Source organism: Lithobates pipiens, unplaced genomic scaffold (genome assembly GCF_037356315.1).
Source record: "Lithobates pipiens isolate NorthernLeopardFrog02 unplaced genomic scaffold, aLitPip1_a1.2 Scaffold_13, whole genome shotgun sequence".
NCBI classification, from domain to species: domain Eukaryota; kingdom Metazoa; phylum Chordata; class Amphibia; order Anura; family Ranidae; genus Lithobates; species Lithobates pipiens.
In genome coordinates this window covers 474,614,609-474,758,787 of record NW_027507718.1, presented here as the reverse complement: position 1 = coordinate 474,758,787, position 144,179 = coordinate 474,614,609, and the positions used below count along the sequence as shown (strand labels likewise).

At 44.1% G+C, this 144,179-nt stretch overlaps 1 protein-coding gene across 1 annotated transcript; it reads left to right on the top strand.

The window, feature by feature from the left end:
• The first annotated feature begins 53,422 nt into the window (after positions 1–53,422).
• Positions 53,423–120,679, top strand: LOC143975482 (NELL2-interacting cell ontogeny regulator 1-like). The gene is made up of 4 exons (XM_077477919.1): positions 53,423–53,581; positions 90,381–90,531; positions 100,599–100,687; positions 112,194–120,679. Exons 2-4 carry the CDS (start codon positions 90,408–90,410, stop codon positions 112,263–112,265), a joined length of 285 nt encoding a protein of 94 aa, XP_077334045.1. The 5' UTR covers positions 53,423–53,581; positions 90,381–90,407; the 3' UTR covers positions 112,266–120,679.
• The last annotated feature ends 23,500 nt before the right edge of the window (positions 120,680–144,179 follow it).

Below are 144,179 nucleotides of genomic sequence, written 5' to 3'. Positions count from 1 at the left end.
GGACCCCAGTCAGGTAATCACCATCAAAAATTATCTCTGCCGGGGAAGGGAATCGATCCATCTGGAGGCCTCACTCGGGGAGGTAAAGAAACGAACGGATTCGCCGTCAATCACCCTGAGTTTCGCGGGGAACATCATGTTGTACTTGAGACCTTTGGTGCGCAGCTGGGCCTTGACTTGGTCGAATGTCCTGCGTTGCCTCTGCGTCTCCACAGAATAATCAGGAAAGAGCATTAATTTAGCATTTTCAAAGCGCAGGTCCCCCACCTTCCTCGCCTCCCGAAGAACCAGGTCTCTGTCTCTAAAGTTCAAAAGGCGGAAAATAAACGTGCGTGGCGGGGCGCCCGGTGGGCCACGAACCGACGGCATTCTGTGCGCCCGTTCCACGACAAAATGAGGGGAGAACTCAGCGAGCGGGAGAAGTGTACGTAGCAAACGTTCAGTAAAGGCTTCGGTGTCACGGCCCTCCGACCCCTCCGGGAGGCCCACCAACCTCAGGTTGTTCCTCCTATTCCTGTTCTCGTGGTCCTCAGCCCTGGATTCCAGCGCCTTCACCCGCACCTGCAGGGTACGGAGGGAGGCATCATGGTCACGGGTAACATCTTCCACGTCTCCAACCCTCCGCTCCACCTCGGCAAGCCGCTCCCGGTGTTTATCCATATCTCGCCGGATAAGCCCCATGTCGAGCTGTATCTGCTCTATCTTAGTGGTGAGGGTAGTCTGGCAGCCAGTGATCGCTTGCATAAGAGCTTGAAATTGATCAGCACCCATCGGTGGCGTGTCAGCGTGGTCCGTTTGAGACGCCATGTTGGTGTAGGCCTGCCCGCGTGCCGCGCGGGTCTGTAGCGGGGTTCCCGGCGGGGTTCCCGGGACCGTGTGCTTCTTCCTGTGGGAACCGGAGCTACCCCTGCGCATCCCCGAGCCTCACCACCGCTTCACCGGCCCACGAGGAGAGATAAATGTCCCTAATTGCCGGATAAATAGCCTGCCAGTTGCGGAGCTCTCTGCAAACACGTCCTAGCTGGTTGCCATCTTGGCCACGCCCCCGAGCACTGTATTTTTGACAGGATCAACATATATACATTTTTTTTTTACTTATCAATGGCATATTTAACAGACCAGGCTGTGTCTATAAAGTTTGTTATTCATAAGCTCTGATACTTTGAAAACATTTTTCACTGCCCCTACACTTCCAAAAAGAAAGTCTTTATTGCATAGTTCAAAGTTAATCTGTTTGAAAAAGACACCAGCAAAGAACAAAAAAAAAATACCAAAGCACACACAAATCAAAAACCTCCATATCCACAATCCTATACCCACAGCTGATCCAGGAAAAAAGCTAAATAAAATGAAATAAAGTAATAAAGTATCCAATTTGCTCCAGTTGGGAAAAAAATCCTTGTCCTGATCAAAGTTCAAATTTAATCTGTTTGAAAAAGACACCAGCAAAGAACAAAAAAAAAATACCAAAGCACACACAAATCAAAAACCTCCATATCCACAATCCTATACCCACAGCTGATCCAGGAAAAAAGCTAAATAAAATGAAATAAAGTAATAAAGTATCCAATTTGCTCCAGTTGGGAAAAAAATCCTTGTCCTGATCCCCCCAAGAGGCATTTGATCTCTCATACCACATAACACTTTCTATAATGCTTCAAGGGGTAGTAAAATAGCCTCTTCTGGTGCCTTGTTTTTTTTAAGCAGTTTCTTGAAATGTATTCTTGATAATTTCTCAAAGCCATTGTTGTCACCATTTACAGATCGGCTCGGTTACACGAATCGCGTAGGTGTATGTCGCTTTGCGCAATAGATACAGTGGGCACCAGCGCAGTGCCAGAAGCCGCAATGTCCACTGGCCACCCGTGGTTGTTCCACAGAAAGCCAGAACCGGGATCTGTCAATGTAAACAAACAGATCCCTCTGTACTCACAGGAGTACAAACTGATCTCTCTGTACTCAGGGGAGTGCAGACTGATCGTCTGTGCCTAGTGATTAGGAACAGCGATCTTTCTCCTCCTCCAGTCAGTCCCCTCCCCCCACAGTTAGAAACACTAGTCAGGAAACACAATTAACCCCTTGATCACCCCCCGTGTTAGCCCCATCCCTGCCAGTGTCATTTATACAGTAATCAGTGCATTTTTATAGCACTGATTGATGTATAAATGTCACTGGTCTCAAAAAAGTGGCAAAAGTGTCTGATCTGTCCACCGCAATGTCGCAGTCCCACTAAAAATTGCTGATCACCGCCATTACTAGTAAAATAAAATAATAATAATAATAAAAATACCATAAATCTATCCTCTATTTTGTAGACGCTATAACTTTTGCGCAAACCAATCAATATATGCTTATTGTGATTTTGTATACCAAAGTAATGGAGAAGAATACTTATTGGCCTAAACTCCACTCCATCTAACCTTTTTTTATAGCACATAGGCAGGGCAGGACTTACTATTGGGCTTGACTGGGCTCAAGCCCATGGGCCCCGCCCAATAGGGAGCCCCACCGAGATACATAGCCGAGTGTACGTGGCTCGGCTCCGCTCACAGTCACACCCAGTCCCGCCCTATGATGGACATAACACAGGGACTGGGCGTGACTGTGAGCCGAGCCGAGTACACTCAGCTACTCTTGGTTCCGCTCGGGACTGCGAGAGGACCCGAGAGCCGCTGTAAGGACATATTCGGCGACCCATTGCAGTTTGCTACTGAAGTGATGTTCCGTCACCACCATCTTGCTACACCCCACACTCGTCCACAGTAAGGATACACTAAGAAGGGGTAAAGCGGACATGTTGTTACACACCCCGGAGTTTTATATTTTAGACGTATTTATAACATTAAAGTTAATATATCGTGAAATACAGTACTTATAACTCCGTCTGACTACTTAGATGTTGAATTTAAAAAGCAGCAAATTTCTGTCAGATTAGCAAACCTGTGAATAAATGAATGAATGAAATACTTGTATAGCGCACAATGCGAACTGAATCGCCTCTAGGCGCTGTGGCGAGCTTTGATCATCTGCTAAAAGAGAAGGGTCTTGAGTTTTTTCCTAAAAGCCAGGTGATTTTCTTCCAGGCGGATGTTGATTGGTAGAGCATTCCATAGCCGAGGCCCTTGGACAGCAAATCTCCGATCCCCCTTGGATTTATACCGGGCTTTGGGCACGAGGAGTAGGTTTTTGTTGGCTGATCGAAGACTGCGGTTTGGTGTGTAATGATTTATTTTCTCCATTAGGTATTGCGGAGCTTCTCTATGCATGCATTTGTGGGTGAGGCAAAGGGTCTTGAACGTGATCCGATTTTTTATGGTTAGCCAATGTAAGCTCCTCAGCGAAGGAGAGATGGATTCCCAGGTTTTTTTTCCTGTTATCAGCCTTGCCGCCGTGTTTTGGATCAGTTGCGCAAGTTGATATTGTGGTAATCTTATGCAAAGTGAATTTGCGTAGTCCAGTCGTGAATTAATGATTGTTCCAACTACCACTGCTTTGTCATTCTTTGGGATAAAAGGGATGAGTCTGAGAAGCATGTGCAGCAGATGGTGAGATCCACTGACTACTGCTCCTATTTGCGCATCCATTGACATTTGTGTGTCTAAAATAACCCAGAGACTCTTTGCTTTGGTCTTTGGGGAGATAGTCTGCCCAAAGACGGTTGGTGGAGACCAGGAGGTTTTGGTTGTGGGCTTATGATTTGGGTGTAAGATAAGAAGCTCTGTCTTTGATTCGTTCAGCTGGAGGGAGTTAGTGGTCATCCAGTCCTCTATTGATTTGAGATGTGAGATAAGATGTGAGATGAGCAGGGTTGCTGCTGCTTTTAAAATTCAAGATCTAAGTAGTAAGACGGAGTTCTAAGTCCTGTATTTCACTATATAAACTGAATTTACTGTTATAAATACGTGTAAAATGCAAAACTCTGGTGGGTGTAACAAGATGTCTGCTTTACCCCTTCTTAGTGTATCCTTACTGTGAACGAGTGTGGGGTGTAGCAAGATGGCGGCGACGGAACATCACTTCCGTAACAAACTGCGATGGGTCGCCGAATATGTCGTTACACCGCCGAGAGGACCTGAGAGCCGCCGAGATACACAGGACTCTGTATCTTGGTGGCGCCATTTTTAAACTTCAAGACTGCAATGACAAGGCTACAAATGACACTGGGGCATGGCTGCAAATGACAAGGCTACACTGACAAGGCTGCAAATGACACTGGACAAGGCTGCAGATGGATGGGCAAAGCTGCAGATAGACACTGATAAGGCTACATTGATGTTTTTACCTTAAACTTCCCTCCTAAAAGTTTTTTTTCCTTAAAATTCCCTCCTAAACTTGGGGTGCGTGTTATAAGCCGGCACGTGTTATATGTCGATAAATATGGTAATGTATAGAAGCCCAGGGGCCCCCACCACCCTAAGTCCTGCCCTGCACATAGGGGGTTATTTACAAAAGGCAAATCCACTTTGCAGTACAAGTGCAAACTACAAGTGCAAAATGCACTTGAAATTGCACTGAAAGTGCACTTGGAAGTGCAGTCGCTGTAAATCTGAGGGATAGATCTGAAATTAGGGGAAGCTTTGCTGATTTTATCATCCAATCATGTGCAAGCTAAAATGCTGTTTTTTATTTTCCTTGCATGTCCCTAGATCGGATCATCTCAGGGAGTTTTGGAGCTGCGCATGCGCAGTTCACACCCACGATCGCATCCATTTTTACTGGCTGCCCGTAAATCTACAGGCGGTTGGCAACATTGCCCCTCGGATCTACAGCGACTGCACTTCCGACTGCACTTCCAAGTGCACTTTCAGTGCAATTTCAAGTGCACTTTGCACTTGTAGTTTTCACTTGTAGTCTGTCATGACTATCCCATGAAGAGAAGTCCTGATGTCAGTCCCAAGGTCTTTGTATTTACTGTGGACATAAAATACACTTTATTTAGAATTATCCACAGCAGTAAGGAAACTCAATGTCTATTATGCCCGGATAGGGGAATGCTGGATGACGCTGCTCACCCCTCTTCTTAACTCCCCATAAGTCCAGTGTATTATAACTGCAAGTCCACTTTCACCTTGGAAGCTGTCCTAGATTTGGGAGCAGCTGGTAACTTCATTCCTGCATCCCTCATGAAACAGTTTGCTGTCATCAGTTACCACTGCATCATCCATACGATTGTTGATTTTTGAGGTGACACTCCTAGAGAGGTATATCCTCTCAGTCTCCTAGAGATTAGGGCCATGATGGAATACATCTCATCGAATCTCCATAAGGGCTTTATCACAAATTCTCATCTCCTGCTGGGGCAAGATTCTTTCATTGTATCGATTGCCGTGGACTAAATGCCATCACTGTCAAGAACTTCTAACGATTGCCTCTATTTCATAGCTCTTTATGGAGCCCAAGTATTCATTAAATTAGATCACTTAATTTGATTAAAAAACTGAGACAAATGAAAGGCTGCCTTTAATACAAAGGACGGACACTACAAAGATGTTCTTCAGCCTTTGTAATGCCCTTGCAGTCATCTAGAACTTGTTGTTGTCTATCATGAATATACACACACCATACACCAATCAGCAAAAACATTATGATGACCCACATGATTTGCCACCAAAACATTCCTTTTTGCCACCAAAACAATCCTGACCCATCATGGTATGGACACCACTAGGCCTCTGCAGGTATACTGTGGTATTTGGCACCAAGCCAATAGTAGCAGATCCTTTAGACCTGTAAGTTGTGAAGGGGGGCATCAATTGATTTGACTTGTTTTTCCAGCACATCCCACAGATGCTCAGTGGATTGAGATCCGAAGAAATGGAGGCCAAGTCAACATCTCAAACTCGTTGCTGTGTTCTTCAACACATTATCTTGCTAAAAGAGGCCACTGTCATCAGGGAAAACCATTTCCATTAAGAGGTGTACTCGGTCAGCAACAATAACATCCACATGAAGGTTTCCCAGCATAGCATTGCCCAAAGCTTGCCTTTTTCCCATTCTGCAACCTGGTGCCATCTCTTCCCCAGGTAAGCAATGCACATGCACCCAGCCATCCAATGGCTCTACAGTTATTTGGGTAGTGGTAGACCAGATTTCAAAGATGACATGTTTCTTACCCCTACCCTCACTACCCTCGGCAGCAGCCCTTGTGCTCACTCAGGAAATTTTCAGGCTTTATAGCCTGCCAACCCACATTGTTTTAGACTGCGTGGTCCTATTTACCTCCTGCTTCTAGAAAAACCTCTATATGTCTTTGGATAGCCCATTGCAATTTACCTTGTCTTATCAACTGCAGACTAATAGACAAACTGAAAGAATCGATCAGTCTTTGGCAAAATACCCTTAGTTCCTTGTATCTGGCTATCATGATGATTGGGTTGCCAGCCTTCCTTTGGCAGAATTTGCTGAACAGAACCAACTTAACACTAGCATAAAGGAGTCAAAGTTATTCATTGTCTATGGTAAGCATTTACATCCTCTTTTGCCAATACCTTGCTCCCCAGAGATTCATATGCAGAAGTACTTTAATCAAATTTGGTTTTATGCTCTAGTGGCCTTCAAGTGCCGATCCCCTTCTGAAAACACTTGTTTAAAAAAATCTTCCAACAAGCCTGCTCATGAGAAGTCTATCATTAGGTCATCTTCTCATAAATGGCTATAGATGGATAGAAATTTGTCTGGTCCTTGCTGAACTTGGAAAACCAAACAGGTAGGTATTATCCTGTTTTAATAATTTGGATGATTTGTTACCTCAACCAGAAGGATATAAACCTGGGTGAAGCATTTAAACTCAGTTGAAGACATCTAGAATTAGATGTCTATCTAGAATCAATTGAATTGGTACTAGGCCCAGGGTGCCCAGCCAGTATTCCCATCATTTTAAAAAACTTTTTGGACAACACCTATGTTGATATGCCAGTTATGTGTTTCTGGGAAACAAACAATCATTGAATATTAACAGTATAGTTATGAAAAGTGCAGTTTCCTTCATCTAATAACCCTAAAATGCAGAATATCAGGTCCGTATACATATTAGTATTAAATAATGTATTAATCCTGTCAAGAACAAACTGCCAATTTATGAATAGTTTGAGACATTTCCATAGCATTTCGAGCATAGTACCTCATTCAGTCTTAGACCAAGGCCAAAGAGAACTGTCCCTTCTAGTCTACCAGAACAGTTTTTGTGTATCAAGAACTGTATTTAGTATGAAATAAATATAAGCAGCTTTGGATGTACAGTTGGCCCAAGGGAGTAATGGAATAATTTACTTGGCTTCACACATTATCCTAGGAGAATATAAACCTGTTGTTTTTGTGGATTGTGATGAAAGTGAGACTTTCACACACCATCTGTTATAAAAGGCTCTTTTGTCCTTCCCCCAGGTTCAGTAGAGGGCTACCCACCTCATCATAACTGATCTGGTTACATCTTACCTATGATGATGTTGTACTTTTCATTACCCTCCTTTACATAATCTCTTTCATTATGTTAAAGTGAACCTTTTTTAAAATTTTCCACAGTGTCTATAAATATTTCTGACACAAGGTTTAAATCCTTTATAAAGAACATATAATCTTAAATTATTACACAGTAGGTCAACTTTTCCTTTAATTTGAACTACCCCAATCTCCCTCTAGGTCAATTTCTTTCTCATCTTTAAAAAATAAAACTTCCCATATATTGTAATCCCATGGACTGGTATATAATAATATTGCACTTCTCATTTAGATCCTGTCCAATCTATTTCACCAAAGCCAAGAACAGTCTGCAGTTTATACACAGCTTTTTCAGCTTCTAACGCACACTGTGAGAAGTTTGCGGTGTACAGTCAAATAAGGGCAATGCTGGTCATACATAGCTCGATTTTCGGCCTGATCCCTCATGAGGTAGCAAAAAATTTGAGCCACAAAAAACTTCCTGTTGAGATTTGAAGGAGCTGGGCAGAAAATTTTCAGCTAAATAGTGACTGCAGCCAATCAGATACAGTCACTCTTTGGGTATTCTGTCGTGGGAGCAATGGCTGGCAGAATACAGTAGTTGACAAAGAAGATCCATGCTTTTTTATTGTGGATAGGAGAATCTATTGATTGCTCTCGCTTAGCCCCAAGAACTCTTAAGGTGTATGGTAGTCTAAGGCCGCGTACACACGGGCGGACTGTCAGACGGACTTGGTCCGCTGAAACGTGTTTCAGCGGACAATCCGCTCGTGTGTGGGCTTCAGCGGACTTTTTCAGGGGACAGTCTGGCGGACTAAGGCTTTCGGAATTTCCGTAATATTGTCCGTCCAACTTTGGTTTCAGCGGACAGTCCGCTCGTGTGTAGGCAAGTTGGACGGACTAAGTATGGCGCATGCTCAGAAAGGATTTACACGGCCGAAGGTTGCATTGCAGTGTATTGGACGTCGTATTTCTAGTTCCGTCGTACGTGCTGTACACGTCATCGCGCAAGCTTTCAGCGGACTGTCTGTTCATCGTGTGTGGTCAAGTCCGTTCATTCAAAAGTAGGACGGATTGTCTGTCGGATTGTCTGACGGACTTAGTTGGCCAGACAGTCCGCCCGTGTGTACGCGGCCTAAGGCTCCATGCACACTGGGCTTAAAAAAAACGTCTGTTCTCTGCTGAGCAATAACCGCTCATATAGAGTGTTTTTTGTACAAAGTCTAGTCCAGTTTAGAAGCGTTTAAGTTTTTTCTGCAGGTGAGCTCCAATAATAAACATAAACCAGAAGGGTTCGTTTTCCTGACTCTAAATGCTGAGCTCAAAATATGCCTGTAAACGTCCTAATGTGTATGGGCACATAGGATAACACAGTTGCTTCTACAGGCAGAACACAAAACTCCTTTGGAAGCAACATTTTTTAAGCCAGTGTGTATGGAGCCTTAGCCTGTTTTTTTTCTTCGGTTCGGTCACATTCTTTTTTTGTAAAAAAAACGGATCATAAACAGTTAAGAATGTCAATTTTTACACACCTTTTCATATCCACTGACATACATTTTTTACCAAAAAAAAAAAGTGACTGAACTGAACTTCAAACACTATATAGATCTGGTTGCTAACGAGGGGGCTGGGAAGCCGGCCACTGCATCCTTAACAACCGATAAGTCATCAGCGGTCAGCGGGGTTCCCCACTGGCAGCTGAATGTAAAAAATAAAATAAAAAGGCGGCAAAAGAAATAGTGAAAGAAATGGCGTGGGGTCCCCCTCAGGACCATATCATGCCCTTTGGGTCTAGTATAGATTTAGAGGGGACCCCCCACTCCAAAATAAAAATAAAAAATGGCATGGGGTCCCCCCCAAAACTTTTCATGTGACAACACTGAAGAAACAACACTTTGCTATAATGTAAAGTAGTGAGTGTACAGCTTGTATAACAGTGTAAAATTGCTATCACCTCAAACTCAACACGCAGCCATTAATGTCCAAAACGCTGGCAACAAAAGTGAGTACACCCCTAAGTGAAAATGTCTAAATTGGGCCCAATTAGCCATTTTCCCTCCCCGGTGTCAAGTGACTTGTTAGCGTTACAAAGTCTCAGGTGTGTTAAATTTGGTGTTATCGCTTTCACTCTCTCATACTGGTCACTGGAAGTTCAACATGACACCTCAAGACAAAGAACTCTCTGAGGATCTGAAAAAAATTATTGTTGCTCTAAATAAAGATGGCCTAGACTATCAGAAGATTGCCAAGACTCTGAAACTAAGCTACAGCACGATGGCCAAGACCATACAACGGTTTAACAGGACAGGTTCCACTCAGAACAGGCCTCGCCATGGTTGACCAAAGAAGTTGAGTGCACGTGCTCAGCATCATATACAGTGATTGTCTTCGCGAAATAGATGTATGAGGGCTGCCAGCATTGCTGCAGAGGTTGAATGGGTGGGGTGGGGGGGTCAGCCTGTCAGTGCTCAGACTATACGCTGCACACTGCATCAAATTGGTCTGCATGGCTGTCATCCCAGAAGGAAGCCTCTTTTAAAGATGAAGCCCGCAAAGCCCCCCCGCTCGCAGACCCTGACAACTACCAGCCACCATCAACATGGGGGCAAGGTGCTTTGAGGTTGGGGGGCATAGAGCCCTCCCTGCCCCAAAGCACCCACACCCATGTTGAGGGCATGTGTCCTGGTATGGTTCAGGAGGGGGGGCACCCGCTCTTCCCCTCCTTTTCCTAACCTGCCAGACAGCATGCTCAGATAAGGGTCTGGGGGGACCCCACGCCATTTAAAAAAATGGGGGGTCCCCTCTGAATCCACATTAAACCCAAAGGCCCTGGTATGGACCTGGGGGGGGGGGGGCATGCCATTTTTTTTCGCAGTTTTTTTCTTTTTTACATTCAGCTCTTCGTTGGCAGCGGATGACTCATCAGCTGTTAACCACTACAATACAGGGCACTTTCGCCCCCTTCCTTCCCAGCCCAATTTTCAGTTCTCGCAATTTCAATAACAATTGCGCGGTCATGCTACGCTGTACCCAAATTACATTTTTATCCTTTTGTTTGCACAAATAGAGCTTTATTTTGGTGGTATTTATTCACAACTCCGTTTTTTATTTTTTGCGATATAAGCGAAAAAATCTCCGGTGAAAGCCTGTCCCCCTCCGGACCAGTGTGGATGATATGTATACTACATACCTGATTTTGTCTCCTGTTTGTGAGTGTATCAACTTTTCCTTTACAATTTATTTATTAAAGACTTTTACTCACTATGCTTAGAAGGCACTGTTTTTCTCTCTCCTGTTTGCATTCCATATCAGCTTCTATCTGCAAGCCGGCTGCCTTCTTAGATAAAATAGATATATATATTTTTTTACTTGCATACGTAGACTTTCTATTATGGACTCAATATATGTTGCCATTTGCCTCACCCTACCCAGAGCGTGCTCAATCCACCAATCCACCATATCCATGAAGAAAGTGAAGCACTGTGAGTACTTTCCGAATGCATTGTAATACTGCTTTAATTATGGACATTCATATTTTGGATGTGGTACCTCATCAAGCCCTATTTCACAGCTTGAAGTTTGTAACTATTGAAAAAGCTGTAGAGGCTGCAACAGGGGCTAATCTCTGTCAAATGCTGGTGAACACAGCCAAGAACTGCCCAGTCATCAGGATTTGCATCTAATTCCTGAGCTGGCATTACTCAGGAACAGTGGTGGCTGGTGCTCCATTTTTGATGGAGTGGCAAACAAACCCGCCAGCCCTGCATTTACCCCATCCAGGTCACGAATGGCCAATCCGGTCGCTTCTCCTCCTGGCCAATCTGGTTTTAATATCCGCTTCCTGTCCTGATTGGCCTGGAGGAGAAGCAGGAAGACAATAGCGAATGTTGATTTTCTAATGTCACAAGTGGGTGGGCTCGGGTGCAGTGCTCTGCGCCCCAAGCCCAACCTTTTTGAAGCCAATTAGAGCCTGAGGCTCTAATCATGTGCTTCAGAAGAGAAAAAAAAAAAAACTCATAGAAATCGAAGTGTTTGGCGCCCCGCATGGAGATTAGGGGCTGGTGCATAAAGATTAGAGGAGCGGCGCCCCTTTGCCCCTTATGGACTGGCCACCGCTGCTCAGGAAGTAGATGGTGACCCAAGATTCATCCTAAACTGAAGGAAAAAAGCAGAAGAAGGCCTTGTCAGCGGCATATTGTCATCTCTGTGAGAGAGTGCGAGGCAATAAATGTCTGAAATGTTACTTCTATGGTCTAGCATACATATATGTAATATGAAGAAGATCTAATAATAATAAAATAATTAGAAAGAAAACATAATAAAGATCTAATAGTAGATCCACTTTAATTTGTGATACAGTAACACGTACATCTCTATAGCCGTAAGATGAGATATATTAAAATGTCATTAGATACTCCTTTAAAAACATGTTTTATTTTGAAAGATTACCAGTGTATAGTAAACCATAGTGAGAGTATGACTGTCCGCATGAAGAAAAAAAAATGACCCTGGATACAATATATGTAAGAATTACTCTAGATCCTAGCTGGCACATTGCAGGGGTTTCCCTTATAACAGGGAACTGGTAACATATGAATGAGAATGAGATCAGCATCACACAGATGACCTGTATGTGCCAGTTATGAGTTATGTTTAATAAATAGGCTTCACACGGAAACAGGGGCCGCAAACAGCTAGATTATTTTTACAACAGGTCTGGAAATGTAGGTTAGAAATCTCTGGATACTTGTCCTGTAAGCTCAGGCAGTAGATAATTGGATAGAACTGTTCCAGGAAGACATCACGGCAGTGTCCATGGATTATTGTATGAGAAGCTTTATGATCATTTACGGTTGAATTGCGCTTTGGGTCGGCAATAGATTCTCTAGTCCAATAAATATAACAACCGGGTATTCACGGAGCCTGGGGACTGATCATCTGAGCTCTGTACTTTTCAACACCATGTGAACGTGGGATAGTATTGGGTCTTCAATGTATTGTATAATATATTAAACCCTTTAAAGAAAATAGGATTTTTAAATACAGCTTACCTGTAAAATCCTTTTCTTGGGAATACATCACGGGACACAGAGGCTTGGTAATTACTTAGTGGGTTAGATAGTACCTTCAGGTGATTGGACACTGGTAACCCTAATTGCAAAGTGAGTTCCTCCCCTATATAACCCCTCCCATATGGAGAGTACCTCAGTTTTGTAGCAAAGCAATAAGTACCCCAACGTATAATCCCAAAGAGGGGCGGGAGCTCTGTGTCCCGTGATGTATTCCCAAGAAAAGGATTTTACAGGTAAGCTGTATTTAAAAATGTGATTTTCTTGTTAATACATCACTTGGATACAGGGGCTTGGTAATTACTTAGTGGGATGTCCTAAAGCAATGCCCAAATTGAGGGGAGGGAGACACAGATCAGAAAATACATAGACCGCCAATGGACAAGAGGATCTAAACTGCCGCCTGCAGCACAATGTGCCCGGAGGCAGCATCCTCATGCCCTTTTACATCCACCTGATAGAATCTAATGAATGTATGCACTGAAGACCAAGTTGCAGCCTTGCAGATCTGAGCCATGGAGGCCTGGTGATGTACTGCCCATGAACCACTAACCGCTCTAGTTGAGTGCGCCTTAACCTGAAAAGGAGGATTCTTCTTTTTTTATACCATAGACCTGAATACTAACTTGCCGAATCGATCTAGAAATGGTGGATTTCAACGCTGCCTGGCCCTTTCTGGGGCCTTCTGGCAGAATAAACAGACAATCAGACTTTCATATCTGAGCAGTTGCCTGCAGATAGATACTGACTGCTCTTACAACATTGAGAGAGTGTAACAACTCCACTTCCGCAAACTGCGGATCTGTAAAAAAGGATGGTAGGACCACATCTTGATTCAGATGGAATCCTGACACTACCTTAGGTAAGAAAGTAGTGTGAGGACGCAACACCACCCTGTTTTTAAGACTAATAATCAAGTATGACTCTTTACAAGAAAGAGCCGCTAATTCTGACACCCTTCTAGCCGAGGAAATGGCTACCAAAAAGACCAGTTTATTGGTCAGAAGAATTAAAGAAGCATGGTGTAATGGTTCAAACGAACAAAACCAAATTCAGATCCCATGGGCACACAGGATGTTTGACTGGCGGATTCAAGCGCAACACCCCCTGAACAAAGGCCCGGACCGGGGAATGTGAGGCAAGTGGCTTTTGAAAGAATACTGATAAGTGCTTGATAGTGCTCAAAGCCAGCCCCATTTCAATGTCTAATTGAAGAAAGGCAAGAATCCTGCTAATGGCATACTTTCTAGGGTGCCACCCCCTGGGCTCACACCAGGAAACATATGCCTTTCAGATTCTGTAGTAGATGAGCCTGGAGGCCGACTTACTAGCATTAACCAGAGTGGAAATTACTGATTCCGAAAGTCCACAGGCTTTTATAATGTGGGTCTCAGCAGCCAAACCGTCAAATTTAGACTTTGTAAGGCAGGATGGAATATTGGACCTTGTGAGAGTAGATCTGGACGCAGTGGAAGAACCCAAGGTCTCCCCACTGCCATCTTTATGATCTCTGCATACCAAGGTCGTCTGGGCCAAGTCGGAGCCATCAGAATGACCGACTTTGCTTCCCCTTTGACCCTCCGAAGGAACTGCAGAAGAACCGGAATTGGAGGGAAGGCATAGATCAGAGTGTACTGATCCCATGGAATCGTTAAGTCATCTGACCCTTTTGCTTGCAGATCCTTTGTTTTTGACACAAAGCTGTCCAGTTTTCTGTTGAACCTGGACGCAAACAAGTCTACATTCGGGGTACCCCAATTTTGACATATGGTCTGAAATATGTCAGGGTGTAGAGACCATTCTCCTGGACACAGCTGCTGGTGGCTTAGAAAATCTGCCTGCCAATTTTATACACCTGGAATAAAGACCATAGACAGGCAAGGAATATGCTTTCTGCCCAGAGAAAAATGCGATTCACCTCCTTTTGGGCATCCAGGCTCCTGGTGCCTCCCTGGTGATTGATATAAGCAACAGTCGTGCCATTGTTGGACTGTATCTGGACAGGATGACCCTGTAGTCTGCAAGTCCAGACCTTCAGGGCTAAACAAATTGCCTGAATTCCAGAATGTTGATGGGCAAGAGCTTTTCGGCTCTGGACCATCTTCCCTGTGTGGAAGCTTCTTCCAGAACTGCTCCCCAGCCTATTAGGCTGGCATCTGTGGTTACGAGTTTCCAAGTAACTGGAACAAAGGATTTTCCTTTTAGAAGATTCTTAGTCAGTAACCACCAAAGGAGGCTCTGGCATACCCCTGGGGGTAGGCACATTGGAAGATCCAAGACTTGAACCTTCTTGTTCCAGGCAGAAAGGATGCTGTTTTGTAAAGGCCTTGAGGGAAACTGGGCGTAAGGGACAGCCTCAAAAGAGGTGACCATCTTCCCCAATAGTCTCATACATAGTCTAATAGAGGGTTTTCTCTTTGCTGAGATTACCCGGACCAAATCCTTTATGGCCCTGGCTTTTTACCTGGGTAAGAACACTTTGCTTTGGACTGTGTCTATTACCATGCCCAAATACTCCGGCCTCTTTAGGGGCTGCAAGGAGGATTTCTCTAGGTGGCGCTGATCCACCGCAAACCTTAGGAATCTTTGGTGAACGGGAAATATTGGCACATGCAAATAGGCATACTTGATGTCTATTGTTGCCAGAAATTCTTCCCCCTGAAAGGTGGACACTACTGAGCAGATAGACTCCATGCAGAAAGGACGAATGTCAAAAAATTGATTCAGGTCTTTTAGATCCAGAATAGGTCTGACATCTCTGTTTGGTTTTGGAACCGTGAAGAGGTTTGAGTAGAACCCCAAGCCTTGCTCTTCCGGGGCCATCTCTATAATTACCCCTTGAGATAACAGATGTTCTAAGGCCAGAAGTAAGAGCCTTCTTTTTTCTGAATCCCTGGGGATTCTTGACCTTAGGAAACGAGATGGCGGAAGCACCCGGCACTTTAGCTTGTAGCCCAGAGACACCGTGGAGGCTACCATCTGTCCTGAATCTCTTCCCGCCAGGCACCTGCAAACTGCAGCAGCCTTCCCACCACTCGGCCGTGCGGGGCGCCCCTTCATAGGGAGGCTTTGGGGTTCTGTTTACCAGATCTTGGGCCCCAAGGCTTCTTTTTTCCTTGGGCTTCACTTTGGACCTTTCCCCTAGTTTTTAATTGGGGAGGCCGTCGCCACTGCCTGGAGGATGAGGCTCCAGGGGCTGGGGACAGTGAGCGTCTAAATGAAGGACATTTACTCTTCCTTTTGACCAGTAACAACTAAATGAAATTTACCCCCAGTAATTTTCAGAATATATTTGTCAAGATCATCCCCAAACAGGCGTTCTCCACGAAAACGGGAACCCAGTTAAATATTTTTTGCATGAAGCTTCAGCTACCCAATGCTTAAGCCAAAGGGCTCTGCACAGTTTCCAACTTTTTGTCAGTTGGATCCTTAAATCCTTGAGCATTGTCCACAGGACAGGTCAGGCTCTTATTCACATAAGAAACAGCCGCATCTATGGCTGGGACTCCCAATTTCTTGGTGAAACTTTCCTCCATCGGATAAAGCATAGAAAACCTTTTAGGAGGAGAAAAAAGTTTATCTGGACGATCCCAGTCCTCATACAACAATTCATCCAGTAAAGGGTGAGTTGGTAAGGCATACGCAGCCTGTGGGGACCCCAGGGAGGAAACAGGGGAAATAGCAGCCTCAGCAGAGGGCAATCTGTATCTGGAACGCACCAATTCAGTATAGTATTGCACCTGCGCTTTGAGGACCTGGGAGGTAGAAGACAGCTTCTCCTCTGCCCCTGTGTCACGAGGATCCTTCCAGCAGTGGTCAGTCCGGACCTTCTGCCGCGCATCCGTGTGCGCTCGTTGGCACCAGGCGGGCTATTTAACTCAGTTGGTCACATCCAGTTCTTGCTGTCTGATCTACAGCGTGCGAGTACCCTGATTCTGAGAACATGCCTTCTGTGACCTGTTGACCCGGCTTGTTTACCTACTGCTCCTGCTATCCGCCTGCATCTGACCCCGGCCTGCCTGACCTCCCCTCTGCTTGATCCTTCGGTGCCTTGCTGCCTGCCCGTTTACCGACCCGGCTCGTCCGACCATCCACCTGCTTGATCCTTGGTACCTTCACTGACCGCCTGACCTCCGACCCGGCTTGTCTGACTGCTCTGCTTCCAGCCTCCTGTTCCGGTGCCGTCTGCTGCTCTACCTCCAGTAGTGGTTGCAGCACCTGCCTGAAGTCCTGCCTCTGCCAGAGTTCCTGCATTGGTGTCCTGGTACAGCCTCTCTGCCTGCCGCTCTGCTTCAGCTTCCTGCACCTGCCTGCTGATCCTGTTTCCCTCCGATTCCAGCCATCCCCTGATCCAGCTGTTGATCCTGCCAGACACTCGTGCCCCTCTTGACTCTTGTGTTACCTGTATACACTACCAGGGCCCTTGAGTCGGAGCCGCAAGAGAGGTCTCCTCCTGCAAGTCGGGCTCTACCACCAGGTACGTGACACCCTGATTCGTCCTACTGCACCTGAATCCCTATTCTCTGATAGGGATCTTTCCTCATTATCCGAATGCTCATCTGATAGGGAACCCAAAGCAGAGGGAGGGGATCTACCCCTTTTCCTGCTATTTTTTAAGGAACCTATGACAAAGGTAGTAATCCTTCCTTCCAAACCATCCAATGCAGACTTTAAAGTCTTAAATATCTTCTGTGACATAAACAGGGGCTGAAACATTGGGAGAGGCTGCAAAACCTGAAAGGGGTACAGACTCATCCTGAGAGACTCCCTCCAGTCTTGCGGGGGTAAGGGTAGTCTGCACGCATCTCCAGAACCCCTAGAAGTAGGCGGTGATTTCCTGGTGCCTCTTTTACCTCCCCCTGAAGCCCTCTTACGAGGAGACATACCTAAGCTGCAACGCAGAGGTACTAGTGTAAAGCACAATCACTGTTGTGCTATAGTCTTATAATATAAACATAAACTGCACAACCTGATGCTGAGTAGGTGTCTTAGGTTTAGACAAAAAAACGTTCCCTGTGACACTGCGCTATCCCAAAAAACAGAAAAAAGCTGCTAACACAATCACAAGGATAAAACAGTGAATAATAAACAAATATCAAACCAAAGTGTAGCGCTTAACAAAGTTATGAATAATCTAGTTAGTACATCATCATACAATTTAACCCAAACACCTTAGGTGTGAAAATTCTTAAAAAAGTACATAGAAATAAAAAAATACACTTCCAAAAAAATATAAATGAATTTAAAAGTCTCTATGTAAAAAGTTGATCCAATCCAAACGTGAAATACGGGTCACCATCCACCTTCTTAAATGAGGCTAGCATGCAGACACCCTGTGATATTCCCGTCACCTTTAGAAATAAAGGCTTACCGGATAGTATGGATCCAAACGAATATATATTCGAAGGATCATGCAAGCTTATAACATAGAAGGCGAGATTTGCAGGTGTAGATTTTCAGGGAAGTAACAAGTCAGACTCCTCATATAGTTGTCCCAACTAGTTGTTAAATCCACATCGGTACACTCCAGCTCAAAATGTTGAACTCATACAAAGGAAAATAAGGAGCCACAATAGTGTAAATCCGTTTAAGAGAAAAAATTTAATAAAAAAGTAATGAACTCACATGTAACCAAAGAAATCAAGCGCTTATTCCATAAAAACAGTGCTACAGCAGTAGTCCCGACGCGTTTCGTCCTCTACAGACGTCATCTGGGGTAGCACTACACTGTAGCATCATCACTTATATAGCAAACAATCAATTTGGGCGAAAATTCCATCTGCCTGTGTCACCGCGTGTCATTTCCGGTTTAAGATGGCGCCCGGCGTGCGTTCCACGCCTCATTATAATGTTACAGCATGTATCAGCAGACAGACCATGCCAAAACATATATAAAATAAACTAATAAATGAAAGCTAGGTTGGCCCAAACTTTAGAAATATACCAAACGTAAAAATTAGCCAGACGTTATAATTTATTCCCCTCTGTAATACCGTTAGTAGTATTTCCGGGTCATGATTGAACACATAAGGGGCGTGGATATGGTTCCAATCATTATCCTACCCAGCCACTTATGCCGACGAAGCCACCCCCACTACAGGGAAGTACTAACATAGTGGGCGTGTCGTATATAGAGAGCACTGATGCCTCCGTCTAGCGGTGATGGAACGCACCGCGTACCGGAAGCACCAGTATTACACGCACGTCCGACGCAAGAGGCGGCGTGAGAGGAAACACGTCACAGCCAATCGGAGAGCATCGAACATCGGAAGTGACGTAAACGGAAAGTACGTCACATCCGGCCAGGATGTGACCGACAACAGGAAGTGATGTGATGAAAATACATCATCTCCGGTGTCAAGTAGGACGTATGTAAACATACGCCGGACCATACATCCTAAAGGGGCTGTGCATTTAAGTACACCCATACTAATAAGTATGGGCTGGGAGCAGTTATGTATATGCAATGAAAAAGTATCTTTAAAACAATTTTTATACAAAGTATACATCAGCACCGACACAGCGCATGCCCGAACGTGCATTGTGACAAATACTGATAGCATCTAAGGCAGATAGAATTCTGTCCCAAGACCAATAATATTGATATAACATAAACAACAATGGTAGAAAAACCTACCACTTACATAAAAATCGAAAAATATTAAAACAGATAAGCAAAATAAAATAAAACACTAAAATAAAATATTGTCAATATACATATTAACCATTATTAATGAAGGCATTAATATCCCATTCTATATTTAAGCCAAATGGCGAGTAAGAACGAATCAAATATATCCAGTAGGTTTCTAATCTGGAAACACCCCGAGTCATAGCACCACCCCTCCACGGAGGTGTATATTTGTCAATAGCTAGAAATTGGGTACCTGTTGGGTCACTGTTATGGTGTTCCCTGTAGTGTCTCGGGACAGTGTGTTTAGAGACCTTACTTTTTATTAAGGCTATGTGTTCCCCTACTCTAATCGCAAACGTCCTTGTCGTCCTCCCCACATATTGTTTACCACACGGGCAAGTGATCAGATATACTACATACCGGGTACTACAGGTACAAAATGATTTTATAGTATGTGTTCTATTAGTTGTTGTTGATGTAAACTCAGTTGTTTTATATCTCCCGGCTATATTAAACTGACATACCACACATTTTTTACAAGGATAAAAACCTGTTAGATTGTGAAAAAATGATGGACGACAGGGAGGGTTAATAACATTGGGAGCAATAAAGTTCCGTAAAGAGGGTGCTCCCCTGAAAAGTACTTTCGCCCGCTCAGGTAACTTTGAGTTGAGGACTGGGTCACTTCTTAATACGTCCCAATGTTTATTAATAATGGTCCTGATTTGTTTATGCTGTACCGAAAAGGATGTAAGCATAGACCACCTATAAGTGTCCTCAGGTTCATGACGGGCTTTCTCAATCACTAGGCTCTCCCTGTTAGTGTTAATAACTTTCTGTATCTCTACATCAAGAACACTAGCATCATATCCCTTATCCTCAAATTTTTGTTTGAGGATTCCTGCTTGTGTCCTAAACGTATCAAGGTCCGTGCAATTCCTTCGCAATCGTAGGAACTGACTGCGTGGTATCGAACTCAACCATGATCTATGGTGGCAGCTGTCAAGGGGAATGAAGCTATTCCTATCAGTCGGTTTGAAGTGCGTTTTGAACACAAATTTATTATCTACTAATTCAATCTCTAAATCAAGAAAATTTATCCTAGAGAGGCTCATTTCAAACGACAGAGAAATACCCCTATCGTTATTGTTCAAATTCTTAAAGAATTCAGTCAATGAATCCGATGAGCCATTCCATAGGAGGAGGATGTCGTCTATATACCTAGCCCACAGGACCAAAGAGGGGTTCCCCTGGGCATAGACGACATCCTCCTCCCACTTAGCCATGAATAAATTAGCAAGACTAGGGGCAAATTTGGCCCCCATTGCTACACCCCGTTGTTGTAAATAATACTTGTCGTTAAACCAAAAATAGTTATGTTCCATGGCAAATTCTAAAAGCTCTATGAGGTAATCACATTGGAATGATGCCAAAGAGTCCTCGCGATCTAAGAAGTATCGGACAGCATCTATACCCATTCCCTGAGGTATGCAAGTATAGAGGGACGCTACGTCAGCTGTAGCTATAATACATTGCTCATGAAGCACTAAACTTTCAAGTCTCCTGATTGTAGCACCCGTATCTTTAAGATAGGATGGGGTTTTTTTAACAAGGGGTTGCAAATAAAAATCTATATAACGGCCTATACGTGAAGTGACCGAATTAATGCCACTCACTATGGGCCTACCGGGAGGGCTCACCAGATCTTTGTGGATCTTCGGTAAGTAATAGATTACAGGAATTGAGGGGGAAATGGGAACCAAAAAGTTTTTTTCTTTATTATTCAATATTTTTTGATCATAGCCTTTATTGATAAGATCCTTAAGTTGTTTTTTGTATACAATCGTGGGATTATTGGGGAGTTGTTTATAGGTACCTGGCTCACCCAAGATCCTATGCATTTCAGTTTCGTACTTATCCCTGTCTAGAATCACAACACCCCCCCCCTTATCGGCTGGACGTATAACTACGTCTTTTTGCTCACATAAGGACTTAAAACCATTTGTTGAAAAAGTGGTTCTATTATTACATTTCGTAGGAAGTCTATCAAGATCTCTTAATACTAAATCCTTAAATATTTTTACAGCTGGTACAGAGGGTACAGGGGGTATAAATAAAGACGGGTTAGCCAACCCGGAATGTACAGTTCCCGATGTGGCCGCTAGATAATCCGTTCTGAACGGATTGGTTATCAAATACCGTTGAATGTTAATCTTTCTGATAAATTTGTGTATATCAATAAAAGTATTGAATTTATTAAGTCGTTTAGGGGGTGCATATTTCAAGCCCTTGTCCAATACTGATAATTCAGCATGGGAGAAGGATTTCTTGCTTAAATTAAACACACCCTGTCCCACTAAACCCGCCTTCTTTTTCCTCCTCTGTAGTCGCTCTCCCCCTCTACACCCTCTCTTGGGTCTTGATCCCTTTTTCGAATATGCGGATCCTCGCGAAAATCCTGGTTCCTATGGTTAGTATTAGGTGGATTATATCCAGATGGAATGTAGGTATTATTCACATTGTCTGAATCTCGTATTTCTCCCAATGGAGAAAATCTGTTATAAGTAGAAACGGGAGCCGCATTGTAATATTGGGGTCCACTATAATGAGGGTTAGATGGGGCATTGTAGTAAGAGTTAAGAGGAGCATGTCTAGGTGATGGAGAATAGTAGGGAGAGTCATTATACTCTCTAAATTGGTGAGCATCATAATTATATGATCGTCCTCTATTAGAACCTCTACCCCCTCTCTTTCCTCGATTGTTACCTCTTCCTCTATGAGGATTATTAGGGGTGTGTGGAGTGTAATGATGCACCCTCTGCTGAGAGGAGGGTGGGCCATCATACACCTTACTCTGTGCAGCCTCACTATAAGACATAGGAGGCAAAGCAACCCTCTGTGGGGCAGTGGAACCTCCAGATTGGGAACCACTCATGGGTTGTATATCAGTGGCGGATGTGTTCTGAACCAATTTCTGCCAGCCAAAAACAGTACCCATCTTGTAGTCATTAACATCTCTGGAGTATTTTTTCTGTTTCTTATATTTTTGTTCTCTATCCTCTTTTTCCAGATGGTTCAACAAGTTGGCAGAGAGAGAATTGTATTCAGGGGTGTCCTTATATGACATTAATTTATCGTTAATTTCCTTAATTTCTTTATCAAGTAGGACCATTTTGCTGTTCTTCCTTGCAATCAGGAAACCCAACAAATTGGTTCCAGCCTCATTAAAAAACTTGAACCAGGTGTCTAGGTCCACTTCCCCTTGTTGGGGATTTACATCCCACCTTAAGCTTCTGGGGACCATATGTTCTGCAATATATTGCTGTAAGAACACAAGGTCCCATTGTAGGTGAAGTTCGGATGTCATAATATTTTTAAGTCTCATGAACATCCCTCCCACCTCGGTGTTACTACCAGTTGCCACAAAAACACCATCAGTGTTAACTTTGTGCGAAGCACGATATTCAAACACATCCATATCTACAGTGACGTATATGAAAAAGGATTGCTGCAATGTGTATATCCAAACAATATATAGACAAAAAAACGTTCCCTGTGACACTGCGCTATCCGAAAAAACAGAAAAAAGCTGCTAACACAATCACAAGGATAAAACAGTGAATAATAAACAAATATCAAACCAAAGTGTAGCGCTTAACAAAGTTATGAATAATCTAGTTAGTACATCATCATACAATTTAACCCAAACACCTTAGGTGTGAAAATTCTTAAAAAAGTACATAGAAATAAAAAAATACACTTCCAAAAAAATATAAATGAATTTAAAAGTCTCTATGTAAAAAGTTGATCCAATCCAAACGTGAAATACGGGTCACCATCCACCTTCTTAAATGAGGCTAGCATGCAGACACCCTGTGATATTCCCGTCACCTTTAGAAATAAAGGCTTACCGGATAGTATGGATCCAAACGAATATATATTCGAAGGATCATGCAAGCTTATAACATAGAAGGCGAGATTTGCAGGTGTAGATTTTCAGGGAAGTAACAAGTCAGACTCCTCATATAGTTGTCCCAACTAGTTGTTAAATCCACATCGGTACACTCCAGCTCAAAATGTTGAACTCATACAAAGGAAAATAAGGAGCCACAATAGTGTAAATCCGTTTAAGAGAAAAAATTTAATAAAAAAGTAATGAACTCACATGTAACCAAAGAAATCAAGCGCTTATTCCATAAAAACAGTGCTACAGCAGTAGTCCCGACGCGTTTCGTCCTCTACAGACGTCATCTGGGGTAGCACTACACTGTAGCATCATCACTTATATAGCAAACAATCAATTTGGGCGAAAATTCCATCTGCCTGTGTCACCGCGTGTCATTTCCGGTTTAAGATGGCGCCCGGCGTGCGTTCCACGCCTCATTATAATGTTACAGCATGTATCAGCAGACAGACCATGCCAAAACATATATAAAATAAACTAATAAATGAAAGCTAGGTTGGCCCAAACTTTAGAAATATACCAAACGTAAAAATTAGCCAGACGTTATAATTTATTCCCCTCTGTAATACCGTTAGTAGTATTTCCGGGTCATGATTGAACACATAAGGGGCGTGGATATGGTTCCAATCATTATCCTACCCAGCCACTTATGCCGACGAAGCCACCCCCACTACAGGGAAGTACTAACATAGTGGGCGTGTCGTATATAGAGAGCACTGATGCCTCCGTCTAGCGGTGATGGAACGCACCGCGTACCGGAAGCACCAGTATTACACGCACGTCCGACGCAAGAGGCGGCGTGAGAGGAAACACGTCACAGCCAATCGGAGAGCATCGAACATCGGAAGTGACGTAAACGGAAAGTACGTCACATCCGGCCAGGATGTGACCGACAACAGGAAGTGATGTGATGAAAATACATCATCTCCGGTGTCAAGTAGGACGTATGTAAACATACGCCGGACCATACATCCTAAAGGGGCTTTGCATTTAAGTACACCCATACTAATAAGTATGGGGTGGGAGCAGTTATGTATATGCAATGAAAAAGTATCTTTAAAACAATTTTTATACAAAGTATACATCAGCACCGACACAGCGCATGCCCGAACGTGCATTGTGACAAATACTGATAGCATCTAAGGCAGATAGAATTCTGTCCCAAGACCAATAATATTGATATAACATAAACAACAATGGTAGAAAAACCTACCACTTACATAAAAATCGAAAAATATTAAAACAGATAAGCAAAATAAAATAAAACACTAAAATAAAATATTGTCAATATACATATTAACCATTATTAATGAAGGCATTAATATCCCATTCTATATTTAAGCCAAATGGCGAGTAAGAACGAATCAAATATATCCAGTAGGTTTCTAATCTGGTTTGCTAGGATCCGATCCACTGGGATGCTTACTAAGCCCACAGCTCTGTGTCCCCCTGCTTACAGGAGCTATGGCGCTTTGGGCTTTTAAAAATGGCTACTTTGCTCCTGTGCACTGGCATGCCATGCACGCCACACATGCATGGCACCGCAACCATGCCCCCCTCCTTGCCCGCCGACCCTGCTGTAAAAGTGTGCATGCTTAGGACTGCCATGGCAGTGGACAGGGCGAGGGGGAGAAGGGAGACCATCAAAGGACTGTGTGGGATCCCCCCTTAGTGGTAATCCTTGATGTGTAAACTTTAAGACTGTCTTCACTCACCTTATCCCCACCGCAGGAACGGCTGATAACAGACAGATTCCAGCCTTCACCCATCACAGCGGGTAGCGTTGTGCCAACCTTCAGGGTTCTGGGTTCCTATTTACAGGAATCTCCTCCCTGGACCTGTAAAAGACTCTGCCAGGGACCTTTCCTGACTGTTATATTAGTACACCAAGGTTTGGATCCCAGAGCCCAGACCTCCAAGGAGAGACATTACAGGCAAAACCTTGTTTCTTCTTATCACGAGACCCGGGTACCATCCATCTTAGACATTTGAGTATAGGCCCGAGGCATGGATCCGGTTGTATAGCTCCTAGGCCCTCGCAGAGACCATAAAACAGAGCTTTCTTCTTAGCCCATCTTGAACGTGACCAACCACCTTAGACACTGGAGAAAAAACTGAGGTACTTTCCATATGGGAGGGGTTATATAGGGGAGGAACTCCCTTTGTAATTAGGGTTACTAGTGTCCAATCAACTGAAGGTACTATCTAACCCACTAAGTAATTAACAAGCCTCTGTGTCCCATAATGTATGAACAAGAAACATTAGTTTCATTGACTGGAGCTACTTTTGCAATATTGTTGAGCATTGATGGTGCAGATGGGGCAACATCATAGCTCTGGAATCTGAAACAATTTTGGTATTTCAGAGTAGGTGCCAAACGTCTTTATACCACACTGGTATATATAAATAGTAGGGGCCATCAATCTACAGCCTGCGGGCCGCACCCAGCCCATCAGTGCATGTGATGAATTCACGTGCATCCGGCCCGCAAGCATTTAACCACCTCGTGCCCGCACTATAACCAAAAGATGGCTACCGTGCGGGCCTTAACTGCTCTCCCTGCGTGCCCCCTCATGTGCGAATTGGGGAAAATCTGTGATAGCCTTGGACGCAGCCAATCACAGATCATGGTAAATGGCCAATCACAGCTGCCATTTACCACGCGATCGCCTCGTCCAATGAGAGATGATCTCAAATGTAAACATATGAGATCAAAGCGAGACTGCGTGTGAGGTGGGAGATTGATAAAACAGTGCCATCAGTGCCCACATTGCCATCAGTGTCCACAGTGTCACCAGTGCCCACAGTGCCATCAGTGTCATCAGTGTCCACAGTGCTCATCAGTGTCAAAGTGCTAACAGTGTCCACAGTACCCACAGTGCCATTATTATTATCTTCATTTATTACCAGGTGAATGCATTCACATACATTGAATTGGGCCCTTAAGTGGAAAAAGGTTGCTGAGCCTTGATATAAAGTGTTGAGAAGGAACCATATGTGTATCAATGGAACTCCCATATTGCTCACCATATTCTAATGCAGGTGCAGGCCTCTTTAGCTAAATTTTTCTAGAGAAAACTCTGTGCTTAGTGCAAAACATGTCCACATAGAACTTTTTCCTGCTGGCTATTTTAATAAAGGAAGAATATTAGTCTGCATCTCAGTGTGCAGCATTCCTGTTGCTAGTACAATTGGAGATGAGCCGAGCCAGCACCTGAGAAGTGATTGTGGAGTATGGAGCCGGATCTCTCCTGGAGCAACAAGTGAAATATTTGATACACCTATTAGCTGTCAGCACCATAAGAATTTATCATCCAAATGAACAAGAGATTACAAAAATACAGTGCAGCACTCCCAAAAAGAATCACCTTACTTTATTATTATTATTATTATTATTATTAATAATAATAATAAAAATAATCATCATTAATTATTATAAATATTATACAAATTATAATTAATAATTATTGTTAATAACCACCCAGCACAACAAATCAGAATTAATCTTGTAGGCAGGTACATTTGGCTAGTCTGCCACTAGGTGGCTCTGTCCCAGAATAGTGTGTGGTCACAGCCCAAATAGCAAGCAATTGAGCTGCAAGTTTGAAAATGACTTCTAAGCTATTGCTAGACTTGCCAGGCTTCACAAGTTTCTTGCACAATTACAGCAAGTCCATATTGCATGACTTCAGATCAACTTTCTTGTTTTTTTTTGTTTGTTTTTTCCAGATCAACTTTCTTTGCAAACATTCTGCAAGTCTGCTGCAAGTTCTGGTTCAGTTATATTGTGCAATAGTCATTCCACCACACAGGTCACTGTGGCTGAATTTTCATGCTGCAGACTTTCAGAGCGCTTGTTGTAGACTCACCACTACAACTTTGCTTTTGTAGAGGCTTGCCACGCAAATTTGCTACAAATCGGAAAAGTGGCAACTAGACCTTGTGCTTCAAGTGTTCTACAAGTATACAACTTGCTAGTGAAAATGTGCAAAGTTAAAGCTCATTAAGGAACTGGAGGACCTTCGCTATGAAGAAAGATTATGAGCACTGAACTTATTCTCTCTGGAGAAGAGACGCTTGAGAGGGGATATGATTTCAATGTACAAATACCGTACTGTTGACCCCACAATAGGGATAAAACTTTTACACACAAGGGAACTTAAAAAGACATGCGGCCATTCACTAAAATTAGAAAAAAAAGGGTTTAACCTTAAATTGCATAGAGGATTCTTTACAGTAAGAGTGGTAAGGATGTGAAATTCTCTTCCATAAGCAGTGGTTTCTGCAGTGAGTGTAGATAATTAAAAAAAAAAAACATTAGATAGGGACCTAAAGGACCACAGCATACAGAGATAAGCAATGTAATATTGACTTAAAAGCACACGCACAGGTTGGACTTGATAGACTTTTGTCTCTTTTGCAACCTCACCAACTATGTAACTATGTAACAGATTTACAATTCAACACTGCCACAAATGTGGGCAGAGAATAGTGTAATCAGGTGCTAGGTCCCCAGATAGCAAGGATAGCTTTACACAAATTTGTGGCAGTGTTAAATTGTAAGTTTTGTTAACTTGCTGCACATTTTCACTGACAAGTTGTACACTTTGCAGAGCACTTAAAGCACAAGTTCTAGTTGACACTTTTCCAATTTATAGCAAATTTGCGAGGCAAGTCTTTAGCAAGAGCAAAGTTGCAGTGGTGATTCTACAGCAAGAGCTCTGCACGTCTACATCATCAAAATTCAGTCATAGTGACCCCTGTGGTGGGATGACTATTGCACACCATAACTGAATCAGAACTTTCAGCAGTCTTGCAGAATGTTTGCAAAGAAAGTTGATCTGGAGTCATGCAATGCGGACTTGCTGCAATTGGGCAACAAACGTGTGAAGCCTGGAAAGTCTAGCAAAAGCTTAGCAAGCCATTTTCAAACTTGCAGCTCAATTTCTAGATATCTGGGTCCTTTTTAGCTAGAGCCCTCCTGTAGTGATAGATTAATAGGTGGTGTTGCGCTCCAAATTAATAATCGATAAATAAATATATAAATAAATACATAAACTAAATACAATAAATAAGTGCCAATAGATGCACACGTGCACACAACTCAGGGTAGTATATGTATCTACTCACAATTAATTAATTCAAGATGTACACCTTCTAAGGTGCTAGCAATATCCACCTTAGAAGGTACTGTAGGCAGTTCCCTCTAGGTGCTCAGCCATAAACCATAAGCAATATTCATAGAAGAAAAAAGGGAAGCTCCAATGGTGAAGTAAGTAGCAATATTTCTATTTTATTATTTATTCTATTTTATTATAAAAAGGACATAGTCCTGGGTACTCACATTTAATCACATAAAACACACAGCATAAAACAAACGAGCGCCGTGCTCGTACTCCGGACGTCACTTCCGGTGTCCTCCTATCTCTCCTATGGTGTTCCTGTATTCCTATGCGTATCGTCACTAGTCATGTGACTTCATCAGGGAATAACAACTAGGATGAGGACAGGTGCTTAAATAATGTCAACAATTATCGGCCATTTTCTTGTGGCCCGCAACCCATAATCATAACAATGATTGTGGGCCACAACCGCGGCCATTTTCCTGTAGATAATGTAGACGTAATAGGAGTAATTATCCAAACGGCCACTGGCGGCCATGTCCTTGTAGCCAACAACACATAGTCATACTAGTGACTATGGGCTACACCCGCGGCCATTTTCCTGTGGATTTTTAGGTATAGTCACACTCATGACTACGGACTGCACTCATGGCCATTTTCCTATAGATCTTTCAAGCATAATGGGAAATGATCAAACGAACGGACACCCGGGACCTACTGTGTTACCAAATAGGCAACACAGAGAGAAGCATAGTCATTTATGATGTAACTCTATCCAGTAAACTAGTAGTCTAAAAAATAATGACAATGCACAGAGGAGGTAGTATTATATGCCATTATACAACGATCAAAAAAGGCATTTCTAAAACAGTAGTTTAATCATTAGACGCTGATTGCACCGGAACCACAGTCAAAATAACAGAAATAAACATCTTTTAATCTAAAAAATAGAATAGAATTAATTAAAATATATCGCTGGTAAAGTAATTATATAAAGAAAAAACAGCAAACGGCCATCTTTTTGAAGGTAGACTCAATACATAGAGCCACAGCAATTTGTTGTGGGTCACCATAGGCTCATATGGTCCTACCAGGTGGCCACAACAGCCTGAGATGAACCATAGGCAACAGGGAAAAAAATAAAAATATATTTATTATACTCCCAATATGCCAATCCCCATAGTATAAAAAAAGGAAGAAGAAGGGGGGAGTGTTTGAAGGCATCATAATATAATGAATCAGTTCAGGGCTAGAAGTATCTAGTTTTTATGGGGGACACCAGAAATGAAGTCCAAAGTTCCCATAGTGTCACTCTTCAATACAGGATACTAAAAGAATAAAAAACATCACTACTAAAATTAAAAAATCTATTAAAAATCGCTAATAAAACAGTTGAGGTCGAAGTCGATATTGAGCCCCTGAGGTGCGAAAGTATCTAAAGTAAAAATCCACTTTGATTCTAATTGGCTTAATGTCCTAACCTTATGCCCTCCTCTGCAATGCTTTTTGTAGGGCTCGTTTGTTTTATGCTGTGTGTTTTACGTGATTAAATGTGAGTACCCAGGACTATGTCCTTTTTATAATAAAATAGAAAAATTGCTACTTACTTCACCATTGGAGCTTCCCCTTTTTTTCTTCTATGAATATTGCTTATGGTTTATGGCTGAGCACCTAGAGGGAACTGCCTACAGTATCTATACCAGCTGATAGCAACACTATATTTGTTGGAATTAACAAATGCTGTTTACCTTACAGCAGTGAGGTAAGGTAGCCATTGCACCTAGTGTGTGAACACCTTATTACTGAGGATTCACAAGACCACCGGTGGAATCACCTCTCCGTTCACGTAGCCTGTTTATTTTATGGCACTGTATGGACTCACAACTGCATGATTGAATACAGATGTTTTTGATGCCGTAGTTTGAGACACATTGGATGTTTTCTCGGACTCTAATTATTTATTTATTTGCACTCTATGCACTTTATGGATTGAGACACATTGGATTTTTTACTGGATTGCAATTATTTATTTATTCATTTTGCAATTTTTGCACTTTACTTTATGTTCTTATGTTTGGATTATTAATTATTCACATTGCACTTGATTGGATATTGCTAGCACCTTAGAAGGTGTACATCTTGAATTAATTAATTGTGAGTAGATACATAAACTACCCTGAGTTGTGTGCACGTGTTGGCACTTATTTATTGTATTTAGTTTATTTATTTATTTATTTATATATTTATTTATCGATTGTTAATTTGGAGCGCAACACCACCTATTAATCTAGTACTATACACATTTAGGGGAGGGTTTGCACCCCTGACGGTGTTTTGCTGCAACCATAGTTTCTATTCTGTTTCAGGTTGTTTATTTATTGTGGTGCGAGAATACTTTATACTAATAACTTTGATTTATTTACCCACCCATTCTTGCTGTCATAATGGAAGTCTTTTCCTTTATGGAAAAAAGGAAAGTGAATTTAGAGCAGGTGTTCAATAGTTCAGATTCCAATACAATAAAAAATGGGGGCTTGGAGAGCCTGATGCGTAAACTGGGTCATAATATGGAAAAGAAGGTGAGTATCTGGTGGGATACAACCACCTTTGAGCAATACCTGAAGGACAATATAGTACCTAGACGTTTAACCACTTAAGGACCGCCGTATTGCCAATGTACGTCATTGCAATGGCATGTACAGGCACAAGCACGTGCATGTACGTGCTTGCCTTCCAGCGGGTGGGGGGTCCGATCGGACCCCCTCCCGCTGGATACGGTGGTCCGTTTCGCTTCAGGAGCGATCCGGGATGAGGGGATGGCCGTTGGTTTCTGGCCATCCCCTCTCGATCGCTCCTGGCGAATGAGAAGCTTCCTCCCACTGTGTATTGTATACACAGGCAGGGAGGAAGTGATGTCATTCTCCTCGGGGCGGTCTTTTTGACCGGACTACGAGGAGAAGACAGAAAGTAAGTGTGCACCAACACTACACTGACAGTGCACCAACACTACAACACAAACCCCCCCCCCCCGATCGCTCCCCCCCTCCCCCCCCAGTCACAGTGTCACTGATTGCAGTGATCATTTATTTACTGATCACTGCATTCAGTGTCAGTTGTAAAAGTAAAAACTGTCAGGGCAGTTAGTGTTAGGTCCAGGGTAGCCCCCTACCACCCCCCAATAAAGGTTTAACCCCCTGATTGCCCCTAGAGTTAACCCTTTCACCCCCTTTTGCCAGTGTCACTAAGCGATCATTTTTCTGATCGCTGCATTAGTGTCACTAGTGTCGCTAGGTAGCTAGTTATTTTTTTAGGTTCACCGCCAGGTTTTTATAGCGCTAGGTACCCCGATATACTACCCAATAATGGATTTAACCCCCTGATTGCCCCTAGTTAACCCTTTCACCCCTCAATCCACTCAAACCTGACCTCCGTCCTATTCCTTGTCTAGGACTTTCTTGCCCCTCCTCTATCGTGCTGGTGTTGGTGATGTTGCTTGCCATGTATCTCTGAATCCCTCCTGGACTAGATACGGGTGGGACATTTTTACCTGATTTTACCTTCCCCTTCATTCCTTCTCCCTACTATAACTAAAAAAAATTTTTTAATCTAGCCCCCCTTTCCGTAGACAAACCGTCACCCCTAAGGGAGACGAATAAAACTCAGGAGCATAAACACAACCTGCAGTCAACTACCTCCACCACTGCTGGTAAATAGTATTATGAGAAAAGTTAAAGAAAGCAAGGTAAAATTAGTTAGTTCAAAGGTTGTAGGCACAACGATATCTTCATCTGCTCTTCTCTATCCAGACCTATGACCTCCTGGCTCCTTCACCTTTCCCTCCTCCTCGGGCTGGAGACTTTATTTGTCTCTACAATTTTCCGCCCCTTCAACCGGCTGAGTAAGGGGATAGAGTCTTTCTGTACTATAAGTGCATCTCCTTTAAAAGTCACCTCTTTATTTCTGCTTGCTCTTGAGGTAGGGTAGGTGCTCTTATGCGGGAGAAAAAAGAAAAGAGGGTCCCTGTGTTCCACTGATCCAGAGAGAGAGAGGAACCCCCAGGTTAATACTCTTTAGTGGTCCCACGGGGAAGGCTTCTTTCCCTTTAGCATATGCTAAAACTGTGGCATTCTCTCTTTCCTTCTTTATTTCTCCTTTTTTTCTTTCCCTCTCCCTATAGACATAGTCTGTAACCTTACTTGTGCAATATGTCAAAAAGCAAATGTCTAGTCAGGAATAGCATAATAAGTCCTCATAGGTTTAAATTGCACGAGTAGGAACCGGCCTGTGGCAGGATCAGTGTTAGCAATAACCACCGCACTCCCCAAGCTTTCTGCTTTCTATATGGAGTACCTGTGCCGTACAGACCAATGGAGAGTGCCAGGGATAGCACTGTCCTTCCAAAACCCAATGGAAATGAGTAGCAGCCTAATATGCTTTTCCTTCAATAGTCCTGTGGTCTTTTTCCTTGCTTACTAGTAGACAATTATAGCATAGTCACACAGCATGGTCTCTGTCCTGTTTGCACATTTATTTTGACAGTTTGACAGTTTTTTGTTTTTTTTCCGGCCCTCCGCCTTCAGGTACCTTTTACTCTTGCGTCTCCCCCATCGGAGCCTGGATCAGCTGGTTCCTCTCTCAGCTGCACCGTTCCTATGTCTCCTAGGCGTAGCTCCTTACAGCGTTCTGGTCTTTAAAGGAGCAAACTGCAGGCTTGGCGTACCGTTCGTTCTATTCCCGGAGAGTCTGGTTCCTCAGTCCTTCTCCCTTCCACTGCTCCTGCCTCCTACCGCCGGACCGATCCAGCCGCCCAGACCGCACCAATCCCCTCTGGGCCCCCCTCTCCCAACAGCGGATCCAGGTAGACTCTCGTCGGCTTCCTATGGCTTCCGCTCGGGGGAGTTTTGCGTCCCAGGATACACTGCTGTTGGGTCCTTCGGGTGCCTCAGTGTAAGCGTCGGACATGCTCACCGCGCTTCCCACAGCTCATCATGAGGCGTGCTCTCGCTCGGGGGTTCCTGGAGGCTGGGATGTCGGGAAGCCGCCCTCCGCACACGTCTACCCTAGGATGCTCCACCCCATCTCGAGACTCTGCCAATTCCTTCACTGGCTTCCCATACCCCACCGTGTAAAATTCAAAATGCTAACCATAACATACAAAGCAATCCACAACATCGCCCCCATCTATATCACCAACCTCATCTGCAGATATCGCCCAATTCGTCCCCTCCGCTACTCCGAGGACCTCCTGCTTTCTAGCTCCCTTGTTACCTCCTCTCATGCTCGCCTTCAGGACTTCTCCAGAGCCTCTCCCATCCTCTGGAACTCCCTAACCCAGTCTGTCCAATTAGCCCCTACCCTGTCCACCTTTAGGAGTTCCCTGAAAACTCATTTATTCAGGGAAGCCTATCCCACACCCACCTAACTGTCCCAGAGCCAAACCCCCATCAAATCATTCTCTGCAGCTATTACCTTTTGTACCACCACCCCTCCCTTTAGAATGTAAGCTCTATGAGCAGGGTCCTCCTGTACCTTTTGTATTGTACTGTAATTGTGTTGTCCCTCCTATACATTGTAAAGCGCTGCGTAAACTGTTGGTGCTATATAAATTGTGAATAATAATAATAATGTATTATAAATATGCAGGCATACATAGATTACCTGAAGCTGGGGTGTCAGACACTCACCTGTTTGGGTGACAATCTCACCCACTTCCTCCACCTCTCCTTCCTCCAGATCCTCAGGGGGTCTTGGGCTGATTTCCCCTTCTTGGTGATGTGGGGGGTCCCTGGTGTGCTCCGAGTCTCCCCTATGAGAATGAAACAAAAGGTATACATAGCACACAGATATTTGAGTCCAGAAATAGGAATATGAAACATTGCTTGGAAGTGGTGTACAATTGTCTGTTTGGGCAGAGTTCCAAGTTGAAGACATCATTAATAATTCCCTTTTAACCAAGCTGGAATACTTACCTTTTTTGGACAAGTTTCACAGATGGAGACACCCCAAGTATCCACTGGAGCACCTGTGTGGGTCACCGTAAAAAATGTGCTCTGGTGTCCCACACTAGTCCTCCTGATTGCAGATGTGTAAACAGCTGCTGAGTGTCCTCTCCTTACATTCCACTGAATCAAGTTTGCAATTCATTCTGGTTTCAAAGACATCTAGACAACAATGTCCTAAACTTCTTTTAATACAAATTAGCATGACCAAATGTAGTTAACCTCCATATCAGCTAAAAACGTTCTATTTAGTTGGCAAACAAACAATGTTTCCTACGAACAGTGCCCACGAATAGTGATGGACGAACTTCCGACGGGACGTTTCGCGAAAGCGAAATGCGAACGGACCCAAACGTTCGCGAAACCGAACGTTCGCCGCGGGCCCCATTGACTTCAATGGGAGGCGAACTTTGCAAACCTTCATGTCGAATTTGCGGCCACGTGGTAATTATTAGGGGGTAAAACGTAGTCCCACCATCTGGACAATGACATAATACATGTATGAGGTGAATTTGGGATCGATAACTACAAGCATTTTTATTTTATTTGGGAAATTGTTCTAACAATTCAGGACTATGGAGCTAATGAAGGCAATGGAGGAGAGGGAAGGTCAGGGACCAGGGTAGGCAAAGAAGAGGGTGCAGGAGATGATCACCAGCAGCGTGACATACCGGAATGACACATGCACCGTGATAGAGGCATCTGACAGCAGCACCGTAATACAGAGCACTGACAGCAGCACCGTGACATACAGCGCTGACAGCAGCACCGTGACATACAGCGCTGACAGCAGCACCGTGACATACAGCGCTGACAGCAGCACCGTGACATACAGCGCTGACAGCAGCACCGTGACATACAGCGCTGACAGCAGCACCGTGACATACAGCGCTGACAGCAGCACCGTGACATACAGCGCTGACAGCAGCACCGTGACATACAGCACTGACAGCAGCACCGTAAGCAGCCCCAGGAGGAAGTCAGCACAGCACAGGGATGGTGTGATCCCCTCATAATAAGAACCCCCAGGAGGAAGTCAGCACAGCACAGGGATAGTGTGATCCCTTCATAATAAGAACCCCCAGGAGGAAGTCAGCACAGCACAGGGATATCATAAGCAGCCCCAGTAGAAATATGACACCGCTCAACCTCTTCAAAGAGGAGGGTAGGGGCATATAGTACGGTGTGCTTTTTTGGGTCAAGGAAGTGAGCAGACTGTACGTCAGTCCCTATACCGCTGAAGGACTGCTGCAGTATAGGGCAGCGGTCAGCAGTGGTGCACGTCAACCCTATCTATTGTGGACCTATAGCGGTCCTTACAGAACAGCAGACTGTACCGCACTCAAGCCTATGTACCGTAGCACCCTATACCAAGTTACCAGTCCTTATAAGAACTTTTGTGGACCAAGCAGGTTGTGTATTAGTGTTTAGCAGACTGTACGTCAGTCCCTATACCGCTGAAGGACTGCTGCAGTATAGGGCAGCGGTCAGCAGTGGTGCACGTCAACCCTATCTATTGTGGACCGATAGCGGTCCTTACAGAACAGCAGACTGTACCGCACTCAAGCCTATGTACCGTAGCACCCTATACCAAGTTACCAGTCCTTATAAGAACTTTTGTGGAACAAGCAGGTTGTGTGTTAGTGATTAGCAGACTGTACGTCAGTCCCTATACCGCTGAAGGACTGCTGCAGTATAGGGCAGCGGTCAGCAGTGGTGCACGTCAACCCTATCTATTGTGGACCGATAGCGGTCCTTACAGAACAGCAGACTGTACCGCACTCAAGCCTATGTACCGTAGCACCCTATACCAAGTTACCAGTCCTTATAAGAACTTTTGTGGAACAAGCAGGTTGTGTGTTAGTGATTAGCAGACTGTACGTCAGTCCCTATACCGCTGAAGGACTGCTGCAGTATAGGGCAGCGGTCAGCAGTGGTGCACGTCAACCCTATCTATTGTGGACCGATAGCGGTCCTTACAGAACAGCAGACTGTACCGCACTCAAGCCTATGTACCGTAGCACCCTATACCAAGTTACCAGTCCTTATAAGAACTTTTGTGGAACAAGTGAGTTGTGAATGTTTAGCAGACTGCAGCAGAAGGGCAGCAGTCAAGTATAATATCCTTTCTATATTTGGAAGAAAGAATATTATACATGTACAAGCCTATTACTGTACCACTGATACCAGTCCTGAAAAGAACCTTTGTGGAACTAATAATAACAGCAAGTCTTTAAAATTACCCTCACTGCCTGACAACACTGCTTCCTTCCTGTCCCTATACAAATTGGCAAAAAAAGAGAACGATTAGTGGTTACTGGAACAGCTCTTTTGTGGACCTTGATAGTAACAGCTAATGATGATGATGATGATGATGATGATGAAAGACTAATCTGGCTGTCCCTGTAGCATACACCGTCCTTTCCCTTTCTCTAAACTAACAAAAGACACTCAGGCTGCTGCAAGAATCAGCAGCACAGCAAACCTATCAACACCTAACACCTATACCAGTCCTGAAAAGAACTTTTGTGTACCAAATAGCTAGTGGTTTATCTCTCCCTACTCCACACAGGAACCTGTCCCTATCGTAACAGAAGAAAGAATGTAAAATGGCCACCGGATCGGGTGTATTTATAGGTTAGGGGGAATGTCCAAGTGTCCATGTGCTGTCATGTCTCAATTGGCTGTCCTGTATCACATGATAAACGTGTCACCAAAGGTTAAAGTTCTTGTATACATTAAACACGTAAGTCCGCCGCGGCGAACGACGGAAAAAGGCGTTCGAACGTGCGGACCGCGAATGTCGGAAATTCGCCGCGAAACGACCGCCGGGCGAAACGTTCGTCCATCACTACCCACGAACATGAAATTAGCCATTTAAAACTGTACAACAGTAAAGAAAAGCATACAGAGCAGCATGCAAGTTAATAATCATAAAAGGAACACAGTACTTACTTTTTTGAAGCACTTTCTTTATCCTTCTGTACTGATCCTGCTCCCTTAATTTTAGGTCTGACCAGCGTTTTATTAATTGTGTCTTTGATCGTCGTATCCCAAATGTCTGACGCAGACTCTTCACCACTTTCATCATGATTTTGGCCTTTCGCTGATTGGGGTTTGGATACGGGCCATTTTTTGCATCATAGACGGCCCTCCTCAATATGTGGACCATCTCAACCATCTCCTCAAAGGACATATTGGAGGCCTTAAACCTCCTCCTGGATCGGGGTGTTTCGGCTTTGCTCCTCGTTACTACTAGTAGTAATTACCTGCTGTGTCTCCGCCATGTTCCTCTCCCACTGCGACGAAATAGACGGGGCAGGGAATCTTCGAGAAAGAACGTCAGTCTATATCAAGCTAACACGCATGTGTCGTACGTACGATCTGTGTGTGGAGGAAGGATGAACGGAAGTGGCGAACATCCTAAACGAATGTAAAATTTGAACTTGGCCCATCACAGTGGCCTATACTGCTTCAAGATTGAGGCCTATATTGGGATATGATAATGAGAGTTTAGGCTGACATTAGTATTTTTGTCTTGTGTATTGTCTTACAGCAAAGATGAATCACTTTAAGGACCCAGAATTCATAGCCAGTTTCATTGACAAATACAGGGAGATGAGGAATTTGTGGAAGGTGAAACACAGCTTATATTATAATAAACAAGCTAGGAGGTTATCGCTGGAGAAACTTCTGGAATTTGTAAAGACTCGGGTCCCCGATGAAAACATGAAGTTTTTGGAAAATAAAATTGGGATCTTGAGGAACATGTATAAGAAGGAGCATATTAAGATCCAGAAATCACTCCGATCAGGAACATTAGCAGTGCAAGTGTATGTCCCGGGGCTGTGGTACTTCAACAAACAGCGGTTTCTGGACGACCAGACTAAAGCCAGGTAATCAATTTCTACCCTTTCCTGCAGCACCCTTCCCTCAACCCCAGCAGAGGCTGATGAGGAACAACCTGGGCCTTCCATCCTGGAAGAAGTGGATGCGCCCAGCTGGAGCCAGGTATATTATTTGGAGACATATTTATTGTCCTAATATTAATGATGTTAGCTAGATGTTATAATTGATAACTAATTAATGATTTCAAACAAAGTGATTTACATATAAATAGACAGTAGTGGCCAAAATGTTTGGTACAAGAAGGGAAAATGATGGGGTCAGTCTTTTCTATTTCTTAATATTCAATTTGCAAGTCAGGAGCTAAAAATTGTGTGTGATTGATGAAGCAAAAACTAAAACTATGTCCCTTTTTATACACAGGATGAGCTCAGTCAGGAGGAGGGTCTGGAAAGCGTCAGCTAGGAGGAGGCCGTGCCCAGTGTCAGCCAGGTGGTGGCCGTGCCCAGTGTCAGCCAGGAGGTGGCTGGTCCCAGTAGGAGCCTCACCCAATCCCAGGTGCCTCCCCTCTGCCTTATCACCAAAAGGCCCAGGAAAGGGAGAATGACGGAGGAGGCAGCAGTGGGCCTCATTAGGGAAGCCAGCAATTTCCTCAGGAGCCTCCCCCAATGCTGAAGAGGCCTATGGCTGCTATCTAGCCACCAGGCTGGAATTGGAGAAGGAAATTTTTTATGATGCCCATCAGAAGGGGTTGAGGGGCCAGCTGACTGAGAACAGCCACATATATGAGCAAGCCCATCCTCCTCCTCCGGCCACAAGTCCACCACCAGAGCCACAGCCTCCAAGGTAGGCTGCAGGGAAGGCTGCAAGGCAGCGTGGAGGGAAGGCTGCAGGGAAGACAAGAAAGTGATGACCTGGATTCAATCTGGTCTGACAGAAGACGCAGGCTGTGTAGTACCACAGCCTGGGGACAGATATGTCATCTGCTGCTGGTCCTGATCTCTGGGATTCCTGGACCAGATTGTGCTCCCTATTATATGGACTGCTCAAGCTTCCAATTTTCTTTTCCACAGACTTGATGTGTGCTCTGAGGGCCAAAAGGCTTCGCAAATTCCAAAAGTTTCTCCAGCATTCACTTCCTCTTTATTTTGTTACCCAGAATAAATGGATATTTTATTTTCAGAAAATAAGTGTTTTTCTTCAAATAGGACAGTTTGTTTGTGAGTAGGCAGGTACATTTCAAAAAGACAATGTCAAATTTACAAGGGACACCAACCTCCTTGAGGTTAATAAAAAATACAAGATAATAATGTTATTGTGGTAACGATCACTAGAACATTTTTTTTAAGTAATCCTAAAAAAATCTTGATGAAATAAAAAGTTATAAAAGATGACTATAAAAATTAACTGTAAACATTATTATTGAGATTGGGCTTTTAAAAAATAGAATATTATTCATGAGATCAGGATAAATAATGAAGACATAAGTTTGTGAGAACTCCGTGAATATGAGCAGCAAAACAACTTCATTCTTCTAGCATTATAAAGAAGAAAAGAATGCGCTGCATTAAAAGATCACAGAATTAGCGGCGTGAGGAATGTGCTAGCTCCAATACGATCATTAGTTTTACCATACCGAGCGCTTCCATCTCATACTTGCGTCAGAGCATGCGTCGTTTTTGGTCCGTCGGAACAGCATACAGACGAGCGGTTTTCCCGAAAGGAATTGGTTCCGGTGGAAATATTTAGAACATGTTCTATTTCTAGGTCCGTCAGAATTTTTGAAAAAAAAAAGTCAGATGAGGCATACACATGATCGGAATATACGATGAAAAGCTTCCATCAGACTTTTTCTGTCGGACATTCGGCTCTTGTGTATGTGGCATAAGGCAATCAAAGGGTTAAATGTGTGCCTAAGCAGTGTTTTTCTGTTTACTATGTGGTGCTTTTACTAGGGGATGTGCTGGTTTTTATTCCCTTCGCAGGGCAAAAAAATCCAGCACGTAAAGGGGGGGGGGGCCTGTGTAAGTTCACCTGGACTTGCCGGCAGACTAGGTCAGACGGAATCAGTCCGTCGGACAATCCAATCGTGTGTGGGCTAATCCGATCGTTTTTCATAAAAAAATCAGACGAACCTAGAAATAGAACATGTTTCAAATCTGTCTTAATTCTTATTGGGAAAACCGTTCGTCTGTATGCTCATCCAACAGACCAAATACGACGTAAGAGTAGCTATTGGCTACTGGCTATTAAACTTCCTTTTTTAGTCCCATCTTACGCCATCACGTTCAAAATGAACGGACTTTCGAACGGACTTAGTCCGTTTGTGTGTGGCCAAGTCCGTTCGTTCGGAAAGTCCGTCGGAACTCCGCCGAAAAGTCAGTCGGGAAGACCGTTGGACCTAGTCTGCCTGAAAGTCCGGGGGTGTGTACGCGGCATTACAGATTTTTCAGTAAAGGTGAACTTACATTTTAACAATAGCCTTCTTTTATTTGGTCAGTTAAATGTGTGTTTGAAAGCATTTTGTTATACCTGTTTTATAACTCCCAGAAAATAGCTGTTGATCTTGACAAAAAAACTTGCCAGCTGATCATTTCCAGTTCAGTCTGCCTGTGCTGATTGTAATCAATTACATTCTTCTCTAAAGACTACAGATGGGCATGGTTCTCTATCCATATGTCTTTTGTTGTCCTGATAAAGAAGGGTAGGTGATTGCTGTCATTCTAGAACAGGAAATGTGTTAAGGCTGGTACACACAAGCCGAATATTGTCCAGTTCAACAGAAACTGAATTTTGGCCAGTGTGTACAGCAGCCTGTCCAACAGAAGCTGGTCTAATGTCTGGCTTCTGTCAAGTGGGTAGACTGGAAACCAGAAGCTGATCGGCATCCGATCAGAGCTTGCAACCCATGGCTGCGAGCTCTGACCAGTGAGTTCTGGCGGGGGCAATGCCTCTGTCGGAACACAATAGCTCAGCAGGGTAATCGGTGTACTAACATTTAATTGTTAGTACAGTGGCTCCTTGCAGGCTCCTCAGTTTTTTTTCATTCAGCCCACGAAAAAACAACTTACCGTGCATAACAGGCTTTACTGTCAGAATCACTTGGTGAAAAAAAAGAAAAAAAAAAGGAAACTAATGTGACTACCCCATCAAAGAACCGGTAATTGCAATATATTAAATTTTTGTTCTTGAGGTTTTATTATGTGATGACAGGTCGCATATGGATTTGACAAACCCCCTCCAGGAGCCACCTATATTTCTTTTTATGCCATTCATAGATCCAATATAATTGGCCCTTAACTCCATTAAAAAGCACTGGAAGGCAAGCTGTAACATTGATTAAAATCACAAGGTGGTGCAAATTTGCATGTCGGCAGGAGAAGGTGTGTAGCTTGCAATTAGTGGCTGTGTCCTATTATTTCCACTCCTGGAAATACTGCAGAGACAGACGCCGCGGAGAGCGCTAATCTATCTTCTGTCCTTCGTGGTGGATTCCCAGCAGATTCTGTTCCACTGAATAAGCATTCTCAATTAGCGAGGAGAAAATACACCAAAATATCTGTCAGATTTATTTTTCGAAACAATTTCTCAGAATTTGCATCTTGCGCTGATGGGAAGACGGCTCTTTGCATACGAGATGAGCATTTTACACATGTGGCACTAGGAAGCCATGGCACTGCTTTCATTTAATGCATGCTTTTAACCTATGGCTGCTTCATTGTTATGCACTCACATAAAACACAAGGAAAAATACACAATCAGCTTAGAAAGTGGATGACAAAGTGCTGAGCTTATTACTGTCATGAAGAAATAATCCCTTGATATGATTGCTTTTACAGCAGTCTCAGGAAGGGAATGTGGAAAACACGAAGCCTCAGTGTCCCTCCCGCTAATGCTCTGTACAGATGCTCACATCCATTATAAGCCAGTAATTGGGAGATGCACCTTGCAAATATATTTGCATACATTATTTTTTACATTGAAGACTCTTTAAAGAAGCATTTCGTGTCATGAAAAGGCGGTTGATTGTTTAACAATGAGGGACTGAAAACATCACTAAATATAACTAATAAGGGTCAATTCATACAGGGAGCTTCCGGCAAGAACAGTCACAGTTAGCAGGGGCACAGGCACACCTTTGCAAACCAGTGGCCTGGGCCCACTACTGTTCACATGTAATCACTCTTTCAAGTGGTTGCATGCAAATAGGGACTCTGACCGCCCCTGGACGCAGACAAACATGGCTTCTCTGGCCAAATACAAACTGACCACTGATAACTGTCCATAACTGGAGTCTCCAAACTTCCTGAACAAAGGGCCAGCATACTGTCCCTTTGACTTTGAGGGGGCTGAACTGTGGCCAGTGTGGGTACAAAATGCCCTGGCGTCAATGGAAGTAAAGAATGCCCCATCATTGGTATTAGTAGGAGGAATATTGCCACATTTTTGGCATTAGAGAAATAAATAGTGCTCTATCAGTGGTGGCTGGTGCTCAAATTTTTTGGGGGACGCAAACAAACTGAAAAATTAAAAAAAAAAAACCCATCAATCACAGCCACTGTGCCATCATTCGCAGCCACTGTGCCCATCAATTGCCGCCACTGGGCCATTAAACGCAGCCATTATGCCATCAAATGCAGCCGCTGTACCCCATAAAATGCAGCCACTGTGCCCATCAATTGCCGCCACCGAGCCCATCAATTGCCCCCACTGTGCCCCATCAAACGCAGCTAGTGTGCCCCCCGCTGGCTCGCCGTCTGCACTTACCTTTCTCGGTTGGACAGCTCCTCGATGTCTTCTCCCGTCCTTTCTTCCCGTCCTCTGCTATGATTGGACACCTGGAATCCAATCACAGTGCCTGTTGTTTCAGCCGATCAGGTGACAGGTAACAGATCCCGAGTACCTGAGTGGCGGAGAGGTGGTTTAGTGTTTGGAAAGCGAATATTTGTTCGCTTTTCTAACAGGGCTGAGTGACCTACAAGTGCCCAGCATGGTGCTTGCAGGTCACCTTTTTTACGCCTATTAAAGCCTATGGCTCTAATCATGTGCTTCAAAACCATCCCCTGCCGCTGTAATTCAGGCGCACTGCACCCGAAAAGGGGTCAGGCACCTGAATAGTGTGGCAGTGGCGGCCATAGATAGATTCTTGCAATGCATGAATATATTGGTGCTAGAGGGGAGTGGTAGGAGAGAGGGGGCACTGTCCACCACTGTGCCCTATCATTGGTGTCAGGGGAAGGAATAGTGCTACATTATTGATATTTGGGCAAGGAAAAGTTTCCCATCAGTGAGAAGAATAGTGGTGTCAGTGGTAGGAATAGTGCCCTATTATTGGTATCAGTTACAGGAATTATGCCCAATTGCTAGTGTAGAAAGAATAGTGCCTTGTATCAGTGGGAGGAATAGTGTCTCAAGGACCTAGTAAAGGCAAGCAAAGGGCCATGTCCGGCCCCTGGGCCACAGTTGGAGACCACTGGTCCATAGCATAGAGTGCTGCTGCATCGAGATTTGAATGCAACAGCCTATCTGCCCTCATTTGTCCATCTGAATGAGTATTTAAGTTGCAACTCCAACATTTATTCTTTACTGGATGAAATTTACAGAAAGTGAGGGGAAATCAGAACTTTAACAACTGTCACTGGAACAGATGTCCTCTTAGGGCCCGTTCCCATTAGAATGCCATGCGGATTCCTGCACTGCATTCAAATCGCACTGCCCTTGGCATCTACAGTGGGTGTCAGTGCAAAGTTAACCACACCCCAAATGCAAGTCACAAATGCAGTGCCATACAAAAAATTTACCATGCGGTCAGTTTGCAGTACATTTCCAAAAGTAGGGCATGCCCTACTTTTGGTGTGGTTCAGTGAGATTTCAGCCCTTTCAAAATGAATGGGCTGAAATTGCACTGCACAGAACTGCATGTGAATTGCACAATAAACACGCAGCATGCAGAACTATGAATATTTATATCTCCCTGGCCAGTCACTTCAACGTTTATTGCCAGTGGTGCAGGCCGGGAGAGGGTATAAATATTCAAGAATGAACTTGGAAAGTTAAGCCCCATACACACTCATCAGATTTTCTGCTGAGTTTTTCCTTCAGATTTACCAAAACCATATAATATGAGGTCAAACCTTAGGAGTTTCAATGTGTATGTAATCAGGCAGGCCCTTGTACTACATGGTTTTGGTAAATCTGAAGGAAAAACTCAGCAGAAAATCTGATAGTGTGTATGGGGCTTTAGACTTCTCCTAGGCCTTTTGCATAGGGGAGGGATGTTGTTGGCTGATAGGCCCTCCAATGCCTGTTGCCCTCTGAAAGAGGACCACGTGCCTATATATAGGACCAGGTTTGAGGCCTAGGATACTAAAGGGTATTGACGCACCATAGAGAAGCTTCAGCCTGAATAGGGAACCTGAGAAGTTGGGTAACGCTTGGTCCTTGTATGAAGTGCCATGGAGGAACTTCAGCCTGATTGAGGAACCTGAGAAGCTGGGTGAGCCTTGATTCTCAGCTGAAACTCCATGGAGAAACTTTAGCCTGGTTGGGGAACTCAAGAAGCTGGGTGAAGCTTGGTCCTTGACTAAAGCGTGGTAAGTAAGTAGCTGAACCAGCAAATATTTAGCAGTCAGGTTTCATAGAATAGCTGAAATAATATAAATAACAATAAAATAGATTTCATAGAATAGAATATTCATAGAATAGGTTTCATAGAATAGTTTCATAGCTGATTTCATAGAATGCCATGTTGGCCTAAACGTGTTCTATGAGTGAAGACTGTAAGTACTTTTATCCCTCATTTGGAGTCTATGGTTTACCTGTCCCTCTCTCCGAGGAATGTTGAGTGAGAGTCAATAAACTTTATTGCTTGCATTAAATTGTGACTGGCGCCCATCTGTACACTTTATTCTACTATTGCTTAGAATTTAGAGACTGAGGAAAATTCTACCCCACCCTGCCTCTGAAGTACCTCACATGTTTTATGGGTTAGGGGGATGCTACACAATTAAATATGATCTACATGTTAACTCCATAGCTTCTGTTTAACATTTAAAAGAGATGTTTGACATTTTGATTAAGGAAAAGAGCACTTTCTGGCATTTTAAGCAGACAACTGTTACATATTTAACGAGCACTCAGTGTATATTTAACTGTAATTTTGTTCAATGTAGTACAATCACATCCTGTTAAATATTACATAATTTTAATCTGCTGCAATTAGATTGTGAATTTGTTGTATATGTTGAAGAGAACATTAAGCCTCAAATCTGCTTCACATTGTTAACACCTTTCCCAAAGGGGACTGATCATCCTTTCCAGAGATTGCTGGGCCCTGCCACTGTGTAAATGTAGGCAAAAGCTACACAGGGTTTGCACAAATACAGTGTGGAGCTCTGGAAAATATACATTTTGACCAGAGAAAACTGGGTATGCAGCTTTCTCTGGGTCCTGTAATTAACAGATTACGATCTGGAGTCCAGAGGCTTCAAAGAGCTATGGAAGGCAGGAAGCCTCCAATCCTGGTTCCAGGTTGTGTGACCGATAGGTTGTGTGTACAGGTGCACACAGCCATTACATTAATAGGCTTTTGCATAGTTTAGTGCTCCACCCTCCCCAGAAGTCCGTGAGGCTGCAAGGAAGGGAGCAGTCATAGGTGTGCATGTTTGCACCATGCAGATGATGTCTGTGAGGAAACAGACAGACGCCCTGAGTCTGAGGAATAGAGCAGCAGAGAGCTGCGAATATACATAGACAGCTGCAAAAGGTTCAGTTGGTGTATGAAAGCACAGAGGTGCTAAGAGGCGAACAGAGGGACCATCCTAGAGGCCTAAGCTTAATGCCCTTTATCAGCAGTGCTGAGAAAACAAGTCAAGAGGCTTAAGGAGGACATTTTTCTGTTGTTACTTTGAACTTTGAATAGTCATTCGGCTATAGCGTAGATCTCTAGTGGTTAAAGCAAAATACATGATCTCACATGTTTTTCTAAATGTTCAGGGGATTAGTTTTCTATAACTGTTTTGCTGCGTACACACGATCAAACAATCCGCCGCACAATCCCCCCCCCCCGGCGGAGTTTTTTATTAACCAAACGTCCGGCGGACTAAGAAAGTAGTTTTGCACCAAAATGTGTCCGCTGGACTCGCAGTCCAGCGGACAATACGGCCGTGTGTGTGCTAGTCCACTGTACTTTTGAAATGAATGGACTTTTCCCGCAATGAGAAAAGTCCGTTCATTTTGAGCACGGCTCCAAGTAGCTGGGACTAGCGTAGGAAGCGTCGGTGGCCCCGTCACCTGGTATGGAGTTAAAGGGGAAGCCCTACGCCAAAAAAAACGTGTGGGGGTCCCCCTCTAGGTCCATATCAGACCCTTATCTGAGCACGCTACCCAGCCGGCCAAGAAAGGGGGTGGGGACGAGCGAGCGCACCACCCCCTCCTTAGCCGTACCAGGTCGCGTGCCCTCAACATGGGGGGTGCTGTGGGTAAGGGGGGCCCCTGCGGCCCCCCCACCCCAAAGCACCTTGTCCCCATGTTGATGAGGACGAGGGCCTCTTCCCGTCAACTCTGGCCGTTGGTTGTCGGGATCTGCGGGAGGGGGGCTTATCGGAATCCAGGAGCCCCCTTTAATAAGGGGCCCCGGATACCGGCCCCCACCCTATGTGAATGAGTATGGGGTACAATGTACCCCTATCCATTCACCTGTGAAAAAAAAAAAAAAACACACACACAAAGGTTAAAAATAGTTTATTGCACAGCTTCCCCTCCTTGGGGGGTCTTCTCGCTGGACTCCTCCGCTATCTTTTGCTAGCTCTTTTACTAGCGGAGGAGCCCGGCTTTCTTCTTCGTCGCTACCCTCTTCTTCCTACTTTGGGGGTCTTGCCCCCCTATTCGGTTCTTCTTGCCGGGCCTTCTAGCTCTTTTACAAGCGGTGGCCCGGTCTTCTATCACCGCTGTCACCGCTGTCTTCGCCGTCGCCGCCTTTTATTCTTCTGTTCTTCTCTTCTTCAGCTGTTGCCTCGTCGCTGTCTCTGGCCACAATGACAGGCACGCAGCGTGCGGCGACTTATATAGGGACATCGCCGGAGAATGAAGAGAAGAACAGAAGAACAGAAGAACAGAAGGCGGCGACGACGAAGACAGCGGCGACAGCGGCAATAGAAGACCGGGAAGATTCATGAAGATTCCTGAATCTGGCAGCCATCTTAAAAATCCTGGTAACCAACAATCCAGACTAGTAGTCATTTGGAATGGGTAAATATGCCATGTTGATTTTATCTTGTATATTCTTTCAAATATTGATATATTCAATATTCTGCTATTATATATCATTCTCCCGAATCAATAACTGACTTTTAGATTTTTTTCTCTAAAATGAAATTTTCCATTATATATTTCTTTTTGCATAGTTGCCACTTTTATTGACAAACAAATGTCTAATTCATTTCACATTGTTAACCACTTACTTACCTGCAATATAGTAACGGTTGGATGTGTGAAATACAGACGTTCTGTTTAATTGTCAATTATCTTAAGGTAACAATTTTGTATGATCACTTGTCTCCACGAATAAGTTTCACATATATAGACTGTGTCATATAGACTGAAGTTGTATCTTAAAAATATCTTCCTTAAAAATTACTTATAATAAATACTGTGCGGGAAACTGTCCTTAAAAAGCACAACACTCCATACAGGAGGCGTCTTGAAGCTGTCATTACCAAAAAAGGGTTTTGTATGAAGTATCAAATACATTTCAGTTGGCGTGTTCAATACTTTTTCCCTGTGTCATTCCATTTTACTACACATAACTTAATTTCCGAACGTATTTGTTTTGGTTTCTTTGTATGTGTAAATTGCATGGGTTGTTACCGACATGTGGTGAAAATTTTATGTCAATAACACCTTTTAGAAATATATTTACCTTTAAAAATTTTCGGCAAGTTCAATACTTATTTTACCCACTGTATATATAAATATACCGGTATATACTTTATAGGAGTCAGATAAAATACCCACAGCAATACATCCATCTCAGTAATGATGCATTTATAAGTGTCATCATTACGTGAGATACTTAGCTGATAATTAGCACTATGGTGTTATACAAGGTATAGCATATGTAAGTATGGCAATTATCAGGCTTGTCTCAGCTAAAAAAAACATTGCTTATAGCAAATCATGCAACATTCAAAAGAAGGCAGTTGTAAACAACATTCATACTCTGTCTCAGCAAATTGAGGCAATAACAGAATGAAAGGAAAAGAGAAGTAGAATGTACACCGCTCCAAGTCTGCAAATCAACCACTTCCGGACCAGCTGCTGCAGGTTGGCTCGGTTGGGTAAATCGACGTTACCTTACGTCGCTTTTCCTTTTGGCCACTAGGGGCATGTGCGTGCCCACAGCGTGTGCCTGGAGCCGATGCGAGTGCCCAGCGGGCGTGATGACCACTGGGCTCCCGCGATCGCTTGTGGCAGAAAGAGAACCAGGATCTGTGTGTGTAAACACACAAATACCGGTTCTTTCAGGGGAGTAGAGAGAGATCGTGTGTTCATAATAAGTATGAACATCGATCTCTCTCTCTCCTCCTAGACAGTCCCATCCCCCCTACAGTTAGAACACAGTGAGGGAACACAGTGATCGGCCCCTAGTGTTAATCCCTTCCCTGCCACTGACATTTATACAGTAATCGGTGCATTTTTATAGCACTGATTGCTGTATAATTGTCAATGGTCCCAAAATTGTGTCAAAAGTGTCCAATTTGTCTGCTGCAATATCGAAGTCCTGATAAAAATGTCAGATCGCCGCCATTACTAGTGTAGCGCCCTCTAACTTTGGTAGGTGCTAAATAGTATTTTTCTGACAGTGTAGGATATAGAGACAGGCAAATTTAGCCAGGGCTGTCTTCTTTACTAGGCCTGGTTGTTGATTCAGGGTTGGAAGTGTCAGAATAGAAGGGGGTTTGACTGCCTACACTTGATCTCTGGGATACCTTCTCTGCTTGACAGTGGATTGTGCTAGAAAGAGAGGATGGGCTGAGACCTGAGTGGCAGGAAACCTAAGTTAAGCGGAGGACTCTCATAAAAAGGGGGAATCACATGCTCTAGGGAGTTGGAGTTGGAGTTCGGAGTTCGGAGTTCAGGGCCAGAGGCCCAGGAGTTCAGAGATCCTGGAGCCTCTGGGAAGGAAGTGAGTCCAGGGAGGCCGAGAGTCTGGCCCCTGGAGACGGAGCTAAAATGTAGCACTGGGGAAATACCGGATGTTCTGCCCAGGTGGGCAGCGTAGGAGGAGGAGGAAGTAGAAGAAAAGAGGTGGAAGAGAACTGGGTGATTGAATTTCTGTGAGTAGAACATGGACTGTTGATTGGGAGAGAGCAAAGGGAGTGTAAACCCAGAGGAGCTGAATCAGAACTTCATAATGTGCATCCAAGGAAACACAGTATACAACCGCTTTCAAAGTCCGAGGGAAGTTTGACATACTAGTCATGGAAATGGGCAGTCATGGCCTGTGACTTTGAGTTTAACACCCACAGGATACCTATCGATTTGGCAGAAAGGGATTATTCAGAGTAATGCTTATCTATCCAACTTGAGAGTGCTGTATCATAAAGAGAAATGGAACCAAGAAAAGATCGCTATAAGGGGTTTAGTTAACAAAGCTACAGCTAAAGATTAACACCGTTTAACAGAGAACGGGGTCAGAAAGGGAATCTCATATACCTCACTGAATAGCCCCAACAGATTTATTCCTAAATAAAGCAATATAAATCTGGAATTCTGACTGTTTGGTGTCATGTGATTGCATGGGAGATCGGGAGAGGATCAGTCTGGCAAAAGGTAAATGAACAAAATGAGCAGACCCCATGGGGGTACCGCTACACTAGTAAAAAATGAATAATAGTAAAATGCCATAAAACTATCCCCTATTTTATAGACACTGTAACTTTTGCACAAACCAATCAATATACGCTTATTGCGATTTTTTTTAACAAAAATATGTAAAAGAATACATATCTGCCTAAACTGAGGAAAACATCTGTTTTTTGAAAAAACAATTTGGGATATTTATTATAGCAAAAAGTAAAATATATTGTGCTTTTTTCAAAATTGGCACTTTTTTTGTTTATAGCGCAAAAAATAAAAACCTCAGAGGTAATACCACCAAAAGAAAGCTCTATTTGTGGGAAAAAAGGACGTAATTTTGTTTGGGTACAGCTTTGCATGACCGCGCAATTGTCAGTTAAAGCGACGCAGTGCTGTAACGCAGAAATGGCCTGGTGATTGAGCAGCCAAATCTTCCGGGGCTGAAGTAGACAAAGATCTCTTGATACTGCTATGGCAAAAAGACTGGGTGCCTGCCAAGGTCCGCAACCTAGGAAATCCATGCAACAAAGGGAAAAAGTGGCACATCCAGAGATTAAGAAGATGCAATGATTAAGCACTTTGTGTGAAACACGTCTGCTGAACAGTGTGGATCCCTCATGTGTCATGTTTTTTAACCTTTGATTCTACAATAAACCAACAAATTTTTCTTCATCTCTGGATGTACCACTTTTTCTCTTTGTTGAACAGAATAAAAGCATTCAGCTTACTATTTGAACCAGGGTTACAACAAAGCTATCTACAATGTGTATCTACTTATATCTGTAACATAGGGGCACACACAGAAGTAACCTCTCACTGCCATCAGCTCTCTTTGAGCAACATTTTCGGTTTCAGCTTGCAGATATAAGTGTGGCATCATTGTAATGTTTTGCATGGAGTTCCCCAATGTTGCACATATCTACATTCTGTAAATCGCACATAGCTGTATTCTGCAATCTGTAAATCGTACATATCTGCATTCTGTAAGTTGCACATATCTACATTCTGCAACCTGTAAATTGCACATATCTGTATTATGTAAATCGCACATAAATGCATTCTGCAAACTGTAAATCGCACATAACTGCATTCAGCAACCTGTATTTGCACATATCTGCAACCTGTAAATCGCAGCATATCTGCATTCTGTAAATCGCATTCTGTAAATCGCACATATCTACAACCTGTAAATCTCACATATCTACAACCTGTAAATCTCACATATCTGCATTCTGCAACCTGTAAATTGCACATATCTGCACTGTGGAGGGGGGGGGGGGGGGGTTGGTGGGGGTTGTAAACTAAAAAAGCATATATCTTTTTAATCTTGTTGAGCGGGGGGAGGGGGGGCTGATTGGTATGCTGCTGACCACTGATAATAACCCTTTTTTTTTAATCTTGTTTAGCGGCGGGGGGCTGCTGATTGGTATGCTGCGTGACTGTATGCCGCCGGCGCCGAGAATATACCGCCGATTCTGCTGAAAATAGCTATTGATCTAGTTCTAGTAACCGCCGAACACTGTGAGGGGAGTACCGCTGAATAAAGAATATAGTTGGAAAGTTGAAAAGCAGAAAGCATGGCCATGCCGCAGCCTTACCTATGATCCTCTCAGGCGGGATGACAGTGAGAACAGACTGCCAACGTCACTTCCTTGAGTGACACAGCGCTTTTTTTTTGGGCAAATGAAGCGCCTCGTCTGCAATCTTGTGATTGCATAGTCGTGGCGCTTCCTATATTGCACTGAGCCCGGCGCCAGGATACAGTACACATAGGGACATTTAAAAAAAATATATATATTTTTTAAAGGGACATGTTTAAAAAAATTATTTATTTTTTTTACTTTTTTTTTACATTTTTTTTTTGACTACATGGGCGCCACCTATGGACGGGCCTCCACTGCTACACATTGTCTCAACTTGCTAATAGATATTCCTCCCAACTAAGGGGTACCATGGATTCCCTTCCCCAGTTCATAGAATTAAACATATATTCATTAGTACTTTCAATAAAATCCATTTTAAACAATAAGAAAATATGCCATAAATCAAAGACTAATCAACACAAAGGGCACAGTACAGGGGGAAAGCAGAAGGGCATAGTAGTACGGGGGGGGGGGGGGGTCAGGAGGGCACAATACGGGTTCTGGGTGTTTCCCCGGCCACAGCCACCCCAACACAGTTTAGTAAAATGTGTGACTGTCCTGGCAAAGCCTGGATAGCTGGCAAGTATGATGCAATGGAAGATTAACATGAGGCTTCCATGCACCTGGGGCCCCTGGGCAGTGACCAGGAGTGCCCATGCATTAAGACAAGCCCTGCGCAGTGACAGTGACTGATAGTAGTGTGCAACAGCACAGATGATAATGACACCTCACCGACAAGACACGTCCCCTCCTGAGTCACAGTGACAGTCTCTCTCCATGCCAGGGGATCCCTTCACTCCACTCCAGTCCAAACAGCACTGACAGTCCCGTTCCCGGCCTGCCTTGCTCCCATCCCATAGACCCACATAGAGGCTCCAGCCCCTCTGCTCAGCTCCCTTGCACCATGACATCACACGACACGCTCAGCCACTGCCTCTGCCAGACCCGCCCCAACACACTGTAGCAGGCACTCCGCACGTGGATGGTCTATGCCAGCTCTGCATGCGCAATTCTGATCTAAGCCTCATAGCCATATTTTTTTACTGGCAAACTTTTCCTGTCCCTAGCAGGAGAAAAGTGCACTTTTTTTTACTATCTGCCAGTAAAAATACTGATGTTGGCAACACTGACACCCCGTGTGAGCAAGGCCAAAGGCTTTATTTTCTGCTGCAGGACCATGCAGTGGAGTATTACTTGATCTCAGAACATTCCTACGCTGTTAGCCCTGGTTCACAACTATGCAGGTTGCATTTGATGCATATTCCAGGTGCATTTTGCGCTTTTCAATACACCTTTTTGATCCATTGAAGTCTATAGAACCAAAAACACAACCTGCTGGTCCCTGACCCTTTGCATAAAATGCACAGATGTTAATGTGACCCATAGGAAACCATGTTACATGGACTGTAGTGTGTTTCTGCAAAACTAAAAATGCACTAAAAAATGTATAGGTGTGAAATGGGCCTTATAAAGCAATCAAGTGCATCCAGATTCAGGTGAAGAGCTCCCCGCATTGCATTTAATTGGAATTTATTTCAAATTCTGTTACATTTAATCAGAGTATATCTTGAATTCTGTGTTTTTACCTAGACGTCTCCTTTAAGCTGCAGATCTCGTATTCTCATGAATGACATCAAATATTCTATAGAGCAGGTATGTTGGCAGCTTTAAATTCAAACCACATGGAGATCCAAAATTAACCACGGAGCTCCCTGCCTGTAGAAGAAACATATTTTATGACTGCATGCTAATGTGTAACTCCCACCAGAACCCCCCCTCACCCTTCAACATGTCAGATGTCTTTTGGGCACCATTGCAGAGACTGCTCGGTTGCTATGACTGATCACCATGGCAACAAGCATCACCTAATTCATTGCACACTCTCTCTCTCTCACACACACAGCACAGGGAGAGAGAGAAAGCCCTAGCTCACTAATGCTGGTCTACTAGCAGATTGGAGCAGCCATTTCTGATACCCAGAAGACAAAAGAAAAAGAGAGACACAGGTATTGTGCATGCTGCCACATCCTCAGACCGGCAAGCTGTCCTTTATGGCACAGGTCATCAGCCTTTGCTGGGAAATGATTGCATGCTCCTGGAGGGTAGATACTATTGGCTTAATGCATCTGCGGGCAAGTCTGTTTTCAGCCTCAAAAGCAAAAGCAGAGCTTCTATGGAAGCAATAAGCCACATACATGGACATATTTTATAATGCAAGAGCAAGGAGCGAGCGTTTGGGGCAGCCAACAGCGACCATTCAAAAATCTCCTATCCATCTGCAGGTGCTAAAATAAAAAGGATTTCCATCACCTACATTGGATTAGCACTCATTGCAGCTAAGTACAATCGCTCTTTGCTTTTAAATAATCCCCTCCAGATTTGTGGGCGCTCATAATACAGATTAGCGCTCTATTAGGGCACGAGCCTATTTATTATGCATGTGTTGCTTGTATGGGATTTGAAAGGGGTGGTGGTGGTGGGGGGGAGGGGGGCTGGAGGAGGGGTTCTGCTGGCCCTGCCAGAAATGAAGTGGTTAATGAGTGATCGGCATTGACTGACTGGCTATGAACAGCACTGACACTGCAGATAGACCGTCGGCTGTTCTGCTGCATTGGAAACTGTACGGCGTGCACTTTATACGCTGCGATTTATTGCGCTTCGTGGGTGACATTCCACATTGTTAAAAAGTAATGAGGATTTGATCAATGCTATTTATTTTTTGTGTATAGATTTGATATTTGATGTGTTATATTCTAATTATGTATCATTATATCTCATTCACAAGCTTGACCTGTCCATGCAATGCCCTATTTTATTACTTATTAATGCCCTTAGGGCAGTAGAGATCATACTGCCGTGGGTACCTAAACTGGTATCAAACCCAAAACCAAAAATGTATTATATTGCATTTAACCAATGATTAGATGTGGTGGCTGCATTCCTTTTCATATTTAGATGTGAATCGGATCGCACTTGTTTGCATGACAAGGGAAATAATATTGGTTACTATGGAGCCCATTCACATCAATGTAGTGCAGCTGCGATCCGACTTTGGGAAAGGGTCCTGTGCTTCTTTGGTGCGATGCAGTGTGATACTGTGCTCCGTAGACTTATTATTATTATTATTATACAGGATTTATAAAGCACCCATAGTTTGCGCAGCGCTTTACAACATAGGGGCAGACAGTACAGTTACAATAAAGTTCAATACAGGAAGAATCAGAGGGTCCTGCCCATTAGAGCTTACAATCTAGAAGGGAGGGTCAAGCAATACAAAAGGTAATAACTGTGGGGGATGAGCTGATGGAGCAAATAAAAGTACAGTTGTTAGGTGGGAGCAAAATAGGTTTCTCTGAAGAGAAAGTTTTCAGGGTTCATCTAAAAGCAAAAAGAGTAGAAGATAGTCGGACAGATTGGGGTAAGGACTTCCATAGGATGGGAGAAGCTCAGGAAAAGTCCTGGAGGCGAGCATGGGAGGACGTGATGAGGAAGCTAGGGAGCAAGAGGTACTTCAATGTATACACTTGTTTATCTTTCCTATTGTCATACGAATCCAGCAGGTTTTCTTCCCTTAGCACAGATATCGCAGCTGTATCCAAGTTGTGAAAAAAAAATCGCTGCAATTGTAATTGAAAATCGCATTAAAAATTGGATCAAAATTGCACTGCATCATTGTGAACTTAGGCTTATTCTGTTGAGAAGCAACAGACTTACTGGCAGGATCACCAGGTTAAAATTAAAGAAAGAAAGCCTAAAAAAAGAAAATTAATGCAGCCATCACATCTAAGAATTGGTAAGCTGCAATATAAGATGTTTACTTTTGAGTTTAATACCGCATTAAAGTAAACCAGTCATAAGAGATATATCAGGGCTGCTGTTGCTGATATTCTTCTGAAGGAAAGTTGCCTGTCTGTTACTGACCCAGACAGGTAGGGGATCAGAAAAGTCAGAGAAATGATAGAATCTCTGATCCACACTCTCAGCGACTCAAAGTATTGAAATATTATGCCCCGTACACACAATCGGATTTTCTGACAACAAAACCGTGGATTTTTGTTCGAAGGTTGTTGCCTCCAACTTGTCTTGCATACACACGGTCACACAAATGTTGGCCAACAACTACGAACGTTGTGACGTACAAGACGTGCGTGATATCTCCATTACGAACGCTAGTTTTAAAAGACTGAGCGCTTCCGGCTCATACTTGATTCCAAGCATGCGTGGACTTTTGTCTGACGGACTTGAGTACACGCTATCGGAAAGTTCGACAAAAATTTGTTGGCGGAAAATTGGAGAACCTGCGGAAAGTCCGACAACAAATGTTCGATGGAGCATACACACAGATATGACTTTCCGCCAACAAGCTCACATCCAACATTTGTTGTCGGAAAATCATAAGGGTCAGCATGACAGCCAGACAACTATCTTTTTCAAAAGGGGCCAAACAGTGGTAGCCTCAATGCTCTTTTATAACAGGGGCCGTGATTGCTGATCACATTCTGAAAATGCTTTTTGCATAGCGATTTCTGGTTTAGGTATTTTCTGTATAAGTGACTGAAAACAAAAATACAACAAAAGAAGTAAAATACAGAATTCTGGATTAGACACAAACTTGATTGGGTCTGTGATTTAACATACGTTAGGCAACTTGTACTTTCAGAAGAAGATGTGTCATTGCAGCCTTTATGCTTGTCCCATGTTCTCCTTTCATATAGGATCCAGACCTTTTATCACCATAAATATTACATGATCACTAGTTGGGAAATTAAAGTACCTTGCTCTCAGAACTAATGGTGCCCATACATGCCTAATTGTTTTTTATTTTATTTTTATCTGATCGATGTATGATTCAATCAAAAACAAAGATACAAACAACTTAATAGCTGTACATTTCCTTTCGATTGACTTATGGCAGCCATAAACACCTCCATAAATGATTGATTTTTCTGATTGACTATTCATTGGGAATAATCAATGTATAGTGAGTGACAACCCATTTGTTCGATTTGCCACACACAGAGATGTGAGGTTCGATCAATAATTAAGATAGAATGATAATTTATGATAGTAAACGATCAAATGCATCTCTGCTCTCACCTTGTAATCTCATTGAATGCTTGTATTCACTAACAAAGTATCCCAGCCCTGCTGGTTGGTGTGAAACAATCGATAACATTCCACCCTCCTGATCAAGTCAGTTGGATCAAATCTGACTACAATTGAATCTAATGGTGTCTGTACACGCTTTATTTTTTTTATCTGATCGACGTGCTATTTTGGGAAAATGACTGAAACTATCATTTGTCTATTTGCCAGATTAGTTGTACCTTACATGATTACAGTTTTCACTGTTTTTATATATTGTTGTTGTCATTACCTGGCTTTGCCCTTTCTGTGATTCAATAAAAGTATATTTGAAAAAAAAAATGATTGAATCCAAAAACAATCGAATAGCCATAAACTTCCCTTCTGATTGATTTAACCTCAAATTAGATTTAATATGATCAATTTGATTTGATTGACCGGGTTGAAATATTATTGATCAATTGGCATCCACAATCAGCTGCGCTGACATACTTTGTTTCTGAATACAATTGTATTTGATAAACCAGATTATGGAATTACATGATGGAAACAGAGATATGATCGCCAACTTAAGCCAGCCATAGACAGAGCAGTTTTCTTTCCTGCAGCCAGGGCCGTCTTTTATATTGATTGGACTCTGGGCAAAATAGCGCCCACACCTATGCAGTTTCACTCTCCACCTCCTCTGAGACATACAATAAATAGCAGCTAGACTCAAAATTTGTTTACTGAATCAGATCAGGCAGCGATCGCGATTGGTTGCCAGAGGTTACAGTGTATCATTACCGCTCACTGACTGGTTGCTAGAGGTTACATCTCACATTATGGCTCACTGATTAGTTGCTAGAGGTTACAGTGTATCATTACTGCTCACTGACTGGTTGCTAGAGGTTACAGCACACATTACGGCTCACTGATTAGTTGCTAGAGGTTACAGCACATGGTTTCTGCTTATTGATTGGTTGCTAGAGATTACTGTACATCAATAATGCTCACTGATTGGTTGCTAGAGGTTACTGCACATCATTACTGCTTACTGATTGGTTGCTAGAGGTTACAGCACATCATCTCCTCACTGCCAGCGTAACATGGACTGGGCAGGTATTAATAGACAGAAAACTACTAGGAATCCTATGACTCTTGGGATCAGTGGCAGTGCTGGGGAAAGGGTGTGATCAATGGCAATGCTGATTTTTTTTTTTTTACCGACTACCAATTTAAAGAGGAGTTTCAACACTGGACACCAATGTAATAGGGGTTGCTAGAGGTTACTGCACATCATTACTGCTTACTGATTGTTTGCTAGAGGTTACAGCACATCATCTCCTCACTGCCAGTGTAACATGGACTGGGCAGGTATTAATAGACAGAAAACTACTAGGAATCCTAGGAGTCTTGGGATCAGTGGCAGTGCTGGGGAAAGGGTGTGAGCAATGGCAATGCTGATTTTTTTTTTTTTACCGACTACCAATTTAAAGAGGAGTTTCAACACTGGACACCAATGTAATAGGGGTTTACACTGACCACTAATGTAATGGGGATTTACACTGACCACTAATGTTATAGAAGCATTCACAGTAACCACCAATGTAAAGAGGTATTTATACTGACCACTCATGAAAGGGTAAGATTCACACTGGCCACTGGTGTGAATGAAAGGATTTTACACCAAGCATCAATGTAATGAGAGGATTTACACTGACAACCAATTTAACTGAGACATTTAGCCTGCGTTTACATTTGTGTGTCGGGAACGAATGCAAAATTACTTTGCTGACACCACAGAAACCTGCTGACATGTGCCTTGGCACCATGTAATTTTGAAAAAGGGTTTGGGACTTTCTTCCACATTTGTAGCGCATAGAGCAGCCCATTGAAATGAATGGGCTGCCCTACACGTGGCCTACATCTTTATCCACCCTGTCAGTGCACCTTTGCATCCTAAAACCAATGCTAACCTCTGCACCCCAAACCCCCCCCCCCATCCTCTCTACTCCGACCTTCCACTCTTTTAACTGTACCGGCTTCCTCTGCTCATCTTTGCACGCGCATTCCTTACCTCCATACATACCCCTCCTTGCTCACCTGTGCACCCCAAACTGTAATTCTATCTCTGCCTACATCGGCACACCCCACACTACCCCCACTAATTTGCTTACCTTCGCAAAACAGGTTGATGGAAGGCTTAATGACCACAGTTGTAGGCAGGACTTTCAAGCATGCCCCTTTATCTCCCCAGTGGGCAGAATTCAGTATAGGTGATGGTGGATATGACCTCAGGGGGGCATGATATACATATGAATACCGCCTCTATTTACATTCCCAACTCACCTTTGAAGCTCATATAAATCAAGTGTGCAAGACTTCTTTCTACCACCTTTGTAATATCTCTAAACTTCGTTCTATCCTTTATTTTTCCGATGCTGAAAGGTTGATTCATGCCTTTGTCTCCTCTAGACTGGATTATTGCAACGCACTTCTCATTGGGATTCCGAGAAAGAGCATGCAGAGGTTACAATATGTTCAAAACTCTGCAGCGAGGATCCTAATGAGAGTGCGGAAGCATGAGCATATCACTCCAATTCTTAAATCTCTTCATTGGCTCCCGGTTTCTGCTAGGATTGAGTATAAGGTCTCTCTTCTTGTCCATCAATGCATACATGGACAAGCTCCACCTTATCTTGAGGAACTTCTTAGATTACAAAATTTATCTCGTTCCCTTCGCTCAACTAATTTAGTCTAGAGATTCCAAAAACTAGGTTGAAAACCATGGAAGATAGGGCTTTTTGAGCTGCTGCCCCACGTCTGTGGAATGCTTTGCCTGATAGTTTGAGGGTTTCTCAGTCTACTGAAAATTTTAAAAAGGGGTTAAAGACTTTTCTTTTTAGCAAATGTTTTTTAAATTAAGTTGTTTGTTTGTTTTAATTGTAATTATGTAGCACTTTGAGGTCTTTTGATGGAAAGTGCATTATAAATAAAATGTATTATTATTATTATTATTACATAAGAATGCTGCCTGCCACCGCTAATTACATATGAATGCAGCTGCTATTTACATATCAATGCCGGTATTTACATGTGAACACAGGGTCTGCAAGTGAGTCATCTATACACAAAAATAGGGAAGATCTGGGCAGCACTAGTAACAGAACTGCACACTGAGATATCAGGACACAGCACGGGACTAAAACCTCAAGGGATGAGGGAATTTAAACTGAGATAGTTGGCAAGTATGAGGCAGCTGTTTTGGGCCCCACAACAATGACAGGGCCAAGGGCAGCTGCCCCTTTTTCCCTGCCTTAAAGACAGCCCTGCCTGCAACCACTGACTGTGTTGATGGGGGAATCCCTCCAACAGAACCATTGTATTCTACTGGCTGGGGAAACCGTCCCTGCCGGGAGAACACAGAGATTATTGATAGCAATAATCGCATGTAAATCTGGCAGGCTGGTTGTACCCAAGTGTATTGATCAATCAACTTGGGTAAATTTAGCCTGCCAATACATGTACATGGTTCAAATCTTGTCCAGTTCCTGCTAAACTGGCTGAGATTCGAACCATCAATTGCTGGCTTTATGAATGCCATGTTAACTATTAATCAAAATACACCTGTGTGTGGCATAGAAAGGGTTGTCAACTATAGATTGATCATTCCGATCTGAAGAAGATTTGAAATACACAAAAGAGATTAACTATTCTGTTCCCCCCCCCCCCCCCTCCAGACATTGTCATAGGCTCATAAAAATGTTGTTGGCTGTTTCTGGTGTTTACTTCCTCACTATTTCAAGAAAAATGATTGTTATTATTCATGACTTATAGCACTGACAGTTTGGGCAGCACTTTATAATACAAAGAGAGACAGTACAAATACAATTTGTAATACTGAAGGGCTAGGAGGACCCTGCTTGTGAGAGGGAAAGCAATGCATAAGGTAACAGCTGTGTGGAGATGAGTTAAAACAGAGTTCTACCTTGCAGCTTCACAGCCTGGTTCCCTACTGCATATGAGCGAGTCGCACTGCACATTCTGAGCGGTCCCTGCTGTCTTCTGGGACCTGTGTGTCTCCCAGAAGATAGCAGGAAGTGGGAGAAAATACCTGTAATAGACAGGTATCTGCTCCCCTCTGAAAGGTGCCAAATGTGACACTGGAGGGGGGATGAATCATTTTTGGGTGAAACTCTGCTTTTAGAAAATGTGTTTGTTAGCTAAAGGCAGAATATAATTCCCTAAAAAGATGAGTTTTCGGAGATCACCTAAAGGCAGAGTAGGAGATAGTGGGACAGATTGGGGGGTAGGGAGTTCCAGAGGATGGGAGAGGCTCTGGAAAAGTCCTGGAGGTGAGCATGAGAGGAGATGATGAGGGGGCTAGAAATCAGGAGGTCTCGGGAGGAGCGAAGTGGACATTTGGTTCATTTTTTGAGATGAGGTTGGTGATGTAGCTGGGGGCAGAGTTTTGAATGGATTTATAAGTAGTTCATTTTATTCACTAGGTAAATAAGATGTACTTTGGCCATTGTGCTGCTGTAATTGGCACTGGTACTCTGGAAGATGGCAGTATGGTGATGTCCTCCCCTCCACCCTCTACTGTCAGCCAGCCCCCTCTCTCTGTTCTCTTGTGCTCCCCTCTGGCCCTCACCAGTATAGTTCCTGAATGCTTGGCTCTATTTTGTCTCCCCACAAAGCCCCCCTCACCCCCACAATATGCTCAGCAATTAGCAACTAACAGCCACCCTCCTGTCATGCAACACCTTGTTTCCCTTCACACTAGTACTGAAGTCCTGCCTCTGGAAGACTCACAGGTAAAACAGCATTGGGAGAACCAAAAAGTCAGATTAAAGTAACCCTAGTGGACTATCCACCTTTTAATTGATCTTTTTTGTTTGCTCCTGCAGGCCAAATTAAAAGGTTGACTTAGCTCCTTCACCTCTCCAGCTGTCCAACTACCCAAACATTGCCCGCATTTCATTAAATGCAGGCACTGTTTCGCAGGTGATTTTCTGCCTGGCTCCTTCGATTTTTCACTTGAAGGCTGGCAGGTGGAAGGCTTCACAGGAATCAAATGTTGTCTGGTTCATCAGTAACTGGCCAAAATTTACTTTGTGCATGGCCAGCATTACTTTACTTGGAATGTTCAAAGGGAAAGTTTAATGGCATTAAGCAAATTTGTGTCTTCTTTGTATACAGAAGATATTCAATCTGCTGGTCAAATATAAATACGGTGCCTGACTGAAGCTCGACCTACTGAGTCTCGTGATTGCTCTCATTAGCCCTGCACTCCTCCCACTTCTTTTGGTAAATTTATTTACAACTGCCCAGAAGAAGAAAAGCCCAATGGTGGACACTAGGATGGAAAGGGACCTGGGGGTTCTAGTAGATGATAGGCTCAGCATTGGCAATCAATGCCAAGCTGCTGCTAACAAAGCAAACAGAATATTGGCATATATTAAAAAGGGGATCAACTCCAGAGATAAAACCATAATTCTCCCACTCTACAAGACTCTGGTCCAGCTGCACCTAGAAAATGCTGTCCGGTTCTGGGCACCAGTCCTCAGGAAGGATGTACTGGAAATGGAGCGAGTACAAAGAAGGGCAACAAAGCTAATAAAGGGTCTTGAGGATATTAGTTATGAGTAAGGATGAGCCGAACACCCCCCCAGTTCGGTTCACACCAGAACCTGCGAACAGACCTAAACTTTGTGTGAACTTTAGAATCCTATTAAAGTCTATGGGACTCGAACGTTCAAAATCTAAAGTGATAATTTTAAATGCTAATATGTTGTTGTCCTAAAAAGTGTTTGGAGACCTGGGTCCCAGGGGACATGTATCAATGCAAAAAAAAGTTTTAAAAACGGCCGTTTTTTCAGGAGCACTGATTTTAAAGTGGGAGACTGCCGGGAGTGCGCCGTTTTTTTTTTTTTTTTAAAGCCAGCAGCTACAAATACTGCAGCTGCTGACTTTTAAAATAATGACACTTACCCGCCCAGCGCGCCCGCGATGTCGGCACCCGAAGCCGATCTCTCGATCGTCTCTCGGGTGCTGCCGCCGCCATCTTGGGTATGGGAATCAGGAAGTGGAGCCTTTCAGCTTCATTTCATGCGTGAGTCGCGCTGCACAATAAGGATGGTCCCCGCTGTCTCTGGGATCCGTGTGTTTCCCAGCAGGCAGCGGGGGACCTTCGGAAAGGGGCGTAGATTCTGCGGAAAGGGGCGTACCTTCTGTAGAATCTACGCCGGAAGTGGGTGCAGATACCTGTACTGTACAGGTACCTGCACCCCCCTCCCCCCTGAAAGGTGCCAATTGTGGCGCCGGAGGGGGGGAGGGTTCCAATGAGCGGAAGGTCCACTTTAGGGTGGACCTCTGCTTTAATAATGTTTAAAGTAAAGCAATAAAAGTGTAATATTCCTTTCAATTTCGTACCTGGGGGGTGTGTATAGTATACCTGTAAAGGGGCGCATGTTTCCTGTGCTTAGAACTGTCCCTGCACAAAGTGCCATTTCTGCAGGAAAAAAGGTCATTTAAAATCACTCGCGGCTATAATGAATTGTCGGCTCCCCATAATACAGAGAAGTCATTGAAAGTCATTGATAAAAAAAAAAAAAGCGTGGGGTTCCCCCAAATTCAGTTACCAGGTTTTTCAGGTCTGGTATGGATATTAAGGGGAACCCCGCGTCAAATAAAAAAAAAATTACGTGGGGTTTTATCTAAATATCCATACCAGATCCTTCAGCTCTGGTATGGATTTTAAGGGGAACTCCATGCCAAATAAAAAAAAAAATGGTGTGGAATTCCCCCTAAAAATCCATACCAGACCCTTTATCCGAGCACGCAACCTGGCAGGCTGCAGGAAAAGAGGGGGGGACGAGAGAGCACCCCCCCTCCTGAATCGTACCAGGCCACATGCCCTCAACATTGGCAGGATGCTTTAATGGTCACAGACCCCTCAAAGCATCTTGTCCCCATGTTGATGAGGACAAGGGCCTCATCCCCACAACCCTGGCCGGCGGTTGTGAGGGTCTGCGGGTGGGGGGCTTATCAGAATCTGGAAGCCCCCTTTAACAAGGAGACCCCCAGATCCCGCCCCCCCCCCCGTTTGAAATGGTAAGGGGGTACAAAAGTACCCCTACCATTTCACAAAGAAAGTGTAAAAGAATGTTAAAAAAGAGTAACACACTTTTGAAAAAATCCTTTATTAAAAATAAAAAAATGTAAAAAAGATTCCAGCGGTGGTAATCCACTCTTGCTATCCAGCGACGGATGATCATCTCTCCGGGGTCCAGCGATGGCTGATCTGATCCAGCGACGGGTGATCTCTCCCTCCAGTCCAGCGCAGCACAGTCCATTCATCCTCTGTCTCCACTGGCGGAGACACTGCAGGGATCCCGAAAACCTGACATTTCTTATATGAGGAGGGCGGGGCCACCCGTCACCTGACCCCACCCCCCTCTGATGCAGGGGGGAAAGCCTGGCTTCCCCAATGACGTGTGGGTGACCAGGGTTGTGGGGATGAGGCCCTTGTCCTCATCAACATGGGGACAAGGTGCTTTGAGGGGTCTGTAACCCAATGTTGAGGGCATGTGGCCTGGTATGGTTCAGGAGGGGGGGAAGCTCTCTCGTCCTCCCCTCTTTTCCTGCGGCCTACCAGGTTGCGTGCTCGGATAAAGGGTCTGGTATGGATTTTTAGGGTAAACGCCCCGCCATTTTTTTTTTATTTGGTGTGAAGTTCCCCTTAAAATCCATACCAGACCTAAGGGTCTGGTATGAATATTTAGGTGGAAACCCACCTCATTTTTTTAAAAATTTTCGCGGGGTTCCCCTTAATATCCATACCAGACCTGAAGGGCCTGGTAATTGAATTTGTTTTAAATATTTCTCTATTTTATTTTATCTTTTCATATATACAAAACTTCCATCCATTACAACATAAATAACATAAAACTCCCGACATATTACCAACATACCAAAAAAAAAATACAAAAAAAATGGTAATTGAATTTGGGGGAACCCCACGCTTTTTTTTTTTTTTTTTTTATCAATGACTTTCAATGACTGTTCTCTGTATTACGGGGAGCCGACAACTCATTATAGCCGCAAGTGATTTTAAATGACTTTTTTTCCTGCAGAAATTACACTTTGTGCAGGGACAGTTCTAAGCACGGGAAACATGCGCCCCTTTACAGGCATACTATACATACCCCCCAGGTACAAAATGTAAAGGAATATTAAACTTTTATTGTTTCACTTTAAGCATTATTAAAATCACTGCTCCTGAAAAAACTGCCATTTTTAAAACTTTTTTTGCATTGATACATGTCTTCTGGGGCAGGACCCAGGTCCCCAAACACTTTTTAGGACAGTAACTTGCATATTAGCCTTCATAATTAGCACTTTAGATTTCTCCCATAGACTTGTACAGGGTGTTCCGTGGCTTTTCGAATTTGCTGCGAACACCCCAAACTGTTTACTGTTCGCCGAACAGGTGAACAGGCAATGTTCAAGTCGAACATGAGTTTGACTCAAACTAAAAGCTCATCCCTAGTTATGAGGAAAGGTTGCAAGCACTGAACTTATTCTCTCTGGAGAAGAGAATGAGAGGGGATATTATTTCAATTTACAAATACCGTACTGGTGACCCCACAATAGGGATAACACTTTTTTGCGGAAGGGAGTTTAATAAGACACGTGGCCACTCATTAAATTTAGAAGAAAAGTGGTTTAATGCCCGTACACATGATCGGACTTTGCGAAAGAGCGGACTTGCACACACACCACCACACACAAACGGACTTTCCAGAGATTCCGCCTTAAATACCACTGGCATTGTTCCCTTAGATACAACTAAATATGTAACCACACAAAATTATTGATATAAAACAAACTGAAGTAAGAAGAGCCGGCAACACTGTAATCCTTGAAGTGTCGTTTATTGTATTGGTATTGGTACATCAGAGTGACAATAAAACAATAAAGCTGACGCGTTTCGGCAATAGCCTTAGTCGTAGCTGGTTTGAAACAGATATGGCAAAATATATATATATATATATATATATATATATACTCACATACACATATGCAAACTCCATTGGCCCATCAGGTTAGTGTCACAGAAAATTAGCATATTTAATTGATACCACCAATTATTCAAGTGGTTAGTGACTACACCTGTTTTTAGCCAACATGAGAAGGGGGAGAAAAAAAAGGCAATATAAAAAGTTATTTTGTTGAGCCAAGAAGAAATGTGTAGAAAAAATGCTACATAAAATATTAAGACCGTATTGCTTCCAGGGAAAAATGTATTCCTTAGAAGAAGATGAAAATGCAGACTTATGTTCAAGTAAAACATTTTTCGCCACCTGTGAGTGGACCTGGTGTATGGATTGAGTTGTCCCTGCAGAGAGCACTATTACCTTTCTTCTTTCCCATAAAACAAACTGAAAATATATTACATCAAGAAATATGTTCAACAAGATCACCCAGGGCCAGGTGTCACAGTAGTCCAAGGTCATGTTGGCAATATCTTCTGTCCTGCAGGTCCTGTTAGTCTGCAATAATTTTTTTCAATTTCTTTTTTTAATTGAAACTGGAAAATTTGGAAAACTATTGACCCTTAATGGCCTGTTGTAGTAGAAAATGAGTAAGATCCATGGTATAAAAAGTGATACAGCTACCAGAGTTATAACACGAGAAAAAAATGAAGAGGAGAAAAGGAGGATAAGAAAGGGAGAAGAAGCAAGAGAAGATAAAGTTCACACCAGCAGGGCCCCTAATAAAACCCTATATGGGCTTATATGGGCTTAAGCACCATAGTGCAAACGCAACATCTTATTGAATCGTGAAATTGTATTATTCAAATGAGAAGTCAAATATCCCAAATTATAAACATCATGGATTGCAGTATATTTTTAATGTTTACATAAACCAATTTGTCATTTATTTCTAGTGATCGTACATTTTTCCACTGGGTTACAAATACCAATTTAGATAAAGGTTTATGTCTATGAGACTGGATCTCAAACGGTGTCTCCAAATGTAGTAGGAGTTTCTTGATAATATATGTTCTGAAGGAAAACCCATCCTTACAGGCTGCTGTATGTTGACTACACAATGAGCTCACCTGTGGGGGTTAAAGATGAATGCCAGGCAAACATCCACATACCCAGTTGAAATACATATTTCAGATCTGTGTTACCAGCCCAAAAATTTCCATAATTCTGTGTAGCCAGTCTTGTGATTCATAGACTCCTACTATACACCATATTCAAGTCTCTGACGCCTACTGCAGAGGCAGCACACCTTGGTCAAGAACACAACCCTCCACAATTAACTTGAAAAGGTAACTCCTATGTATACTGTCCTATATTTTACCACTAATACCCATAACTTTTGACCCATATTTTAGCCCCTTGTTATTGCTACCAAAAATAGTCTGACGTCAAAGGTTGGGATAAAACTGTCCGTTTACAGCCCTTTTATTAAATAAAATAATTAACAGTATAAACCAAAACAAAGCATAAACTTTTTGGTTGCCGATCCTTGGAGGCACTACGTATCCAACTCTTTACCTTATATCTGCTTAACCAGTTATGGTCCCTTTTGCTTTGCATCCGACTCGGGGACAAACCACCTTCAGCAGATAACCATAATTCCCAGTTAACCACGTAACTGGCATTCACAGGGGACCCATACCTCAGATGTGTCCCAAATATAAACTCCCAGTTAACCACGTAATTGGTATTCACCGGGGACAGATACCTCAGATTTGTCCCAAACCTTTAATTCCATCATTTTACTTCCCAATGCCTCCAAAGACCCAACCACCTTCCTAAAAGAAAATAAAACACAAAAAAAACAAACAAACAGAAAAACAAACCAACATTATCAATTTTCCATGCGATCAATCTCAAATAATTACTGCGGGAGCTTTTCCTATTCTCGTGTGCTGCCAGGAAGTCTGCACCTCTGACCTCCTCTCTGCACTGCCTCCCCCTCACACCGCTCTGACCAATCACCTGTGAGCTCAAGTTAACTTCAGGAAATAATTTAACCCTCACTAGCCCCGCCTACAGGGTCCCATTTCATGTAGCCCTGAACAACTTGACAGAATACTGTCTTTCTCTCAGAAAAGTATCCATTTGTACCAAATATCAAAAACCACACTTTTACACCATCATTCCATGGCGCGGAAGACTTATAAGCGATCAGCCTTACCCCACCTTTTTAATGTGACCAAAATCTGTATACCTGACTTCTGGAAGCAGACTCGACCCCTGCCCGTTGCTATATGGCTGGCTAAGGTCAGAGAAATAAACAGAATGGAGGATCTCATCTCTACTCATCGAGGTACCCATGTACCTGAAGAGATGGTTTTACTGGCCTGAAATCACGTTTTCTACAAAGTACAAATTGAAGAAAAAAAAAAAAGTACTATTTTGGAGCACTCTGATTCTGGGGCTCCCTCATAGAAGGGGATGGGACGTTGAGTAGAGGAAGCCCCCCCTTTTTTTCCCCAGCTCTGGTCCCCCCCCCATGCTATTTTTTCCCTCTCCTTTTTGGGTGTCCAATCAGTTGCCGCCACTACCCTATTGGGTTGTTTTGCATAGTTATTGCTAGCTTCCTACTTATATAGATGTTTAGGTCACAGGTTGAGGGGAGTTACAGCTCATTAATTGTGAGAACTTACTCTGAATTACCCATGCCACCCGTGGATCTCTATCTGTATGTGTAATTTTACCATGACATACTTGAACCGTGTTATGTATGTTTCAACAAATTGTATCACAATGTTTGTGCATCTGACACCTGGTGTCTGCATGGTATTTACTGAATACTTTGGCATGTACGCCCCTTATTTCTAAATAAAGAATATATAAAAAAGAACACACGCCCAGCCTGCTGACCTGTGGAGAGATGACATCATCAGTACGCCAATGATCTCAACTCTTTGCTGTTCTCTCCTCCTGTCACCCTATTGCCTGGCAGTTTTCAATCCCTTTTTAACTTTTTGTCTTTTTTAAAGGCAGGAGGGAAACTGTATCATGGTACCGTATTTTTTTTTTTTTTTTGCCTGTCTGTCCATCTAGACATTATTATTACATTTTACTTCCTTTTTTATTTTCACCACTGTTTTAAATATATAATATGTTGCAGTTGTTCCTGCTGTTTCCATCTTTTTATGTTGCATTTGTAATGAAAAATGTATTACATTTTTAATCCATTTTCAGTCCTTCTTTCCAAATTTGGTCTAGTGAATACTGAATAGGCTGCTAAAGAAATTAGAATGGATTGAAGACTGAAAACAAGGATTGAAAGCACAGTACAATAGCATTTAGCTTTTTATAATGGAATATGAATGTCCCTGTGACTATGCACGTGTTGTATGGTTATATCTTCAATATCATTGGCCATACCTCCATTGGTATTCATTAGAAATAGCTATAAAATGACAGCATACATAATTTATTGAGATTTTAAATTACATCATTAATTTGATTTTCCATATTGCCATGACATTCATTGCCCATATGAGCTATTGCCACCCCATGCATTGGTTAGTTATCAGCAGGCGAATAGCCTGATTTGCAGTTATAATTTTTGCATGCCTGAGTACCTGAGATGAGAACCCTCAAAACCATGCCACACTAATATAAGCAACAACATAAAAGTATACCAACACTTCGGCTAGGTTCATACTAGCCTGTGCTCTGAAAAGTGATCTGCATTGAATCGCTTTTTAAACTGTAGCTAAGCACTTGGCTGTCCCCACCTGGGTGCCTGATCTTTTTTTTTTTTTGCCAAATGCCAAGCATTTGTATATCAGTTACAGCACAGACCCATTGACTTGAATGGCTGAGCCTGAAAGGCAGTGCTGCCTGTCAAATCGACAGGCCACTGCATGCTACTAATCCCCTTAGACCCCTTTCACACTGGGGTGCTTTTCAGGCGTTTTAGCGCTAAAAATAGCACATATAAAGCGCCTCTCAAGCCACCCCAGTGTGAAAGCCCGAGTGCTTTCACACTGGGGTGGCGCACTTGCAGGACAGGAAAGAAAGTCCTGCAAGCAGCATCTTTGGGGTGGTGCGGGAGCGGTGTACACACCGCTCCTCCCCTGCCCATTTAAATGAATGGGTAGCACTGCTGAAGTGTCTGCAAAGCAGTGCCTTGCCCATCAGTGCAGCCTGATCAGTGCCCATCAAAGCAGCCTCATCAGTGCCCATCAATGCAGCCTCACCAGTGCCCATCAATGCAGCCTCAGCAGTGCCCATCAACACAGCCTCACCAGTGCCCATCCCATCACCTCAGCCTTACCTGTGCCCATCAATGCAGCCTGATCAGACAGCAGTGCTCATCCGTGTAGCCTTGCAAGTGCATAGGGAGAAAGGAGAGCTGCCGGTTTACACAAAGCACACTAAGTCCCAACTCCTGAACTGGCTCCTATGATGGAAGTTACACGTCCTGGCATTGGACCAGTGTGAGGTCCATCATAGGAGCTGGTCCAGGAGGTGAGAATTCATATGTAATACGGCCATTCTGGGTAAGTGGGAGGTGGAGATCCCCACTCTGTGTAAACTGGCGCTGCTCGCCCCCCTTCCCTTCAGAGGCAGCCTGGCGTGCATCCGGCCAGGATCAGCCCAAAAGTGGCCCCAGAGCAGGCGGTCAATAGCCCAGATTTCCCGGCCAACATCAAGCCTTGGGACTGGGAGCTAATAATGGTCATTGGTAACGCCGAGACCAGGGGCTTTTTGGGGGCTCACTCTGGGCTATAGCTCGAGTCAGTCCCCCCCTCTCTACACCACTGCTCACAGGCCATTGTCAGCAGGACCCACAGGCCATGGCCAGCACAGGACCTGACAGCCAGAGAGTGTTGAGAACCATTTCCTATTTTGAGGTTACTGTGTGGTGGGCAGGGCACTGGGACAGGGTAAATAGGGTGTATGGGGAATGGGATGTGGGGGTTAGCTGGGGGTGTCAGGGTCTCTCTCTCACCTCAGCAATGGTGATGGCAGCTCAGCAGCTCATTGCATGTCCTCTTGGGGGGGTGATGACAACTTCCAAGTTGAAGCCAGGGCTGCTCCCAGCCCGAGTCAAACATGTGTGTTACCTGGTGAGACCTGTCTGCCTCAGTCTGCCTCCAGTCCAAAGATTCCGGGAGTGTAGTGGAAGGGTAAGCTGCTCGTCTCACTGAAAGTAAGCCGGTTGCTCTTAGTCAGTTCTGCTCTGTCCTCGAAACTAGTTGCAACTTGGCATGCACTGTCTCTTGCAGCCACTCTATCCAGCCCCCAGCCTGTGCCAGTTACGTAACACGTCCCCTGGCGCGCCACATGCCCTGCCTCCGAGACTCCTGGGAGTTGTAGTTTGCTGTGCTTCTCGGTTCCACCCACACCACCAGGAACTTAAGCGCGGTCCGGGATACAACTCCCAGAATGCAGACGCCAATGTCTGCCTTCCACAGGGAAAAAAAAAAGACAGGCAGTTTTGAATATAAGGTAGGCTGCCTGGGGGGAAATTTCCACCCTGCACCTGACACCGCCTCAGTGTGAAAAGGGTCTAATGCCGCGTACACACGGTCGGACTTTCCGGCAGAAAAAGTCAGACAGAATCATTTAATTGGATATTCCAATCATGTGTGGACTTCAGCTGACTTTTTCGAAAATTCTGACGGACATAGAAATAAAATGTTTTAAATCTTTCAGACGGAATCAATTCCTATTGGGAAAACCGTTCGTCTGTATGCTGTTCTGATGGACCAAAAATTACGCAAGGGCAGCTATTGGCTACTGAGCTTCCTTTTTCTAGTCCCATCGTATGTGTTGTACGTTACCACGTTCTAAACGATCAGACTTTGGTGTGATCCTGTGTAGGCAAGTCCATTTCAGCGAAACTCCGTCGGAAAAAAAGTCAGAGTTTATTCTGACGGAAAAAACAGTCATGTGTACGTGCCATTAGAGTCTCAAAACAATGCCGTCTAAAGAGGACCTGAACTGTGAAAGCTGTGACCAAAAGGGCAAGCAGAGGTCCAAGAACTAGTCATCAGCATTGCCTGTGGTCTCCCTGTAGTTGACCTTTCCTCATTAGGCTTCATGTACATGGGATGTTTTAAAACCTCTCCTGAACGATTTAACTTGACAGATAGTAATCCACATTTAAAAAAGTCCATTGTGCCATGTTTACATGCCTGTGTTTAGCCACGTTTAGTACCGATTTCCATGATGAAGAAAGGTTTTTTTATATTTTCCTGTTCTTAATAACTTTACGTAATTACACTTTTGCACAGTCCAAAGTAAGATTCAAAAGCCTAAGCCAGCCTATTTAACCCCGGTATCCCATCTGGATAGAGATCTCGGTCCATCCATCTGCCCCATTCTTTTATTTTATTGTCTTACATTCTCTCAAGAACTCAGCCCATCGTCGGGATATTCACATGTATGCATAAGGTCAGTCCACCTCCAAAATCTGATGGGTTTAGTTACATTTTAATGCATTATTTCTTTAGAACTGCCAAACATTATATACTCCTGGAGTAAAAATCTAATAAGATGTTTATTATTTATGGTATAAAGGTTTGAACATGCACTACTACAGGCATGGATTTAGCCATTGTGATATAAATTCAATTTCGTTTTAGCCATAGTCTTTTGACTAAAATGCCATTTTAGTTTTAGTCATCTGAATTGTTTAACCACTTGACCACTGGGCACTTAAACACCCTTAATAACCAGACCAATTTTCAGCTTTCGGTGCTCTCACATTTTGAATGACAATTACTCAGTCATGCAACACTGGACCTATATGAAATTTTTGTCCTTTTTTTCCACACAAATGGAGCTTTCTTTTGGTGGTATTTAATCACCGCTGGGTTTTTTATTTTTTGTGCTATAAAAGAAAAAATACAGAAAATTCTGTAAAAAAAACGGAAAATTGTATACTCACCTTTCCGTAATTTTCCTTTCCTGACGCATCTTCATGGCACCACACACTGGGTTGTGACTCCGCCCCCACAACCTGACAGGATTGGTTAACTATAAATTTGAAGGGGAGACCTCCTGCTGCATTCTCTGTAAATATCATCATAAACTAAACAAACGGGAGGGAATTGTGTGGTGCCATGAAGATGCGTCAGGAAAGGAAAATTACGGAAAGGTGAGTATACAATTTTCCGTTTTCCTGACGCCTTCATGGCAGCACACACTGGGAAATAACTCGCCAGACGGGTGGGTAAATGCAAAATATATTTAATTCCTATAATGCCGAAGAGTTGGCTCTAATAACAGATCTACCAAAATCTGCCAAGGACAAATGGGCAGAATTCACTCTATAGTGAGAAATGAAAGTATGTTCAAAAGACCAGGTTGCTGCCCTACAAATTGTCTCTGGAGAAACTCTGCAATATGCCGCCCAAGAAGTAGCCACTGCCCTAGTAGAATGAGCCCTGATGTCTTCTGGAATCGCCAAATGTTGCGTGGAATATGCCTTTTTAATGGCCTTCACCAACCAGGCCGCAATAGTGCGTGAGGAAGCTGGCAGCCCGCGTCTAGTTCCATGAGGAATAATCAAGAGAGAGTCCGTTTTCCTAAAGGAGATAGTAGCTGACAAGTAGTTGGTGATGGTGGATTTAATGTCCAGCGGATGAGGATCTCCCTGATCATCAGTGAAGGATGGAAGGACAATATCTTGGTTATAGTGAAAGGAAGAAGCCACTTTGGGTATGAAACGATCTGAGGGTCTAAGAACTACCCTGTCTGGAAAGAAAACCAGATAAGGCTCTGAAATAACCAAGGCTTGAATTTCGGACACTCTTTTGGCTGATGTTATGGCAATTAGAAAGGCAAGCTTCAAAGTCAAGTCCCATAGTGAAATAGATTCCACAGGAATAAACGGTGGACTAGAAAAAGCATGGAGAACTACCGACAGATCCCATGCTGGAAATATAGGCTTCCTAGGAGGCTTTATCTTCAGACTAGCCTTAAGAAATTGGATGACCAGGGGATGAAAAGCCCATTTTGTGCCTGTTTTAGCAGAGAGAGCCGAAACCTGCACCTTGAGGGTGCTTGAACTGAGGCCTTTGTTAATTCCCGACTGAAGGAACTCCAGAATTTGAGGCGGTCCCGGAGCAAGAGGATTCCAATTTCTTTCTCGGGCCATAAGGCAGAACTTTTCCCAAATTCTAGCATAGATGGAATTCGTGGAAACTTTCCTAGCCTGCATTAAGGTAGAAATGACCTCCTGGGAACAGCCTTGCGCCTTCAACCTAGACCTTTCAACTTCCAGGCCATCAGATGTAACCTCTCGGGAGCAGGATGAAGAAACTGTCCCTGTGAGAGAAGGTTTGGTTCTAGTGGCAGAGCAATTGGTGGCTGGACACCGAGCTGTAGAAGAGTTGTAAACCACGGCCTCCTCGGCCAGAATGGAATTACTGCGATTACTGTTACTGAGGACCTCCGAAGTCTGGACAGGAATCTCGCAATTAGAGTAGTAGGCGGGAATATATACCCCAACTTGAAACTCCATGGATGTATCAGGCAGTCTATTCCCTCGGCTGATGGAAACGGATTCCTCGACAGGAACCTGTGACATTTGGTGTTTAAAGGAGTGGCTGCTAGATCTATCTCCGGTGTCCCCCAGGTTTCCGTCAGGAGAGAAAAAATTTGAGGACTCAAAGACCACTCGTTGTTGGACAACGGCTTCCGACTCAGATAGTCGGCCAATGCATTCTGTGTTGCTGGGACATATACTGCTCTCAAGTCTGCTAGGTGAACTTGGGTCCATTCTAAAATGGGACGAACTTCCTCCATCAAGGTAACACTTCTTGTACCTCCTTGTCTCTGCACATAAGATACTGCCACCTTGTTGTCCATCCTGATAAGCACACTCTTCCCCGAGAGCAGAGATGTGAATGCCGTTAGGGCATGGAAGGCCGCCCTGAGCTCCAAAATATTGGAAACTACTCCTAGGGCTTGGAACTGCCACTGGCCTTGGACTGCTAGATCCTGGTAGTGTCCTCCCCAGCCGCTCTGGCAAGCATCCGAAGTCACCACTTCTGGGTCTGGAGGGACTATTGGCTTGTATTTCTCTAAATTGTTCTGGTGTGTTCACCACCATACTGATCGTTTCACCGACTTGGAAATGACAATGGTCTGATGCATGGACACTCCATTCCACTGCTTGAGAAAGGAGTTTTGCAGGATCCTCATGTGCCATTGGGACCATTGCACCATGGGTATGGTGGCTGACATGGATCCCAGCATGCTTAGACAGCCCCTGGCTGAAAGATGACTTGCTGACAGCAGTCTCCGCATCTTTTGAATTAGGAGCTGAATCTTTGCCTGTGGTAGCTGAACTCTGTTCAGTTCGGTGTCCAGATGTGCTCCTAGAAACACCATCTTCTGCGTGGGTTGTAAACTGCTTTTTTTCAAATTGACGATCCATCCGAAGTTGTGGAGAGTTAAAAGAAGAATTTCCCGATGCTGAAGTAATAACTCTCGACTTTTTGCTAACAGTAGGATGTCGTCTAAATAATGGTGAATTCGAAGACCTTTCCCCCTCAGGAACGCTACTAATGGTAGGAGAGTTTTGGTAAAAGTCCTGGGAGCTGACGAAATGCCGAATGGAAGGCACCGAAACTGGAAATGGGAATGATTGATGGCGAACCGAAGAAATTTCTGAAAGGCCGGATGTATTGGGATATGAAGATAGGCGTCCGACAAATCTACTGACAGCATCCAGTCGCCCAGATTTATTGCTAAGAGTATGGACTGGAGACTCTCCATCTTGAAGGCTTCTATTTTGATGTTTCTGTTGAGCCTCTTGAGATCCAGTACTGGACGAAAATCTCCTGTCCTCTTCTTCACCAAAAATAACGGAGAGTAGAAACCTCTCCCTCTTTGAGCCGATGGAACCTCCACAATAGCCCCCTTCTGTTTTAAATCTGTTACATATTCTATCAGGAGATTTTTCCTGAATAGTGTGGAAGGCAGTCTGGTAGGCTGAAAGTGGTTTCCTGGAAACCCGTTCACGAATCCCCATTTGTGCCCATACTTGATTGTGGACAGTGCCCAATTGTCCTGTATATGTCTTGTCCAGATCTGAAGAAACCCTCTTAGCCTGGCGCCCACCTGGGCTGGGTGAGCGGGCAAACTTTCAAAAGGACTTTGGATGCTCCCCTGCGTGTGTAGCCTTGGTCTTCTGCATTCTCAGAAAGGAAGGCTTAGTATTCTTCCAATCCCTCCTGAATTCTCTGCCGGGACGGTAGGATCTGGACTCCCTATACTTGTCCGGAAGATTTCGCCTAAAAGAAGGCCCTTTCTGAGCTTTGGGTCTTCTATCGGAAGGAATCAGTCCAGATTTCCCTCCTGTGACTTTGGAAATAGCCGAGCCCAGTTTGGCCCCAAAGAGATTAGAACCATCATAAGGGATCTTGCACCAATTAATTTTGGAGGCTGTATCGGCCATCCATGGCTTCAGCCATAAGGCCCTCCTTGCTGTTACTGATGCCAACATTGTTCTGGCCGAGGATCTTATGATGTCCACTGAGGCCTCTGCTACAAAGTCACCTGCCAATCTAATCTCTTGCAAAGAAGAGACTAATTTCTCAATTTCTGTACCTTCTAGCAGATCCTTCTCCAATTTAGTAGCCCATCCAGAAATTGCTCTTGCCACCGCTGCCGTAGTAATAGCCGGCCTGCAGGAGCCCCCTGCCATGGAATACGCTTTCTTTAACTCCAAATCCATTTTACGGTCCAGTACGTCTTTAAAAGAGACCGCATCTTCGATGGGTAAAGTGACATGACGGGCCAGACGCATCAGGGAGGAATCCACTATGGGAGCATTAACCAAAGGTTTAACCTTTGATTCGTCCAGAGGATACATTTTCGCTAATCTGTTAGCGATGCTTGGTCGTTTGTCTGATTCCCACTCATCTTTAATAAGATCTCAGAGTTCCTCAATAAATGGGAAGGACTCTGGCCATTTTTTTAAATTGGGAAAGTACTTGCGGGTTTTCTGAGGCTCAGAAATAATATCCTCCCAGCCGATAGCCTCTTTGACTGACCTTGCAAATGTTTCCACCAAAGAAAAATCAAATCCTGCAGACATTTCCTGGCCGTCATTATCTGAGGATGATTCCGAAGCTTGGGAATGATATGTGTGTGCCGTGGATGTGCTAGGGCCTGTCACCTCCATAGCGGGTGCTGTTGCCAAAATAGATTCACGTACTGATTCCCTTATAAGGTCAGTCGCAATTCTGGCGTCTGCTTCCTTCTCCTTAGTTGCTTCATTGAAGCAAGAGCGACAGGCAAGCTTCTCCGGAAGGGCCGGTGCGCCACATATCCAGCAGGCATTAGCTGCGGGTCTGGTGTGATGGCTGTGATGAGAGGAAGGAGACCTGTGGTCCGAGCGGCTATGCCGAGGGCGACCGTGGTGGGAGCGACCATGTCTCTGACAAGATGAGGACCTGGAGCGACTTCTGTGCGATCTCCTACTGGAAGTGCGACTTGAGCCTCTTCCATGCCTGGAACTTGCTCCTCTTGATCTGGTAGGGCTGCCAAAAAAAGCAGCATCTTTAGCAGTCGGCACTCTTTTTTCTCCCCTTCAATACTCACCTACGACGTGTAGAGCCCCTTACCTTTATAGCTGTCGATGGTCTGCGTGGGCAGTGGACTCCATGAAAAAAGGTAGACAGAGTAGACTGAAGGGAAGAAAAAAAGAATTTTCCTTGCGATACCGATAATAGATAAATAATTAAAAAAAGACACACATTTTTATTTTTATTTTTTTTTATTTTTTAAAACCTGCCCCTTTAAGAACTAGCATTTGAACAAAAAGCCTTGCAGAATACACACAAAAGATTATGCAGATATAGTAGAGAAAAGGAATATTCTTACCTTATCCAGCCGAACGATAGAGATACAGGGCAGTGTTTGTAAACAGCAGCATGCAGAAGCATACAGCTGTAATTTTAAAAACGGCGCCATAGCGGCGCCGAATGACGCTCAGCGCATGCGCAGAACGGCCCGAGGACACCGGCGCCATCTTGGAAGAGGGAAAAACCCTCTCTTCAGGGAGAAAACAAAGATCCAGCTGCAAATAGACATGCGCAGAGCGATGAGGACACTAGCGGCGGCCATGACAGCTGTCTGGAGGACAGCAAGACCCAGCCACTCCTGCAGGGAAAAAAAGGTATCTTTTAAATAAGAAAAGGATAGGATTCATAAAGGAGAGCCCACTGCACAATAAAAGCTTATTTAAAGCTTATAAAAAAACTCAGTGAGATGTCCCCTGAGACCACCAGAACGGGGATTCCCTCCATAAAGCTCATTTAGAGACTGTACAGGAGGGACTTCCAAACAGGAGAGGCTTGAACCTGCTGGGGTGAGGCGGTAAGAGGCTTATTCATCTGTAGGTATCTTTGAAACTCGAACGATCCAACCTGTCAGGTGAGGATAAAAAAGAGAATGCAGCAGGAGGTCTCCCCTTCAAATTTATAATTAACCAATCCTGTCAGGTTGTGTGCTGCCATGAAGGCGTCAGGAAATGAATTTTTCTTCGTTTCTGTTATAAAATTTAGCAGATTAGTAATTTTTTCTTCATAAATTTTGGCCAAAATTTATACCACTACATATCTTTGGTAAAAATAAGTACAAATTGGTGGATATTATTTGGTCTTTGTGAAAGTTATAGAGTCCACAAGCTATGGTGCCAATATCTGAAAATTGATTACACCTGAAGTACTGACGGCCTATTTCAATTCTTGAGACCCTAGCATGCCAGAAAAGTACAAATGACCCCCAAATGACCCCTTTTTGGAAAGAAGACATTCCAAGCATGATGAGTTTTTTGAAGTTGTCATTTTTTCCCACAATTCTTTGCAAAAATCAAGATTTTTTTTCACTTTTTTTTTTTTTCACAAAATTGTCATATTATCAGTTTATTTCTCACACAGCATATGCATACCACAAATTACACCCCAAAACACATTCTGCTATTACTCCCGAGTACGGTGATACCACGTGTGTGAGACTTTTACACAGTGTGGCCACATACAGAGGCCCAACATGCATGGAGCGCCATCAGGCGTTCTGGAGCACCCAGGACAATTCTGACATTTCTCTCCTACATGTAAAAATCATCATTTATTTGCTAGAAAATTACATCGAATCCCAAAACATTATATATGTTTTTTTAGCAAACACCCTGGAGAATACAATGGTGGTCGTTGCAACTTTTTATCTCGCACGGTTGTTGCGCAACAATTTTTCTAATGCTTTTTTTTGGAAAAAAAACTGTTTTGTGCTTTAAAAAAAAAACACAGTAAAGTTAGCCCAATTTTTGCATAATGTGAAAGATGAAGTTACACCGAGTAAATCGATACCTAACATGTCACGCTTCAAAATTGCACAGGCTCGTGGAATGGCGCCAAACGTCGCTACTTAAAAATCCCCATAGGCGACGATTTAATTTTTTTTTTTACTGGTTATATGTTTTGAGTTACAGAGGAGGTCTAGAGCTAGAATTATTGCTCTCGCTCTAACGTTCGCAGCGATACCTCACACGTGTGGTTTGAACACCGTTTTCATATGTGGGCGGGCAGGGCCGCTGATAGAAATCATTGGGCCCCCTACAGCCCACCTGACGGGGCCCCCTTCAGCCCCATCACTGGTCCCTCCTTCAGCCCCACCCCTGGTCCTGTCCCTGGTCCCTCCTTCAGCCCCAACCCTGGCTGCTTCCCAGTGAGTTAAGACACACAGGGGTCTCTCAATATAAAGAGTTAAAGCGGAGGTCCACCCTAAAGTGGACCTTCCGCTCATTGGAACCCTCCCCCCCTCCGGCGCCACAATTGGCACCTTTCAGGGGGGAGGGGGGTGCAGGTACCTGTACAGTACAGGTATCTGCACCCACTTCCGGGATAGCTCTCTGCGGAAAGGGGCGTAGATTACGCCCCTTTCCGAAAGTCCCCCGTTGCCTGCTGGGAAACACACAGACCCCAGAGGCAGCGGGTCCATCTTCATTGCGCAGCGCGACTCGTGCATGCGCAATAGGGAACCGGGAAGTGAAGCCGAAAGGCTCCACTTCCTGATTCCCATACCCAAGATGGCGGCGGCAGCACCCGAGAGACGATCGAGAGATCGGCTTCGGTTGCCGACATCGCGGGCGCGCTGGACAGGTAAGTGTCACTATTTTAAAAGTCAGCAGCTGCAGTATTTGTAGCTGCTGGCTTTTAAAAAAAAAAAAAAATGCGGAGTCCCGGCGGACTCCCGCTTTAAATCCTCCCCCATCCACATGACATGACAGGGGGTCGCCCATTATGAGTACACTGTTCTCAGGACACACAGGGGGCCCCCATTATATGAAGTACAGTACACCTCTTCACACATGTGCTGTCACTGTACACCTCTTCATACATGTGCTGTCACTGTACACCTCTTCATACATGTGCTGTCACTGTACACCTCTGCACACATGTGCTGTCACTGTACACCTCTTCATACATGTGCTGTCACTGTACACCTCTTCATACATGTGCTGTCACTGTACACCTCTTCACACATGTGCTGTCACTGTACACCTCTGCACACATGTGCTGTCACTGTACACCTCTGCACACATGTGCTGTCACTGTACACCTCTGCACACATGTGCTGTCACTGTACACCTCTGCACACATGTTCTATCACTGTACACCTCTGCACACATGTTCTATCACTGTACACCTCTTCATACATGTGCTGTCACTGTACACCTCTTCATACATGTGCTGTCACTGTACACCTCTTCACACATGTGCTGTCACTGTACACCTCTTCACACATGTTCTATCACTGTACACCTCTGCACACATGTTCTATCACTGTACACCTCTGCACACATGTTCTATCACTGTACACCTCTGCACACATGTTCTATCACTGTACACCTCTTCATACATGTGCTGTCACTGTACACCTCTTCATACATGTGCTGTCACTGTACACCTCTTCACACATGTGCTGTCACTGTACACCTCTTCACACATGTTCTATCACTGTACACCTCTGCACACATGTTCTATCACTGTACACCTCTGCACACATGTTCTATCACTGTACACCTCTGCACACATGTTCTATCACTGTACACCTCTTCACACATGTGCTGTCACTGTACACCTCTTCACACATGTTCTATCACTGTACACATGTTCCATTGCTTTCTCCTTATGTACATATGTGTCATCGCTACACACGTTTTCCCTCAGTGCACCCCTCTGCTCACATGTTCCATCACAGTACACCATTGATGGTAAACAGGGTTGAGTGTACAGCTGTAACAAGTGAGACCACTGGCTCTTACCACTCTTGCTTCAGCAGACATTTAAATCTCCAGGCTGCACATTGTATTTCCTGCACAGACTGGAGGTCAGGAGGAGGCGGGTGCAGCTCTGAATGACAGAGCAGCAGACCAATTGGTTTGACATCCTGCTGGGAGGCAAAAATCTGTAGATAGCAGTGTAGGAGAGGCTTCCATGGTGCTGTTCTCCTCACTGACACAAGGGACATGAGCAGAGATGTGAGCAGGGCTGGACTGGGACAGAAATTCGGCCCTGGACGTCATCCAGACCGGCCCACTTACGTTTTGAGTGTCCCATCACCATCCCCTTTACATCAGATTCTCATCAGCAGCCCCCTTACATCAGAGTCCCACCACCAGCTCTTTACATCAGAGTCCCACCACCAGCTCTTTACATCAGAGTCCCACCACCAGCTCCTTACATCAGAGTCCCACCACAAGCTCTTTACATCAGAGTCCCACCACCAGCTCCTTACAGAGTCCCACCACCAGCTCCTTACATCAGAGTCCCACCACCAACTCCTTACAGAGTCCCACCACCAGCTCCTTACATCAGAGTCCCACCACCAGCTCCTTACAGAGTCCCACCACCAGCTCCTTACAGAGTCCCACCACCAGCTCCTTACATCAGAGTCCCACCACCAACTCCTTACATCAGAGTCCCACCACCAGCTCCTTACATCAGAGTCCCACCACCAGCTCCTTACATCAGAGTCCCACCACCAGCTCCTTACATCAGAGTCCCACCACCAGCTCCTTACATCAGAGTCCCACCACCAACTCCTTACATCAGAGTCCCACCACCAGCTCCTTACATCAGAGTCCCACCACCAGCTCCTTACATCAGAGTCCCACCACCAGCTCCTTACATCAGAGTCCCACCACCAGCTCCTTACATCAGAGTCCCACCACCAGCTCCTTACATCAGAGTCCCACCACCAGCTCCTTACATCAGAGTCCCACCACCAGCTCCTTACATCAGAGTCCCACCACCAGCTCCTTACATCAGAGTCCCACCACCAGCTCCTTACATCAGAGTCCCACCACCAGCTCCTTACATCAGAGTCCCACCACCAGCTCCTTACATCAGAGTCCCACTACCAGCTCCTTACATCAGAGTCCCACCACCAGCTCCTTACATCAGAGTCCCACCACCAGCTCCTTACATCAGAGTCCCACCACCAGCTCCTTACATCAGAGTCCCACCACCAGCTCCTTACATCAGAGTCCCACCACCAGCTCCTTACATCAGAGTCCCACCACCAGCTCCTTACATCAGAGTCCCACCACCAGCTCCTTACATCAGAGTCCCACCACCAGCTCCTTACATCAGAGTCCCACCACCAGCTCCTTACATCAGAGTCCCACCACCAGCTCCTTACATCAGAGTCCCACCACCAGCTCCTTACATCAGAGTCCCACCACCAGCTCCTTACATCAGAGTCCTATCACCAGCTCTTTACATCATCAGAGTCCCACCACCAGCTCCTTACATCATCAGAGTCCCACCACCAGCTCCTTACATCAGAGTCCCACCACCAGCTCCTTACATCAGAGTCCCACCACCAGCTCCTTACATCAGAGTCCCACCACCAGCTCCTTACATCAGAGTCCCACCACCAGCTCCTTACATCAGAGTCCCACCACCAGCTCCTTACATCAGAGTTCCACCACCAGTTCCTTACATCAGAGTCCCACCACCAGCTCTTTACATCAGAGTCCCACCACCAGCTCCTTACATCAGAGTCCCACCACCAGTTCCTTACATCAGAGTCCCACCACCAGCTCCTTACATCAGAGTCCCACCACCAGCTCCTTACATCAGAGTCCCACCACCAGCTCCTTACATCAGAGTCCCACCACCAGCTCCTTACATCAGAGTCCCACCACCAGCTCCTTACATCAGAGTCCCACCACCAGCTCCTTACATCAGAGTCCCACCACCAGCTCCTTACATCAGAGTCCTATCACCAGCTCTTTACATCATCAGAGTCCCACCACCAGCTCCTTACATCATCAGAGTCCCACCACCAGCTCCTTACATCATCAGAGTCCCACCACCAGCTCCTTACATCAGAGTCCCACCACCAGCTCCTTACATCAGAGTCCCACCACCAGCTCCTTACATCAGAGTCCCACCACTAGCTCCTTACATCAGAGTTCCACCACTAGCTCCTTACATCAGAGTTCCACCACCAGTTCCTTACATCAGAGTCCCACCACCAGCTCTTTACATCAGAGTCCCACCACCAGCTCCTTACATCAGAGTCCCACCACCAGTTCCTTACATCAGAGTCCCACCACCAGTTCCTTACATCAGAGTCCCACCACCAGTTCCTTACATCAGAGTCCCACCACCAGTTCCTTACATCAGAGTCCCACCACAAGTTCCTTACATCAGAGTCCCACCACAAGTTCCTTACATCAGAGTCCCACCACAAGTTCCTTACATCAGAGTCCCACCACAAGTTCCTTACATCAGAGTCCCACCACAAGTTCCTTACATCAGAGTCCCACCACAAGTTCCTTACATCAGAGTCCCACCACAAGTTCCTTACATCAGAGTCCCACCACAAGTTCCTTACATCAGAGTCCCACCACAAGTTCCTTACATCAGAGTCCCACCACAAGTTCCTTACATCAGAGTCCCACCACAAGTTGCTTACATCAGAGTCCCACCACAAGTTGCTTACATCAGAGTCCCACCACAAGTTGCTTACATCAGAGTCCCACCACCAGTTCCTTACATCAGAGTCCCACCACCAGCTCCTTACATCAGAGTCCCACCACCAGTTCCTTACATCAGAGTCCCACCACCAGCTCCTTACATCAGAGTCTCACCACCAGTTCCTTACATCAGAGTCCCACCACAAGTTCCTTACATCAGAGTCCCACCACCAGCTCCTTACATCAGAGTCCCACCACCAGTTCCTTACATCAGAGTCCCACCACACCAGTTCCTTACATCAGAGTCCCACCACAAGTTCCTTACATCAGAGTCCCACCACCAGCTCCTTACATCAGAGTCCCACCACCAGTTCCTTACATCAGAGTCCCACCACCAGTTCCTTACATCAGAGTCCCACCACAAGTTCCTTACATCAGAGTCCCACCACCAGCTCCTTACATCAGAGTCCCAGCACCAGTTCCTTACATCAGAGTCCCACTACCAGCTCCTTACATCAGAGTCCCACCACTAGCTCCTTACATCAGAGTCCCACCACCAGTTCCTTACATCAGAGTCCTACTACCAGCTCCTTACATCAGAGTCCCACCACCAGCTCCTTACATCAGAGTCCCACCACCAGCTCCTTACATCAGAGTCCCACCACCAGCTCCTTACATCAGAGTCCCACCACCAGCTCCTTACATCAGAGTCCCACCACCAGCTCCTTACATCAGAGTGTCCCCCTCCCACATGTACTCACGGTTCTAAAGGCAGCCTCTCTTCTTCCTCTCTCCAGTCATGTGATAACAAGCGATAGGGGAGAGAGGAAGGAAAGTCTGCTGACCGTGTCTATCGCCCCCTGCAGGCTGGAGGGAGCAGAAAGCCTAATGCTCTCTCCAGCATATCTCGGAGACTGCTCCTCCTGACAGGAGTGAAATCGAAATCACTCACTGTCAGAGAGGAGCGGCTCAGGACTGCACCAGACCGGCCCACTGAGCCATCGGCCCACCGGGAATCTCCCGGTAGTCCCGATGGCCAGTACATGCCTGGATGTGAGTGGAATGTGAGCAAGTCACACATGCAGGCTACCTGCCGTCGGTGCTGTTAAACTGAAGGCAACCCCTGCTTTCAGTTTACTTACTGTCTGGAAAGTGTTCTCCTCCTCCTCTCCAGCCTCTAAGTGGTGCCTGCCCCTCCTCACCTCTCCGGTGGTCAGACTCATCTCGTGCTGGCTGGAGAAATATATATATTTTTTTTTCTATCATTCTCTGCTCAGATTGCCCGGGCCCCCCCTGCTGGCTGGGCCCGGTACAACAGGGCCAATTGTACTGGCTTATCAGCGGCCCTGTGGGCGGGACTTACGTATGCGTTCGCTTCTGCATGCGAGCACATGGGGACAGGGGCGCTTTAAAAAAAAATAATTTATTGTTCATTTTACTTTATTTATTTTAGTTTGACATTTTTTTCCCCAAAAATAAATTTTTTGATCACTTTTATTCCTATTACAAGGAATGTAAACATCCCTTGTAATAGGAATATGGCATGACAGGTCCTCTTTACAGTGAGATATGGGGTCAGTAAGACCCCGCACCTCATCTCTAAGCTGGGAAGCCTGAAAAAAAAAAAGATTCTTGGATTTGATCGTATTGGCGAGTCGGTAGAAGCACCGGAGGGCGGCGGGAGGGGGGGGTGTCTATGGCTGGGTATTGCAGGGTATCACCGACTATGGCTGGGTATGGCTGGGTATCTCAGAGTATGGCTGGGTATCTCAGAGTATGGCGTTGCAGAGTATTGCGTTGCAGAGCATTGCAGGATATTGGAGGGTGTTGCAGAGCATTGCAGAGTGTTGCACGGTATTGGCGGGTGTTGCAGAGCATTGCAGAGTGTTGCAGGGTATTGGTGGGTGTTGCAGAGCATTGCAGAGTGTTGCAGAGCATTGCAGAGTGTTGCAGGGTATTGGCGGGTGTTGCAGGGTGTTGCAGAGTATTGCAGAGTGTTGCAGAGTGTTGCAGAGTATTGCAGAGTATTGTAGAGTATTGCAGGGTAATGCAGAGTATTGCAGGGCAATGCAGAGTATTGCAGGGTATTGCAGGGTATTGCAGGGTAATGCAGAGTATTGCAGGGTATTGCAGACTTTTTTACTTTTTTTTTTTTTTCACAAAATTGTCATATTATCAGTTTATTTCTCACACAGCATATGCATACCACAAATTACACCCCAAAACACATTCTGCTATTACTCCCGAGTATGGTGATACCACGTGTGTGAGACTTTTACACAGTGTGGCCACATACAGAGGCCCAACATGCATGGAGCGCCATCAGGCGTTCTGGAGCACCCAGGACAATTCTGACATTTCTCTCCTACATGTAAAAATCATCATTTATTTGCTAGAAAATTAAACTGAATCCCAAAACATTATATATGTTTTTTTAGCAAACACCCTGGAGAATACAATGGTGGTCGTTGCAACTTTTTATCTCGCACGGTTGTTGCGCAACAATTTTTCGAATGCTTTTTTTGGGAAAAAAAACAGTTTTGTGCTTAAAAAATGTAGGGAGTAGAGTAATGCAGGGTATTGCAGAGTATTGCAGGGTATTGCAGAGTAATGCAGGGTATTGCAGAGTATTGCAGGGTATTGCAGGGTATTGCAGAGTAATGCAGGGTATTGCAGAGTATTGCAGAGTAATGCAGGGTATTGCAGAGTAATGCAGAGTAATGGCAGGGTATTGCAGAGTATTTGCAGGGAATTGAGGAGTTAATTTTCGGTGAGCAGCGATGTGGGCACTGCAGATGCAGCCCACATCGCTGCTGACACCGATCTCTTCCCCCTCCGCTGTTCCGATCGGTACAGAGAGGGGGAGGGAGCGATCACGTGGTAAACGGCCGCTATGAGCGGCCGTGATCCGTGATGCGCCGGGTCCTGTGGACCCAGCGGTCACGGATGCTCTCGAGTGCGCGCCTCAGGGGGCGCGCGACAGCGGAATTCTGGGAGGACGTCATATGACGGCCTCCCAGAGTCAAGAAACCGCCCTGTAGCCGTCAATCGGCTATAGGGCGGTTATTAAGTGGTTAAAGAGGAAGTAAACCCTGATGGGTTTACTTCCTCTTTCATTCCCTGCAAAGACAAAGCATAATGCATTGCATAGTACCCCATTATGTGTCACTTACCTGACACAGGAGCCAGCGAAGTCACCGCTGCCCCCTGTATCCATCTTCTCGGTGGGGTCTCACAGCTCCGCCGCTGTCATTCGGCGAAACCGCGATGACGTCACTCCTGCGCATGTGCACGGGAGCCGACACATCTTCGTCATTGACGATGCCGCGCTCAGTGCGCCTGTGCGCCGCTGTCTACGGCGCATGCGCCGTGGACAGCGGTGCCTGTCTTCGGGCAAATATCTCCTAAACCGTATAGGTTTAGGATATATTTCTTGGACCTACGGGTAAGCCTTAATCTAGGCTTACCTGTAGGTCAAAGTGGTTTGTAAGGGTTTACAACCACGTTAAGTTTTAGTCATATTTTAGTCGAATAAATTTGTATTAACTTAGTAGACGAAAATATTTTAGTAGACACAATTACCACTGTTCTGATTGCTGTTTCACCACACTGTATTACATTTTTAAATCATTGTAGCAGTACCTTAGATGATCGCACACTGCAGATATACAGTTATGAGGCTGTAAGTACAGGAATACCTAGGCACAAGAAGTTCACTGCTATTTCCAAAGAGTAAGTCAACGCAAAAGTGGATTTTATGCTGATTTTGGTGTATGGCACGTTGCTTCTTTTGTGCTATATAACATTTCTGTTCCCTACAAGATACACTTTTAGAGTTCACATCAAGACTGTGGGTCTTAAAACAATGGTATACATTACAGATTAAGTTTATAGCAATTACATCTGAATCAGTATCGAATATAAGATCTGCACTGTTATAAAGGAGGCTGCTAGCAGAAAGATTAATATAGTGCAGTATAATATCAGTATAATATCTAAATAAAAATAAAGCATACACTATAATGTCAAAAGTATTGGGACACCTGCCTTTAAACGCACATGAACTTTAAAGTGTTACTAAACCCACAACATTAAAATCAGTCTGTATATGCAGCATATCATGCTTGCCATACTCACTGTGGAACTTAAGGGGTTAATCCTCTGCATTGTGTAAAAAGACTGTTTTATCCTATATGCACAGATCATTCCCTTCTTGCATTGTTTATCTTGGGAAGGCCAGCTAACACACGGGCAGTAGCCAACCTGCACATTCTCAGTTATGTCTTTTATGCTGGAGAGAACATTTACTTGTTCTCAGAGCTAGCCAGAACACATGATATTGACATCACACATGTGGGCGTGTATACAGGCTGCAGTGGAAATTTCCTCCAACCTGAACTCTCAGCACTGGAGAAACTGTGCAGTATATTACTGACCGTGGTATACAGATAAGCCAAAAAGGTATATATAGTGGCAATATTTTAATGTAAAAAGAAGATGTGTAAGCTGTGGGTGCTGTGGGGGGGGAGAGATTAACTATTTTCATATTACTGGGTTTAGTAACACTTTAATGGCATCTCAGTCTTAGTCCGTAGTTGGCCCACCCTTTGCCGCTATTACAGCTTCAACTGTTCTGGGAAGGCCTTCCACGGAACTCTTAAGGCATCAGCATACCAAGACATTTTGGACAATTTCATGCTCCTACTTTTGTGAGAACAGTTTGGGGATGGCCCCTTCCTGTTCCAACATGACTGCCCACCAGTGCGCAAAGCGAGATCCATAAAGACATGGATGAGCGAGTTTGGGGTGGAGGCCTTGACTAACCTGCACAGAGTCCTGACCTCAACACGATAGAACATTTTTGGGATGAATTACAGCAGAGACTGTAAGCCAGACCTTATTGTCCAACATTAGTGTCTGACCTCACAAATGCATTTCTGGAAGAATGGTCAAACATTCCCATAGACACACTCCTAAACCTTGTGGACAGCCTTTTCAGAAGAGCTGAAGCTGTTATAGATGCAAAGGGTGGGCCAACTCAGTATCGAACCCTACAGACTAAGAATGGGATGCGAATATACTTTATGTGTGTGTGTAAAAGCAGGTATCCCAATACTTTTGACAATATAGTGCAGATAAAGTGTTTTTATTTTCGGGACTTTCTTGCACTTTATCTGCACTTTTATACATATTGTATATACTTTCTTTTTATTGTGATATTATACTGCACTTTTGGATTGATGTATTTACATTTATGTTGAATTTTGCACTTTGTATAGATATGTAACTAATGGTTGTACCTTGTGATTAATTGTTGCTATCTGATTGTGTGGCCCTGCAGGTGACTTTCTTTATTAACCACTTGCCGACCATGGCACACCGTTATATATATAGTTACAATGTCAGCGGTGGGCAAATGGGCGTACCTGTATGTCCCCTTTAAGAGGCAGGGATAGCAGGCTCGCGAGCGCTGCGTACAGCGTGACCTTGCCCGTGGGACTCGATGTCCACTGGTCTCCCAGCGATCGTGTTACAGAGACTCAAAACAGGGAAGGGCCTATGTAAACAAGGCATTTCCCCATTCTGCCTTTTGACATGACAGAGATCACTGCTCCCTGTCATCGGGAGCAGTGATCGCTGTCATGTGACGGGAAGCCCACCCCCCCACATTTAGAATCACTCCCTAGGACACACTTAACCCCTTCATCGCCCCCTAGTGGTTAACCCCATTCACTGCCAGTGTCATTTACACAGTAATCAGTGCATTTTTCTAACACTGATCGCTGTATAAATGACAATGGTGACAAAATAGTATCAAAAGTGTCCGATGTGTCCACCATAATGTCGTAGTCCTATAAAAATCGCAGATTGCCGCCATTACTGGTGGTAAATGTCTGGCAAAAGGTAAATGAACAAAATCAGCAGCGCCCATGGGGGTACCGCTACACTAGTAAAAAATAAATAATAATAAAATGCCATAAAACTATCCACTATTTTGTAGACACTATAACTTTTGTGCAAACCAATCAATATACGCTTATTACGTTTTTTTTTCTACCAAAAATATGTAGAAGAATGCATATCGGCCTAAACTGAGGAAAAAATTGGTTTTTATATATTTTTGGGGCATATTTATTATAGCAAAAAATATTGTGTTTTTTTCAAAATTGACGTTTTTATTGGTTTATAGCGCAAAAAAATAAAAACTGCAGAGGTGATCAAATACCACCAAAAGAAAGCTCTATTTATGGGGGAAAAAAATACATAAATTTTGTTGCAGGACTGCGCAATTGTCAGTTAAAGTGACGCAGTGCCAGATCGCAAAAAGTGCTCTGGTCAGGACATCTTCCGGGGCTGAAGCGGTTAAACATCAATAAGCAGTGGAAGATTGGTTTAGGATTGTTTACTCTGCATAGACTATTTAAAAATCTCACAAGTTGTGTACATCATGAACTTCCATGTTTGTTGGAGAGGGCGTCACAACTCAACCTCCATTTGTCTGCCGTCATCCTGCCAAATATTTGTATGTAATCATTTCTCCATCTAGCAGCTGGTATCATAGACATCTGACTAACTGCTAGCCGTGACCAATGACCTTACAAACTACAGTAATGAACATTATGAATGGAGGTCAGGAAGCCATTTTGTTATTAATCACATCCATAGAGGAGAGCACAGCTGTGCATTGTTCTCTTGCTGGCAGTGTTTAACAAGATAAATTGTTGTTTTTCTTTGTAGTGGGACGACAAACACAGAGTTTATACAATGCATTACAGGAGCACGACATCCTGCATTTACTCCTTGTTCCTGCTGATGATAACGGTGGGGCTGCCCTTCATGAAGCTCGTCTTAGCGGAGGAACTGCATGGAACCACAATACCGCCAGAAAGTATGTCACACTATTACTGCAATGCTAAGTAACAGCGGGCAGACGTCAGGCTGTGCTCCTTGGGAGGTCTATTTAAATAAGCCTCCTCAAAAAGAAAAAATGGCTTCCAGTCCACTTCTTCATGGCAGAAAACTGTAATTTTTTGGGGGGAAATTTTAATTTACTTGTTTTTATGTTTAGCTGCCACTGTAGGGTACAGGAAAATAAAGTGTTATTAAACCCACAACAGTAAAATCAGTCTGTATATGCAGTAACACATGCTTGTTATATTCAATGTATAACCTAAGGGGTTTATCCTCCATATTGTTTAAAAAAGGCTGTTTGATCCTGCCTTCTCTGATCCTCCACTTCTTCCACAGTCCCCAAACCATCTCCTGATAGAACAGAGCCTTGGGGGCACTCTGCACATGCTCAGTTTGGTGTGTATTGCTAGAGATTTTTTTTTTCTTGGGAGGATACATGTGATCAGCACAGGGCCAATTAGCACTGTCCAGACAGGGGGTCAGGGGTCCTGCAGTCTCATAGGACAGTAGGAGTAGAATAAAAACTCCTCCTAAAAACGTTAACCAGACATTGATAGATGTCACAAGACTGTTCTAACCGTTGTAAGGGATCTTCCCGGGGTAGGGTGTGTTTGGACACAGTTCACAGCAGACTTGGAATTTATAAAGCAGATCTTGGCGTTTATTCGTGGTACAAACAGTCCAGCAAACAAAATATACAGCAACACCGTGCTTTCTAAGTACAACAAAAATAAAAGTCCTAGCCCGGCTGGGCGCTTACTAACAGGTTCTGCTCACCTATCTGACACTTACAAACACAGCGTCTTTCACCTGGATATCGCAGGGTGAGTTTTAGCTCCAGCAGTGGCTGTGCTTGCAGCTTCCTCAAACACACAGACTGTTCCTTTCCCTGGCTGAGAGCAATCACCTGCAGACCCTGCAGAGCCTTTAGCTTCCCAGGCTAATTAGGATCAAAGCTCACCTGATCCCAAACCCAGAACTGGATCGGGGGATGTGGAATGACAGGTCCCTCTACCAAACCTACCTGCCATTCCATATAAACCCAGGCCCGGCAAAATTAAATAACAACTCAGCAGCATATCGCTGCTGAGAAACTGATCCATCCTGGATTTACCATCTCACACTGTGTAGCAACCTAGGTGAGATGTACACCCCCTCGATCACTTCTCCAGTGACATGTCTACATATCCCCCCCCTCTTTTTCAGACCGGAGGGCTGAGCCTTTTGTCCCCACAGACAACTTACCCTTGACAATGCGTCAGCATTTGCCTGTAATTTCCCTGGCCTGTGTTCCACAGTGAAATTAAAGTTTTGTAGGGAGAGAAACCATCTAGTCACTCTTGCATTTCTCTCCTTGTTTAACTTCATCCATGTTAGGGGGGCATGGTCTGTCACCAACTTGAATTTCCTGCCTAGCAAGTAATACTTTAACGATTCTAGGGCCCACTTCACTGCCAAACATTCTCGCTCCACAATGGCATAATTTTTCTCGGCCGGGGTTAGTTTTCTACTCAAGTACGTCACTGGATGCTCCTCACCATTCACTACTTGTGAGAGTACTGCACCTAAGCCTGTGTTAGAGGCATCTGTCTGGACCAGAAATTCTCGCCTGAAATCGGGGGTAACTAAGACAGGTGGTTGGCACAAGGCAGACTTAAGGCTTTGGAAAGCCTTCTCGGCCTCTGGGGTCCACGTGACCATTGCTGTCTTTCCGCCCTTTGTCAAGTCAGTTAGTGGAGCAGCAACTGAGGCAAAGTTCGGCACAAATCTACGGTAATACCCCGTAATACCCAGGAAAGCTCTAACCTGTTTCTTTGTCAGGGGTCTAGGCCAATTCTGTATTGCCTCAATTTTATTTAGCTGTGGCTTAATCAACCCTCTCCCAATAATGTAGCCTAGATATTTGGCCTCTTCTAGGGCTAGAGCACACTTCTCGGCATTTATGGTCAACCCCGCATCACTTATGGCATCCAACACGGCCTGTACCTTACAGAGGTGACTTTCCCAATCAGGGCTAAAAATGACCACATCATCGAGGTAGGCAGCTGAGTAATCACGATGTGGTCGCAGAATCAAGTCCATCAACCTCTGGAAAGTTGCAGGCGCTCCATGTAACCCGAATGGCATCACTACATACTGGAATAGCCCATCAGGGGTGGAGAATGCAGTTTTCTCTTTAGCCTCACCAGAAAGTGGAATCTGCCAGTAGCCCTTTGTGAGATCGAGGGTGGTTATGTACCTGGCGTTACCCAACTTCTCAATCAACTCATCTACCCTGGGCATAGGATACGCATCGAACTTGGAGATCTCATTCAACTTTCTGAAATCGTTACAGAACCTCCAAGTTCCATTGGGCTTTGGGATTAGCACAATTGGGCTGGACCATTCACTCTGTGACACCTCAATTACCCCCAGAGCAAGCATACGTTTTACCTCGGCAGATACGGCTTCCCTACGTGCCTCGGGTATCCTATAGGGCTTAAGGTTTACTCTGCTTCTAGGCTCAGTTTCAATGTGATGATGGATGAGGTGTGTACGCCCTGGGAGGTCAGAGAACTTGTTTTTGTTTTTCTGTAAAAATTCCTGAGCCTCCTGTTTCTGTGACACTGATAGAGTATCACCTACCTTGACTGGAGGGATTGGTGGTGACAAATTATTAACAGTATTTGTCGCCACCAAGGATTCCCTGTCTTTCCAGGGCTTGATCAAGTTTATGTGATAAACTTGGAAAGGCTTCCTTCTACCTGGTTGGTGCACCTTGTAGTTCACCTCACTGACCTTTTCAACAATTTCATAGGGACCTTGCCACTTCGCCAAGAATTTACTCTCAACAGTGGGGACTAGTATAAGGACCCTATCGCCTGGGTTGAATGTCCTGATTCTTGCGGACCGGTTGTAAATTCTACTTTGGGCCTCTTGAGCCCTCTGGAGGTGTTCCCTTACCAGGGGCATTACAGTGGCTATACGGTCCTGCATTTGTGCTACATGCTCAATAACACTCTTGTATGGGGTGGACTCATTCTCCCATGTCTCTTTTGCAATGTCTAGTAGACCCCTAGGGTGATGACCATAGACCAACTCGAATGGTGAGAACCCTGTGGACGCTTGGGGCACCTCCCTAATAGCAAACATGAGGTAGGGTAATAAATGATCCCAGTCACGACCATCTTTTGCCACCACTTTCTTCAACATATGTTTCAAAGTTTTATTAAATCTCTCCACCAATCCGTCCGTCTGGGGGTGGTATACAGAGGTACGGATGTGTGAGATTTTAAATAGTCTGCATAATTCCTTCATTACTTTCGACATAAATGGCGTACCTTGGTCAGTTAGGATTTCTTTGGGGATCCCAGTCCTAGAGAACATATAAAACAACTCACGTGCAATTGTTTTAGATGCAGTGTTTCTTAAGGGTACAGCCTCAGGATAGCGGGTCGCATAATCCATGACTACCAAAATATACTGGTGTCCTCTAGCTGACTTTACAATGGGACCCACTAAATCCATGGCAATACGCTCAAAAGGCACCTCTATAATAGGGAGCGAAACCAAAGGACTGCGAAAATGTGACACTGGGGCACTAACCTGACATGTGGGGCACGACTCACAGTATTTTTTAATGTCATCATATATGGCCGGCCAAAAAAACCTCTGGAGAACCCTCTCTCGCGTTTTGTCAGTCCCCAAGTGTCCCCCAAGAACATGGTTATGTGCCATGTCAAGCACCTGACGCCGGTACGGCTTAGGTACCAGAAGCTGTTCCACAATCTCATCCTTAACCTTATTGACTCTATAGAAAAGATCATTAGTCACCGAAAAATGTGGAAATCTTTTTTCAGCATCTGGTTCCTGAGGTACCCCATTCATAACAGCAACCTGCTCTCTCGCATTTTTGAGAGTGGGGTCCTGTAATTGTGCAGCCCCAAAATTATCGCTAGACACCTCTAAGTCTAGTATATTTTGCTCAGTGGGAGGAGCCTCCTCCTCCCCAGCCAGGACCTGCAAAGGAAAACAATCATTTTCATCCTGTACACTTTTATCATTCACAGTGGACAAGGCAACCACCTTAGAGGTATCCTCACTCCTTTTGGGGATTTTTCTTTTTTCCCAGAGAGCCCAGAATAAAGGAAAATCGCGCCCCAATATTACATTATGCATGAGGTTTTTAACCACACCCACTTCATATTGTACTGTGCCTTGTTCAGTCCCGACTTTAGCCAGCACTATAGGGTACACTTGTGTATCACCATGTATACACACAACGCTCATATGCTTTTTAGACTCTAAGTCCCCACTCACCAGGCTAGCATGCACCAAGGTTACAAGGCTTCCTGAGTCCATTAACGCTTTAACAGGAAAGTCATTGATTGTGATGTTGCAGATTTGCGGTTCAGTCTCTAGTCCAGGAACTGCAGCACAAGATGGTTCCGCAAATAGCGACTGACGCCGGCTAGCGTCACATTCCATGGGTTCAGAGGTAAGAGGGCAATGGGCAGACACGTGTCCCGCCTCATGGCATCTCCAACACTGGACAGGGCCTGGTCTCTTTGGCAAGGAGTCCTTTTCAGAGCCCCTTAGCCACCCGGGACCATCACCAGTCTTTTGTCCCTGAGACACCACTTGAGCCCTTTTCCCTCCATCAGCACCCCTCCACACTCCCCCAATAGATGGAAGTCTCTTACCAGCTGACGGCACAGATCTGGCGCTCCGGGGAGGTGAAGATGCTGCAGGAACATCACAGAGGTAGTCCTCAGTCGCCTGGAACCTCTCCACAAGGTTGACAAGTTCGTTTGCATTCTTAGGATCACCTTGTCCCACCCAGCGTTGCAGGTCAGTAGGAAGCGCTCGGAGGTAGCGATCCATCACGACCTTCTCTAGGATTTGTGCAGGAGTAGAAGTGTCTGGCTCCAACCACTTTCTTGCCAAATGGATTAGGTCATACATCTGGGACCTCGCTGATTTGTCCAGACTGTAGCTCCAGTTGCGTACCCTCCGGGCACGGACTGCAGTAGTAACTCCTAGTCGGGCAAGTATCTCCTCTTTTAGCCGAGTATAGTCCTTAACCTCTTGCTCACTGAGGTCATAGTAGGCCTTTTGGGGTTCACCTGTTAAATAGGGCGCAATTACCTCTGCCCACTCAGCGGCTGGTAACTTCTCTCGCTCAGCCACGCGCTCAAATACTGTTAGAAAGGCCTCAACATCGTCCTCAGCAGTCATCTTTTGCAGCGCTTTCTGCACAGTCCTTCTCCCAAAAAAAATCTCTGGAGCGGCTCCCATCACTGTGGGTGGATTAGCAACCACAGGCGCCTCTCGAATTGCTATCAGGTGCTCGATAAGTTGTTGTTGTGCAGCCATGGACTGTTCATGTCGTCTATTGGCCTCTGTCTGAGCCTGCTGTTGTTGCAAACTCACTTGCATAAACTGCTTCAGCATCTCCTCCATGTTGCTGGACTGTTCTTGGAGTGTAGTTGCAGCTTTCACCCAGGACATCAGCAGCTGTAGCCAAGTCTGTCCACACCGTTGCCCCTAGCAACCGTGTTGCCCGCTACCTCCACCAATTGTAAGGGATCTTCCCGGGGTAGGGTGTGTTTGGACACAGTTCACAGCAGACTTGGAATTTATAAAGCAGATCTTGGCGTTTATTCGTGGTACAAACAGTCCAGCAAACAAAATATACAGCAACACCGTGCTTTCTAAGTACAACAAAAATAAAAGTCCTAGCCCGGCTGGGCGCTTACTAACAGGTTCTGCTCACCTATCTGACACTTACAAACACAGCGTCTTTCACCTGGATATCGCAGGGTGAGTTTTAGCTCCAGCAGTGGCTGTGCTTGCAGCTTCCTCAAACACACAGACTGTTCGTTTCCCTGGCTGAGAGCAATCACCTGCAGACCCTGCAGAGCCTTTAGCTTCCCAGGCTAATTAGGATCAAAGCTCACCTGATCCCAAACCCAGAACTGGATCGGGGGATGTGGAATGACAGGTCCCTCTACCAAACCTACCTGCCATTCCATATAAACCCAGGCCCGGCAAAATTAAATAACAACTCAGCAGCATATCGCTGCTGAGAAACTGATCCATCCTGGATTTACCATCTCACACTGTGTAGCAACCTAGGTGAGATGTACACCCCCTCGATCACTTCTCCAGTGACATGTCTACACCGTTGATAAGAAAAGTTATTTAGCAGTTTATATTTACTAAAATAATTGCATCTCCATGTTCTGTGCACTGCGGGAGACCAAATATAGTGAATGCAAGGTCCTGGGTTTAGTAACACTTTAATGAATGGCAGATGGATTCTGGGGTACTTAAAGCAATGGATTTCTAGACAGGAAATCATGTATAGCCTGGGAAAAAATAGTACCTTTAGGCTCTATTCACACAATGGCGTTCCGTTTTGCCGGCGGAATCGCCGCGATTCTGCCTGTGATTTTGAAAATGGAGCAAATCATAGAACGCCCTTGCCGCGATTGTTGGCCGACGAATCGCTGTAAAAATGCGCAAACAGAATTGGGGGACAAAGTACAAGAACCGCGATTCATCGGGTGAAAATCGTGGCAAACTCATGCCGCAATTTGGTGCCATTCAAAAGAGCGGGGATCGCAAGGGCGTCCCACGATTTGTGGGGTTTCCAAATTGAATGGTGTGAATGGAGCCTTAAAGTGTACCATTCAGCATAACTAACATATAAAAGGGGAACTAAAATGTTTTTGAGTAACTTTATTTTACTTAGGTTTATCAGTTTTTATTAAACTTTAACTGTTAACTGTTTATTAACTGTTTTATATGTGTTTTTACTGTGTATAAAAAAATCTTATTTTGCACACATAAACATGTAATACAGGGCATAATGAGTGTTCTGTTTCAAATGCTACTTTATGCAGTATCATACATTCTTAGACCCAGTCTGTCTGGACAGTCCCATTCACTGGCAGCTTAACTCTTCAATAAGACACAGAAGTTGAATCCACTGCAATTTTACTTCAACTAATTGCAGTGCAGAGGGTGTTTTTCCAGTCTTTTGAAATGTAAGAAGACAACAACTTTCCTAAGCCCTATCTCTGTGAAGTACAAACTGTGAGTGAGGGAACATGGAAGAAATGGGAAGGGTCTAGCTAGGACTGAACTAACCAGCACTAAACAGGAAGATGAATCCAAAATCGCATAGTAAACACGTTATAGTGGCTAATAACCTCCACTACATATCAGCATACTACTGAACAGTAATAGCCTGATGTGATTCAATACAACACATAAAAAGTACATATAAGTAGGACAGAACAATGAGATTTTAAAATGTAGAGCACAGCAGAAGCTGTTAACCTTCAGACTCTCTCTTCTTTTGTCTCTAATTGAAACTTACTATGGAGTTTTCTGAACAAAGTAGGCAGGGCGGAGAGTCAGAGGAAGGAATCACTGTTTTAATTCATGCACATGTGTAAATTTCAGCATAAAGCAACTCTAATGCTGTTTTAAAAGACAAAAAAACACATCTTTCAGTAGAAGAGTGTTTATACATAATTGTTTTGCCTCCATTGCTCTGATTTTCTCTGTCTTGCAAGAGAGTCTCCAGCAGTATCTCCACTCCCAGGTGCGTCAGATGCCTGTGTCCAATGTTGCATGCTGTGGTTCCATCCACCAGCTCTTACATCACTAGTATGTCCTGTAGTAATGTATATATGAGTTAGCAAGAGGAATCACAGCATGCAGTGGGGAATGCAGGCATCAGCCACTCTGGGATGGAGCTCTACAAGAGCAAAGATCAGAGGAATGGGCAGCAGAAACATTGAAAATAAACCCTCTTCTATTGGAGGTTGGGCAAAACCCACCAAAACCTTTTTTTCTAGATTTTTTTAGACAGAGGGTGGGTTAGAAGCTCTGTTAACTTTCTTGTTCATTTATTTGTACCAATAGGGTTTTTTGTTACTAACATCTTGTCAAGGTGTTAGATAGAACAGGAAGGAAAATATTTCTAATGGGACCTGGGAACCTGGCAGAGGTATTAAACCTCCCTTGTTGTTGTTGTATCCAAGACTAAAAGAATGTTTTGAATGGAGTTGGACTTTTAGCTATTGTTAGGTTAGATTATTTAGGCATGGCTGTTCCAGTTTTATGTAGATGGCCTCTTTACATCTTTTACAAATCAGTTGTTCTTTTTGACCAAAAAAGTGGACATTGTCCTCAAAGTTGACAAAAATTCCCACCTTCAGCCATATAACATCAACAATTGACAGGCTCCCCAGACTTTGTACCACCATGGTGATTATTTGAGACAATCAACATCTACCTTGACACATTCAATGGTGGTTGAATTACAGTAAATGAGATGGTAAATGTTGTTATAATTGCTGGGTATGTTGTAGACCTCATTAAAACCCACAAAGCTACTTCTATAGCTAAAGTCTTTAACATTACAGAACGTGTACAGTACAGGTGATTGACTACAGTACTACTAGCTATTTTCCAAAATTGGATAAATAAATACATTCCCTTTAATACCTTTTTCACTGGACTTTGAAAGCACCACATGATCTATTGATCAACTTGTGTACAACCACCCTGCCAGAATTTACATGTGATTATTGCTAGCAGCTGTTATAGCTGTTAGCGATAACCACCGTTTTCTCCTGGTGGCGACGGGAGAACACAATGGCTCTGTGGGAGGGATTTGCCTGTCAACACTGTTCGTATTGATGGGGGAAGCGAGCTAATTTCTTTCCTGGTTGCAGGAAAGAAATTCTGTCTGTCTATGGCTGACCTTATACCTCCTGCGAACTCCTTAGAGCTTGTTGGGCTGAAAGCCTGGTCTCGGTGCATGTATAGTGCATCAGTCCCTGTCTGAAGTATTTTTAGCCTCCCATGTTGAGTGCTGAATAGTGCCGAGATATAAAATAGTTTACAAAGTTACAAAATTAGAAAATAAAAATTAAATAAAATTGACCCGAGACCATTATAGTTTCACTTAAAAATGTATAGATGGCACTAATAAAAGACTTTTTGTGTGAAACATTTGGCAACACGCATTACGTGCATTGTTGCTTCATTATTGTAGTAGTATTGGAGTCAGCTTACAACAGTTGTAGCTCATGCTATTTTTATTATTAAAAATGTAGGCTCTGGGGCTTATCCTTCACTCATTCACTTGATGAAGCACTGACCTGGAACAAGATTGCAGAACACAAGTTCAGACTTTCAGTGACTGTATGCTTGTTCCAGGTTATTAACTCAACAGGCAGTACATCCGGACCCCTTAGCAGAAAAAAAAAATGTCATCAATAGTAGTTTGCATAATGTTGTTCTCAGAGGCTTCCTTTAAATGAAACCAGTGAGAAGTGAAACATGGGGGTTGTAATGGGTGGCTTCTCCTTCCGAAAAATGCTAGTTGCCAGGCTGTCATGCTATTATTATTCAGTACTTTGAGTCACTGTCTTGGAATATAGTTTGCAAGTAGGGACTTCTGCCATTTAAACCCAGCAAACCAACCACCCAGTGATTACGTATATGGTTCAATGAGCCTCTGCTTTGTGTGTTTGCGCACATGGCTGTTTTGCAGAGTGCAGTCCTTCCAGCGCTGCGTTTAGAAAATCAGCCAGTCTGTAGAAGGTGAGGTCAGGCAGCAAATTAAAAATCTCTCAGCGCAAGCCCTAAAGCCTCATTCACAGGTGGGTAGAGATCCATACAACTGTGCGAAGGGCTGTCTTCACCTGTACAGCACGCACAGAAGTTCCATGTAGACCCGTACAGGCAGCTTGTTCAAGTCAGTGATATGTGGTCAGCTGTGGAGACCTGCACAGAACACCTGTATATCCTGCACAGGGGAAGATGGCCCTTCTGACGAGTGTATGTATCACCATGTCCATGAGAATAAAGCCTAAAAGACACTCAGAATGAATGTATATAGGACCCTGGCTCCATGGATTCTCTATCAGTCATATAGGCTGGTATGACTACACCAGTGCCATTCAATGCAGCATGATGAATTGTGATAGCTGGATTAGAGGTCCATTTCAGAGCGTTGTTTAAATTGTCATTTATTTTCAGGCCGGCCTTGTGTGGACTGTCATGCCTTTGAATTCATGCAGAGAGCGCTGCAGGACCTCAAAAAGACAGCATACAACTTAGACTCACGGGTAGGTAAAGAACACAATACTCAATAACACTGCAATGCAATAAAATTTTCCTTATAATCAGAAGAGCCCAGCTTGATGCAAGTAATGTTATCAATGAATGTTTTGTGTTTTTTGTGTTTGATTTCTATTTTGCAAGTTTCTCTACACATTTTCAAGAATATTTTGAAATGAAAGAACTTGGGAACATTAGCTACTATCTGGGAATCCAAATAGAGAGAGAAGAAGATGGAAGTTATCTTCTTTTTTTGTTTACAAACGATTTTTATTATAGATAAGGTCATAGTACAAAAAGTAAAAGATACAAAATGATAATCCAATAAAACTTAGGTAATGACAGGTCTAATAACAGAATACACACAGTGGACTCGAAATCACTGAAGTATTAGTAAAAAAAAGGATCTGTGGATATGCTTGAAAAAGATAACAGAGGTGAAAAATACATCAATAGTGATGTTTCCCATAACTTTCATTTATTTTGGTAAATATGCATAGTGTCATACAACGTGTGGTGTATTCTCTCTGATAGCTTAATATTTGCCATACGGTTAAGAACCTGAGGCCATGGAACGATGGATGAGCGCCAATTAGAGGCAATGGTCCAGTGGATGGAGCTAAATAGAGTATGTAATAGTCTGAAACTTGCCACTGAAATGTCTTGTATGGGGAAGAATAAAAGCCACATTTGGGGAGTTAGAGGGATTTTTCTACCTGAAATACGCTCAGTCATCAGCTTGGCATGGTGCCAAATGTTATTAAGAAGGGGGCAATCCCAAAAGATGTGAAGCAATATCCCATGTGTGGGGCAGCCTCTGAAAAAGAGTGGGGATGTTGAAGGTTAGAAAGAGTTGAGTTTGGAGGGGGTAAGATACCACCTATAGAGCAGTTTAGTGGCTGATTCTCTGATAGTGGTAGCTTTGGTAGATTTGTGTAAGTGTTCAAATATGGCGTCCCATTGTTCGGGGGAGAATGAAACGTTTAGGTCTGATTCCCATTGGAGCATGGGGTGTGATTTATCAGGCATGGAAGTTATCTTCTTAACCAATCTCAGAAAATCTTGTAAATCTTGGAACAATTCCATATGCAAGTTGCGAAGGAAGTGAAAACTCCTATGGAACCAGGCTATCAAAAAAGCAATGAAGCAGAAAACTTGCTACCCAACAATGACCTGTATTGCAGAGCAATCAGTAAACTGTTATATGTTGCCACTGTAACAAGACTAGACATAGCCACATGCAAGAAAGTCTCAGCTCCATGTCAGCATGACTAAAACGCAGTAAAAAGAGTGATGCAGTACCTCAAAGGAACAATTCAGATGAAGTTACGGTTACCAGCAACATCACATCCAAAACTGATTGGATATGTGGATGCTGATTGGGCTGAGGACTGCATAGACCGCAAATCCACAAGTGGATTTATCTTCCAGTATGTGGAAGGAACCATAAGTTCGTCTAGTCAAGAGCAAGTAACTGTCGCTCTAACTTCAAGGGAAGCCGAGTACATTTCAGCAGCACACGCATGTCAAGAAGCAATATGGATTCATCAACTTTTTGTGGACATTGGGATAAACATGTCAAAATCAATTCCCATTTTTGAAGACAACCAGGGCTGTATAAAGCTCACGCATTCAGAAAGGGTCAATTCTAGGGCCAAACACATCAACGTCAAGTATCACCTACTGAGGGACAATCAAGAGCAATGTGTGATTGATATTCAATACTGCCCGTCAAATAAGATGACTGCTGGTACACTCACCAAGTCTTTGTTGAAGGAACGTCATAGTTATTTTCAGAAAAAGCTGAATATAATTTGACAAAGCACATGCTGTTAAGAAGGGGTGTTGGAAAAGAGCAACAGCATGTAAAGTTGCTTTTATAAACTGACAATATTGTATGCATTATACCTATCTATGCAGCAGGTGGCGCTGTAGTATTATAGTGTATAGTTCATGTTTTCAATGCTATAACAGGATGTATTGTCTATCTCAGTGCATGTACTTGTATATTCCTGCTTCCTGTTCATGTTTCTCCATACTGTAAGACATGTAATATATTTTTCCATGAAAGTAAAGATGTATTACTGCATCCAAGAAGCTTCCAGCGCTTATTGCAATACTCTGCATAATATCTATAAGAATCATGTGATTTTTTTTCCTGTACGTGATTTCTTACCTGTTTTTGCAAAAACCACACCTTCCAACTTTTTTGAGCTTAGGCGGAATGAAACCATCCAGCATATCTGCTGTGCTTCCTGCACATCTTTTCACATTCGGCTTTCCCTGTGAATGCACAAACATGGCTGTTATGGAAGTTCCAAAGTTTTGCTTTGTTTGACATTTGCAGGAAATATCCTGCACATGCAGATATGTGTCAAAGGACTCGGCCTGGAATCGAAGACTGTGCAAAGCCTTTCGGCATATCTATGCATGCTTCATAATAACAAAAATGGAGGCATTAGAGGGGGGGGGGGGGGGGGGTGGAGCCAGAAAAAAGCAGACTGAGGTTCTTTAATTTCCATTAATTCGGAATGGTTTGGCTCCGCATGTCAGCATATAAAAAACGGATGGCTCACATCAATGCGTTAAGCTGGCCATACATTAAATTATATATATACAATACAATATACAATTTTCTTATTCAATACCCTTTAGATTTATTTTCATCTATGTAGTGTAAGGGCCTGCCTGATTGGATACAAATTGAAAGTGTTTAGATTTGAGCTCATATATGATTTTGGTAAATCTAAAGGAAAATTGTACAAGAAAATTGTATAATGCCCTACAATTTTGTTAAAAGATTCATTGAGATTGTAAGACAAAAAAGACAGACACTTTATAATTGATTTACTAAAGGCAAATAGACTGTGCACTTTGCAACTGCAGCCACACTCTGGAAGAGCAGTTGCTCCAGAGCTTAATAATTATGGTAAAGCTCTGCTGACTTCAATCATCCAATCATGTGTAAGCAAAAATGCTGGGGTTTTTTTGGTTTTTTTCTTGGATGTGATTGGGTATTCTTGCAAAGTGAAGCTTTGCCTTATTTACTAAGCTCTGGAGGAACTGCACTTTGAAGAAAGCAAATGCACTTGCAAGGTGCACAGTCTATTAGCAAATCAACCCCTTTAACTCCATAACCAGCCAATGCTCAATTCTGTTGGATTCTTCGCAAAAGTCCTTTCTCCAAACTGTATCCACACTAAGAATGTAAACAAGCTAGCACTAGAAATAATAAGCCGAGATATGCTTTATGGAAGAGTCAAGTCACACATTAATCAGATATAACTTACTGTTAAGGTCCATTGAGGTGCCATTGAAAATTAATGAACAGCACTGCACATAGTTCCATGTGTAACTATGATAAAACTCCCAACACTGCACACACCTCTAAATATAGTCCTAAACGCATCTAGTCTAAACCTATACAGCGCAAGAATTATAGCCCATAAAAGTCAACGCTAAATAAAAACTCCTTTTAATATAAATAAATACCTAAAATTAAAGCGGGATTCCACCCTAAAGTGGAACCTCCGCTGATCGGATCCCTCCGCCCCTCCGGTGTCACAATTGACACCTTTCAGGGGGGTGGAGATACCTGTCAAAGACAGGCATTTACACCCACTTCCGGGCATAGACTCCCGTGGGAGTCTACGCCATTTCCTGCCCTGCCGCGCTGTCTGCTGGGACACACACGGGTCCCAGTGACAGCGCGGAGATTTTCTATTGCGCGGCGCGCCTCGCGCATGCGCAGTAGGGAACCGGGAAGTGAAGCCAATTCGCTTCACTTCCTGATTCCCTCACCTAGAATGGTGGCGGCAGCAGCCGAGAGCCGAGCGATCGATCGGCCTCGGCTGCCGGCATCGCTGGAACCCGGGACAGGTGAGTGTCCATTTATTAAAAGTCAGCAGCTGTAGTATTTATAGCTGCTGGCTTTTAATTTTTTTTTTTTTGGTGGAATCCCTCTTTAAAGAGCTAAAATACTGTAAGCTACACTATATATCCCTTAAAGTGATACTAAAGGCTTTTTTAAAAAATAAAAAATAGGTTATTTTTACCTGTCTTGTGCTATTATATTGCACAGAAAAGTCAACTACCTCCTCATCCGGCAATCACTGCTGGCGCAGTTTCCTCCTCCCTCCTTTGTGTGCCTCATGTAGCAAATCGGGAGCTAAGGAGTCACCTATACATGCTTTCTCCTGTTCTTCTGTTGCGTTCCAAGCCAGGCTTTGTGTGTCTATAGACACAGTGCCCAGCTCCCTCTTCACAGGAGCTTGACTGACAGCAGCAAAAGCCTATGGTTCTAGTGCCCTCAGCTTCTCCTGTGAAAGCAGGAAGTGAGGGAGCTGGAGCCGGAGACTGCACTGGAGTGGTGACATAGAGCCAGGTGAGTGTTTAGGGACAGAGGAGGGTAGGACAGTTAGTCAGGCATTTTTTTTAAATGTTGATGCACAGAATGAACTGAGGTGAAAAACATTTAGACTTTAGAACCACTTTGGAACTACTTTAATTGCAGATATTATCAACTTTAACATATATATAAAATCTAAAACAACATTAGAAATGATTCACAAACATATACTTTATATGTGTACATAAATGAAACTTTCACATATACAATGACAAATACTGTATGCAATTAAGACATTAAACGTGTCCACAGTCATATACCAGTCATGTAAAGTGATTGAGATATCCTTCTTTAGATGTTAATAAAATTGTGTCCATTCCACAACATGTGAGATCCTCCACCTGCCAGAATAGTGCCCATCAAAGGGTATGACCTCCAAGTCATTGATAGGTCATAACATGTCACTCAAGCTAAATTCCCAGATTATCAAACGAACACAGGATTCCCAGATGTTAATAGATGAATAGCTCTTCTTTACAAACCTGTTTTCTCATCAGAAGTAAGTTGCTCAAATAAAGCAGAAACTCTACATAGTGTAGACCCGTATTTCTTAAAAGTCTATCAAACCCACAAACTATAGATACATTTTAGTGGTGCCTAAGTTACACTAGACTTCAGCAAGCAATAAAACATGCCTGCATGCCCGCATTCCCTCCTTCCCATCAGATCAGTAGAACACCAGGAGCCAGCGTGTAGCATGCATGATGACGTATGTTAGTCCCACTCAATATGTTTCATCACTATGACTTCCTCGGGAGCGTGAGACAAATGGCCCTGAAAACTTTACATGTTGGCATTGCTATATAGATGTGTTCTTTATATGGAAATTCAGGATAGTCTAAATACATTTTATCACATGTCAGGAACAACATCAAAGAAATTGTATTGTCATATATTTCAAATAAGAGAGACACCACGGCTCTAGGCAGGTCCACAAAACAGAAAGCAGCTCCTCCAGTGACAAAGAGACCTGGGTGCAGGCAACGGCATAAAAACAATGTAGATACTCTGGACCGCCGCACTCCAAAACAAATTCAATGCCTTTTATTCGTAAAACAGGAACACACCGAATGAATCACAGCAAAGCGACAACCGCTAACGCGTTTCACACTACCAAGAGTGCTTATTCATAGCGAATAAAAGGCATTGAATTTGTTTTGGAGTGCGGCCATCCAGAGTCTTCTAATTATCTACATATATTTCAAATGCATGAAAAACATACAATATTTCTTAGACCTTCTTATCTATATAGTGGGTGGAAAACGTTGTACTCTTAAATAGTTCAGGGTTACTGATCATAACGGCTTTTTTTCTACACGTAGTGATCACCACCTAAATTGAATAAAAAAATGGAGGGTCCAATTTATAAGAATGAAATTGCAGAGATTGTTTTATAGAAAAGGGAATATTAAAGGTAATATTCATAAGGATATTATGGATTTATTTGGCAAAATTAGTTAAATATAAAGATAAAAATCAACCAAGCCTTGGTTTTAATTTACATTATAAAGCAAAAGAAGGCTATATGAAGAAATATTGGGCCATCTAAAAGGACAAGTTTTTGAGGAAGATTCTACCAGAACACCCTAAATGTATTTTTGGGAAGGCTAATAATTTATGGCCTAATGCCTAATACTATAGACCCCATTATTGTCTATTTTTATGAATAAGGCAGATTCTTTTCTTTAGGGAGTGTAAAAATAATTACATGTAAAAATAATTATTTTCGGGCCAAAAGGCAATATTCTATTAGATCTACTAAAATGGATGGGAAAGTGTGCACTTTACTTTGCATGATACGACCCATATTTCTTATTTGCTGGGATGCCCTTGTGGCTACCAATATGTGGGTTGTACCACTAGGTGATTGAGGGTCCATTTAGGGGAACATCTTAATAATATTAGAAAAGGTCTTAAAATGCATAGTTTACATTTCAGACAGTGACACAGAAGGGACCCTAGTGGCCCAAAGTCCTGTGGCATTGATAGGGTGTTTTACAATTGTAGGAGTGCAAATTTTAGAAAGAGGTATCCAAAAGTGAGACTATTTGGATTCATTAATTGGATACTCTTAGTCTCAAAGGTCTTTATATGAGGGTTGATAATAACAGCTTTCCTTGTCTTTTTTAATAAATAGTTTTATTGTCATTTAAATTTTATATATACAGTAGTATATCTTTACTGTTAGCACTTTTCTACTGAACATATATTACTATTTACGGTGCCATGCAATGTTATATTTTTATAAATTTTTATTCTATATGTCATTATGTATACTCGAGGTATATATTTTTTTAATAATAATATGATAATAATATGTACTGTTTACTAGTTTTTTGTTATAATCGGCAGCTAGAGGGCCCTAAAGTTACATATGCTCATTTGTAATGTCAATATATTAATTATATATATAAATATATTATAGCCTCTAGAGGTATCTGATGATTAACGTAACCTGTTTGCAGTTAACTGTAAATGGTTGAGTTAACACCTTATTAACACAGTGCAATCCTTGAAATAACTTCCAGGTTTCAGGGAACACTTGCTAATTATTACTCTACAACATGCAGAATAAGCATGAAAATTAAGATATACAAATCATTTTAAAAATAAGGAATGGGGCATACTTGACACATTTGATATCCAGGGCTGCTCTATACAATAAAATTATTTTGTTGTGAAATTAAATCAATAATAATAATCATAAAAGAAATTCTGACAGTAAAAATTGTAGTGTTCCCGAACATTGATGGTCAGTGGAAAAGTGTCCTTTTACACTGGTGGTCAGTAAAATGCCCCCTTACATTGGCGCAGTGTATTGCTCACTTTTATGGTCAATGGAGAAGGGTGCCTTAGATTGGTGGTCATTGAGAGAATGACCCCATTACACTGCTGGTTGGTGGGAGAAGAAACCCCTTACATTGGTAGTTAGTTGAAAGAATGCTCCTTACATTGGTGGTCAGTGGGAAGAATGCTCCTTATATCAGTAGTCAGTTTGAAGAATGTCCCTTACATTGAAGGTCAGTGGGAAGAATGCTTGTTACATTGGTCATCAGTAGATGATGAGTCATCAGTCATCAGTAGAGTGTCCTCCTCACAGATACAGTAGATAAAAAAAATTGGTAGCAAAAATAATCTGTGGTATTTATCTAGGAGTCAGAAATTAATCATTGCTAGTAACCCCTAGCAACCTCTGGAGGAACCCTAGTTGACAAAGGCTGTAAAAGAGCATGCATTTGTTGGTTTCTATACTGCTGATGAAGTCATTTTGATGAAATGAAATGTGTAGGGTGGGATAATGTCATCATTAATGCTACATGATGGTCACTGGTGCTCTGATGATCTAAAGGGAAGGGACTGCGGCCACCGCATGTAGGGGTATAGTGGCCATGTTTTATTGCATGCTGAAGTCTAGTGCAATTTACGCATTTGTCATGGTCGGTCCCGAGTCCCTGCAGCCCGTGGAAGACTTACCCACAATGTCGGTCCGTTGAGCGCTGATGGGTCTTCCCGGGCGCGCGTTGGCGCGAGCGGACGCACGCGGGTGCGAGCTGGTACGTTCGGGCGCATGCGGGTGCGCAGAGTTGTAGACGTACGCACGCGAGTGCGAGCTGGTACGATCGGGCGCACGCGGGTGCGCAGAGTTGCAGACGTGCGCACGCGGGTGCGCGGGGCCACGCTCGGTTGCACGGTTTGACGTACTGTCAGGGAATTATTAGACCAGACTGTGTGGACTGCACAGAGGAAACCCAGAATGAATGTGCGTGAAAATAACAAGTGTTTATTATAAATAAAAGGAAAGTGAAAACATACAGTGCACAACCAACCACAACAGCAAGAAATATATATACAATAAATAGGAACTACCAGAGACGTTAAATGAAAGCCAGGCCGAGGTCATACACCGGGGAATCAGTCGATGGGTAAGGACGGATGGATGGGCTCAGGATTGGAAAGGGACAGGTCAGGTAGATACAGGGTTCAGGTTCAGGTTCAGGTTCAGGTTCAGGTTCAGGTTCAGGTTCAGGTTCAGGTTCAGGTTCAGGTTCAGGTTCAGGTTCAGGTTCAGGTTCAGGTTCAGGTTCCAGCGGTCAGGGCACTTGCAGAGAGAGATACCAAGGAAAAGCATGTTAGCGCTTGCCGGGTATATATAAGACTGATGATTACCCTCACGTAACAGCTGATCGGAGCAGATGCTGTCTGCTCCACACTGCCGGAGTACACCCGCTGGTGAGCGCCGGTACTACAGTCCAGGGATCAAATAGTGCCACCAAGAGGTAGGTCCTCTTATTACAGGCCCTGGGTGTTAGAAGACACCCGCTGGTGGACACTGGTACTGCAATCCAAAAGATCAACAGCGCCACCAACGGGTGGACCTTTTCATGACAGTACCCCCCCTCAAAGGAGCGGCCTCCGGACGCTCCAACCAGGTGTAATTGTCCCAGGTTAATGGCCTCAAACCACACCATGGATGAGGGCACGTCAAACCGTGCAACCGAGCGTGGCCCCGCGCACCCGCGTGCGCACGTCTGCAACTCTGCGCACCCGCGTGCGCCCGATCGTACCAGCTCGCACTCGCGTGCGTACGTCTACAACTCTGCGCACCCGCGTGCGCCCGAACGTACCAGCTCGCACCCGCGTGCGTCCGCTCGCGCCAACGCGCGCCCGGGAAGACCCATCAGCGCTCAACGGACCGACATTGTGGGTAAGTCTTCCACGGGCTGCAGGGACTCGGGACCGACCATGACAGCATTACTACAATGTGAGTTTGTCTACAGTATGTGGTTTTAATAAGGCTATCAATAAATTCTGGATTACACTATGTGGATTTTTTACCTTATTTGAGCTGTTTACAGTCAATGAGGAATAAATTGTGTAGAGGAGAGCTACTGTATGTGTCTATAACATCTGGATTCTGGGGTTTGTCTGATGATCTGGGAAATTTGCTTGAGTGGCATGTTATGACCTACAGTCAACGCTGAATCCTGGCCTAGGCCGACAAGGCCAAGGCCTAGGGCAGCATTTTACAGAGGGGAAGCACGGAAAGAGTCCCGGCTGGCTTGTGCTACACTGTTAGTGTAGCACCAGTCTTATGGGGCGGACTGGGCTGAGAGGCAAATTAGTCTAGCGCCCCCATAAAGCGGCCTCACGGCTTCCGGTATGCGGGCTGCTGGCATTCCGCAACTGTGTGTGTGTGTGTGTGCGTGTGTGTGTGTGTGGGGGGGGGGGGGGGGGGTGCCGCTTCTAATTTTGACTGTCTTCTAATCCTGGACCACAAACCTTCCTCACTGTGATCTATGTTTTCTGCTGCACCATTAGCATGGTTATATCTTCTTAGTCCTCTCTATAAAATTATCAGAAATTTGTGCTTATATTAGAACCTTAGGCAACACTTTCTTTTTCATTTTGGATAGAGTAAGTGAGGGTTATAACCACTGTCAGTTTATTTTTTACCATCCCTGTCCCATTGTAGAGATTTCCCTTCGTTTCCTGCCCCATAGCAAAACAGGAAGTGAGAGGAAACCAGGCAAATTAAGGGAATCCATTGCCCTACCCCCCAAGAACTAGTGTCCCCACTCCAAAATTTCAGGACAGGTCCTAAACAGCAAGGGGTGTGGCCTTGACAGGAAGTGGTGGGTAATATATTTTAAAAAAACGAAATACAGTACACTACTGCCTACAGTACTTAAAACTTGGAGATCAAACCTTCAGGAGAGTGCTGTTCTCCCAGGTGGAAGGTCTCACATGGTGTGGTGTGAACACAATTTTGGAAACATGTAAGGGAAGATTTCCATCACTTCACCTGACTGTTATATGATTGTGGACAAACTTTCATCTGTATCTTTAGTGCATATTTGTCACTTTATGTGTGGAAGTTTCATTACGGACGCTTACATGAAGGATGTTTATGTAAATGTTTATAATTTTTTTTTAGATTTTGCATATTATGCCACGTACACATGACCGGACTTTCCGGCAGACTAGGTCCGAAGGGATTAGTCCGTCGGACAATTCGATCGTGTGTGGGCTAGTTCGATCGCTTTTTGAAAAATAAATCAGACGGACCTAGAAATAGAACATGTTTCAAGTCTATCCGACGAACTCAATTCAGAAAAACCATTCATCTGTGTGCTGGTCCGGCGGACCAAATACGACGCAAGGGAAGGTATTGACAACTGGCTACTGAACTTCCTTGTTTAGTCCCGTTTACGGGAACAGACTTTCGAACAGACTTAGTCCGTTTGTGTGTGGCCAAGTCCGTTCATTCTGAAAGTCGGTCGGAAATCCGCCAAAATTCCATCGGGAAGACCGTCGGATCTAGTCTGCCGGAAAGTCCGGTTGTGTGTACGTGGCATTAGAGTGGATAATTTACACACTTTTGGGATATATACTGTAGCTTACACTATTTGATCTTATTCACTTTATGTATTTATTTACATCACAATGAGTTCATTTAATGCTGCCTTTTTTTTTAAGCTATACTCTGTGTGTATGAATACTTTGCTGTGATTATTCTATCACGGGATACACGATAGTTCACGTTTGTGGGGGTGTAATCAATATGTGCAAAGAGAGATCACACAAATACTTTTAAGTATAAGATTAAATTAGGTAATGACTGTTACAGATGACAATAATATTGGTAAATATAACAAGAATACTTGACTAAAGATGCTGTTTCAGACATGGGTCCAAAAAGCATCTTTGGTTGTTATTGTGGAGGTGGCAGTTTGCATCATAGCAACCAATGACGCTGTGCAGCCTGGCCACCAGCATCCTAGCAACTGGGATCTTAGATGGCATGCCTGCACTATAGCAACCAACATAACTGTGCAGTCCAGGGCCTGAACATACACAGGGCTGAACATGCATAAAGTATCCAGTATGAATACTCAGGCCTCCGTGCCTCTCCCACCATTTGTTGCCTGAGGTGACTGCCTTGGTTTGCCTCATTGCCGGCATTGCCCTGATCTGCAAAAGAAATATATCAGTTGGAATCTGACTGTAGGCTACCACTGACTTTCCTTTACCCTTTTCTCTGTTTATCAAACACAATGTGATCCTCTATAACGCAAGTGTTTTTTTTCCCCTCTTTACCCATTTAGACAGAGACGCTTCTTCTAAAAGTGGAGCGGAGGACTCTATGTGACTGCATATCTGTGGAGGGACTGAGCTGAAGATGAACAAACAGCCTCAAGGATGTCCATCTTAACCCTTCTGCTGCTGGACAGGGCTCTGCAACACATTGCTCCGCAGTGTGGGCCAGTTCCCTCTGGCAGCGTAAGTGTTAAATGCAGCTTATATCATGAATTAAAAAATACACATGACAAATCCATCCTAACACTGAACTGTGCATGTGTGCGAGGAGGAATTTGCGTGGAGAAATTCTTAATAAAACTCATAGGATTTTTTTTTATTATTGTATTCCTTTTGTTATTGTGGGGTAAAACACAGTTTTGATTAGATTTGCATTTGAATGAAAATCACTAATATTGTAATTAAAAGTACACCACACCCAAAACTGATATTTCAAGTAAAAATGGAAGATGGTGGAGTTCAACAGCCATATTCTTTCTCTAGGGGACTCCAGAAGTGAGATTTTTTTTTTTTTTTACCATTAACTTTTCTGGTTTAGTTTTCCTTTTTTTCCCCTGTACTGTATAATATAACATATATATATATAAATTCCATCAGATTGAATGAGACTCCTTGTAATATTTGCGGCACAGAAATCCCACCACTGCAATCCCCATAAGGAATAAATGAATTATTGGTTTTGGGTGAAGTGATTCTTTTAAAGCTTTGTGACGTCCCTTTTGAATATTGAAAGCCTATCCTCCACCTTTCTGGCAAGTTCGTTCTGGTAAAATACAAGGCAATGAAATAATAAAAAAACATAAACAGTATTATTTGTCTTGCAATTTTATGCTTGTACAGGCTCTTGAAGTATCCCTTGAGAGAAGAGCCTGTTCAGATTTTCCTTTTTGAACTAGAACCATAGAAAATGTTATCCGTAGGAGCATTTTATACATATCCGCAATTAATGCTAAGCAGACAGACATGGCAACAAGTAAAATGTGAACAACTCACATCGGTCACAAGGGATACTTCTAAAGCCTGTCTCAGGGATCTCAGAAGCAATTCCATTAGTCATTACTGATGTCCAAGTTTATTTTACTGTTTTACAAAATAAAATTTTACAGAAAGATGGAGTTCAGCTTCATTATACATTTTACTTTTCTTCTAAGCACTGAAATCATCTGCCAGCTCACATGTATTGTCCAAAAACTGCACTGTTTGCATTTGCTGAGACTCTCTTTGCTTGTAAGCATTCTTCACCAATACCGAGCACCTATATATTTGTTCACTGATGTCCTGTAATAGTAGTGGGGATGGAAGGAGGATAGCTGGTAAGGAAGGAATGTAGTAGGGATGGAAGGAGGGGAGCTAGTAAGGAAGGAATGTAGTGGGGATGGAAGGAGGGTAGCTAGTAAGGAAGGAGTGTAGTGGGGATGGAAGGAGGGTAGTGGGGAGGGAAGGAGGGTAATGGGAATGAAAGAAGGTTGGTGAGGATGGAACAAGATTAGTGGGATGGAAGGAGGGTAGTAGGGATATCAGAAGGGTAATGTGAATGAAAGGAGGATAGTGGGGATGGGAAGAGGGTAGTGGGCTGCGAAGGAGGATATTATGAATGGAAGGATAGAGTGAAACACTGCTTCAGATGAGTCTCCATTGTTCCCACTGCCACACTTCCGTAGAATCACCTTTATTGAAAGACCTATGATTAATGAATTAAGAATGGCCTGAAAAAAGTTAGTTGTAAGCTATACTCCTCATTTGTACATTGTGGACTGTCGTTGTGAATTTTCTGCATCAGTAAAGGTAATTTTAGTGAAGTGCGGCGCCAACAATGCTGTATCCTGGCCTAGGCCAACAAGACCCAGGCCTAGGGCAGCATTTTGCAGGGTGGTAGCATGGAAAGAGTCCCTGTCGGCTTGCGCTGTTTATTTTTTACCATCCTTGTCCCATTGCAGAGATTTCCCTTCACTTCCTGCCCCATAGCCAAACAGGAAGTGAGAGGAAATCTATGCAAATTAAGGGAATCCATTGCCCCCCCCCCCAGGACCTCGAAAATTCCAGGGCAGGGGGTGTGGCCTTGACAGGAAGGGGTTGGTCGTATTTAAATTAAGGGTGCATGAGTTTAGTCAGGCCTAGGGCAGCACAAAACCTAAATACACTACTGGCGGACAGCCAGTCTTTCTTCACATATGGATGGAAGGATAGTCAAGAGGGTAGGTGGGAGGAAGGCCTAATTCACACTTGTGCAGGTTGCAGTTTGCATATTGCAGGTGCATTTTGTTGCAGTTTTTCAATACACATCTTTAAACCGTTGAAGTCTATGGAACCAAAAAAACTGAATAAAAACCCTTTTTCATAAAATGCACAGATGTGAACTACATTCATAGCAAATCATGCTAAATGGACTGTAGTGTTCTTCTGCAAAATGGAAAATGCACTAAAAAATGCATAGGTGTGAACCAAGCCGAAAGGAAGGATGGTGTCGGGAATGGAAGGAGGGTAGTTAGGAGGAAAGAAACTGATAGTGGGGATGGAAGGAGGGTAGTGGGGAAGGAAAGTAGTGGGGATTGAAGAAGGATAGTAGGGATTAAAGAAGGATGGGTGGATGGGTATTGGGGATAGAGGGAGGGTAGTGGGGCTGAAAGGAGGGTAGTGGGGATGAAAAGAGGGTAGTGGAGATTTAAGGAGAGTGGTAGGAATGGAAGGACAGTGGGGATGAAAAGAGGCTAGTGGGAATAGAAGCTAGATAGTAGGGATGAAAGGAGGATTGTGGGGATGGAGGGGGGATAGTGAGGATGGAAGAAGGATAGTGGAGACAGAATGAGAGTAATGTGAACTGAAGGAGAATAGTGGAATGGAAGGAACTAGTTGCATACAAGGAAAGAGTGGTGTAGTCTAAAAATTACAAATGAATTCCAGTAAGGGTGAGCTCCGGCGTGTTTGCACAGCCCACGTGCAGAGCCCGCCAGGAAATTGGCACTGCGCTAATCACAGGCAGTGAGACATTGTCCCGATGCGCGGCTGCAGAGATCGGGAAATGTCTCACTGCCTGTGATTAGCGCAGTTCCGACTTCCTGGCGGGCTATGCACGTGGGCTGTGCGAACACGCCTGAGCTCATCCTTAATTTCCAGGTGATTGTTATTACACATGAAGATTTTACGGCTTGATGGAAAATCTAACAGCTAGCTGATGTGAGTTAGGCCCATGTCAGACTAGTGAGCAACTCACCAGTAGCAGGTTGAATAAACATTTACTTGGTTTTACTATATTGCCCCCTCACTAGCCAAAACGCTGCACAATCTCATTTGCTAGTGAAGTAGCAGTGCCAGTGTGACACCTAGCTTGTCCAGCCAGTGTTGTTTTAGAAGCAGATGAGTGGTTTCTTTGCTTTCCAAGGCCATCCTGTCACTGGCAAGTTGCCCCCCAGTACCATGATTGCTTGTTTATATTAGTGGAAGGGATCAAAGTAGTGTATGTGTACCGCTGCCACCGTTGGGTGAGGATCTTGGCAGGTTACTTCTCTCATGTGACGTGTTCATTGCCCTTCATTCATCTTAATAAGCACATTTGTTAGGCACGCTCCTGTGCTTTATAAAATGTGCCGTAAGGCCTTACCTTTGCCTTTTAAATGAACCTCATAGTAATATAAGAAAAATATGTCTTAGTTAGCTATGAAACATTTTCTGTGTGTTTCGCTTAATGGTTTAATTGCTAGGTGTTTAATTGCCATCTGTGCCCCAGCTAGAGAGATTCACCCTCTCCATCTGTCCTGTTTACTGTTATTGAAAATGAAAGTAAAAAAAAATAAAAAAACCCACATTTTGGGTTGTCTCCCTAACAGTAAACCCTTGTACACACGGTCGGACATTCCAACGGAAAATGTCAGATCGGACCGTGTTGTCGGATAATCCGACCGTGTGTGGGCTCCATCGGACTTTTTCCGTCGGAATGTCTGACCAACAAAGTTTGAGAGCTGGATATAAAATTTTCCGACAACACGAACCGATCGGACTTTGTCGTTTGTAGAGAATTCGGACAAAGTGCCACGCATGCTCAGATCAAATTACGAGACCAAAGCTATCGGCTACTAGCCTGAACGTAGCCCCGTCCTAATGAACAAACGTCATCACGTTCCGAACGATCGGATTTTCCTTCAACTTTGTCCGACCGTGTGTATGTAACACCAGTTTCGGACAAAATCTGTCGGAAAAAATCAGACGGATTTTGTTGTCGGGATGTCCGACCGCGTGTACAAGGGCTAATAGAGGATGAATCTTCCAATTGGAACACTAGATCTTGTGACCCTGGTGACAACCAGGGAATCTCTCACTTTGAAAGGATTTCTTCTTACTTCCTGGTTTGGTTATGGGACAGGAAGTGAAGGGAAATCTTCCTAATGGGACACAGATGGCAAAAATTAAACTGACAAGGGTTATAACCCTCCCTTACTCCATCCAAAATAAAAAAAGTTTTGCCTTTAGTTCTACTTTAAATCAATCTCTACCCAGTTACATAGTAAGGCTCTGTTAAAATATATGTGAATCAGATGGATTTTGATCGCCATCCGATTTGCATAACGTGAATCAGACCGGCTTTCAATGGAGCCAGGTCCCATACTGTATATACGGACCAGTTGCAGGGCAATTTTTAAAAGGGTTCCTTGTGTTATTCAGTCTGGTTAAGGTGCAATTTAAGCGTCAAATTTGCACCTGAATCGCATCTAACTTTGCACCAAAACTGGACCCGCATATATGTGAACCTAGACATAAAGATTCACAGATCTCTACCAATTTGTAGTCAATCACATCACTAGAGAAATCCTCAAGACTATATTTTATGCGTTGATAGAGGCATTCCATCCCGTAGTTGCAGAGCATCACCAGTTACATACTATCTTGTACCAAAATCAAAGCAATAAAACATTCACAGGGCTAGACCAGCATTTTGGAATTGCATCTTTGCCTGATGTGTTTCCAATTGAAATCAATTGAAATGCACCTCAATGCATGTGTTAAAATGCACATCAGTGCCTAATGATGCACATTTAAGCATCATAAAGCTTGTAAACACGCATTCATATCTAATACAACCTGCATGGCAACGCACATTGAAAATGCAGAACCACTCATGATAATATGTTCTTTCATGGCCTTCCAGTGATTTCAATAGAACACCCATTGGGGGGACCATAAAGAATAAGAATATGCAGAGAGCTAAATCAAGCTTTAGACAGTCATAACATTATAAGACCAGCAGTGACAGTCCATCCAATCAGAACTTCAGAATACAGCTAGCCCCCCCCCCCCCCCCCACTTGTAGCCAATCATAATAGAATATATACATTTTTAAAATGAAGGGCCAGTCCACACTTGGGTACTTTCCTGTACATTTTATAGCACATCAACATAGCTCCCAACTGTCCCTGATTTCGAGGGACTGTCCCTGATTTGGAGCAATGTCCCTCTGTCCCTTATTCCTCCTCATTTGTCCCTCATTTTGGTCTGATCTATATAGATGTAGATAAAATGCACATTTTATCTTTTAAAAAAGTGTTTTCCAGCTCTAAACCTTTCATCAGATTTCTAAATTGCTGCATTTGTAAATTCCAAAAGCCAATATAAAGATATAGTAGTGGTAAAAAAGCACTTGTGCGTTTAACCAATCTTTTTTTTTTCTTGTACAATTCTCCTTTAAGGGGGCATGGCAAGGGGTGTGTCCTATGCCTGCATACTTTTGCTGATAGGTGTCCCTCATTCCCATCTGAAAATGTTGGGAGGTATGCATCAAAACTGCAGCATTCTTTAGTCATGCAGGGTTGGTCCGCAGTCCCCATAGGGCACAATCAGAAAGCATGACAGTTTGGTGTGTTTTCCATCAGGAACGGTAAAAGGCATTCACAACACCAGGAAGACACTGCAAGACGGGGGGTCATTGTTGACCTGCAGCTTTATAGTACAAATAGGCATTAAAACACACAATTTGGGAAGTATTACTTCTTCAGATGTTAGATGAGCACTGTAACATGGCTATATAAGTATTTCATTCATTCATTCATTATGTGAATGCAATATATGTAATGCTATAGTTTTTATATGATGTCAGAATCGCATGCATTTTCTGTGAGGGCGACTCTTTAACTTTTTAACTATTCACCCCTTATTTGTTCACTGTAAAAAAAAAAAAAATCTGAGACATACAGGAAGAGTGCAAATATCTATCTTTACCACTTTTTATTATAGAGAGGATACATTAACCATGTACTATTATGTTGTTTACAGCAGTGTATTGTGTAATTTTGTGTTGAAAACTGAACTAAGATGACTGATATAAAGGCACGAGCAGGCTTTTATGGCAGGGAAGATTAAAGCAGACCTGTCCCCAATACAGCATAAGGCTGGATTCACATCTATGGCATTTTTGGTGCTTTTTGCATTTTGCAGATTTGCACTACAGTCCATTTAACATGGTTTCCTAAGGAACTCGTTCTGTAGTGCAAATCTGCAAAATGCAAAAAGCATTAAAAAATGCATAGGTGTGAATCCAGCCTAACACAAGAATGCCTGAAAAAATTGGATTAATTATATCACATTGACTGTATGTAGCAGTTGTATCATAAAGAGGAATCCCAGGCTAAGTACAAAGAACTGCCACGGCCCCAACACTCAGAACAGCCCAGTCTGGTAGGACAGTAGACCTGCTTTTTCTCTGTTGCAGTAAATAACACTCACAGCACTGGTGTGCGCAGCCTATTGCATTAGGAGGGTGTATTGCAACCCAGAACACAAACACACATACATGTATATCAGCAGAGCAGAGGATGGTGTCTGTAGGGCAGTGGACGGCGTCAGTAGTCTTTCTTTTTTTTATTTGTTTTTACAATATTTTTTATTAATTAAAAAATATTTTCTTTTTGTAGGAGCCCCATTATGGGGCTTTGGTGAAATATCAAGGGTCTAAACAGACCCCTGATGTCTCACTTTTGAGACAGAGAAAGAAACGTACTTAGGACAGAGATTCCCCAGTCCCTTTCTCTGCAGCCTGCAGTTAACATAATTTACTATGCTTCAGTTTAGAATGAAGACAGGAGCTATCTGTACAGATCACTCACTGTGTTTATTCAGAAAAAGGAAGGTCGGTTAATGAAATATTTACCAGCCCCTTCCCCGTTCCTGAGAGGAGAGGAGGGAAGCTGACAGCACTGCAGGGGGGAGATGGGAAGCAGGGGGAATCGGCACCACACAGGGTGATTAGGGTGTGTCCAGGCAGATCCTGCACACCCTGTGCGCATGCCTATGACTCACAGGTCTTTTCTCTCCCCCAGTCTGTGGCTGAACATTGAAAAGAGAAGAGCTCATCTCTCTGCTCTCTCCTCCTATCAGCATGGCCCTTGTTAGCACAACAGGACTGGCTCCTTGTACTGTTTCTCCCTCTCCCAGTCTGACTGCTGCTGTACAGGGGACTGCAAGAGGCTGATACCATGTCGATTTCAGGTACTGACACAGCTTGCTTTAAAAAAAATAATAATACTGCGTATATATGTATTAAAGTGGATGTAAACCCTCACATATACCCAGTGAAGTGAACAGCCTCAGACAATACACAGAGATGAAACCAATCTCCCTACATAAGTTTTACATGTATATCTGCTGTCTTCAGCTTTATATACTGTTTAGAAAGTGCACGTCCTGTTAGATTTTTCACGTCCTCATTCATCTGTAGGAGTGAATTATTGCTATACACTGTGAGACAGCTGATTGGAGGAAAGGCACAAACCCCCTCCCCACATGCAGAGGTTGCCTTTGACTAGTTTAGGAGTCTGCTAATCTATTTATAACAACCTCCCTCGACACACACTTCTATCTCCCATCTTGGAGAACTTGTCAGAAGTTATAATGCTGAAACAAGAACAGAGCAGGAGACAGCTACGGGACACAGTGCTTTGAAGAGAGATAAGAAAACACTGCAGATATATGCGCCCAGCTCAGATTTCATGATTCAGCTTTACATCCACTAATGAATGCAGGGCTGCATTGTTTTGTGCCTTTTATATCTGCCCAAAGTTCAGCTTTAATGCCAACTTTTGGCTTGTCAGTATGATGCTGCCATCATTTGTGCCCATTTACGTAAACAGAGTATGCTCACTGCACTACAAAAACCTGTACAAGAACCGCACTACAAGGACCTCAATGCACTTTGCTGGCTTTGAATGTTCATATGGAGTTTAGTGTAATAGCTCTCGCCGTGGTATTTCATGAATGAGGGAGGGTTGAGGAATTTTACAGCTGATATCACTCATGGAACTATACAGTGAAATTCGGCTTCCCCTCAGGCTGCAGTATTAATGGCAACTCTTTTCATTTTGTATGACAAGTCTGCTTTACATCCTCCATTAGTCATTCCTGTATGCTGTATATGAAATATCTATGTGAACACTTTATTTTTTACCTGCTGCAACTGTGCAATGTTTTTGAATGACTGGCAATGCAACAAATAAACTGAACTTGGACTAAATTCTATTGAATGACATGTTTTCTGCACTACACTATGGGCCTTCTTAGTAGAAGAGTCTAGGAGAAGAGTCTAGGAGGAGTCTAGGAGAAGAGTCTAGGAGGAGTCTAGGAGAAGAGTCTAGGAGAAGAGTCTAGGAGGAGTCTAGAAGAAGAGTCTAGGAGAAGAGTCTAGTGGAAGACACAAGGCAACTGATTCGATTAAAGGCCTGTCCACACTAGCCACATGCTAAAATGTTCTGTTTTAGGGTGTGGCCTAGTGCCCGTTTTGTAGGGCAGTGGGAAGGGCACATTGCACTGTTTACTTAAAAAAAAAACTTTATTGAAAGTGTACAACATTGCACTCTATTCAAGTCTCCAAATTGCATTGCGGTGACCTGCAGTGCCATCGGTTTTAATTTTGACGTCCAATTTTGATTTCGTTTTAGTCATAGTCTTTTGACTAAAATGCCAGTTTAGTTTTAGTTGTATTTCAGGTATCTGAATTGTTTTAGTTCTAGTAGTATTTTAGTCCACTAAAATCTCAAGTACATTTAAGTCGACTAAAATCTCCAGTACATTTAAATTGAAAAAAATCTACAGTACAGTTTAGTCAACTCAAATCTAATGAGATTAGTTAAATTATAATGCATTATTTAAACATTTCTCTATAATTTTCAAACTCATTATATACTGCTGGAGTAAAAAATCGAATAACATGTCGTGGTGATGGGGAAGTAAATGAGAGTGAGGGAGTGCACAGGGCAGAGAACTGGTCTGGGGAGTAGGGTTTCCACCAGTCTGGGACAGTCCGTGTTATGAATTATGTGTTCGGGTTTCAGGCGGACTGAAACCCTGACATATTATTTAGATCGGGCCAAAGGTGTCCCAGACCGCTAAAGTGTTTGTGATATTTTATACAGTGCTAAGTACCGTTACCTTGCTGGGAGGGGAAACACTCACCACGTGGTTTGCAGGGCATTGTTCCAGAACTCCCAGGCAGAGGGAGCCTGCGTCTCTCAGCCAATCCAGCTTTTCAGGGGGCTGAGTCTTTAACTACCTCCCTCCTGCCATATAGCAGAATGACAGCCGGAAAGTGGTTCTTATCATATGACGTTCAGCAGGATAAGGTGCAATCATGCGCCCGCAGGGTCGCGGAGCGCGTTGATCGTCGGTGTGGTGTGTCAGTCTGACAAACTGTATCACCGATCTCAGCAAAGAGCCTCTGACGCAGGCTCTTTACCATGTGATCAGCTGTGTCCAATCACAGCTGATCACTGCGTAAACAGGAAGAGCTGTTTATTGGCTTTTTCTCCACTCGCACTGACAGACGTGAGTGGAGCAGAGCCGATTGGCTGCTCTCCTGACGGGGGGGGGGGGGGGTTCTGGGCTAATTGATTATCAGTGCAGCCCCCCTGAGGATGCCCATCAAGGATGCCCACTAGGGATGCCTACCCAGGACCACCAGGTATGCCCACCCATGTCCACCAGGGTTGCCAATCAGTGCCCATTAGAGGTGACAATCAGTGCCCACCTGCAATGCCTGCCAGTGCCGCCTCATCAGTGCTGCCTACCAGAGCCATCTATCAGTGCCACCTATCAGTGCCCATCAGTGCCACCTATAATTGCCACCTATAAGTGCCCATCAGTGCAGCCTTCCATTGCCCATCAGTGTCGCCTATCTGTGCCCATCAGTCCCGCCTATGAATGCCCAAAAGTGCTACATATTAGTGCCTCATCATCAGTGCCACCTCATCAGTGCCCATCACTGTCGCCTTATCAGTGCCCATCAGTGCAGCCTCATCAGCGCCCATCAGTGAAGGGGAAAACTTACTTATTTACAAAAGTTTATAGCAGAAACAAAGAAAAACTTTTTTTTTCAAAATGTTATGTCTTTTTTAATTTGTTTAGCAGAAAAAACCCCAGTGGTGATCAAATACCACCAAAGGAAATCTCTATTTGTGGGAACAAAATTATAAAAATGTTGTTTGGCTACAGCGTAGCAATTGTCATTCAAAATGTGACAGCGCTGAAAGCTGAAAATTGGCCTGGGCAGGAAGGGGAGAAAGTGCCTGGTATTGAAGTGGTTAACAGACAGGCGGAGCGCTGAGGAAAGCAAATGTTCAGGTGGGCAAACATCCCTCCCTCACATTTTTGTTCCATATTGGAACTGATTTTCATCACAGTTTTTGTCAATTGACTTCATTCGAATTTTACTTTCATTTAGTTTTTGGCAATGAAAACATACAGCTGAAAAAATTATGCTGAAAATATTTTTGTAGACGAAATTAACACGGAATAGCTTTCAATGCACTGCTGAAAAAAATGGAGCAGCGTTGTGGTGTGAATGGGGCATTCCAGCTACAAAATCTGTTGGATTTTTTCCAACAGGTTTTGGCCAAAACTTGTCTTGCATACACACGGTCACACAAAGTTGTCGGAAAATCCGATCGTTCGGAACGAGGTGATGTACAAAACGCCAGTAGCCAATAGCTTTCGTCTCCAATTTTTTCTGAGCATGCGTGGCACTTTGTGCGTCAGAATTCTCTACACACGATCGAAAAAAGTCTGATCGGATTTTGTGTTGGGAAAATTTTAGATCCAGCTCTCAAACTTTTTCTGTCGGAAATTCCACAGAAATTCCACGGATTTGCATGGATTTTCCGACAACATAATCCGATCGGACTTTTTCCGTCGGAATTTACGACCATGTGTATGGGGCATAAAAGTTGTTTTCTATGTGCTCCTGTGGTGACTGCTGTTGATCAAGTACAGAAAAGGGCCAGAAAATAGCAAATAGTGTGAACGGTGCTTAACCACTTCAATACTCGCCCATTGTCATATGACATCCGCAGATGGGATCTCCCATCCTCGGTGGGCATCATATGACGTCCTGGGCTTCCTGGCCATCTGGGGGAGCACGCACACGCCCCTGCCGCGTCACTCGGGAGGGAAAGGGGAGAGGAGGACAAGAGAGACAGGAGAGCTGCGGGTGACAGCGACACGTAAACTGACCACAGGCTCAGCAGCCATAATACACCATGGTCAATTTACAGAGGGGAGGGTAGAAACAGGCAGGATCAGTCAGGTTTTTTAGGTGTTAGAGGGGGCCAAACTACACAGCACAAGCACTGTGCTATATAACATACTTTAAAGTGGTTGTATACCCCGCTTGGTGATTTTTACATACAGGTAAGCCTATAATATTACTACAGCTTTAGGGCCGGTTCACACAGCGGGCGATGCGAGGCGACACGACTCGCCTCGCCTCGCTCCCGCAAGTCGCCCCCGTTCTGTACAATGGAACCGTTCTGAGAGGAGCGACTCGAGTCGCTCCGACTCAGAAAAAAGGTTCCTGTACTACTTCTGGGCGACTTCGGGGGCGACTTGCATTGACTTCTATACAGAAGTCCTCTGCAAGTCGCCGCTGAGCTCGCCGCAGGTCGCGGCGAGGCAAGTCGGAGACGCCTCGCCGCGCCTGCAGTGTGAACCGGCCCTTAAGAGAACAGGAGATTCTTTTTTTTTTTAGGTTAACAACACACACTTTAGCTCTTCTTTCTATATTTAATTTATCAAAACATGAAAACTGCATACATTAATGTCTCCAACCAAAACCACCTTCCTTGATGCGTTTCACCACTGCTGGCTTGCTCACAAGGATAGGGGATGCTGGCCTGTAAGCAAGCCAGTAGTGGTAAACGCGTCAAGGAAGCTGGTTTTGGGTGGATACATTAATGTTTGCAGTTTTTTTGACAAATAAAATATAGAAAGAAGAGCTAAGCTTTGGAGTGCAGCTTATATTTACTTTTGACTGAGAGTGGAGACGGGCTGTGGTGGCCAGCACCTGGAGCGTAGCCACAGGTTTGGGTATGTTCTTGTCACAAGGATGTCACAAGGATATCACACTTATATCTGTGCTACAATGTGGTGCAGACATTAGCCACAGAACTTTGCCTGGTCTGACCAGTTGCAGATATGCAAATTTAGCTGTCTTTCTGTGATAAGTGTCTACACAGATGCCCACCAGAGAGAGACTGACCTTGGAGAAACTGCCTTCTCCCTCTGCCTGGCTGCCGGTGTCTTGTCGAATACGGTCCCCCGTTGGATAGTGCCCACCCTGTACTGCTCTTGCGCAGTAAGGAGGACAAGGAGACGCCGAAGGTCTCCAAAGATGAACGGCGCCTGCGCACTGAGTCCAGGTTCAAGCCCCACCATCCAAGTGGAGATAAAGTTAGAATAAAAAATTGCAGAGTAAAGCAAGGCTGTGCCCGAAGTACGGCGAGCGAAGCGAGCCCATGAGGGGCCGTCTTACTAAGTGCTGTTTAATATCATCTAACCTATGTCCACTTGCATGGTGGGGCTTGAACCTGGACTCAGGGCACAAGATACTATTAAGTGCGCAGGTGCCGTTCATCTTCGGAGACTTTCGGCATCTCCTTTTCCTCCGTACTACGCAAGCGCTGCACCTGCGCAGTACGGGGCAGACACTATCCGATGGGAGTACAGGTCTCGGCAGAACACCGGCAGGTTCCCTTTGATGGGTGTCTGGACAGACAGACAGAGAGAGCAGGCAGCGGCCTGTCCTGTGCTGCTCTGCTGCCTGCACTTATTTCTCTTCCCCTGGTGATCAATTCCTGATTGCGGGGAGAGAGTAGAAGTAGTGATGCAGTAGCATTAGATGCAGTAGCTACTATAGCTTGCTGTATCACTCTCTCCCTGCACACACCCGGCATACAATAACAGTATGTTGAGTGTGTGCTATATGTACCTAAAAAAATGGAGATCCCTATGAGACCTTTGCTTATTAGGGGCACTGCCCCACATTTGGCAAGGATTTTTACCTTCCTCCTCGCAAATATCTTAACTTGTACACTGAGCTGCACATGCACAGCATCTGCCTGCATGAATGAACTCCAATGCTTATGTGCTGGAGCTACGTCACCAAAGCCAGGCCAATCCAGAAGGCTGAAGATTCCAAACCTGGAAGAAACCGGGGAGAAAAGGTTGGCACTGGTGAGGGAGCATGTGGACGTCACATTGCTGGAGGGGAGGTGAGTCTAATTCCACTTTAGTGGCTCATTCTCACTGTTGTGGTCTGGTGCGTTGTGTTTAAGACACTTGCATTCACATGTTTTTGATAGCTCATCAGTGTGCTGCTTCTCCTTTCTCCTTCCCTACTAGAATCAAAGAGTGGGGTGGGGAATAGACCTGTAAGACCCCTTTCACATGGGGCAGATTACATTCCAATCAGCAGGGGATCAGCTCACAGATTCCCTGCAGATCGGACTAGAGGGGGCAGATGACACTCGGCCCACTCTGTTCTATAGGCGGGCAGGAGCTACTCTGCTGTCCATTTACACCTGTCTGCCCTTCGATTCGATCTGCCTAAATGGAAGAATATGATCCTCTTCCATTTTTATTTGACAGACTGGATCGGACCCAGAGGTTTGTGAGTGTAAATGGACACAAGTCTGTTTACACTCGCCTGTCCAAAGTACCGCATAGACCTTCTGGGAGGTAAATGCTCGGGGCGAATGTGTCAGGGCTGTGTTCAGCCCTTCCTTCTCTGAGCTGGCCGCTCAGCTGTCAGCTAATTGCCAGTTCCTATCTCTCCAGTCTCCACAGTGACTCACCTGTTGATGATCCTGCTCGTCAGTCCCGCCTACTTAGAGCCGGTTCACACAGGGGCGACACGACTTTCAACACGACTTTTGGAGGCAACTTGGACATGACTTGAGCACGACTTGGGCATGACTTGGGGCGACTTACAACACGACTTTAAGTCGCCCCATGCCAGGCGACTTTTGCCGTGGCCAATCAGAGAATGAGCTCTGAAGGGGGAACTCTATGCCAAATTAAAAAAAAAATGGCATGGATTCCCCCTCCGAGAGCATACCAGGCCCTTAGGTCTGGTATGGATTCTAAGGGGAACCCCCTACGCCAAAAAAACGGCGTGGGGGTCCCCCCAGATCCATACCAGACCCTTATCCGAGCACGCTACCCGGCCGGCCAGGAAAGGGGGTGGGGACGAGCGAGCGCCCCCCTTTGGGCTGTACCAGGCCGCGTGCCCTCAACATGGGGGGGTGCCATGGGGAGGGGGGGGCCGCGCTGCCCCCCCACCCCAAAGCACCTTGTCCCCATGTTGATGAGGACAAGGGCCTCTTCCCGACAACCCTGGCCTTTGGTTGTCGGGGTCTGCGGGCGGGGGGCTTATCGGAATCTGGGAGCCCCTTTTAATAAGGGGGCCCCCAGATCCCAGCCCCCCACCCTATGTGAATGAGTATGGGGTACAATGTAACCCTACCCATTCACCTGTGAAAGAATGTACAAAAAAAACACAACACACAAGGGTTAAAATAGTTTATTGCACAGCTCCGGGGGTCTTCCATCTTCGGGGTCTTCTCACCGGACTCCTCCGCTATCTTCTGCTCTTTTGCTAGCTCTTTCACTAGCGGAGGAGCCCGGCTTTCTTCTTCGCCACCGCTCTCTTCTTCCGACTTCGGGGGTCTTGTCCCCTTCTTCGGGGATCTTGTCCCCTTCTTTGGTTCTTCTTGCCGGGCCACCGCGCCTTCTTCTAGCTCTTTTACAAGCGGTGGCCCGGTCTTCTGTCGCCGCTGCCGCCGTCTTCTGTTCTTCTCTTCAGGAGATGTTGCCTCGTCGCTGTCTCCGCTCACTATGACAGAACACGCGGCGTGCGGCGACTTATATAGGGACATCACCGGATGATGTCCCTGCCCATTATGATGTCACAGTTCCCTCTTGAGAGCTGATAATTCTGTGAAAATCGCCTCCGTATAGACGGAGATCCGACTTGTAGGCGACCTCCATTGAAATCAATGGGTACCAGTCGCCTACAAGTCAGATTTAAGTAGTACAGGAACCTTTTCTGAAGTCGGAGCGACTTCAGTAGTGTGCATTAAGATGGCTCTCATTCACTTACATTGATTTTTACATGTTGTCCGACCTGAGGCGACTAGGGGCGACCTGAAGTCGGATCTGAGTCGCCCCTGTCTGAGCTCTTCAGCTGTCCAGCCCAGATGATCTCTGCCTTCAGCCTGGTCACATCTCTAGAGATGCTCTCCTGTGTTCCTGTTAAAGACTTGCTTGGCTGACATTCCTTCTGGCTCCAGAACCTGCTTGCTGTTCTACTACGCTCATCTCTGACTCCACGTTTTGGCTTGTCTGACTATCCGTTTCGGTTCCTGAGCTCTGGCTATGTTTTAACTATGTTTACCTTTATTATTATTATTAAACAAGTGTGACTTATGCCGCGTACACATGATCAAACAATCGGGTGGAAAAGTCCGGCAAACTCAAGTCCGCCAAACAATCCCCCCATGTGTAGCCTCCGGCATACTTTTTTGACCCGAAAGTACGGCGGACTTAGAATGCCGTGTTGCACACCAATCTGCCCGCCGTACTCGCATTTCGGCGGACAATCCGGCCGTGTGTGTGCCAGTCCGCCGTACTTTTGAAATGAGCGGACTTTTCCCGCCCGGAGAAAAGTCCGCTCATTTCGAGCGGGTCTCCAGGTAGGCGGGGCCCGCGAAGGAGACGTCGCTGGCCCCACCGCCTGGTATGGACTTAAAGGGGAACCCCAACGCCGAAAAAAATCGGCGTGGGGGTCCCCCAAAGTTCACAACAGACCCTTGTCCGAGCACGCTACCCGGCCGGCCAGGAAAGGGGGGCGAGCGAGCGCCCCCCCCCCCTCCTGAGCCGTACCAGGCCGCGTACCCTCAACATGGGGGGGTGCCTTGGGGAAGGGGGGCCGCGCGGCCCCCCCACCCCAAAGCACCTTGTCCCCATGTTGATGAGGACAAGGGCCTCTTCCCGACAACCCTGGCCGTTGGTTGTCGGGGTCTGCGGGCGGGGGGCTTATCGGAATCCGGGAGCCCCCTTTAATAAGGGGGCCCCCGGATACCGGCCCCCCACCCTATGTGAATGAGTATGGGGTACAATGTACCCCTACCCATTCACCTGTAAAATAAAGTACAAAAAAAACACAACACACGAGATAAAATACTTTATTGCACAGCTCCGGGGGTCTTCCGTCTTCGGGGGTCTTCTCGCTGGACTCCTCCGCTATCTTCTTGTAGCTCTTTTGCTAGCGGAGGAGTCCGGCTTTCTTCCTCGCCGCCGGCCTCTTCTCCCGACTTCGGGGGTCTTGTCCCCCTCTTCGGCTCTTCTGCCGGGCCACCGCGCCTTCTTATAGCTCTTTTACAGGCGGTGGCCCAGTCTTCTGTCGCCGCCGAATTGGAACTTGGACAGAAATGAACCGTCCGCATGACGCAAAAAGGGGCCATCCCCACCTGTCCTAACTTTGCGAAACTCCCGTACTGCCGCGACAGGGCAGACACCAGAACCCAGCATCGCATACAGCGACACCACAGTCCCCTTCCCCAGCTGGTCAGTCTTTGACCTGCGCAACCGAAGCGCAACCCGATCCTCGTCCGCCCACACATCCTGTTCCAACAAACCCCCCGCAGCCCTCTTGGAAGGGCTGACTAGTTCCCCAATCCTGAACGCCCCGTAAAACGCCAATGAGAACGCTGCTGTAAACAGCAACACCTCATATCGTGAACCACAAACAGACCGCAACCGCTCACATATAGCCACCAAATTAGCAAACGTGACCGGCCGCCTCGCGTCCTTCGTCCTATGCTGTTTCCGATAACCCTTCATCGCCTGCCGTACCCAAAAATCTTTTGTGCAATCCACCCCCCCAAGCAATTTGAAAAAGAAGGCCAAACCCGCCAGTTTCCGGTCAATGACCGTGACCAACGCCCCTTTTTCCATGTTCCTGACCACCAGGTACAGCACCAGCAGTCGCCGATCGGCTCCCCGATCACTCGCCTCAACCTCCTGCACCAACTCAACCCACTCGGACCAAACCTTCGAGTAAGCCGCCCAAGTAGATACACTCACAGACCGCCGGATCCATCCTGCGGCGGTTCCAAAGGTAGCTCCCACATCCAAGCCGGGCAAGGAACCCCCGTCTCCTCCGCGCCCGGCGCCAAACTCCGGAACTTGTCCCACTGAAAACGAGACAAGGAATCCGCCAATGAGTTCTCCACCCCCGGAATGTGCACAGCATAAACAAAAATGTTCAACTGCAAACACCTGAAAACCAATTGTCTCAACAGTCTAATAACCGGAGGCGAGGAAGCCGACATCCGATTAATGACCTGTACCACCCCCATATTGTCGTAGTTTACGCGCAATTTCAAATCCTTAAATTCCTCCCCCCACAGCTCCAACGCCAGTACCACTGGGAGTAGTTCCAGCAACACCAGGTTTCCAAGAAACCCAGCCTCGCTCCAAGAGCGCCGCCAGGGCTCCGCACTCCACCGTCCCCGAAAGTACGCCCCATAACCCGATGAGCCGACTGCATCCGTCACCAGGTCCACATCAAAATTACTCATGGGGCCGGCCATCCACATGGCCCTGCCATTGTATGCCGCCAAGAAGGCATGCCACACCCGCAAGTCTTCCCTGTGTGCCTGTCGCAAACGAATAAAATGAGTTGGGACCGTCACCCCCACTGTAGCTGCCGACAGCCGTCGGCAAAAAACCCTCCCCATGGGAATGATTCTGCAAGTGAAGTTCAACTTACCCAACAACGACTGCAACGTCCTCAACTGTACCTTGCGCCGTCCTGATCTCCTGCAAATCGCGCTGATCTCCTCCTGCAAATCCTCCAGCTTAGCCTGCGGCAACCTACACTCCATGGCCACCGAGTCTATCACTATCCCCAAAAAACTCAATTCTGAGGTCGGGCCTTCCGTTTTTTCCTCTGCCAGGGGCACTCCGAACCTGCCCGCGATGTGCTGCAACGTGGAAAGGAGAATCGCACACACAGCGGAGGCAGGTGGCCCAATGCACAAAAAGTCATCCAGATAGTGGATGACCGAATCCAGCCCTGACACATCCCGCACCACCCATTCCAAAAAGGTGCTAAAGGACTCAAAAAACGCACACGAAATGGAGCAGCCCATTGGCAGGCACTTATCCACATAGAATTGGTCCCGCCAACGGCACCCCAACAACCGAAAGCTGTCCGGATGTACCCGAAGCAGACAAAAAGCTGACTCAACGTCAGCCTTTGCCATAAGCGCTCCCCGCCCATACCGGCGTACCCAGCGGACCGCCGCGTCAAAGGATGTGTAAGAAACCGTGCACGCATCTGGGTCAATAAAGTCATTGACCGAACCCCCTTTTGGAAAGGACAAGTGGTGGATCAGCCGGAACTTCGAAGCTTCCTTCTTAGGAACAACTCCCAATGGGGAAACCACCAAGTCCTCCCAAGGCTTAGCCACAAAGGGGCCCCCCATCCGGCCCAACGCCACCTCTTTCCCCAACTTTTCGTCCACCACCCCCGGGTGCTCCAAGGCCGACTTCAAATTCCCTGCCACCGGCGGAACCACCTCCAAAGAACGAGGAATCCTGAACCCGTCCCGAAAACCCGAAGCCAACAGACTCGCCGCCACCCTATCCGGATACTTACTTAGAAAAGGAAGCATCCTTTCCACCTTCACCGGCGTCATCCCTCTTTTGCGCAGCGTCTCCAGACCGCTTTCCTCCCTTGAAACACTTGGACAGCATGTGGGCTCCCCCACACCCGGAGCACTCGTGTTTAAACTTGCACCCACCCCCAAACTTGCAGGCACCCTCATTGTACTGCCAGCAGACCCCCCATTTCTTTCCGTCCGGCAGCCCTCAGGGCGACGCACTCCCGCCCCCCCCTGAAGAAACAGAGGCGGGGCCCGCGCAGAAGACATAAGCCTCATCCAGAGGCTGATGTCCTTGTGGTCCCAACGCAATTCCGCCCGGACCGCCTTCCGCTGATGGAATTGCTGATGCAACTCCCCCATAAACCCTATGCGCTTCCCCAATGGCATCCATTTAGCAGAAGAGGGCCGAGCACTGCTCAGGGTGAGTCTCGCCAATAACGCTAGCTAAGATGGCGAACGCCTGGAGCCAGTTCGGAAAAGTCTGCGGAATCAACCGATACCGCCGCTTCTCCTCATCCTCCTTCTTAGAACTATCCGGCTTAACCCTGTCCAGGTTAAACTTCTCCAAGGGGAGCAGCGAGAAGATTTCTACATACTCACCTTTCGCTATCATCGTGCGAACCTCCGGTTTCAAGTGCGCTCCAAGCGGCCCCTCAAAGCACACATAAACCTCGCACCGGGCTGCATCCGCGATCCTGACCACGTCGGTCCGCACCGTCGCCTCCTTGGTGCTTGTCTCCCCCACCTGCTGTATGGGCGGGTGCACCCCCGCTTGAACCACGACAGGGGCCAGGGAGGGGGCCCCCCCCAACCTGCCGAGTATCCTTCTCGGGGGTCCCCACCCCCGGCGCCGACCATGGCGCTGCTGGCCCCGCAGGGGCCCATCCCTTATCAAATTTAGCCACTAACACCCGTAGACCCTCCAAAAGATCGTTAACCTGTGCCGCGGCCCCGTCCCCGGCAGGGGCAGTCCCCGCCGTTGACCTTACCGCAGCCACCGTCCCCTCCCCCACGGCAGGAACCACCGACACCCCTGTGCCTACCCGCACCACCCCCAGCAAATCCTACAAAGCATTAGAGACACTCAAAGGATTAATGGACTCACCAGGCTGACCAGGGCCACGCCCCACTGCCGGTCTGCTGCTCTCCCGTGCTGGCGCCGTCTGCTCCTCCTCCTCCGAAAGTTCGCCCTCAGACCGATCGGAACGATCCTCAGCCAATGGTGCATGAAGCCCCCCGAGCGATGGGACTCCCGAGGCCGTCTCCTCCGCCCCCGATGAGGCCTGCCCCCGCGAGACCGAACTCCGCGACTCAGACCGGCGTGACCGACCAGACCTGAGGGCTTCCCTCGAGCAGTCCCGTGACTTTCCCGCCCCCGATGTTGTAGCCGGCCTTCCATCCGGTAAGCTCCGCCCCCGCGCCGGGCGAGCAGAACTCGCGGCCTTACTGCCGGTCCCCCGGGATCCATAGCCCCTTCCCGCCAGTCCGCTGGATGACCCCCATGCGGTGCTGGGGCCCGCCATGTCCTCTCCCCTGCCCCCAGTCCTGACCCCCCCCTGCGGGGAAGCGGCGCCATGTTGGCCTGTGGCCCCGCTCCCCGCGATAGGCTGGCGGCGTCCAGACCGCCCAGGGCCTACCGCATCGCACAGCACCCGTTTTTCAGGGGGAACAGCTCCATCCTCCTCAGGGCTCTGGACCCCACGATGCGGCCGAGAGGCAGGCCCGGGCGAATAACGCGCCGGAGGCCGAGACCTCCGCGCGCGGTGTGTCCGCTCACCCTGCCGCCGATCGGTCCCAGAATCCACCGCTAGCGATGCCACTTGGTCCCGCAGCCACTCCGGACCCATCACCGCCGCCGCCCGCTTTAGTCCCGCCAGGATTTCCGCCACATCCGCCATTGTGAGAGGAGCAGTGGTAAAAAACTGCTTCCTCTTCCAGATTCTCTCCACAGACTGATTCTCCACTCCGCCCACTCCCTTTATAAGGCTCCTCCCCTTCCTCCACAAAGTTAACCTGATAGCCAGCCACCTGACTTCCTCTCTTCCTTTCCAGGAATTATTAACCCTCGGTGTCCCTTAATCACCACTGTCATGCCCGGCCCTCCATTATCACTTGCAGTGTCATTCCGTGCCTTTCTATCCATAGTGCTGACGTATGGAGTGTCTGCATGTGCATGAAATATATCAGTCTAAACACTGGCAATGATGCAACAGATACACTATTGCTCCTGTTAGGATAATACCATGAACATATAGGAGGGTTCACCAGGAATGTGTATATGTTGTGGGCAAGATTAAACAGCATGATGCATTTGGCACTGAACACAACCGATTCAGGTGAATAGTGGGCTGGCATTTTTAAGACTATACCAGACAGTGAGGAGTTGACATATCACTTCCCTGCTGCCTGTCGAATGCCCTCTGAAAAGCAATCCATCACTGACCGCTTTTTAGAGGGGCAGCAAAAATAGCAAAAAGCCCTAAGAGAAGCATGATAGGATTTAAAGTGTAACACAAGGAAAAAAAATAAACACATTTAGAAGCTAGATTGGGTCAACATAGTTACCACTAATGATGAGTATCTTACGAGTATGGGGTTGCAGGTAATGCCAAAGTTCTCAGTTTATTCTGTGTCAGACAGAGTGTGAGCTTTGATCTTCAGGGAGCTGCCGCTGTGGCAATTATCACAGCAAGCCACCCTATGTCAGTGATGGCAAACCTTGGCACCCCAGATGTTTTAGAACTACATTTCCCATAATGCTCTTGGACTCTGCAGTGTAGTGGAGCATCATGGGAAATGTAGTTCTAAAACATCTGGGGTGCCAAGGTTTGCCATCACTGCCCTATGTAGTTAGTTCCACTCTACTTCATGCTTTAGCCTCCATTCACCGCATGTACTGTATTTTGCTGGAGCTAGACATGGTATGTTTTTTTGGGCCTATCTGATGTTCATCTATGAAGATCTGCACACGTTTTTGGTTAAAGCTTTGTACAATCTGCAAGATGTCATTTGGATGGAGTCACTCTCTGCCAAGCTACTGAGACTGTAAATTAAGTGGTCTCACCACAACTGGATCAGTTATAGAGATTACACTTCCAGTGCTTAGATTGCAGAAGCAGAACATTAATCTTTCAAAAAATGGTATAGTTCACAAGATCAAATGTGGCTTTGCCTAAATAGCACTTCACTTTTTTTAAAGAGAAGCCTTGAAATATAACTAGTGTGGCTGATTGCAACACAGAAGCCAACAACCATGGCAGATCCATATATACTTTATTATTGATAAAACATTGATATACATTTCTGATTTTTTTATTGTTGTGACCGTAATCTTTTCACCTTTCTTCCCTTTTTCGAGAAATAGAAAAAATGTTATGGTGGTAGCCTTGTCCTACAAAAGAAAAGCATGGTTTTTTTTTTCTGTGTTACTGTTGGAGAGTTGCCTTCACTTCCTGCCTGCTAAAACATTGCCAGCAGAACAGTAAGTGAGGGTTAAACAATCTAACGGAGCCCTAGATAGCAGTAAAAACCTTCGCCACAACTTGTGGGGAATAAGAAGTACTGCAGGAAACAGTTCTGGATTAAAGGTGAGTACTGCAGCCAGGGCAGTGGCAGCCCATCCATTAGCCGCCCCCTTTATCCATGCGTGCGACCCCCTGATCTACATACAGGACAAACGGGCTATGGATTCCAATGGCGGGGGGTTGTGTTTTTTTTTTAAGCACGTGATTGGAGCCAGAGGCTCTAATAGGCTTCAAAAAAGGGTGGCCTAGGGGCACAAGGCAGTTGAGTGACAATAGCGAATGAATATTCGCCATTTTCACAATAAGGGTGTTATTTATGAAAGGCAAATCCACTTTGCACTGCAAGTGCACTTGAAATTGCAGTCGCTCTAAATCTAAGGAGTAGATCTGAAATGAGTGGAAGCTCTGCTGATTTTATCATCCAATCACGTACAAGCTAAAATGCTGTTTTTTATTTTTCTTGCATGTCCCCCTCCGATCTACAGCAGCTTTACTTCCAAGTGCAGTTTCAGTGCAAAGTGGATTTTCCTTTGGTAAATAACTCCCTAAATCTCCTCTCTGCCAATTAGAAAGTAGGTCGTGAGATTGGTCAATGCGTCAGGTGATCCTATTGGATGCCTAGTGTCTAGGAGGAAGAGACGCACGGCGAAAGCCACCGTGCTGGAGATGAGGACACCTGAAATGCTGCCCGCAGCCTGCATTGGGTCTGCTGTGCTGGAGCAGAGGACACCGGAGCCGCTGCCCGCAGCCCACCATTTAGATGGGGTAAGTGCCGGACTGACCAGACCGAAGTAGTGCCGCCGCCTCTACATAACCACACCGCTGATGGGGCGGGGTGGTTATTTGCTGCCCCCCCCCCAAAAAAAAAAAACACCAGCCGCCACGGAACCTGGGCTGAGTTTTTAATGTGAAAACCTCCAGGGGGTCTGTTGTATTGGAAAAAAAAAGTCCAGACGATGATGGCTTCTTATGCATAGCATGCACTCTCTCAAGGCAGTTGTATCAGGAATTAGGCTGAGTGGAGCATTCATGGTTAAGGCCATAGACCCCGGAGAGCAGTGGAATCATCTCAGTTACTTTTGATCCAGATACTGAAATATAATAAAAAGAAATAGTACAGAACAGAATGTCAATCTATCAAATTAATTGAAATAATAGATAAGAAAAAGGCAAGTCAGATTTTATTCTCCTTGATTTGAAAAGAAAACCACACAATGAGATAAACAACAGCTGTGTTTACATGTCTGCAGTCTAATCTGAAAAGTTTAATTGTATGTCTCTGTAAAACAATAGCTTGCAAGTGGCATAAACTGACTAAATAAATAACATAAATAAGAGAACACAGGAAAACATACTTGCTGCATCCGAAATCATAAAAATCAACAAAATATAAAATCTGGAACAAGAACCTAAGATTTCCTTACTTCCTGTAAAAATTAAACTTCAAGCAGCATGAAGAAACAAGTGTGAACTGTTAAGTCATAGCTCCCAACTGTCCCTTATTTTGAGGGACTGTCCCTGATTTGGAACAATGTCCCTCTGTCCCTCATTCCTCCTCATGTGTGCCTCATTTTGGTCTGATCTATATACAGTGGTGTGAAAAAGTGTTTGCCCCCTTCCTCATTTCCTGTTCCTTTGCATGTTTGTCACACTTAAGTGTTTCGGAACATCAAACCAATTTAAACAATAGTCAAGGACAACACAAGTAAACACAAAATGCAATTTGTAAATGAAGGTGTTTATTATTAAAGGTGAAAAAAAATCCAAACCATCATGGCCCTGTGTGAAAAAGTGATTGCCCCCCTTGTTAAAACATACTATAACTGTGGTTGTCCACACTTGAGTTCAATTTCTCTAGCCACACCCAGGCCTGATTATTGCCACACCTGTTCACAATCAAGGCATCACTTAAATAGGAGCTGCTTGACACAGTAAGGTCCACCAGAAGATCCTTAAAAGCTACACATCATGCCGAGACCCAAATAAATTCAGGAACAATTGAGAAAGAAAGTAATTGAGATCTATCAGTCTGGAAAGGGTTATAAAGCCATTTCCAAAGCTTTGGGAATCCAGCGAACCACAGTGAGAGCCATTATCCACAAATGGCGAAGACATGGAACAGTGGTGAACCTTCCCAGGAGTGGCCGGCCGCCCAAAATTACCCCAAGAGCGCAGCGACGACTCATCCAAGAGGTCACAAAAGACCCCACAACAACGTCCAAGGAACTGCAGGCCTCACTTGCCTCAGTTAAGGTCAGCGTTCATGCCTCCACCATCAGGAAAAGACTGGGCAAAAATGGCCTGCATGGCAGAGTTCCAAGGAGAAAACCACTGCTGAGCAAAAAGAACATCAAAGCTCGTCTCAATTTCTCCACAACACATCTTGATGATCCCCAAGACTTTTGGGACAACATTCTGTGGACCGATGAGACAAAAGTGGAACTCTTTGGAAGGTGTGTGTCCAAGTATATCTGGCGTAGAAGGAACACTGCATTTCATAAAAAGAACATTATACCAACAGTAAAATATGGTGGTGGTAGTGTGATGGTCTGGGGCTGTTTTGCTGCTTCAGGACCTGGAAGACTTGCCGTGATAAAAGGAACTATGAATTCTGCTGTCTACCAAGAGATCCTGAAGGAGAATGTCCGACCATCTGTTCGTGTACTCAAGCTGAAACAAACTTGGGTTCTGCAGCAGGACAATGATCCTAAACACACCAGCAAGTCCACCACCGAATGGCTGAAGAAAAACAAAATGAAGACTTTGGAGTGGCCTAGCCAAAGTCCTGACCTGAATCCTATTGAGATGTTGTGGTATGACCTTAAAAAGGCCGTTCATGCTCGAAAACCCTCTAATGTAACTGAATTAGGACAATTCTGCAAAGATGAGTGGGCCAAAATTCCTCCAGGACGCTGTAAAAGCCTCATTGCACGTTATCGCAAACGCTTGGTTGCAGTTGTTGCTGCTAAGGGTGGCCCAACCAGTTATTAGGTTTAGGGGGCAATCACTTTTTCACACAGGGCCATGATGGTTTGGATTTTTTTTCACCTTTAATAATAAACACCTTCATTTACAAATTGCATTTTGTGTTTACTTGTGTTGTCCTTGACTATTGTTTAAATTGGTTTGATGTTCCGAAACACTTAAGTGTGACAAACATGCAAAGGAACAGGAAATGAGGAAGGGGGCAAACACTTTTTCACACCACTGTAGATGTACTGTATATAAAATGTACTTTTTATCTATCAAAAAGTGTTTTCCCGCACTAAACCTTTCATCTGATTTCTAAATCGCTGCATTTGTAAATTCCAAAAGCCAATATAAAGGAATAGTAGTGGTAAAAAAAGCACTCGTGGGTTTAACCAATCCTGTTTTTTTGTACAATTCTCCTTTAAGGGGAGTGGCAAGGAGTGTGTCCTATGCCTGCATACTTTTGCTGATAGGTGTCCCTCATTCCCATCTCAAAAAGTTGGGAGGTATGGTTACATGTATACAAACCCAAGAACAATATTGTAACATATTGCAGTTTACCAGTCTGTAAGTTGGGTGCTGTATTCGTTTTTTTTTTTTTTTTCAAACTTGTTTTTCCCTTTTTTGTACTCAATCACCTATGATCCCAGCAGTAACACACTTCCTGCCCTGGAACGAGAACATTCACACTGCTCTGCATCTAAAGAAGGAGGGGAGGCAATGTTGTTACTGTAGGACAGGAAGTTTATTAGAGCTACAAAACACCTCCTCCACTGTTCTTCACCACACATAGAAGTAGGTGCTCTGTAGTCCAGACAACTGGAAAGGGCAGGTTAACATTTCTAACTGATACAGTAACTGATAACAGTATAGAAGAGACCTAGTGTACAGAAAGTTTTAAGCTCACTGGGTTTTGGCAGGTTCAATTGGTATTGTTTTTCACTTTTAATGGTATATTTAACAAACCAAGAGGGAGTAAATGAGAGAGTTTCATTGATAGAATGGGCTTACATACAATTGTTGGATTTACATATACATGGTATGAAACATATTGAACTCAAAATGATCAATGTCACATGTCTTTTAGGCTGGGTTCACACTATTTTGAAGTGGATACGTTTTGCCACATCCAATTTGCATGTCAGGAGATTGTGACGGGTTCATACATCTCCAGAGCAGCTCCGGTGCATCTTCTGGTCCGTTTCAGGTCTGAATTCAGCCAAAAGTTCAGGCTGAAATTGGGCCTGAAATGGTGAACAGGGACACACCGGACCCTGCTGTGAACCGATCCATGCCGCAGTGTTAACCAAGACTTAATCTATGCTTTATATGATCTATTGGGTTTTATATTTTTCCTTGTTTTGTTGGAAAATAATCATACATTGTAGTTCTTTATCCTAGGTCTGCAAACCAAATTATTATATGACTATTTTCCAATATTTTGTGTAGCAATCTGCTAGCATAGGTGGCTAGGCAAATTTAGCTATGGCTCCTTCTGTTATCAGGGGAGCTGTGATTGTTTGGTCTGGTCTGTTCAGGGTCCCACAGGCTGGGAGTTTAATTTCTTCCACCTGCCTCTAGAAGAAGCTTCCAGAGCTTAGAGCGGGAGATTCAAATCAACCAGCCTAAATATTTATCGGGTTGTAGGGGGGAAGTGGCCAGAAGGGGACCAGGGTGTAGATAAATAGTCTGAGACACTTGAAAGCGGGGTTCCTTCTGGGTGCCGTGATGTAGGACTTGAATGAGCTTTGCTCATAGTTAATTGCAGAACCACACTCCATACAAGAGATCTGGTCCAGAGAGCTGGCTTCTCACTCACTGGGTATTGTCTGGAGGAAGCTGGAAGGAGGCAGCTGTCTTGGGGGCTTTTGAGTAGTGCCATTGAGACTGTGTACTGGAATCAAGGTAACCAGTCACCCAAATTTTAACCCTATGGTCTTCAGTTGTAGGACCTTGGACTGTTCACCATTAGCTACTATTGGTACTAGAAGAGACTGTCCTCCAACAAATTGCTACAGCTGAGTGTTGTAAAATATCACATTCCATAACTGCCCCCCAATGTAAGTTTCTTCAAGCAATAAACCTTAAAAAAGATATCCCCATAGACCGTTTACTGGAGCCAGTATGATTGGACTGTTGCTTATGTGGATGGACAGCCTTTGTACTTATTGGGAAATAACTGGTTGAAATAAGTGGCCGCTTCAGGGTAAGCGCTACTTTGGAATAAGCACAGAACGGGGAATGGAAATGGTCATGTGATGATTTATCAGCTGTAGTAATTGTAGCCAAAGTCAATTCCCCTGGTTCTGCACCCATCCCAGACTGTATCCTCCCAAGCAGGCCTGCCTAAATTTACCTAACCTATAAAAATCATATCTCTAGCACCTACCTACCTAGAGGGTGCTACATATACTACACGGCCTGCACTATATACTCTGAACTTGACTAAGGGATGTGCAGATTACGGAGGCTACCGTTTCCTACAAAGCTATCAACCCCTCTATATTCCTTAACCAATGATTGACCAGATGACACGTTCCTTTTTGGAGTCGAATGGCCATAGCAGCCTCTTTATTGCAACAAAATAAAATACAAAAAACTCACAAACATACAACGTAATGCATATAATACATTTTTACATAACCATTAAACCAAATACAAATCAGTTTAATCCTGCCCGGTCTAGAGGTCTTTGAAGAGAAATTATTTCTCGACCAAATAGTTGTATCGGTACACCCCATAAAGGCCCCACGCCCTGTATTACGTAAGCTCAGGGACAACCATTTACTTCCTTCCAGATACAACCAACTACACACCATTGTTACCATTGTATTGTTAGTAAGGGAAGGGACACCCATACCTCCAGATGGGCCCAACCCCCCTAATCCTCCATTATTTTTCCAGCACCGCCTTCAAACACTCTATAGACCTCCCGCTGCTATGACTATCTAGCAAAAGAAAAACAACAAATTCTCTAACACCGGTAAGCAAGGTAAAACTAACCCCCCCTACAACAGCCAAAAGACACAAAATTGGTCTCGTTAGTTAGTGCCACGTTTGTGCTGCTAGAAAAATGTATTTGTGCTGTTATGGTTTTTTAGTTATAACAGCTTGTTTTTAATTTATCACACCCCACCCACTTTGCACCCCATGTTTTTAAAGCTTAAAAATAAACATACCATATGTTAGTGCTACGTTTGTGCTTTTTTGTGTCATTTAGTAAATTAGTAGGTGTTCTTAGTTAATTAACCCTTTTGATGCTAATCTCATTCCTATCACTTCTATAAATTTTTTTTTTTTTTTTTTAACACAAATCTTTCAATACATTACAAAGAACAGAAAAGTGTTTCTAAACCCAATAAATAATTTTTTTTTCAGATCTTGATCTTTAAAAATGACCATACACTGCAATCAATTAGATCTTAAATAAATTAGACTAAGTGCAAGAGCCTGTTTGATTTCCTATAATTTGAATTAATTATTCAAGTGCATCTTCCTATTACCTATTTTACCTATATTGAGTTGTACAGAGATTGGCCAATCAGATTGCATAGTGCATGACCATCTTAAGTGCCAAATTTGGAATGCAGATGTGCCATGACCCATGTTAGAATGTATATCTTTATGTATTAAGCCCTGAACAAAGTTTTCAGAGAAAAATTATTGATTAAGATTGTGGAAAGAACTGTATGAAATTGAGATAATGGAAAAAACATGGTGTTTAGTGTTTTACAAAAATTCTACAGATTTGGTTTTAGGAAATAATAAGTTAAGGATTGAACAATTTTTACAAAAAAATCCAAACTTGGATTTGGTTATTAAATTAAAAGTAGTAAATTGTTCTAATTTATTTAAGATTACCCAGAGAAAATATTAAAATATGAAAGTTTTTGTTCAATCTAAAAAAATTGTAAAAATAACTATAACAAAAGTTTTTGTAAATGAGTATTTCTGGTAAAAGTAAGGACTTTTGTTTGCGGGAGAAGTTTTCTCGGGGAAATGGCCAATCGCAGGTCATGGGCAGGACCCAATCTGTGAGTTTCACGAGATTGTCTTCTAAACAATTTTTTGTCATTATTATAATCAGGAAAGTCATATAACATAGTGTACATGATTTTTCGTAGATGTACAAACAAAATATGTTTAAAAAGTGTTAAAAAGGTTAAACATTTTAAAAAACGAAAAACAAGATTGTTACCGAATTGTACAGTGTAGGGTGTACAAAGCATGGTAGCCAAGACTGTCAGTAACAGATCATTCTCTGAAGAGTATGTGACATGTGAGGAGTGTATTACCAACAGAGAGATGCAGATCAAGTTACAGACTGGTCAGTCATGCCATGACATTTTTCATTTTTATGGATCAAAGCACAATACATTTTTGTGTTAAATTTTACAGATACTTGGAAGAGGGTTCACTGATGAGGAAAATATATTTAAAATGTATCATTACTTACTAAAAGTAATTGTTTTGAAAAATAAGATTTTTTAGGCCTTAATAACTTTTTTGAGAGTTCGTTGAGATTTTTGCAGACAAAGTATCTGTCTGAGTAAATTTTAATGAATTATATAGGCTTACTGTAGGGCAAATATATTTTTAATAACAAAAGATAACTTATATACAAACATTTGAAGATCTGAAGAAAGTCCTTATAAATTTAGTATTTTTGGTAAATATAGAAACCTCTCTCAGTCATTTTACATTTAAGTGTATGATGAGACAATTTCATTGGTATTTATAAATAAATGTGTTAGGGGTGCATTGTCCAATGCTACAGATCTGAGACATTGTGGGTTTAGCACCATTTGTTTTGAAAAACATCTTATGTTACACTAAAGGTGTTATTTCAAGGAAAACAGGAGGTGTCAATACACACAACTTTGTCTAATGGCAATTGGATGTTAAAAAGATCAGTTGTAGTGTGAGGGATAGAGCCACAGTTGTGTAAATTAATCATGAGAATGTCACTTTTTCAACTTTTAGTGGACGCATTGAAAGCTGAATTTAAGACTGTCATATGTTGGATTAGCACAGAATATTTAGGAAAGCCCAACCTAAATTAATGTTCTTTTACAAAATTAAAATAAATTGTCAGTGTAGAGAAAAAAACAGTAATCTGGCAAGTTTATTCTTTTAGAAGATTTAATTTAGTCACAGGATAATGAGGGGGACTATGAGTTAGAATCAGTACAGACTGATAAAGGAGATAACATTTATTGTAAAAATAATTGGATTCCAATAATAATGGATAGAGTTATTTTTAAATGAAAATATTTATTTTTGCATATCTAGGTACCTGATTGATTGATTTTTTGTTTTAGCTTATAAAAATTCTGAACTACTCATTTTAGAACACTTTGTCATCAAACTTCTGAAAATTGTTTTATTTGTTTATAGAATTATCTCAAGTGAAAGAGGCCTAACCTGATACTACAAAGTATTGAGGGATTTGGCAAATCTATATAGATTGATTTATATTAGTTTTATCACTTGCTACAGGAGGATTACAAGGATATTGTTTTTTTTTAGTTAATGTTTCTTTTTGATAAATTAATTGAGGTAATTCTAGAAAAAATAATATTTTTTATAAAAACGAAGTTGTTGTGAACTTATGTCATATTCCATTGGGGTTGGATTTCAAACCATGGAATTAGTTAATGATTTAAAATTTTATAGGACAGGTAGTGAAGGACATGTATGCTATATTAGCTTTAGTAAAGTTTTTGTTTCTTATCATCTTAAGTACTCAGGTATTGTAGAATGTATGAATAGTATTGGTTAGGATGATAAAGGTAAATATTGGGTGACTTATTTATCTGCTATAGTTTAAAAACGTTATTATTTTCTAAACATAGGGTTTGTTAACTTTTTGAGTTAATGACAGTCTTTTGAGATTAGCATACTTAGTTTTTTATATTATCTGTTGTATAGAAAGTAGTGTGGTTGCAAATTTTGCAAACAACAGGTATAGGTATTTCAGAAGTTTGTTCACAAAACATGGCTAGGCCTTTGCTAAATTTAAAAAGAAATGATGTCTTGAATGAGATTTCTACTTCAAATGAGTATGTTTCGAAATGTATTCCAGTAGCTAAAGTTATGGTTAATAATTCTAGATCTGAAGGTACCAAGGATGTCAACAGAAATGTCAACTGGGATATTAATTGGGAAGATTATTTTGTTATTTTTAAGGTACATTGGGATTATAGTTTTTGTTTCAAAAGTATTGGTAAAAATAAAAATAATTGGTAAAAATAAGAATAAAATGGGTAAACACAGAAAGGATTATCATTTTAAAATGGTTTACATTGATTAATGAAAATTATTTAGGAAAACATAATTTTTAAAAGAATTTGATACTTGTTTTCATTTTCTTTTATAGATATATCTTTCGTTTCTAAATGTAAAGAAAACGATTTTATTTTATTTTTTTTAATTTAGTTTTTTGAAAATTTTCCATGACAATGCAACAAGCACAACTAAATTTCTATTTGTTACTATTTTTTGTTTTTTCAAAAATTAT

Bases quoted from the DNA above. Each gene is read 5' to 3' on its own strand.
- LOC143975482 (XM_077477919.1), top strand. From the start codon at position 90,408: ATGCATTACAGGAGCACGACATCCTGCATTTACTCCTTGTTCCTGCTG. The intron at 90,532-100,598 runs GTATGTCACACT...ATTTATTTTCAG, and splicing joins AACCACAATACCGCCAGAAA to GCCGGCCTTGTGTGGACTGT. The intron at 100,688-112,193 runs GTAGGTAAAGAA...TTACCCATTTAG, and splicing joins CATACAACTTAGACTCACGG to ACAGAGACGCTTCTTCTAAA.